General features: G+C 43.7%; 1 protein-coding gene across 1 annotated transcript; it reads left to right on the plus strand.

Annotated features, from left to right (window-relative positions):
* The first annotated feature begins 36604 nt into the window (after positions 1-36604).
* TET2 (tet methylcytosine dioxygenase 2) lies at positions 36605-110164 on the plus strand. The gene is made up of 10 exons (XM_030491787.1): positions 36605-36688; positions 85375-88759; positions 90870-90960; positions 94553-94646; positions 95812-96020; positions 96838-96988; positions 99500-99589; positions 102118-102255; positions 103711-104071; positions 105379-110164. The coding sequence occupies exons 1-10, from the start codon at positions 36659-36661 to the stop codon at positions 106788-106790; spliced, it is 5961 nt and encodes a 1986-aa protein (XP_030347647.1). The 5' UTR covers positions 36605-36658; the 3' UTR covers positions 106791-110164.
* Positions 110165-139208: the final 29044 nt, after the last annotated feature.

Here is a 139208-nt window from a genome sequence, read left to right on the forward strand (position 1 = left end):
GGTGCCTGCAGTGCATCAGTGCTGACTGCTACACAGCCCAACCAGGAATTTCAGCCCCCACAGACAACTTTCAGAGCTACAGATGCTTTGCTCAACAACTAAATATATTCTTGTTAGGTCTTCACTTACCAGGCTCTGGGCAAAGGTGTCTCAATAGCTACAGTATCTCCTCATTTCTCAGCTAAACATTTTTTAAGTGCAATTATGTTTTCTTCGCCATTGAAGACTGAGACGCAGAAGGTTGGCATTCTCCAGACCTACACATTCACACCCTTCTTTTGCCCTATAAAGCATCGGTCCCACCCCTGTCCATGGGACAGGCACCCCTCCTCGGGCACCAGCCTCAGACCACAGTTTGGGGGTGAAGGCGCCCTGGCCCCCTCCTTCGCCTCTCTCCTCCCGGGTTTATTTCGGGTCACCCGTATTTCACTGGAGAGGTCAGAGTGTGGCAGCACAGCCGCGGCTGAGGCCCTTCCCGGAGGCAGGAAGGTAGCACGCAGAGCTTTTGAAGCACGATAAGAGAGAACACCGCAATTAGGGGTTTGCAGTTTCGCCGGCAGATTTGCATTTTAAATTACTTTTTGGTATAATTGTGTTTCATCTTTCATTTCACTCTGACTTTTGTACCTTTCATTATTTCCTAAGGATGGTTCAAAATGCTGTACAAGACTACAATTAAAAAAAGAAAAAACAATTTCATATCAATATGATTTTCTTTTCTTAAATTATTCTTTTGAGATTAACCATTAAGGGAAAAAAACAAAGTCATCCAAGATGAGGGGGAGCTAAAGAAGGTGATGTGGAAAGGAATTTCACCCTAAGGAGGGAGCTGCGGGTTCTGGCTCGTTACCCCAAGCTCTGCAGAAAGCAGAGGGGCTGTAGGAAGGACTTCTCTTTCCCCAGTCACATCCTGGCCAGGCAGACACCCTGACCCCCCCACGGGGGGAAATCCCAATTACCAGACCCTTTGCCCCGGGGATTCACAGCTTGGCCCTGACTGCTAAATCCAATTATCTCTGGGTCCCATTAAGCAAAGATACCTTGACAGCTCTGCTGCCAGGATAGATTAACCCGCGGCCAGATAGAGCCCTGGATCCTGTCCTCCCTCCCCTCTGTGCTGCTGCTGGTTGCTTGAAAAGTCACATAGCACCACTGTGGCAGATCTCTTGCACCTTCATTTCTCATCCCCTCCAAACAGCCTCTTGCCACTCACCAAATACTCAATGCCACCCTCAAAATGGGAGCAGGGGACTCAGCCCCAGATGAGGCCATAGAGATCCTTGAGCCTGCATGGCTGGCTGCAGGGGACAGCCTGTGCCATGGGAAAGACAAGAGAGATGAGAAAATACCTCCAGCTGTCTCAATACACCAAAAACCCCACGTCTAGATCTCTTCAGTGTCCTCTGAAGGGGAAAGAAAAGCCTGTCTAAAGAAAAGGAAAATGCACTTCAATCTATAATAAAACAATGCTGCTGCCATTGTCAGGCACCTGAATGGAGACGTGAAGGTTAGATGAGCCTATGTTATATTTAATGCTGTCAAACATTGTTTGAACACAAAGTGCAGCTCGCGTTATTGCTGCGCTCCCTGCCTGCAAGGCTGCCTGCAGTTTGAAAGCACCCCCGGCACGTAATGCGCTCATTTTTTTTGTAATTGCAGAATTTGAGTCAGAAAATGATGGGGACTTTGTATTTGAATGTCACCTCTGATCTGTCATGTTAATTTTCGTTTTTTAATACCCTCATCTGGATGCTAATGCCAGGTGATTATGTTGGTATATGAAATGAATGCAAGCAGGTCTAAGTAAAAGGGCACCAATACATAACCCATCAGGACAGTTGTCCATGGGTTTATTGACATACCAGTCCCAATTTTGATCTGAGTTAAGCTGATATAAATTAAAAGTAGCTCTCTCAAAAATAAATAATTGGTGGCTGGGGGAGGAAGGTCTATGGTTGCCATTAACCTGCACATCCTCTCCAAAAGCGGTGCTTCTGCAGAGGCTGATGCTGGCCGAACATGTCTGTCCCAGCCAGGGAGATGGCCAGCAGCAGTCCCAGAGGCTGGTGTTGAGGCAGCACTGCATGCTGCTTTCAGCCTAGCTTGCAGGGCTTTTTTTGTAAACTACCTTAGCTGTTTTATATACACTCTATTCCTGGCAGAGGGGGAAGCAAGGGCAGTGGGAGTGGGTTCCCTCTCTCCTCCCACCCTCAAGCACACGCAGCAGTTTCACTAGGCCTAGATTTCGCCACTACAACAAAACTTCTGGAGTTTGTTGTTTGTTTGGGTTTTTTGGTTTGTTTTTTTTTTGGTTTTGGGCGGATTTTTTTGGCTGGGGGAGGGGAGGGAAAGAGTGTTTTAAAGTCTTTTAAGGCAGGAAAAAGAAACAACTCAATAAATCAGTGCTTTGTTTTGCTGCACTGGCTTAAGACAATATCCTTAGGATATTATTAATTAATGATCCAATCCTTACAGCTTGTCCACAGTAGGATAAAAGTTGGCAGAACAGAGAAGCTCCAGATGGAGGAAGCCTTCTGCATCAGATAAGGCTTTATGAGTGACAGGCCCCTGCTACTCACATTTAAGGCCACAGACATAAGCCGCTTGTTATGTTGCAAATCAGCTAAAAATACTCTAAATGTAAACCGCTCTCTTTTTAAAGCCACTTGTTGCATCAGAGCCACTCTAACAGTTCAATTTGGGTATAGAAAGCACTTTTTTTTTAATTGAAAGAAAAAGTTTACAGCAGTGAAAAATAGGAGAGGAAAAGGCTGACCTGCAGCCACAGCCCAGCTTCAAACACATCCTGTTTAAAGTTCGTGGAATAGAAAGTTACACAGCACTTGCAGATGCTCTGCTTGCTAGCACTGGGTGAAATTTTAAACTGATTGACTCGCTCTTTTTTTCCGCCCTGCAATAACTGTAATTTATTCTCTATTCTGAGCCCTTTTGAGTAAACAGTTCGTATGGGTTTGATGCCAAGTGCATGGTAATAATAATACTAATCTAGAAGCCATAGGCAAGACTGCAGAGCTCTCTACAAGGTCCACAGTGCATGGGCAGGAGACCCCTAAGGAGCACCTGAAAGGCTTCTTCAAAAAGAGGAAAGTCAAATGCAAAATTTTTACAAAAGAACTACTTTCAGCAAATTAAACTGGAGGTGATAAGACAGAAATACAGAGCATGACTGGCAATCTGTCACCATACAGCTATACCAGCCAAGAAAACTCCCCTCATCACTTTGACCCCTGCTTCAGCATTGTGGGGACACACATGGCTCATCTGGCTCCTTTCAGGTTATTGAAGCACTTTGGGCCATTCCTGCATAACAGGGCCCTGAGTGAGCCACAATCTCAACTTACACGTTCAGGTCTAGGTTTCACATGGACTGACCCACCGACATTGATTCGAACCCAAAACCCCCTCTCACATCTCCTGTTCCCAGCTCTCATCGTCCCAGTTTAGATAAGTTGCAATAACCACTTAAACCTTCTCCTCAAAGTTACATAATCTTCTGTGTTATTGGAGTGGCCTTTGTTTAACTGATGAAGATTAAGCATTTCATTTTGCCTTTTAAAATATGTGCTCTGTATCGTCTCATGGTTTTAAAACGCCTGGTAGGATTAAACTTAAGACTTTTCTCTACTGGGTCCACTAAGGCTTCTGCAGTTTGAATCTGTGGATTTTTGATAAGGCAAGAGCATACCAGATAAATCACTGGAGTTTGTTATTTTTAAACAGTCATCATTTCCCCCCCTCCATGTTCACAAAGGAAAAGATCATTTGAATTTTAGATTTTAAACACTGATCTCACTTGAGTCTCCTTCTATTCCAGATAGTGATGTTACACTTGCTGTCTAATTAAGGAAGAGATGGATTAAGCAATAGATTTATAGCCTACCTTGAAAATTACCATAACCATTATTATAATAGTAATGTCTACATCTGGGAGGATCCAAAAGTGCTTAACCAGATAAAGAAATCCTGTTTCCATTGCACATGTGTAACAGGAGTGGCATCTGGAACATCTCCAGTCTAAAAAAAAAATTAAGTCAGGAGTTAACCTAGTGCATGTTTGTGCTAAATGTAAAGTACATGTGAGGGGTCTGCACTCTTGAATTTCCGCAGTGTAATTCATCAGTTTAAAAATATATGCATACAGAAGGAACAACATTGGCCCACCCCCACAAAAAAAAAAAAAAAGCCAAACCCGAAAACAAAACCAAAATCACTTTGCTAAAGATGGATTTAGATCATTTAGGTGCCTAAATCATAGAATGGTTTGCGTTGAAAGGGACCTTAAAGATCATCTAGTTACAACCCCCTGCCACGGGCAGGGACACCGTCTACTTGACCAGGTTGCTCCATGCAACCTGGCCTTGAACACTGCCCGGGATGGGGCAGCCACAGCTTCTCTGGGCAACCTGTTCCAATGCCTCACCATCCTCACAGTAGAGGACTTCTTCCTAATGTCTAATCTAAATCTACCCTCTTTTAGTTTGAAACCATTCCTCCTTGTCCTGTCACTACATGCCCTTGTAAAAAATCCCTCTCCAGCACTCTTGTAAGCCCCCTTTAGGTCCTGAAAGGCTGCTATAAGGTCAAACAGCAGACATAGATGTTAAATCCAATGTTAGATCCTGAAATTCCTCCTTTAGGTGTTATAGAAGCTCTGTATGCACCTCTTTAAAAAATGCATAGCTCGTCAAGAGCCTTCATCTCTGCTTCTGGAGAGAGAGGAGTATTCTAGCCATGGCAGAGATCATGTTGGCTTCTTACATGCAGCTAAGCCCAAACAGGGTAACAAGAGTAATAGCAGATAAATGCTCATATGCCCTAAGGTGTTGGATTAGACTACCCTGTGAGGCAAGGAGAAGCCAATGGTAGCAGCTACTGTGCTAAGGTGGAGGCTCTAAAAAGGTTTCCCACTAACCTCAACCTTCAGGCCATGATGCAGCTGCAGAAACACATCCTCTTTGCCTGCTGCATTCTCACCCCATATCCAAAGATCATTTCAGAGACTCCTCAACTCAGCAACTGGAAAATCCCGCACCTCCAGAGCAGCAGATCCCCATGATGCCGGGCAGTGAGGTAGCACAGGAGGGTAAGATCTCTAGGGCGCAGCCAGGCTGCCTTCAGGGTGGCTGGAAGGGCTCTCAGTAGAGAGGCAATACCTAAAAGCTGCCGGCTGCACCTGGAAAGTAGGTGCTCAGCAGGTGCCTGTTTTAAGGAAGAGGGAGAACCTAAATGTTGCACTTAAACCTCTTAACTCAGAGGAACGTGGCAGAGAAGGTTTTTAGCAGAGCGTGTAAATCACGGCAGTTTGCGATTGTAGCTAGCTTTATCGAATCGTGTGCTAAAATCAGTATTTCTTCTAGGCCAGGAGGAAGATTATCATCTGTTGTAAATGTCATACTTCAAAACAGCACATTAATTGCTGTGATAATTTACACCAGCTGAGAATCTTCCCCGGGGACTGTGTTTATTACTCAGCTTTGTGTCTCAGACAATAGAGGTTTCTATCAGGGATGGGGTCCTGTGGTACTTTCATCATATCCATAATAATGGAACACAATATAAACCTCCTGTCTTTCCATTTTGGGTTACCAATGCATCAACTGAATTGGACTTAATTGCACAACAGTGGAAGTGGAGCCTGGAAACACTGATGTAATTCACCTTTGGGGGTTTTCTTTCCTTATGCCCCCCAGTTACCTTTTACCAAATGATCCCCCATCTATTTATAACGCTGTGGAAAATGTGGCATTTTACTCACATTTCAGCACACAAATAGCCAAGCCACATTCTGTCCTTTATAAAACCAATTTTGAAAGGCATGCAGGGAGCAGATGAGGAGGGTGCTTTGGGGGTTAAACTGCTCAGTGCTTGAATTTACCCAGCTAAATAGTGAAAACATTTTTGGCTCACTTCCTCGAAATATGACCTGTCAGTTGTGTTCAACTTGATAAGGTCTTTTAGAGCTAAAAGTAGTTGAGTGGGTAGGGCTGGCAACACCCTGTGAAGTTGCTTTCCTTTCCTTCTAAAAGCTAAGCCCAGCAAAATGTTCTTTATTAATACTGTAAGCATTAAAAAAAACCCCAAACAAACCCAAACTTGCAACCCAAATAACCAACTTACAGTGATAGCCCAAGAAAAATTCATTGCAGGGGGGATGTCCTGGGGTGCCTCTCCTCACATCCTTCCCTCCGGGTCCCCCACTTGGAGTTGCTGCAGCCCACGGCAGGATCAGCCCAAGGAGAGATGCTCACAGGTCTGGCAGCTCTGCAAACCCCTTTCATCTCCCAAGCACCCAAGCAGAGGCTGACCCATGTTTTTAGTTACCCATGGCTCAACATATGTGCTGCTGCTGGTCGCTGCCCTGACCCCATGAGCAAGGGAATAAGGTGTCATTTCTAGAGGCAAGTGCCTGTTGCTGGTAAGCTGTGATGTATTTTGTCCTAGTTGACTGAGCTGTGTGTAGGCATGCTGTATAGAAACAAGCCAAAGCAGCAAATGCCTTGAACAAGCTGGTTAATAACACCATGCTCACCCAAGCAACCCATTTCCCTCTCCAAATGCACAAATACAGTCCCAGCAATTCAGCCTCTTCAGACACCTTTGCCCCCCCAAGGAGCACAGGGAAGGAGCAGGACCAGTGGCCACAGCGCAGGGACCAGCCCCAGGAGCAGCATCCTTGCAGGATCCAGAAGTGGGTGCGACTGCAAAACTGCAGGCGGGTAGGATGAGCTTTTTGGTTTTGCTGGCACTGAGCACAGAGCAGGCGAGTGCGAAGGGCTGGCACAAGGCCCTGCTCGGGGCAGGTTGCCCCACTGCACACAGTCCCTACACACAGCATACAGAGAGGGCGGGTGAGATAGCTGCGTTGCAGTAGAGTTAGCTGGGATGGGCTCAGGTTGCTCTGATGAGCTGCCCCTTGCTTCATGGGCTGGAAGAAGCAACAGCTCACTAATTCTTACTCCTGAAGGCACCTCGGAACCCATTGGAGGTGATTTCTGTAACCGGTCCACCTGCAGCCAAGCTGGAGAGTACTGCAAGCTTTGCAGGAGCTCTTTTGTTTGCTGTGTGGCACCTTTTGCCCTGTTCTAATGCAAACAGGCTCTTAACAATCTGAACAGCAGCTTGGAAATGTGTAGACCCAATGCATTCCTGGCAGCTGCCAGAGCTGTCACCACCTGTGAAGCAGATGGGAGGAGTGGGGAGGGAGCCCGGTGGGGCCTCCGGATGATGGCCAGCACCTCTAGCTTTTGATGATCTCCAGCTTTGCTGGACTGACTGATGGAAATGCCCTTCCTACAACAGGCTGGACCTGGGCATCTGCATGCTGGCAACCAGCCTCCTCTGGAGATGGATGTTTCATCTGTGTCATGTGTTCCCATTTGTGCAACGCTCCTAGGTATCAGGAGCAATACCACTGCCTAGCTGAGGGGTATTACTAAGCCTGAGTATGGTATTTGGACAGAGCCCTAACTCTGCACTGTTACCAACATAAATTCTGATCTCCCTATTTGGAAAAAAAACTTTGTTGCATGAAACTGGAAAAAATCAGAGGATGTTTGAGATATGCTATAAACCACCTGATATCAAGATCATTTCCTTCCAAATTCATAAAGGTAGTAGCAGTCGTAATTTGTCTCACCCCCAGTTCCCTTCGCTAACATGGTAAAAAGCCTTCCCCATACCCCAGCTTTTGAGAGGCTTGCTCTTGCACCGTGTGAGGCTGAAGGAGGTTACCCTGTGGGGCACAAGGCATTCACACACAGATGTACCATCACCACCAGGACACCATCATGCACCTCCTGCTGGCCCCATCACAAGCTGTAGCAGCACAAAGTTAACCCGGTTTCCATACAGGTGTCTTTGGTATAGGTGGTGTCTTTTGGTTGAAGGTGGCCATGGTAGGTCAATACCTGACAGTGAGATGCTTCTGACAAAGCCATATCTTGAAGGGCCTTCCTATATCTTGCTCTCAGTCTCTGGCCCCTTGGCCCTTTGTGAAACTCCCCTGCAGACTCAGACCACTAATGGGGTACTTCCTAAAACCTACCTGCCAGATCTGCCAGATCTTGCACTTGTCGTGTATGTACATGTGTGCACGTATAGGTATGTGAGCTGTGGGAGTCGACAGGGGGAAGATGTGTGATCAAAGCAGTGATCAAAGCACTTAGCCCAGCCACACTTCCGAGGACCAAAGACAGGACCAACATTGCCAAAAGAGCCAAGGGCTACTGCAACCGATGGGATCCTCCCCTGCGTTTTACCCCATGGGCTGCCCAGGCGCTGTTCACCATTCCCATCTCTGACAGAAAACCAAAAAAAGCTTACTTGGAAAACTCACTGCAAAGGAACTTTGCTTTTAGGAAATTCAAGGCCAATGAATTAGGGTCCATAAGTGGGTAATCTTCTCCAGAGACAACAACTATCTCAGAATGGCCAATGTAAAGTCACTTTTAAAATGAGAATGAATATTCATGGAAAGCCTCACATGTTTTTGCATAAATCCTGATCTTGTTCATCTGATGGTGACTTGTCTCCTTGCACTGTGAGTCTAAGCTGCCCCACACCTTTATTTTCAGTGAAAATAAAGTAATTTTTAAGAGTTTCACTTATTGTTTCCAATGCAGCCTTACAAGCATATTGGAAATACTGGTGACATTTTAAAGTTTAAAACTTTTCAACAGCATCTGCACCAGCCAGTATGATCAACAAGTGGTTTGGCAATCTCCCCCCTGGTAAATGGGCTGGGTTATTCAGACGTAACTCTAGGAAGCATGGGAAAACAGTAAGGTGTGAAATAGGCATTGCTCCTGTGAGCCATGCTGTGCAGTAATGACAGCACTTCACCAAGCGACACCCCTGTTAGAGATCCCTTGACTCCCATGCACCAGCACAGACACTTCTAGTTCATCCCAGTGACAAGAACGTGTGGTTTCATCTTTTTTACTCCAGTGCATGGCCACCAGGCCCCATGGTGCTTTGCTATTAGAAATGATGCATCCTTGATCCTGTCTGTTTGCACCACCAGAGTGGGGAGGGTTGGGACTGATGCACAATGCAAAGGGCAGTGAAAGCCTCATCACCTCCCCTGCCCTCTTCCAGTAAGGAAAGCTGGAGGCTGCAGGAGCAGCCATTTCCTCAAGTTTGTACATGCCTAATAACTAGTAAGCTGTCGTGCTCAGCAAATTGTTGGTCTTCGGCTTTTTTCGCCTGGTTGCTGAAGCGAAAATGTGATTCCCCATGAAAACATATGATTTTGCTCTCAACCTGTTGGTTCAGGTTTGCGCTCCTGGTACCGCCTTAGCAAAAAGCTAGGAGGGAAGGAGGGAAGTGGCTATTAAGCTGCTGAGGCCTTTGATCTGGTCTATTATGTTTTACAAGGCTTTGGAGCTGGACAGAAGTTAGATCCCTGTGCCTCTGATCCACCGCTGCCTTGAGAGGGAGGCAAGAAGCAAACACAGCCAAACGAGCCCTCCCTGTCTGTCCTAAGGGCATCCTTTGGCCTCCTTGGGTTTTTGGGATGCACTGCGGTCAGCCCAGGGACCAGCAGTGGGAATTAGCTCTGGAAGGGCAGGGCAGCAACAATCCTGCTCCCTCCTTGCCACGCAGCATTGCCGAAAGGACATCCTCACCCCCTTTATGTAAGAGGCTTTCGGGGGCTTCCCCTTGCAAGGGAAGGAAGAGCAGGACCAGGCAACGGGGCTGACAAGAAGCCTCCCTGCAACTGGCCATTTCTTTGCTTTTAAGGGTTTGCATAGGTAGACTTCTCCACCACGTGGCTTGTCCTGAAGCTTGGTTAAAGGGCAGCGTGTCTGACCTCGCCCAAATGCACTCTGTTGCTTTCATGGTGTTGATGACACACTTTCATACAAACTGAAGTTGTTTGGTTGGGTATTTTTAATGCCTGGCAAGGTTTCCTTTTGTGTGTATTCCTATGATACAGATCTCTCTAAGAAAATCTATTTTCTGTTTAGCAAAAACTTAAAATACTTTCAAGACACTGCATTCAAGAAAAAGAACAAAATAAAAAGAAAAAAGAAAAAAAGGAAAAAGAAAAGGAAAAAGAAAAAGAAAAAAGAAAAAGAAAAGGAAAAGGAAAAAAGAAAAAAGAAAAAAGAAAAAAGAAAAAAGAAAAAAGAAAAAAGAAAAAGAAAAAAGAAAAAGAGAAAAAGAGAAAAAGAGAAAAAGAGAAAGGAAAAGGAAAAGAAAAATAAAAAGAAATCTTCAAAATAGTCCCAGCTACCGAGATTGCTATTTGTGCACTTTATAAAATGCAATGTCCGCTGGGCTGGGAGAAGCAATGTGGTGAGCACATTGCAGCAAAGAGGTCAGAGCATGTGGCTCTTTTCTTCCCTTTTGTTTAAAACATCTACAAAGTGGCTGCTATTTTTTTCCACGCATCGGCTGTGGCGTGCTCAGCCTTCAGTCTTGTTCCAGAGCTGCAGAGGATCCTGCCAGGGCCCAGGGCAGCTGCAGTTCCGCACCACTGCAAGCCAACACTAGAACATGCACACAGCACTGCATGGTAGAGGCTGCTCCTGAAAACATGAGGCTAAAGAGATGAGGTTCTCTGATGCAGAGAACCATCAAGTCAGTTGCAATGAGCCTGGGATGTATTTTAGCAGCCTTACCCTAAAAAAACGCCTTATACTCTTTGGCATAGCAAAGACAAGGCAAGCCTTCTCTGCTCCAGAGAGACGTTTACACAGAGAAAACTCAATCATCTCCATCATAACACGTTTGCAGAGTTTCAGAGTGTTTCATAGCATGCATAAATACCACAACTACGGTTATGTTCTACACACCTGGAAAAGCAGATTAGATCAGTCTGATAAGATGCTTAAACAATACCTCAGGTTAATTTTAGTGCAGTTAAAATTTCCTGCAGCAGTCCATTAATGGAGATGTTGGTGACATTTTACTGTCCAGCATGTCTTGCAGTAACTCCCAGTGACCCTTGGTGCCCCTCTCATACATACCAGTCCTCACAGTGGCAGGAAGTTTGCATGGAAGCATCCATTCCCCTGCATCGAATCCCATAAAATAACGAGGAAAGCATCTGAAAAAGGACTGAACTTCCTTTTACTTGACAGTCTCACGTTAACATTAATGAGGATGACTCTCGCTCAGACTGTAAGAAAAACCAATAACCTATGAAGTTTAGCTATTGGCAGGGGCAACGCAAGTCCTATAAACAATAAAAATCATGGTTGGCTGTCAATTAAACTTAGTAATTAAAAAAATAATAAAAAGCTCATTAAAAAATAATAAAAGGCCATTCAGGATATTAGTCCTTCCTCATCAAAAAGTCTTATTGACCTTTGGAAAGAGAAAAAATCCTGTGCATGACTATACCTGCTCTGGCCAGTTTCTCTGGCAGTGAAGTCTTTGGCACATCCCTAAGCTGTTTGCCATTGAAAAGGCAGTGTGGTAAGCTGTGGTCCCTGTGCACCATGGCAGCTTGATGAGAGCATCCCCACCCCGTCTGCGTCTCCGACCCGAGGACACACAGAAGGGATTTTTGGTGCCACCTGAAGATGCGGGCAGAGGTGAGGAATAGAGCCACAAGGCAAGAATTGCAGAAGACCACGTTACAATTGTCCCCTCAGTATGACAGACAGGGATTTGGATGCAGGAGAGAGGCAGGGAGGGTGCAGAGTTTGGCTACTCCTTTCTTTCCCATGCCAGAGAAAAGCAGGGCAGCATCCATTTCTCATCAGCACCGCCTCAACGTCCCTTCCCATGCCCAGAACCTGGCTCAACCCTCCCAGTGTCCTGGTGAAAAATTCACTTCTACTCCAGTGCTGGACCTAAGGTAGCCTATTTGTCTTCACCTAACTTAGTAATAAGGTGAAGAACATATTCTCTGGTTGAAGGGTACTGATCTTGAAAGTCCTGCTATACATCCCTGGAAGGAAAGCTGGACTCTGCCCATTTTCCATCTGAATTGCATCCATCAGAGCCTATTCTGCTGTGCCGAAGGTGCGGATGAGATGGACAGCTTCTTTGCTTCTGCTCAGTGTCAGTGAAAAGCAAAGTTTCATATATAAAAAAAGAACATTTCCCCATGTACAAATAAAGACTTGGCCAAAGTCTCTGGGTAAGATACATCTGTGGTAAGTCTCTCTAGTGGATATAGAAATTTGTTAAACATTTCCATCTGCTGAGGAGCCTGGCTATCAATTTGTCCTTGTAAATTCCTAAGTGGCATTGGTTTTCCAACACTGGAAAAAAAAAGGAAACTGTATTTGTGGGAATATACAAATCCATAAATATTCTATAGACACGCACACACGCACACAGGGAAAAAGCGTGGCATGTAATGCAAAGGCTTGCTCTTGCCAATTAGTACGAGGATTTTAGGAGTGCTCACAAACTCTTCACGAAAATGGCCTTTTAGGCAGGCTGACATCACCCAGATGTTTTTAATTACAATGACTCTGGGACTAATTTCTCTGCTTATCTGTTACTGCCCTCCAGCACTGGTTCCTGTTGATTAAATCTGCCTCGGTAACAGAGTACAACTTTGCTTCTGGATATAAAATGGCTGGAGATGTTCAATTTCCTGGTGGTTGAGTGTTAAGGCTTCATTGCATTTTTACATAAGCTAACTCAAACAAAGGAGATCAGATCCATAGCAGGCTACCCCTTTTGCCCTGCTGTGGATTCAGACTGTGTCCCTGTCCCTCTCTCTTCTCAAAAATAGCCCTATGTATATGCCTACGTCTCAGAAGCTGGTGGCCATGGTTTCCAGAGCCAACCAGGACACACAGCTTCATGCTGAAGAGCAGGAAGACCATATTGCTTGAACATAAGGTCCTGTGTCCTGCCGAAATAGTTCATCCCGCAAGTGCAAGCCCTTCTCCGTTCCACAGGAGGGAATCTCACATATGATAGTTTGAGCTCTCTCCCAGATTATGCCTGCTAGGAGAGGCCTCGCTTGTGATGGGCAGCAAAACAGTCCCGTGGTGCAGAAAATGATTGTTTCTCCAGGCAGAGAGTGGCTGTGCTCAGAGGAAGGGGGAGGGAAGGCTTATGGACTGAGGCCCGGCTCTGAGCTGGAGCAAAGTGGCCGTACCAGCGCAGCCTCATAGGAAAGCAAAAGCAACATGAGTGACGAGCAGCCCAGGATCCCAGCAGCAGCCTCCTGAGCAGTGGTTTTAATTCTAAACCATTAGTGATTCTCCAAGTTTCAGAGCACTTTAAAAAGCCCTTATGAGCATGGGGCAGGATTTGGGCTTATTGAATGGTGTCATTCATTTTTTGTAAATCTCTGGGAGGACATAACATCAAAGCCTGACCTAGAGAGGTATTTAGTCATTCATTTTTGTTGGCTTCTGTGAAAAGGTGCGTATTGCACACAGCTTGGAAACAGATTCTCCAAGACACCTTAAGAAAGCCACAGACGAGAAATGCCTCTCCTCTCCACGGATGCATCCCCATTTGATGACCCCATTCAATACCTAATATGTAGGGTCTGGGGTAGTCTGTTTCTCTGTTTCAACCTTAGAAATCCCTCTCCATGGTAACGTTATTAGTTTTTATGAACTTCCCTTTACATATTTAAAGTGACTGTAGTTCCACTAATGACTGTAATTGTTCCAGACACCCATTAATTTTGATTTATTAACTTATTCAATTCTCTGTATTGTAGTTTTGCCCACTCTATAAGTAATTTACTGTTTTAATATTGTGGGTCAATACTAATCATATAATCTGTAAGTTGTTTAATTAATAACAATTAGCACCTCCCATCAAGAGCTCGTTTTCCTGCAGGAACACTGTTAATGTGATTTTTCAGAATAAATCTACCTGTTCCCTCCCCAACTGTCCAGTCAACTTGTTTCACCAGAAAAAATGCGTTAAGCAGCCACAGTAGCTTGCCGCCTTCCATGATTTTACCAAGTATCTTACCATATTTGCTCTTCTTAAAGCCTTGGACCTTCAGCTGGGTAATATCATGGGAACCTGGTTTTCAGTATAATAAAAAATGCATTGATACAGGATATGAGTGTAGGAAAAGCCCTTGCAAGCATAAACAACAGTCTCAAAAACCAGAAGGTAAATAAGAACTAAAAAGATATATATATTCCTTCAATTGTCATGACTCTGTTTTTTCTGAGCCCACCATTATTTTTTAATATTGCCCATTGGCATTACTGCAGCATTTAACAAGGAATGCACCTTAAATAACAGTATTTAAGCCCCCTACATAAAGATCTCTGCAACCCCTCTATGGCATAGCCACTTAATCTTTCTTGTCAGCACAATGATAAATAACAGAAATTAATACTCAAATTAGTTAATAGCTATTTGCAAACCAAATACTCATCTTCTAGCAGGTTTGGGGTTTTTTTCCAGAAATAACTTAAAGCTACCTTCTGAAGTTAAACTGAAATTAAACACCCCAGACCCCCATATTAATACACAGCAACTTGACCAGCAACATAGCAACAGCAACAAGCTGGTACACATCAACAGGTTGGGATTGTTTACACTCATTTTAACATAGGAGCCAAGCAGGAATGGAAAGGAACTAGCAAGCAGTGGGTTGAAAATTGGAAAGATACTCATCTGCACGGTGGCTGGCCAAACCTGGAAGCACATCTTGTGGGTGCCAAAAGCTTAGAGAGGTTTGAAAAAGGATTAGATGAATTCCTACAAAAGAAATCGCTCCAGTACCATTACACAGTGGCTTTAGCTGGGGAGCTCTTGCTGGCAAACCCCACCGTAGCTCTGCTTTTCCCTGGGTGCCCACCAGTGCCTTGGATGGAAAACATCTGCTGCTACACCTCCACCTACTGCTGGGTGTGATTCCCACCAGCAGGTCTTGTCCTGCATGGCTTTTACACCCAGAAGTGAAGGCAAGGGATCAAAGAACCTGTCGAGTGTCTCAAAAAAGCACTGCTAGCACAAAGCCCCCAGCAACAATGGAAGCAAAATAAAAGACAAAATATACATACACCCAATTTTTACAATATGACTGTAACCAAAGTGATTGTTTCTCATCCCACTTCCTACTAGTATTTCACTATGAAGAAGATATCTGCTAGATGTAACCAGCTTAAACCACACATCGCTTTTGTTGCTGCATTAGTGTAAACCCGGACTTTCCATGTGGTCAACAGAAATGCATACAGAGCAGCACACACAACAGCTATTACGCTCTGAGAACCTTCTGAACCAGCCCAGGAAATGTGATTAACCCTACAAGTGGTATGGCAATGCTAGCACTGACATAGCAAATGAAACAACATGGAAAAAAGAAGACCAATATTCCTATTTTTACAGGGGTAAGAGAGTGATGCAAAGAGAGCTGAAGGAAGAGCTCAAGCACCACAGAGGAAGCCCACAACAGACCTGAGCAGGGTCCTCCATCTGTCCTTCCTCCTCATGCTTCCCTGCATGGGGCAGCCCCTGCTTTGTGTGGTTTCAACACATACTTGCCTTTCCTCCCCTGAAATCAGCTCTCCTGAAGCAGGTGTCCATTCCCAGTTTGCTCTTTCCCAAAGGAATGGGAGGCAAGGGAGCAATTAATACAAACACTCAATGTTTCAGAAAAATACAGGAGTTAACAGTAACTGCTCCCAGGATGTTTTAATGATGTCAAAAAGATGTTTACTGCAACATAGCTGGAAAAGGTGTTACAATGCAATCCTTGGCAGTTGCTTTATCTTAATATTCCATGTTAAAAATTAAAGACTGTATTAATACAATGTCAGAGTTACTTAACAGTACTCTTTTATCAAGTTGATATGATGGTAGCTAATTATTAAATGAGTTAATGTATGTCTTGTTATTTTATCTACCATGACTGATAATGAACTGTGTCAAATACTTATTAGACACTCATTCCCTCTACACCTAGCTGACACTAACATGGCCCACAATTAAACTCCAGTGCTCCCTCACTGCTAGGCACAATCATGCTGTCAAACATGATCCCGTTAGCTATTCCTTGCTCCTAAGTGGGATATGTGTCATACTCTATTTGTCTCATCCCAGAAACTGTCCAAGAAAGAAGAAAACGAGGGTGAGTATGGCGGGAAGCGGTCAAACTGGTTTAGGTACGCCCAGAGGTAGCCAAAGCCATCAATGAAAGGTTGGTGACAAAACTGAAATAGAGTGAAATCACCATCATTGGGTTGGAGGTATCTGCAACACCTTGCTCTTGAGGAGACGTTGAGGCAGCGTTTGGGCTAGTAAACGGAAGGGCTGATGTCTAAGGGCTGATGTCTTGTGGGCATGCAAGCTAAGCTCTCCTTCCCACCAGTCATCACGGCAACTGGGTGCAACTCCTCCTTGCGCACCATCTCGGAGAGCACAGTTGGGCACACACAAGGGTTGCACCCAGGAAACTCATCACAGTTCAACAGCATCTGGGAGCGGTGCTGCTTGACTACATGGTGCCCGTATCCTTTGGTCACACTGAGGTGACTATCCTACACAGACCCCCTGCTCTCAGCTACCTTGGGGTGGCCCAAGGAGCAACTGTCTCTGCTCCTGTCCCCATCTCCCAGCAGCTGAGAAACCTCCTCTTGGCTAGTTCTTCACTGCCTGACCAGGAGAATGGCAGCAAAAGCAGCAATTTTGTTTTATACTGACCTTCCTTCATGCAGTTCAACATCAGCTTTCTCATTATGGTGGTAGCAGCAACCCAAGCACAGCTGAGATACTTAAGAAACTCTTGGGCTCATCAGGCCATAGAAACTTCATTGAAACATCCTTGATGCTTCATTGCAAGAAGCAGAGCTGCAACCAATTCAGACATGGCTTTTGGTCACAGCACTGCCAAGACCGAGGCCCAGAAAGAATGAAGAAGAGGAGGAAGAGGAAAATGCAAAGCTCAAGATATCTGGTTTGCTTTAGGCCTTCTTAAAGAGCTGTTCTCTCACCACTAAAAGAACAATTTCCAGTCAAGCTGACACTATTGGGCTCACTTTGCACATCAAAAAATGCATCCTTCCCTACAAAAAAACCTTAAAATTTCCTCACAATCTTCTAGAAACACAAATACCAGTGGGGTTTTGGCCAGAGGAGCATTTTCTGAACAACTGTGAGGGCCATACTGCTAGCTTACCAACCTGCCCCATAATTTTGTCTTTGTTTCAGGGAGCTGAAGCCGGGATATCAAATGCTTGACTTCATCACTTAGTTATGGAGCTGGCTTCAGCTCACATCCACTTCAGAATATCCTGGCCAGTGGAATGTTACTGCAGTCAGCCTTAAAGTCCTGGTTGCGTGTCAGCTTGCTAAGCACATGGGGTGCATGGGGTTTAAAAAGGCATCTGTGTCTCTGTTTATGCCTCTGGAAAACATCCCAGTGGGCTTTCACAGGAACCTGAAAGCTGGGAAAAGGAAGGGTTTGAGTTAGTCACACACTATTCTCACTTCTCTGGAGAAGTTTGTGTAGCATCTAGCAGCGTTAGGACAAATCTCAGCCAGGACTTTTGGCCCCTAAGTTGTGATAAGGCCTTGCAAGATGCTAGGGCATTTTTAAGTTCTTTTTACCGGGCAAAACCAAGAATGAAGCAACAGGGTATTTTATTTCATTTGCTGACTTACTTGAGGGAAAGGGCAGAAACCAGAAAGTATAATATTAAAACTCAAACATAACTTCAGCACATACGAATTCTCAGGAAAAGGTTTAGTCCTAACAATGGAAGAAAGTTGTTTGTTTGCTTGTCAAAAAGTCAATTTAAAACAGATTAAAATACAGCCTGTATAAGAACAGCTTCCCACCTGCTTGTGAACGCCTAAGGCAAATTACCTGAAAATGCAGAAATTGTTATACAGATCAAACAAAGGCACTTATCTATAATTACTGGACTTATCTGTTTGTCTCAGGACTAGCAGCAACAGCTCCCATTGTTAGGAATAAATCTGGTGCTGTGATTTGTATTCTCTTCTTCTATCTCCTCCACCAATATCATTCAGGAAGGATTCAGTTTATGAAAGAAAATGATTTCCTTAACTTTACTAAATAAAGGCAGATTGAAGAGATTTGGCCAGGTGAATGAGAAAGGGAAAGAGAGAAAGAAAAATAGCCGAAAGCTCTTTAGAGAAGATTTTCTTTCCTTTTAATAACTTTACAGCTGGACCTGCTAGTATCTTGAAGACTTCGGAAGATCTCCTGGGAAACTCCTCACATTTCTGCTATGTCCTGGCTCTTATCCTACTTATTCAATAAATAATTATTATAGTTTTAAGCATTCGCAGAAGGAACTTCCTGTTGCTAAGACTGCATAGGTTCCTGCCAACTTGACAAGCCAATGCTGCACTGATGATACCAGCATCAAAGCCAAAGAATAATTATCTGGTTTATATGAAGCTGAAGGAAATGTCTGCCCCTGCTAGTTTGTAATCATTTGCCTTTGGCCAGTGGCCATAAGGACTTGTCTTCATCGTACACCCTCAAGTTTACAGCTTTCTTCTGGGAAAAGCTGTGCCTGTGCAGCTCCCACTCAAGGATTAAAGTGGTTAATCATGCTCTGCTAGCTCTATTAAAGAGGCAATTTTAAAGTGAATAGAAGAAATTTGCCTGCTATCTCCTATGTATGCCCAAAATGTATCTTGAAACAGAGTAGGATGGACAGCATAAAACATCAACATTCAGACAACCCATCTGTGTCCCACCTGCCCCTGTACACAGTTGGAGACCCTTCCCCCATGAGTTGTCCCACTTCCAACTGCAAACATACATAAGAGAAGACAAGTTGCTCCTGCCTGAGCTACTGCACAGTGTTGCTGATCTCCAATGTCAGCAAATGTCGAGGGGATGTTGGAGAGACAGGGTGGCACTGGCCCAGGGGAGTAAACTGCATGGGCATATGGATCAGAGCTGATCCCAATAACTTCTAAGCCATGGAACTGTCATTTTAGAAAGGATGTAATTGCTAGAGGAATTACTTAGTTAATAATCAGGGGACATATCCATTACACAAAAAAAAAAGGAAAGCTCTATCTGTGGGGCTCCCAAAAATCAGTTACTGGAAACAGACTGCTGTGACTCCACTGTTGGCTTAACTGATTATTTCTAATTTAATACAAATAACACATTCCCCCTCACACTTTCATCCACCTGCTTCCTGGAGGTCAACCTGATGCCTCTGCCTGGATAAAATGTTCGATGAATCCCAAATCAGTGGGGCTGTTGCCTTTCAGAGGTGAAAATTTAGCCATTACATATTTCTGAGGACTTGGTTATTCCTTTAGATGCAGAGCTGAGCTCATGCTGGGAAATGCTCAGACCATTATCTGTTTCCAAGAACAGCTCCTTCATCTTTCTTCCTTTTTCCCCAAAGGTGATAGAAAGTTTGTACTGAGGCGCAACAACAGCAAACTGTGGTGCTCTTCTGTGGAGAAAGGTCCAAGCTCTACCTGCCAGTTGCTCCTCAGAGGAAAGGTGTAAGCAGATAAACACATGTGTCTTGGCACTGCAGGTCTTCAAACAAGGGTTAGGATGAATTTCTGAATCAAACACAGTTTTAGGACAAAATTAGATTTTACACTAAGAAAGATTTTTGCAAACATTTGGCAAGCTTGCTTTTTCATTGAAACATCTAAAATCAGAATCCTTGGATGAGGAGGAAGGAGAAAGTGAGAAATTTTGGCTATAAAGTTCTATAATCTAAATCTCTCTCACAGGAGCTAGAATTTGTTTCTCAAGTGCTGTTGCCTCCACATCTCAGGCTCCCTGGACAGACACACTTGTGCATTTTCCATCATGGACTGTCCCACGCATCTCACCCTGGAGGTGGTGCTTGAAGAAGGCAGTGTACCTGCTCATCAATGCAATGCCACATGCCTGATGTACAACAGCATGGGGAGATCAGGGAGGTGACTCCACAGGTCAGTCTGAGGAACCCCAGATTCCCAGAACCCAGCTGCAGCCACCATCTCTCCCTGCCTCCATCAGCACCAAGCCCTGCCTCGGCTGCTGAGGAAGAGTGTTTCATCATGCACTATGGCTGGAAACTGCTAGGGAAAAAGCCATATGGGAAAAAACCCTGGATCCTGGTAGCTCTGGAGACTCTCTAAGCAAGTATTTTTGTATCTGTAAGGAAACCAGCTTGTCTGCGTGCGGCTGCAAGGGTTATTCGTGCCAAGTTGGGGCAGATGTAAAAACCATCAGCTTGCTTCTGCAGTCTCCCATCGCACAGGTTTCAGTCACTCACCCGCCAGCCTTCTCACCTTGCTTCCTCCAGCCTCACTGCAATGCTTGCAAAACAGAACACTGCACACCCTGAGGACAGTTAGCAAAAGTTAGTCCTCTCTGGGGTTTTTCTAACAATGCTTAAATTCACAGGCTAGGTGTATTTGTATGGCGAGAATGCAGTAGGCTCTGCGATGTCAATATTTTCCCTTTTGAAGCTGAGTGATACTGAAACTAGCGTCTTCTTCTTAACTTCATCTATTTTTTGTTAGCTTTGTTTTTTTTAACATGCAGTAGGGAGTATTTTAGGAAATGTTTTCTCTTCACAGCTTCTTTTTCCCCTGTAGTAACCCTTTTTAAAATGCTGAGTATGTGCTTGCCCAGATAAACGTGTATCTGAACACACAAGCAATTATTCTATTTTCATATAATTAATTATTTTTAGTTTCCATGTGCATTTCCTGCTCATTTGACCATGTAATAATTAATTAGCATTAATTATCTTAGATTGCACCTTCTCCAGCTACACACACATTCAATTAGAAAGGCAGGTTTTTACAGCGCTCTTCAGAAGGGCCATACATAAGCATCGAACACATATTCACAGTGAGGACACATTTTGCACCTGATAGAGTATTCTGAGACACTATTACTGTTTTTCAAGAAACGCTAAAGTCAAAATCTAAACCACAAACCCATGTGGTCTCTGCCGCACCCATGCAGGGGCTGGAATTTCCCCCATCTCCCTCGCTGTTCCCCACATCTGTGGGGATATTTCCTTCCTGGAAGGAAGGATATTTCTTTCCTCTGGATATACCTCTACCTTCAAAGTCATCTCAGTCTCTGGACTGATCTTATGGCTCTTTGATGTCCATCTGCCCATGTCCCATCATATCCAGCTGGTGCTTGCAAACACCCAGTTTAAAGCCCCCACCTTATTAGCTCCAGCAGCTTTTTCTCCTCACCTCATGAGCCAACAAGAACAGCAAAGGACCAGTATCTAACTAGCTTTATTGCTGGCAGCTGAAAGCTGAGTACACACTTTGTCACTCTGGGCAAGTGTTTTGGTTTCCTTCATAGGGGGACTTCATAGCACCCACTCACTCCAAGGAGAGGTGTCTGGGGAGACTCTTCTGGTAGTGTGACATTTTCAAGCAAACCATGTCACCAGGTTCAGCCAAGTCCTGCATTGGTGAGACTGGAAGATGCCATGGTAATTACTGCCCTCCTAAAATACTAGGCATGAGATGGGGAAGAAGATTGTTAGTCACAAGTAGCTAATGCTATCTGGATACCACATAAACCCATCTGTAAGACAAGAAGAAAACAAAGACCAAAGAGTACAAAAAGCCCAGACAGCGATGATCAGCAGGGTGGGAGGGAAGTGGCGGCACGATTTTCCTAGAAGACCGACCACAGAAGACAGTGCCCCTGGGACTGAAGCTTTTGAAGCACTGGCACGAGGAGATGAATCATCCGGGCATTGAAAAAAACCATAAAAATAGAAAAACCCCCATCTAACGTGAGACTGTGCAGACAAGCATCATACCGACAATGAATCATCTGCCACCTGCACTGACTCACAGGAGTAGCAGCCACGTGCCACGGGAAGCAGCCAGTGACAACAGCAGCGCTGCTGAGCTCCTGCACCCGCACGCCGAATAGGACCACCCCAAATCCCCTGGAGGGAATGAGGGAGGGATGGAGCCAGGGATGGTGGAGGATGTGGCCCACTTAATCTCTGTGTCACTGAGTCACTGTTCTCCAATTAATGTTTTGGTGTATAAATGCTGTATATGCATGTGTGTATTTTTCTCTCTCTGTGTGTGTATATATATATCTATATATGCCATTTCCTCCCCAACAGATGCTGCAAGGAACAAACCTGGCCTCTAGGAACAACTGCAGGTGTAAAGCTCCCCAACCTGCCCACACAGCCAGATGCTCAGCTGCAGCGGGGAGGGCACCACCAACACCCCTCTCCCCCAGCAAAAGCACAAGGCAATGGGAAGGAAGAGATGTGCAGGAGCCACCGTTTCGGTCTGGTCCCTCACAGGGCAGGGGAAGGAATGCCAGGGAGCAAGGAAAGGGAAACGCTGAGGGGGGACTCCAGGCGGCAACCCCCCCCGACTCACTGTTCCAGCTAAAATCATGCACACACATACACACATATTTTTATATACATCTATATATACACCATTTTTGCTCCAGGCTCCCCATTGCCACGGCTCCTAGCATGCGACCCTTCCCTCCCAATGGCTCAATCACCTGCTGCAGGAAGGACAAGCAGGCACTGCTGTCACCGCTGCTGTCCTCGAGCAAAGGGGTGCAAAACTGGGGGGGGAGGGAGGCGAGGAAAGGGAGCCCCTCCCTGGAGCACATCCCTGGGCCCACACCTCTCCTGCGGCACTGGGATGCCACAGCGCTGACAGCAAAGGGGTTTTTGGTGTCTCTTTCCCAGGTAGTGCTGTTCATTGCTGCTTTCCTGGAGGAAAGTCGCCTAAGTCTGTAATTCTAACTTAGAATTACAGAATGGTTTGGGTTGGAAAGGACCTTAAGATCATCTAGTTCCAACCCCCCGCCATGGGCAGGGACTTCTGCAGCTTTTCTTTTTCCTTTCCAGTTTCCCCTCTCTACACTGCCTTCCTAAATATAGCAGGCATTTCTTTCTCGATGTCACTGATGGCTAGGCTTGTTGGTATGAGAGCACACGGGGCAAGGGATGCCCACATCTCATGCCAGCTTCTGCTTTGGGCAAAAGCAACATAGTCCCACTCACATGAAGATGGTGGCTCTGCTGTTTCCACAGCGGACCGGACTCCCTGTACCCTGCCCCCCCAATTGATTTTTCATGAGCTGGAAGATCAAAACTACTTCTCATGCTTCCATGTACCAGAGGGATGAAGAGGCTTACCCTGCAGGAGGTTTATGGGCTGATCAAGGAAGAGCATGTTGAGGCTGTATTTTGAAGTCTTTAGCCTGGTTTTAACTGGTGATGACAAACTGACTTTGCTCCTGGAGCATCTCAGAGCATCTACCAAAATGCCCTTCAGTTCTCCTATGCTTCCTACATCTGCATGAGTATTTTCAGGGGGTGTCGCCCTGAGAGTATGGCCATTAAGCAAGCTCAGCATTCATTTGTCTACTCAGCCTCCCTTGAGACCATCTTTGGCAGACAACATTAATCCAAACCACAGTTCTCCATCCCATCACGCATGTGGGGACCAGCCCCCAGGCCAGGTCCACCCAGTGCACAGAGCTGAAGGAGCTAAGGAGGACAGTTTTCACACCAAAGGATGCCCTGCCACCTGGGTGTATCTGTCTCTGCGGCTTCCCAGACCCCTCCAGAAAAAGGTGTCTTCCATGGAGGAAATGTGCTCACCAAAGCATCCCTCAAGTCCTGGAGCAGGAGCCAGGCACATCTAATGACTCTCCTTGGCTAGGGATGTGTGCAGCCATCTCTCAGGAGGCAGTCAATAGGATTACTGTGGTTCATTACAGACAAAAGTGGAGCTGTCAGGTTTTATTTGTTTATATAGATTTTGGTGTGTAAAGTAACACCAAGGAGCTAAACTTTGCTGGGCAAATTATTTTTCTCACATTGGGTTAATGATTTGTACACAGATAGTTATGCCAGGCTTTCCATGCTGACAAGACACTTTCAGAGGAGGTGGTTATGGTTCATCACATCATGGAGCCATGGCCGAAAATCAGAAAATTCCCTCAGGACAAGTTTTCCCAAAAGCAGGACTCGGGCAGATGGCATTTTTATGAAGGTTGCCCACATCTGCAGATCCCTCCTGCAAAGCAGATATAGAGATGCAAAAGCTGGCCTCAGGGCCGGCATCCCAGCCAAACCCCTACAGGAAACCTCCTGACATCTTCATAGCTGTGCAAATGAGAGACAGAGAAGCACCAGGGGGGCAGAATTTATGTCCCTATGCATTTTAAAGCCTTTTAAACTGCCTTGCCTATAGCTAAATGGTGTAAATGAATTAATGCTCAACGCTACCACAGGCTGCAGCAGTAGCTGGCACCCCCGACAGCGTTTCACGCCTGAGGATGACGAAATGGCAGGCGCCGAGCAGTGCAGGCAGCAGCCAGCGGCTTCACACCTCGGGCAGCCAGGGGAGGCTTGCAAAGGGAAATCTTCCATAAGGATGAACAGCAGCTCTGGGAGCTGGCGCTGTGAAGCGTCTCCAGCGCACAGTGTTTCCTTCAGGCTGCCCTCACAAGCCGGAGGGGATGGGGAGGAGGGTGAGAGGCTCGGAAGAATTCCCTCTCTGCTTGGATCGCAACTCATCATAGCTCTGGGATGCGCCACCGAGGGCCAGGGCTGCACAAAGGGCTGCAGGAGGGGCTGCCAGGAAGAGGGGGCTCTCCCCATTCCCCCTTCTTGTGTGTTGAGAGAAAGAATAGAAGAGTTTGAGGAGGAACGACCTCCCTGTTCATGTTAAACACAACCTTGTCTTCACCTCTCTTTTCCAGAAAGATGAAGTTTATCCTCCTGCCTGACCCAAACCTCAGCTCCATGACAGTGAACACTTCCTATGCCCCTTGCGCTGCTCCCTCAGGTCAGGAAACCCTATAAAAAAGGCTTGCACCTTCCCAGGCTGTGGGAATACCAGCATCACCTTTCCCCATGTCTCCTTGGAAAACAAACCCAGTAAGGACAGGGACAGAGGAAGAGACAGGTAGGACCAGCAGGCTGATGCCCCCACCACACCACAAGGCTCACCTCCATCCTGGCTGCCCTTGCTGCAGGCTACACCAGCCCAAAATTGGGCTGCCAGTGCTCAGCACCACGAGAGATGACGCCCATCCCCAGGCTGCCCTCTGGGAACCGCGATGTTCTTCTGGAGCAACCGAAAAAGCCAGGATAAAAAAATAAAGCCCCAACTCAACCACTCTTGGATGATGTAAATGAGAATTTAAACGGCTGCCAGCCTATCTGCTGATAGCAGAAAGCAGATTGCAAGTGTAACAGGATGCAATCAAGTCAGACGATTCCAGGGAGAGCACCAGAAGGCTTAATACTGGGACTACTGGCATTTTCAGTCTTTGCTAATGACTTAACAATTGTTTGCGCTGATTTGTGTTGGCTTCGATGCGCAGAGAGCAACACTTTCTGTTTAACACTGGGGGAGACCATCGGGGATTTTACTGACTATGGGATGGATGCCTTCTCAGAGATATATCTCTCCAACACCTTAATGTTAAATAAGTATGTTGAGGAAATGAACAACTGCCCCCCTCCCCCAAAAAAAGTCAAGTCTTCAGATTGGGCACTCAAAGGATGAGCATTTTATAGGCAATTTCCCACCCAGCAGCATTACCTCAGGAGACAAAACACACAGGCAGGACTCAGTAGGACTTCGTGTCATTGAAATCCAGCAAAAAGCACCAAAAGGAGAGAAGAGGTTTCTGCTGCACAGGGTTACCGCTCTCTGTGGGGAAATCCCTCTCTAAATTCCCCCTCTTGCAACAGTGAGCTGCACTGCCCTCTTATATTAGGCGGGTTAAAACCCAGGCAGGCTGGGCCACCCTGTCTCTCTCTGAAATTTCTCCTCTGACTAAAAAGCTGTATATTTAAATTAAAAGCATTTCTCCATGTTTGGGTTGTGAGTTTTGCTGATTGCTGAGCTACAACAGTCGGTGTCCGTCCTTCTTCATGACATCCACCCTGAAAGATGCTCTGCCCTCACAGTTCATCCTTCACCAGCACAGAGGCACTTTGGAAAGAGGTTCCAAACCCTCACCTCGAGAGGAGCAGCACCAAACAGAGCAGGCACGTGGGGATGGCCACCACGTGTGTGTACACTCCAGTCACACGTAGGAGACTAATTAGCGAGGTAAGTAATGACAGCTCAGTGCCTATTGTTTGGCACTTAACAGCAGGAAGAGTGTCAACGCTTTTTTATCAGGGGCTCGGAAATAGATGTTAATTGTTAATTCCCATTTAGCGCTTCCCTTGGGATGAGGCCTGGCATGCTGTAAGTATATTTTCAAAATCCACTGGCAGAAGGAAAGCCTAAAAGTTAAGTGGGGAAAAGTGGACCCCCCCCCCCCCAACAACAACCTGTAAAACAACGTGGCAATGGCAAGCAATAAATCTATTAGAAGGGACAGCTTCAGCCCCTCAGGAGCCTGCAACCTGGTTTGCTTCTCCTCCCCTCACTGGGCAGTAGCACTGACAGCATCCTGCTTGCCCCATGCTCAGCCTGGCCAAAAATTTGGGAGCCCTTAAAACAGGGCTGGGAAAAGGAGATAGATGTAGGTCTCCCACTTCCGCAACTGTTCTGGGGGAGCCATGCCTTAAAAAGCGGCTTTCCATGGATGCAGCCTGTGGATGCTGCTATGACTGCAGTGATGGGGCTGCCAACCAGCTCCCCCAGAAAGAAAAGGCTGATGCTTTTCTGTGGGATCAGAGCATGGAACAGGAAGGTGGCTGGAAAAGGGAGCAGGTGAGGGGAGGGAGGGAGGACCAGAGGAAGATGAGGCCAGGACAAGCCCTTCACCTGTCAGGTTTCATTAAACCTCACCCTTCATACTCAGGTCAGCGTGCCAGGGCCACCCTGGGACCAACCCTGACCCACACTCACCCCAAGAGCCAGGCTTTGGAGTTGCCTAGTTTCCCAGCATCTTCTCCTTTGAAGGGGGACCCAGAAAGCTGCGGCTCAAGGTGCCAGTTTTGGAGTCATTACCTGCTCAAACCCCAGCTGGTTCAATGCAAAGAACACAAAAGTTATTATAAAAGTTAAAACTCACATTTTTTTTAACGAATCTCACACGCCTTTGCTGACCAGATCATGGGGGCTTTCCTGAGAGCATTTATGCATACATCTGTATGCGTACATATCCTGTCACTAATCTAATATAGACACGTATATATATGGTGTCTGCTTTCGCTTGAGAGAGGTGCCTTGCCTTCAGTGCAGCTGACCTGGTGAAACCTCCCAGCAGATGCTCAGAGCTGCTACAAGCATCAGCCTCAGCAAACATCAGCTCTGTTGCCTGTTCATTCACTCTAATGCAATTAGAACAGATTAACATGGGTGACTAGATGTGAAAGACAAATGCACCTCACCGTCTTCATTTATTAATTTGAGTCCTGCCCTTTTCACAAACTTGTTGCTCTCTTGACCTCCCTCGAATGGAGCACCCCTTTTTTGTTGCTAGAAGATTAAGAAGAGCTCTGGCAGGGAGGGACGGGCGGCTGAAATGGTCTAAGCCACAGGAGCCCTGCAACAATAGCCCACAGATTTTCGTTTACTAAGCAAGACACAGGTGGGAGCTTCGTAGGCTCACTGGTGAGCTAGCAGCCACCTCTCCTGACTCCATCAGCAATCCCTGGCTTCAAAAGCCCTGGAACGACTGTGCAATTAATGCCATTATAATTCTTCCGTGTGGGGCATTGTGCACTTCACCTCTTGCTGTTGAATGCCAGATGTCTGCTCACTGGAATGACATCCAGTGACAGGGCAGACATCCTGAGCTTAACTGCTCATGTCGTGCTTCAATCACAGTAACAACACAACTGACATAAAGTCACGATCCACGGACTAGATTGGACCACACAGTTGTCTTGCCTGACCTCTCATACAGCACAGCCTTTAGGTAACCAGCTAAAGAACCACAGTGTGTCTTTTAGACAAACCCTTGATGGAAAGACTCTGCCACTTCCCCTGCTAAATTGTTTCACAATTTTGGAAAAGAATGCCGCTTGTTTTTCAAAACAAGACCTTTTGGACTGAATTTCCCCAGCTTTAGCCCCTGTCCACTGTGTTTTGTTTTGCCTTTGTCTGCCCAAACTTGCAGCTACTGGGAACATTTCCCTTTGCAGACATTTGAGGACTGTGATTTCAACATTGCCTTTCCTAAAATAAGTAGGTTGAAATTCTTTACATCTTTCAGAGGGAGACAAGTGTTTTTGACCTCAGGAAAAAGTCCAGGAACTGATAGCAACCTGGCAGGTCCTCTCCAAACCCTTTCCAACCTGTCGGCATCATTTGGATGTGCATTCCTCATGGCCAAACAGATACAGCCTTCCAGCAATCACTTTGAATGTCCCTGTTGCCCTATGTATTTCCCATCAGAATTTTATTTCCTTAATTTGACTTCACATTTACATATTTTTATCATATTTAAGTCATTTAAAGATGAAGCTTGGCTTTGCTGGACTACCATCTTTATAAATCAAAGAACGCTTTCCATTCAATTCACTCCTCAGTTTACAACTAACCGTATTTTTTTAATGCACGTTTTAATATTCCAGGTTCAATCCAATCCCCAGAAAAAAGTAACAAATTGTGCCACCTCTTTCACCTGTGACAACATGGCCTGTAACTCTGTGAGTGCAGACAGACCAGCAAATAGCACATCTCATGATCTACCTTACTTTCAGCACCCAGGTTTTATTTTCTGTATGGTCTCCAACTGGGATGCTGCTGTTCTTCCCAAGACACTTAAAAAAATCCATGATTTTGTTAGAATGATGGAAACATGGGCCGTAGAAGAACTGCAAGTCATTTCCTGGTCCTTCCTTGTCCTGCATGGGTGGATCTATCCTGACAGGTTCCGTCCTGCTGAGCCCTCCCGTGCAGCATCTTCTCTAGGCAACTTGTTTCAGCGCAAAACTATCTTTACAGTCAGAAATTACTATATTGGCAACATATGTGCCTTGCTGCCAATTATCCCAGGTTTTTCTTACTTTATTTCCAGTGGATATGAAGGGCAGTTGATGCTCAGCATTTTAATGGAATTCAATACAGAGCAGATGACATACCATGTCCAGCTGCCAAATCCCGATTCAGCAGTCCCAAACCCTTCTGCTCAGGGGAGACCTTTGCTGTATAAGCTGTCATTCCTGCGGACCACCTCTGAACTCCCTCATCTAATATATTAACTGGACACATGGCTCTCCAGCTGGCTGCATTTCTCCATCTGACACTTCACTAAGCTGTGAACATCAGAGGCAAATAAACTGTGGGGCGCAGTTTGCCCTTGGACAGCACTGTCCAGCTTCTGGCTCCATAGCAGCAGCCGCCAGTGTCTTTGGATTCCTTTCTGCCATACATCCCTGGTGTCCTTGGGCAGGTTGGGCCTGTGCCCCTCTTGGGGACTGTCCCCCGCATGGGCAGGGAAGTCCTTCATTGCCAGTGGGTGACTGCTTAGCAGCTGCTTACACAGTACCTTCCCAAGCATCTCCCTTCTGACCAAATGGGCTGTAACAGCCCTCCTCTTGACACCCTCCTCTTCTCCCTCTTTATCTATCTCCAAACTCATTCAATAAATCTTCGCTTCATTTCCTCCTGAACGTCAGATGAAGAACAGCCTTCCTTGGTATTTGCTGCAAAAATTTAACCCCTGTTTTCTCTGCTTAGTTTTCCTAAATCAGACGTGCCCTTCCCTATCTGTCTTTCCAAGCTGCGGTCTGTCCCCCAGAGTCTCCACGGTGTCTGTTAAATCCTGTTTTGCTTCTCTGCTGAGCGCCCAAATACTTCCTGTTTATTTTCTGTACTTCTGGCATGATTTCTGAAGGATTTAAAAACAAATCTGTTTATCTTTGCTAAATCCCTCTGCTGATAAGGGCCTTATTTACAAACAGAAAAGCTAAGCAAAGTGGGGATGGAAGTAAAAATCTCATAAAGCAGGTACCTAATTTGAGGTGCCCTAAAAGCATCCAGAAGCTGAATTTTCTGAAAATGCCAAATAACTGTCCTCTAAAACCCCTGCTCCTTAAGCTGTTTCAGTTTAGGGACCTCTGGTCAGTGGCACCCCCACTTGCTTGACACTGCAGAAAACTGAGGATGCAGTCATGCAGGCAGGGAGCTCATCCACGGCTTTATCCTGAATGAAAATAAAATAAACACATTGCAGACAACATGGCAATCAGAGTCTGCAGCCACAAACAATCTCCTTCTCTCATAGCAATCACTTTTAATGCCTCTCCTAATTTTCCAGAGATGGAATTAGCACAGCAGAGATTGTCCCGACAGTTACATTTTTTCTTATTTTTTTTACTTCTTTTTACTTTTTACCAGCTTCATAAAATCATTTTTTCATTGTCTCCCAACACTCCATTAAGAGAAGAAGAAGACAGGGCAGGTTGTCACTGATGCGAAGCACTTCAGCTATTTTTCATTTTGACAGCCAGTGGCATATTACGTTGGAAGCACCAGCTGCATGGAAAGGTGCACGATGCTGGGTTAAGGCTGACCATAGGCCATGCTTTGACCAGCAGCCCTGCCCTGAGGCACCCACTGACTGAAAGCGGGTCCCACCTCTGCTGCATTGCCCCACTGCCCACCAAAAAGGGGTGTGGGATGGTACATTTTGCCCATGGTGAAAGGCTGGCAAGAATGGAAGCTGTGCCAATGAGCCAGGAAAGGCAGCCAGCTTTTCCCCACTGTCCAAACATCCGAAAAGAAGAGAGAATTTAGGGGGTTTTTTTTAAGTTGCTCAGGGTGGCAAGTACTTTTGCTGGTATCTTGTAGCTGCAGAGCCCTGCCAGCCTGTTCCTCTTGTTCTTCAATTCCTCAGACAAAAATGTACCTTTAAATAAATACAATGCGGTGATTGTGTGTCTGATGTATGTCTGCATCTTTCAGTAAAGCTTTTTGTGCTAGTTTTGGCTGGGACAGAGTTAATCATCTTCATAGATGCCAGCATGGGGCTATGTTTGGGTTTTGTGCTAGAAACAGTGTTGATAATTCAGGGATGTTTTCATTACTGCTGAGCAATGCTTACATAGAATCAAGGCCTTTTTCTGCTCCTCACACCACCAGTGGGTGGCTGCGGGTGCACAAGAAGTTGAGGGGGACACAGCCAAGACAGCCAACTCCAACTGATATTCATACCATATGATGTCATGCTCTGCAGATGAAGTTGGGGAAGAAGAAGGAAAGGGGGGACATTTGGAGTGATGGGGTTTGCCTTCCCAAGTAACTATTACACATGGTGGAGCCCTGCTCTCCTCAAGGTGGCTGAACATCCGCCTGCCCATGGGAAGTGGTGAATGAACTCCTTGTTTCACTCTGCAAGAGTGGGTTTTGCTTTACCTTGAACTGTCTGTATCTCAACCCATGAGTTTTAACTTTTACCCTTCCGATTCTCTTCCCCATCCCACCGGGGGGCAGTGAGCAAACAGCTCTGTGGGGCTTAGTTGCCGGTTGGGGTTAAACCACACACTTTTCTACAGCTTTTTGAAGAAAGTAGAAAGGGAGACCGTATATAACATCCTCACATTCACCCAAAGAAAAAGGACCAAACACATAGCTCCTTCCCCAAGTTGCAAACCTCAGGCTATTGCCAAGTCTTGCCCCTGAGAAGCTACGGTGCCAACTCCATGCCTGAAACAGTAGCAGGCATGCAAGAAAGAAATCAAAGCAAGCTGACAGCTCAGCTAGGACCACAGGCAAACTGCTCTACCAGGGAAGAAAATCAAAAGAGACAAAGACAGCTGTAACATTTACCTTCTTTATACATTGCTTCTAGATTAGAAAATCTGCACTAATGAGATCGCAGGTATGCACACATTTACATTACTTTTGAACACCATTTAGCTGCTTAAATGAACACTGCAAAGATGTTAGCTTTGCACGTAACTTTTATTTATAGGGCAAAATTGATTTAAGCAGTATTTAACCCGATACAATTGTGACTGTACTAAGGGTACGAACAAATGTGACACAGTCACTTCTGCTCAGGGGCTGAGAGTTTCCGAATCACGGGGGCGATGGCAGCCCCAAGGTTAGATTTGGGCTTCTCATTCAGGTGTGCTGGGAGAAGGGAAACCAACAAGCAGAGTGCCACTGAGTTTGTTAAAAGTTTGATGAGTAGAAATGAAAAAGTAAAGCTCTTTATGAGTCTCACAACCATGCAACCCCTGCCTTTCCCCGCTCCTGTCCAGACACACAGCTAAGGCTCCTTCCAAAGGCCAGCATTTACTGTATCGCAGCCCAAGTGTCCATGTGTCACCCAAATTCCTGACATCTAAAGGTGTATGTTTATATAGTGGAAAATATCTAACTATAAGTGACGGGTACTGATTCCCCGAGACTGTCAGTAGTGGCATCAGCAGACATCAAGCTCACCTGAAACAAAGCCACCTTTCCTCAGTGCCTAGCTATAGACACAGAGAGCCTGTCTTCAGACACCCAGTTTGAAAAGGTGGTTGCAAGAAATAAGTGCTCAGTCACTCCTTCATCTTCTACCCCCATTTTCTGAGGAAGCTGGATTCAATTTCCAAAGAGAAAAGACACCAGAAGTCAACCAAATAAAGTGCCACCCCTCAGGAGAAACCAGAGACCAGGCCTTCGTTCCTCAGCCTGCACCTTCCCCTACAGGCCCATGAGAGGGGTCTCTGCTTCCCTTGCATGAAGGATTCAAGATTTTACTCCCACAGCCATGGAAAAAAAGGCCTGGGGGCCCAAAAGGACAAGCTCTACCTTCAGATCCAGAGAGGGTCTTCCTGCTTCACCTCTCCTTATGCCTCCCTTACCCCTGGTCCCGGGCCACGGTCTTCCTCACACCAGGGCATGCATCCCGGCCACAGCCCTGGGGGCAGGTACTGCCCGCTGGGTGCTGCCCAGGCTTTCCAGCCACAAATGCACAAGGAGTCACAAGGCTACAGTCACCTTCAGAGCCATGAATGAAACAACACTAATTTAACTGTGTTTCTGAACTGGGTTTTGCACAGAAATTTGAAGTCAGAGCTGAATTTGGCCCAGCAAGCTATGTGAAGCAGGTAGTTAATATAAACCCCCTGATTTTTCAGTGCAGGGTAAAGGGTGAGAAATTATTTGCACTGTACATCTTCCTGAATGTTTTGTGCAGGGGCCTGAGGGGAGGGCAAGTACATTCCTTCAGTAAGTCAGGTTTGCTTGTTGCAGCTCTGGAGTTAGGAGGAAACTTTGGCTGCAGCTCATGCCTTGGCTGTCCCAACATCCTTCATGGGGAATGAGGTTTCTCTCTAGCAGAGGGGCAAGGCCCACACTCTTCTAAACTGTTGATATAATTGCATGTAATTACTCACAAGTGACAGGATGCTTTTTACCTGATGTTCTGCCTGTGAAACGTTTGCCTAACTGCAGAGTCCACCCCCCAGAGCACCTGTCCTGCAGTTGCACTGCGACCATCAGACCTCTGGGCTTTATTGCTATTAATTCTCTGCTCAGAGAGATTGAAACACATAATTCTGTTCCCAGCAGATCTCGAGCAAAAGCTGTTCCTGACCAGGACAGCAGTGGACACTCACAGTCTGGAGTGGGGTTTTTTGGTAGGATTCCCAATTTCATGCACTTAATCTGTTGAGATGTTTTGTTTGTTTGTTTTTGCTTTTCATTTCTTATAGATTCAAAGTCCAACCAAGAAGAAATGTTTCTGGGTTAGCCCTAGAAACAGCTCTAAAATGCCATGTGAGCTAAGTGCATTTCGGCACATTTCCAAGGAAGCTGCATATCCATTCTTTACAGCAGACACTTGTTTCGAAAAAAGCACGCAACTTCTGGCTGGGAACAGCACGTTTGGGCAGTAAAGGCTTTTTTCCCCTCAGTCCTCTAAGAATAAGAGGGTGAGAGTTTTTTTTCAAGTCACTCCTCGCTATGGTCAAGTTCAGGCATTTTTTTCTCACCATTTGATAAGATATGGCAAAGCAAAACGGATCAAATTTTTCTCATTCAATAAATACATTGAAGCCAACAGAACTTCTCCAAGGGAGAAATTAGATCCCCGTCTCTCTCATTAGGCTGCTAACAGATACCAGGAAATGTGCATTGTAGAGCAAGCTGCATTTGATGGAGGCACGCGTAACAGAAAGCTGTTGATTTGGAAGCCAAAAGATCCTGTGGTTTATCAAAATGCAGCAGGACTATGGGATGGCACCGGGTCAATTAGGAGGCTTGTAGGTCAAGATAGCTGAGCACAACCCCGGGCGAGCAGGAGAGGCTCTGGTAAATGAGCCTTGTGCCCCGGGAGGGAAGATAGCACTGCTGGTTCAGCAGGACTGCTCCCGGGTTTATTGAGCCTGGTATTGCAACAGGCTGTCATTAGGGCAGTAAAGTTAAAAAGGTAAAAAAAAGAGAGAGAGAAAGAAAAGAACAGAGAAGTGAACCACACCTATGACAGGAAGCATTTCAAAAATGCACGCTTCTCTCACATTCATATGTGCAGGTCAGATACACATGAGTTGTCACTTTCTTATCTTCAGCACAGGAGCACAGTCAGAATAGAAAAGAATCCAAGCCCAGCGTAGAATTCCTGCTTGTGGCTTTTGGGATCGGTGTTTGGTTTTAGTTTTCTTTCTTCCTTTTTTCCATTTTACCCACTCAGTTTGCCAGGTTTGCAGCTGCTCGCTCGGGCAAAGGGAAGAGAGGGCTGTGCTCCCACTGGAACTGGGAGCTGGCGCAGCAGGGTCCTGCCAAAACCAGCCACCTGCTCTTCCCAGCCGGGAAGGGCACATGGGTATGGAGGGATCTGAGCCATGCCAAGGAGGGTCACCTCACCCAGCACAATGCAAATAAATACTTGAGAACAACACGGAGGGAGAGGCCCGGCCGAACCCCGTTGGTGCCCTGCCCTGGTTAGGCAGAACAAGACATGCAGAGGACAGAGGGGTCTGCAGGTGCTCAATCCCGGCAATGTCAGCTGGATGTGCCACACCAGGGGGAAACGCAACCCTAGGCTTTAGTAGCAGACTTGAAAGAGTTAGAAATACCGATTAAAGCCTGATGGAAATCAAGCGAGTGCTGTGAAAGCACAAAAAAATCTGGTAAAATTGAGATGGTCTTTGACTGTTATTCGCATCATTTACTCTTCCAAAAAGAGCCATAGGCTGAGCCTATTTGCACAGGTTTGGGCTGCACGAGACACTGTGAAGCCAGTTCTGTGGAAGCAAAGACAAACACCTTTGTCTAGAAACCCCACGTATTTTCCTATGGGACAGGGCTAGCCAGACGAGCACCTTTCCAAGGGCCGGGGAGTGTGAGCTGCCCAGTGCAGGTATGGCAGGAGTGACACTGCCATCAGCGCAGAGCTGTTTTAGCAAGTTGTAAGGGCAACCTTCTATCTTCGATCTGCTTCTGAAATGTTTCACCGAAATTAAAGCAAAACCAAAAGCCAGAGAACAACCTGTGATGCGAAAACCAAATTACTCGCGATGATCTGAGCTTCCTAGAAATCACTCTGATATGCATTGAGCGCGCAGGGTTTGGCATCTTGCTAAAGCCCTTTCTCACCAGCCCGGGGAACAGCCAGGGATTCGCTTCTCCGCGGCATGATGAGCACAGCGCCTGCAGACCTCCCCCTGCTCCCCTCGGCGCGAAGGGCACACCCGCGGGTGGGAGAGGGTCTGGCCGGGAACCTAATGCTCTCCCAAAATCCCCCCCTGGCCTCACAACCCCTCCAGGGCAGGCCGGAGTAAAGCAGCCCGGGGGTCAGCACGGCGGAGGGGAGGCCAGCGGGTCAGTCCGGGATCAGGGCTCCGGGGGGATGTTCCGGCGGTGTGAAACCTCGGCGCCGGTTCCCAGAGAGGCGGGTTTGCACACTCCGCTCCCCGCAGCCACCGGCTGGAAGGGGTCCAGCTCCTCCGGTGAAGCGGGGCAGCGTACGGCGGGCACGGCAGCGGCAACCTGTCGCTCGGTTGGGGCGAGGGCTGGGAGACCGGGAGAGCACCGAACTCCGCTCCCTGGGACCGGCAGCCAGACCTTCTGCGTGCGGGGGGCACGGAACCGCTTCTCCTGCGGAGAGCAATGAGAGCGGAGTTCGGAGCGGTCCCATCAGCCTCGCTCGCACCGGGCTGCGGGCTGTTATAGCCCGGTGGGTGTCCCCTTGCTCCGCGCTGGGACATCCCCGCTCACGGGCCCGGCTGCCCGCGGGCGCGGCACTTCATTCTGGGGAAACCTGAGGAGATTTTGTTATTTTAAAGTGTTTTCTCTCTCTTTTGGCGGGGTTTTTCTTTCACGCTGCCCGCCGGCTACCGAGCGGCGTTACCGGCTCCCAGCCCCCGCCGAGGCAGGGCACATCAGGCGGGCTCCCACGGCGTGGGAAAGTGCGGCCGGCCCCCGGGGGTAGAGAATGGCGGGGGGGGAGAGATGCGGGAGGGGACGCCCCGCGGACCCAGCTCCCGCGCACCGCACAAGAGAAGGGGGAGCGGGAAGAGAGGCGAAGGGGGGGGACGACGGGGAACCCCGAAAGGCCAAAGAGCGGCAAAACCCGACCCCCCGCCCCCAGGCGGTGCCGCGGTCCCGGTGGCGGGGGCGCTCCCGCACCGGCTGCACGGGGGCGCCGCGCGAGGGGAGGGGGTGCGGGGGGGGGAAGGTGGGGGTGTGCATCGCGCGCGGGGCGGCGCGGCGCGCGGGGCGGGCACCGACGTCAGGGCGCCGCGTGCATATTGATGCGGGGGCCCGGCCGCTTTCGTCAAGGAGCAGAAGGAAGCAAGATGGCGGCCCTGTAGGAGCGGGGAGCGCGGCGCCCGGCTGTGCGTGCTGGATGTCGGCAAGGCTGAGGGACGCGGCAGAGGTCAGAGCGGGACCCCCCGCGCCGGCCGCCTTCCCCACGGCACCACGGGGTGTCCGCGGGGCCGCGCCGCGCCGCCGGGCGTCGTTTTGGGGGGTGGGCACCGCGGCGGCTCCCCCAACATGGCTGACTGACAGAGGCGGCGGGGGGCGCCGCGGGCCCCCGCCGCCCCCTCCCCGCGGGGCCGGCCCCCAACTTTGCCTCGCCGCCCCTCCCCGCGCCTTTGTCTGCGCGGCGCCGGCGGCGGCGGGGGGACGGCGGCGGGAGGCGCCCCGCTGCCTTGAGCCCCCTCCGGCCGGCCGGCTGCTCCCCGCCGCGGGGCTGCCCCGCGGGGACCGGCGTTCCCCATCCCCACCCCGCGGGTTGCGGGGTCCCGAGCGGCCGGGGCGGCGGCGGGTCCCGGCTTTGTGCCGCTCCCCGGCCCCGGTCGGACACAAAGGCGGGCGCAGCCCCGGGGAAAGGGGGAGAGAGGGGGGACTTGCGGAGTTTGGGGAGGACGGGAGCGGGGAGACGGGCGAAACGCGGTCCTGGGGGGCTCGGGAGAAGTGCGTGCGGCGGGGAGGAGGGGGCCTCGCTGCCGGGCCTTCGTTTTGCCGTGCGATCTACACGCGCGTTTTGTGCGCGTTGCTAAATCCTGCCGTCGGGGCCACTTGCACAATGTGGCCACGGGAAGGGGAAAGAAAAGAGTTAGTTTCTCGTGTATGTTCCCCTAAAATAACGCTTTCGGCGAGGTCAGGCTTGTTCCCCGCCAGATGACAGACAAGAGCAGGAACCTGACCGCACTGGCGAGCCGGACGCGCGGCACGGTGTGCTCGCATCGTGGCATTTATTGGCGTTAAATCACCCCCATCAGATACTAGCAGTCGTTCTCGTGCCCTTAGTTAAAAGGAGGCTTTTCGGCTCGCGGTTTGAGTCTTGGTACTTTAGCAGACCCTGTTCTGCTAAGTAATTTTCCTTTTCGGAGGGTGAGGTGAAGTGATGTGGTCGAGCGTGTGTTTCTATCGAAATGTTGCAACCAAAGATCTCCTCGTAAGATTTGTTTTCCATGATGAGCGGCATGGAAATGTGCAGGCTTTGAGCAGTGATCAGCAGCTCTGAATATCGGTTCAGCGTTATTTTTTTTCATTTTTTTTCTTTTTTGAATGTGAAGTTCAGGAGTTTCAGAGATGAGGAGATAATGTCCCTCCAGTGAAAGCAGGTCAGTGGGTGTTGTTTGTCGGCTAATGAGGCCGTTCCATTTGCATGTTAATGGCAGGTTGACTTACTGCAGCAGGGGGTGAGTGTAGTAACGTGTACATTCACTTGTGTTATCTGCATGTGTATTCCACTACGGCACTTTCTCTTGTGGTTGTAAAGTGCAAAACAGGACGTGGTTGCCGAAGATATTCAACAGGGAGATGTTAATGGTCAAGAGTCATGTATAAACTCATGTTAGAGGGGGATCTGACCGAGTTAAAAGGTGGCAAAACCAACACCGTGGTAGATGCGGTGTCCTTTTAAGAGATGCCCCTGGCGTGGCAGGTTGACCGTAGGTTATAAATCATCCCTTATCTTCTGGGGGTTAGACAAATTTCCTTAAGTGATGTGTGATGAACACATTGGTTCCTCTTACCAGTAGCTACGGAAAATGAGCACGTTTCTCTGAGCCCTTAGGGCGGCTTGCCCCTCAACTACTGGTAGATTTCCCAGAACTTCTTTCATTCTTAGTGGTTTTTTTTTTTCTTTTCCTGGACACCTTAATTTTTTGCACCCCTCCAAGTAAAGGTAATCCTATGCAGTTTCTATATAGATTATAGTTTGTATCTCACTGCTAAAGGTCTGTGACTAACGATGGCCATGTTACAGTCTTTAATAGACTGCCATAGAGAAACGCTACTTCTCTGAGCTCTTTCTGTCTCAAACACATGGCTCTTCAGTTGCTACTGTCCTTTGGCACTTTCTGTTCTCACTTGCTACGTATCTGTTTGGTCTATTAAAAGAAAAAAAAAAAAGACTCAAAACTGGATACAAACACTGATGCTATTTTGCTGCATCTTCATTAAGACAGTTTCGTATAGTTCTTTTCCTGCTCCCAACTTATATTCTTTCTATTATGTTTAAGTCCCTTATGTCATGAAAACATTGGTAAATCTAGCAACTCAAGAACTTCTAGTCTGCCAGATCTGCTGCTAACGCTTTGAAAGAAAGTGCATGTCTTGGATTTTATCCCACAGAAAAACAACAATTTGGAATCAATGTAAATAAATCACTGTTGGGCAATAGTTTATCTCTTCCCCAGTGTCATGGAAAGCATAGTGTGAACCCTGCCACTGAAGTCAGAACACATTTAAACCTAGCAACCAGGGGGTAGGGAGGAGGAAAAAAAGGGAAGGAGGTGGGACTAAACTGCTGTTTACATGAAATGAAGAAGTCAAAAGTCATCTTTTGGTGGAAACAGTTCTTTCATTTTGGGAACTGACATCAAAAAACTTTGTGAACCCATTCAGGCAACTTCAGAAAGTGGTTCTGTATTGCCCATTTCAGAACTGATTATTAACAAACCTTCAAAAGAAGAAAAGGTTGAATGGGAGACACTGAGGCTCCTGAATCTGCCGAACTATCACTGTCGTGGTAAGGCTTTTAACAAGGACTTTGGCATTGTGCTGATTCCTGGCTTTTAGCCAAGGAAACTGGTATTGTTTTGATATAGTGCGCATGGTCCTAGACTTTGGCATGTCAACATTGTTTAAAGAACAAGAAACGTGTGCCCGCTGAGGAGTTATTATGACGGACAGATTTCCAAGGTCTCTTGTTGGCACCAGTGCTGCGCTGTGTAGCAGAAATGGGAGGTTGTAAATGTTTTGGTTTGCATGTGCAGAATCAGGAGACCCTGAAGTTGTTGCTGGAACAGGGATTTCAGCTGCCGGAGTTGGAAGGAACCATCGTTCTCTCTTGCCCGGAGCACCTCAGATGCTGCTGGGACTCCGTCTCCTAAAGGAAAACTAAAAACAACCACCAAACCCCCCACCTCATCATGTTTTGGAATAAATCTACTGCTCAGGTGCCGAAAAACATGAAGTTCAGGTTGGACTAATGTTACTGGCCCTGTTTGGGATTACGGAGAGTGCTTCACTTCTAAGTTACTTGCATGGGCAGTAGAGCGGTGTTCTCAGAGTGTGCCTAAGCAGTGTCTTTAAATCCCTTGCTCTGTTTTGTTCTGAGTAGATGTGTCTTGTGTTTCCACAGGAGCCAAGTAAGGTCCTTTTTTAAAAAACTGTCAATTTTTCAAGGTGAAATTTCAGATGAGCTGTCAAATTTGGCTTGTCACAGAGAGTGACCCTACTACCTCTCTCACTTGACTGCCACACAGTAGCTCTAAGCGTGGTAGCAGCATCTGTAAGCCAGCTTCACAACTGGATCCTGAAAGTGGTAGAACAAAGTTGCCAAGTTTCAAGTAGAGTTGGTGGTTATCTTGGAAACTGTGCTGGAGAACACAACCACAGATGATTTTGCCAAATAATATACAGTATTTATTTAGTCCAGCTCTCTGATTGCTGTTAAGGCAGTCAGCCAGCAGCAGAAAGTGTTGTGACATCATTCTGAAAGGCAATGTGCTGGTTCTGAAATGGAGTGGGATGTACTATGATTCATTATTAAAAAAAAAATAAAAGCTGTAGTCTGAACAGAGATAAAGCATATGACTGCATCATGGCTGAAAGCCAAAAAGGGAATTATATGAATCAATCACACTTGTAGCATTATTCCAGTCCCATACTCCGTAAGGCAGTGAATAACTTCTTACTCATTTAATGATATTCTGCTGGAAAAATACCCTTTTGAACACTGAACAAGTAACTAGTAACAAGTTGCCATAGTTCCAGTTGGTACAGTTTCAGATCGTCACTGCTCGCGTGTTCGATTTGCATAGCTTGTCCCAATATCCTAGTTAATAAAATGTTACAAATGGAAAGTACCATGAGTAATCATCTTCTCAGTCATCCATTGAAAAGAAGTCACTTCTGCCTTCCCTTAGGGTAGACAAGTATCTTAAAAGAAAAACCCACCCGTTTTCCCAAGGAATTGCTCTGTGAGTGGAGGCAGAGGTGGTGGGTGAAGGAATAAAATTCTGAACCTTTAGCATCAGCTGGACTAATCCCAAGGACAGCCAATGACTGACCCAAAAAGGTTGTTTGGATTAAAATACTGGGAATGTGCCTCCCATTATGTAGCAGGGAGTAACAGAAGGAGAAATAGGAAGAACAGCTAACTAATTTCACCCACGTATCGCTCATTGTTCTTGAAAAAAATTCCCTGCCTTACAAGAGGATCAGAAAGAGTGTTTTACTAGTTGTTCATAGTAAAGGATTAAAATCTGGGGACAATTTAAAGAAAGTTGCTATACTTAGAAAAACACTTTAACAATTAAAAGCCATAAAGATTTAGTTTCCTGTCTGTCATTTCAAGCAGGCTTGTTCATCTCTGTCAAACACCTTCCAAAAAGCTGAATCATCTCAGCAACCTGAACAAAATTCAGGCTGTCCTTCAAAACCAAAGTTTTCTGTGGAGGTGTGGATTCCAAGTTGGAGTGTTCCTGTCGTGTAGCATACATATCACAAGAAACCCCAGTAGGAGTATTCTTACAGAGAAATATGGACTTGCAGTATGGAGGCTTCAGTCTGACCTAATTCTCTGTGTGTTTTATTCCTCTTCTAAAAATAATAATCAAAATAAAAGCAGTATTTCTATTGCCGTGCACAATGGAATAGGCTTGTTCTATGCTGAAGTTCAGCAAGAAAGGAAAATTCAGCATCTTAATCCTAATCAAGGACAGCATATCTTTTAAGACATTTTCAAAGAAGCGAGCAAGTGACTCGTCAGCTAGATAAGCTATCCAGGAATAGCTAAATAACCAAATGCCCCTTGGAAGTGTCTTCCTCAGGTACAGGGCGGTAGCCCAGGCACTTTCTGGTTAACTACTATGATGCAACGTAGACAACATGAAATATCTTTATATGTTCCGCAGCATTATCTCGGCCCTCAAATATATTCCACATGGGTTCCCACCATATGAAGATTGGTTTCACTAGGTGTATGCATTGGAAAGGAGAAGTTTCTAGGTTTAAGCTGAATTTTTTGCAGACCTATAAAGAGAATAATGACTTCTGCACCCTTTACGTGAGCTACCCTACCCTTAAACTTACATTTTGATAACAAAAATTTAAACAACTTCTCTGCTTAGTCTCCTTTCTAATAATGCATAAACAGTCCAGGCTTTGTCTTCCAGTGTCCTGGCGTGAGCTGCTTTAAGTCACATCATGTTGGAAGGGGATTTGGCTCCATTGCAGTAATAGCCCGGCTTACCAAGCGGGTAGATGTTTAGGTCAGGAGGATGACTCTCCATGCGGTTGCACGCACGTGGTTAGAGTGTTTACAAACAGTGTCCCAGCATCCTCGGCAGCTGCCTTGACGCAGCCAGTGAGGACAGAGTTCTAGGAATGTCCCTGGTCCTCACGGGCGGTGGAGGAGGGGGAAAACTAAAAACACAGAGTTTAAGAAAACATATCGCAGTTTGGGGTTTGGCTGAGCTTTCTGCATCTGTGTTGCATTCTAGATCCTTGGGTCCTTTGTCAGATGCCGCTGTTTTTTCCCCCTGCTTAAGTGCAATCTGGGCTGTGTTGACGTGTTTGCCTGGAACAGACTGACCCAAAGTACGAGATGGGGGGTTAAGGGAATTGTTGCAAAGGTTTCAAATTATTTCTGTGCCTCCCCCTTCCCTCTTAAAAAATTTATACGGAATTCAATCCCCGAAAGCTTTCATGACAAAACAGCTCTTGCAATACAAGAATCCCACTGTAAATGGGTATATATTTTTCCTTAATGAGGCATGACTCACTGCCTGTTAGCATACTAGAACAATTCCCTTTTTAAAGAACAAAAAAGAAACCGTGAATCCTACTAACTTTATAAGTCAAATCAAATAGCTGAAAGTCTTTATTACTTAATGAGACATGTTGACACAAAGAGGCGTTGCTGTTACGAAAGCTAATACCACTGGAAGGCAAGTTTTGGATCTCCATTAGACGTAAGAAGCTTGGTGGAGATTTCTGCATTTACTCAACCAAATGAATAATGCCACGAATCTGTTGTTTAAAAAGGGAGGGGAAAAAAGGGAAAAAGGAGGGAGGAGAAGTGGTGATAATTATTTGGGTTGTGTTGCCAAGATGGTTTCAGGAAGCACAGATGAAAATACATTGTAGCTGGTCAAAGCACTCAACTGACAATATGTTTCATGCCCTCCCCTGTGGACCTAAACCAAAGCTGTCAGACAGGTTCTCGTCTCCAAAGACTCGTAAAGCCTATGCTGTGCAAGCGCTATGGGCAGAGATTCTGCTCCTTATCCAGAAACATCATTTTCCAGTCCCATGCACATTTTTCAGATTTTCTCATGCAGTTTTGCAGCAAGTGCTTGGGATGGTGTGCAAGGCACGTTGCTTGCTATATAAAACGAATCCTAAGAACTGGTTTTTCCTAAGCAGTTGGTCCAAGTGTCTCTTCCATATTCTGAATTTGTCTAGATGAGTCACTGTGTTCACCATCATACACCAGAGTACGAAGGCCAGTCCACAGACCTTGCTATGCACATAACTTCTGCTATTAATTGTACGTTCACACTGGCTGCTTCCATGTTATGTTAATGTTGATTACATCACTGCATTTTTGTTATTACACTCCAGTGGTTCTCACCTGTCATTTGTGAGCACAATTATTTGGGTCACATCCAGAACCTGCTTCTATTTCACTAAGCTCTTCACTTCCTTTTGTTTTCTTTTCTGACTTCTTTTTGACCCACAGTTCCAACTACTCTTGCAGCAGCTGGCTAGCAGAAAGTAGAAAGCAAGAATAAAGAATATATGAAAAAATATGTGACAAAGGCATTTCTGAGTTTGCACTGACTATTTGTTCCTTCTCTGGCTACTTTTAGTGCTGTTAGATCAAAGGGTAAATGTTAACCCTGGGCCTGATGCTGACAGGAGAGTTTTGCCTTCAACTTCAGTGTCCTTTAGTAAAACTTTCCACATTTGTCCCTTCGCATGAGAGACAACAACTGTTTGTGCAGTACTCACTCCCATTTCATGCCCCTGATACCTTTTTTCATCTTTGTTTAATCTGTTTATTCTTTCTGTGCTACTTCACTTGTGTTTGAAGTCACATACTTTGAAGTTATACAATTTTTATACTTGCCAAAGGACACAAAACTCTTTCAGCTCTTATGTAAGCAAAAAGGAGAAAAGAATGATTGCATATTTCCTCTTGTGTGCAAGTAGCATTACTGTACTGCTCATGGTAAAATGAGGAAAATGTATTGTTGCAGTAAAGCAGGAGTTGCTCCCCTTCTCCCAAAGTTACTAAAGTTCACACAAGTGAGATATTTCCTTGAAGCTTGAAGTGTATGTATAGCTTCATAAAAGGAATGCAATTTGTCCCTGAAAGAGAACATATGAAAGCTGGAAAATATATTGGACTCGCCTCTCCCTGGAATATGGAGAAGTGGGTGTGTGTGTATGTATGTATTACAGACCTTCACATATTTTCTTTTCAAATGATCAACTTTCTGTTCCCCCAGCACTCCTTTGCTTATTTGTCTGTTTGATTTCAAACCAAAAAGGTCTGAGGTATTACCAAAATGGCAACGGTAAAAATCAAAACCACGAAAGTTGAGCAACCGAAAAGGGTCAGACTTAACACTTATTTGACTCACATAACCAGTAGACATTTGGGGGGAAAGAAAACCTATACTAGTCAGTCTCCATTCCATGTGCAGTCAGTTTGCATAGTCGCATACTTTGAAGTTATACAATTTTTATTGTATAATAAAATACAATTATTTGTACACATCACATACCCAGGAGCAAGTGAAAATATTGACCAAAGAGGGAAGAGCACTCTTGATATTTATAAACATGAAAAATGCACAAAACAGAAAAATACAGCCTTTTAGTTTGTTGCTGTTTCTATGGCACTCTCCATACTTTCCACTGAACATTTTTGCTCTTTAAATAAGTTTGGACCTGTACTTTTCTGTTTCCCTGTAATCACTAATGCAGAGAAGAAGCTTATGTCAGTGTGAGAAAACAGTAGAAAAACTAAGAATTGTGTTGATCTATTTTCCTTCCCTCTGTTACTATGTGTAATGCCCAAGAAGTGAGAAACCAGGTAGGAAAACATAGATTTCTGTACATTTTTCCACTGTGCCTATGCTGTGCAGTTGACAATATGTTAGGTACAGGTGGCTTCCCTCCCGCCCCCAAATGCTGTCAGATGACTTGTGATCCTGCAAACTGATGGCAGCCCTTGCCATTTTCACAAAGCCCTATTCATTTTCTTTGGGCTCACAGAGCTGCAACAGCCTGCTTGTGTAGAGGCACTTACAGGAGTGAGGCACCTAGTCAGTCACATATTTCTTCTTTGAGCAGGGAGGAAATGGATGGAAAGAGGCAGGTACAGAAACTAGAAGCTAATTTTTACTTTTAAAAAACCACACCTTTTCAAAATAGTTGCAAGTTAACATGTTTTTTGCTATAAAATATAAACTCTGGCTGATGGATTGAAAAGAAGTTTTGTCTCTGGAAGAGTGAGTCTGTAACTAGCTGCCGAATAGCTGTTTTTTCCTGAAACAACTGCTACTAGCTGGCTGGACAAGCTAGAGCATGAGTCTAATTCAGGATGGCAACTCTGATGCTTCTAAATATGAAGAGTGGATAGAGTGAAAGTAATTATTACATGTTAGGAGGCACCTCATATCCCAGGCACAAAACAGAATCCCACTGTGCTTGGGGCTGTACAAACATAGCATTTTTATTCCAGTTTGCTATTTAATTCAGTAAAGGAGACAGAGAAAAGGGGTCTGGTAGTGCACAAGAGGACAGAACGTTAGTACTATTGTTTATAACGCAAAGCAAAGGCAGGCAGCTCCCTTCCAAAACCCAAAATATTTGCAGTAAGTAAGGCAAAGCTGCTACTGCTACTTGCTCTGTGGGTGTGTCGCAGAGTTCCTACTCAGCATTGCTACGGTCTTTTCCCGCGGGTGCCAATATTAAGGAGCAGGCAAAACATGCAAAGAGTAAGAGAAAGGGTACAAAATTAATAAGCAACAACTGAGAGCCAAAGCACACGCAGACCACGCATCGTGGTACAAACTCTGCTGGAGCCATTCATTTCAAGTGCCTTTTTTTTTTTTTTTTTTAACCCTAAAAGACATACAGGAAAGTTGTGGTATAGCTGGGAACTGAACCCATATCTCCTAAGCCCCAGTTCTTTACCCATGATACTCTCCTTCCTGCTCATTCAGAGGTTTACAGATAGTTTTCTCTGCTTACTAAGATAACAGAAGTATCAATTTTAAGAAACAGAAACCAGATTCAGAGTAGCTTTTCACTTCTTTCAGAAGCTGGTTTTCAGTAGCATTTTCTGTTGATTGACAGCATGTTCTTTTTTTTTGCTGCACCAAGCTTCAGACCTTTAAACCAGTAGTGCTCATCCAAAACAACCCAGCAAATGAAATACTGTCATTTATCTCCTTAGGAAAGAGGATGGCTTTTTGTGCACTGCTTTGACTGCAGCACTGTCGAAACCCTCCACTCCAGGTGAGAATGGGTGCAGGAAAGGATGTTATCTCAGTTTTACTAGCACCTCCAAACAAATAAGCAAAATGTCACAATGAGCTAATTATAATTAAAAATAGTTTGTTGTGTTGGTTAATTGCGGTGTGTGAAACAGAGTTGTGAAATGTCATTTCAATAAGTAGGTACTCCAATAACTCCCATTAACCTTTAATACCCTTGATCCTCCTATTCGTTCAGGCAAGATTTCCCACAGTCTGCAAACTGTTCCTGCACATCAGCTCCAAGCTACTACACAACTCCTGTTTAGATCTGTTTTATCAATGAAAGGTTTGTTAAGGGTTCACAAACCCTAACACTGACATCATACTCAGTAGCAGAACTCAAGGGAGAAGAAATGAACCACCAAAACCAACTTTAATTTCTTGTCAGAAATCTCTGCTGGAGATGGGATGCACAAGCCCCTGTGAGGCTTAGCAGCATTCATAGCTTTCTGTGCAACAGTCACATGTTCTCCTAGTCCTGAATCGGAGACAGTAAATTTTAGTGTCTCTCTCTGGTATTTGGGAGTTCTTTTGCTGTGGGTAGTCATAGCTCAGCCTGCCTGGTTTGGTACATAGTGTGTTTAACTGAGAGCCTACCCTAAGTAACTTCAGCACATTCACAGACTCGTGATACAATCTATGATGAAATGCATTTGGAAATAAAATCTGATGGGTAATTTAGCTCATGCAGCATCTCTGGATGCTGACAGAGGCAGTTGGCTGTGAAGAACAGATGGATTTTTCCCTGCCATGTTTCAAGATTCGGTAACACTCCGAACTACTTTGGAAAAAGATGTAGCGGGAGCACTCAGACTTGCTTCCCGCAGTTGCTGCTCTCCCCATGGTGGTTTGGAGGCTCAGCCGGCCGTGTCCCCACGTGGCGCGCGTGCACGTGGCTGCGCTGTTTACAAACACCATCCCAGGTGTCCCCGGGGTGAGAGGGTGCCACGCTGTGGGGCCCAGCTCCCTCCATGCAGCTTGCGAGACACCCTGCTTTTCACCCACACTCGCGGCTGCTCGGAGCAATCGTGGCCAAAGGCAGGGCTGCGGTGGGCCGGTGGAGCCTGCTAGTGTGTGCGGCTTTGCTCAGTTTACACTTAAGCAATATTCAAGCCAGGGGTTTAGAGCAACGTTGTCCACGCTGAGTCAAAAATAGAAACTTCATTGCTCGATAGAGTAGTAGCGCTGGAGAGCGCTAGCTAGACACACACCAGTGAGGAAGGTGCTTTTCTGCTTTCCAGAGATGCTGTTAGGGAATTGGGTAACATTTACAGTAGGGCAGGATTTCAGAAAGCCTGTGGAAATGAATGGGCCCTTTTTTTTTTTCTTTCCCACTGACAAACTTGGGAGGATCACTTTTTGTCCTTGTTGTTGACAGGTCTCAATGGAACTCAAGTAGCTTGGAGCAGTTAGTATTTGAAACTGCAGTTGCATGATCACTGGGAGAAGACTGTCTTGGTTTTGCTTTGTTTCAGCAGGCCGTTGGCTTACAGCAAGAAAAGAGGTTTGAACAGCTGTGTATTGCTGCATTAAATGGCCTCCCATAGCTGAGGCACAAAAAGACAAAGCATGCTTCTTTCCAGCTGCTCAGCTAAAATCGTATTGACTTACTTTTGCCACTCTTCTCATGAGTTCAGAGTTCAAGGACTCACGTATCTGCTGTACCTTGAGTTCAGATAACAACATACAGCTACATGGAGGGAAACAAACAGAAAAGTTCCTGTTCTTCAGAGACAAGCATTTTTCTGTGCTTGCTCCCCTGTTTTGTTTCGGGGTGTGCGCTGTTTATTTTTCTCCTTTTGTTTTACTCTCCCTCCCCGCACCCCTCCCGCTCACCCTCTGCTGCGTGCACACCCTCTTCCAGCCGCCTCTTTGGCTTGCCTGGCCAAGAAGTGCAGACTCAGCAGGGACTGGTAACACTTTAACTCTTTGTCCTGTTCTCAGCTCTCCCAGCAAAGGTCAAAGCAAATGAGACTTACAGCTGCACTTGAAACAGAGCCGCTATAGGAGGGAGGGACAGCAACTACATACTGTTGTACCCCCCCTCCCCCCCGGTGTTTTTTTCCTGAAGCATATAAAGTGCATGGCTAGGGTGAGATGAAACTTTCTATAGGCTTTGGGTGGCTGTATCTGCTGATTTCTCATTAGGAGGAAATGAAAGACTTGTGACTTCTGTTTGTACTGGCCATATCTAGCTTCACGCAACCTCTACCAATACAAACAGAAATAATTTAGGAGTTACTTCCTCAAATGCCTGAAACGTGGTCTTAATTTCATCAGTGCAAAGCCAGCAAAAAGCTGTTACAGACACGAAGTCTCAGTTATCTGCTTCTGAAGTCATTTTGGACACTGGCGATGTGCCCTTATACAATTATTTTTCCTAATAGCCACAGTTTTGCATTGTGTTGTGGGACCACACTGGCTCCAATTTCAGTGACTTAGGGCAGAAATGAGTTTTATTTTTCTTGAGAACAGTTCAGCCCTGCCATTTGCTTACAGCTGAGAGAAGGGACCTGCCTGGACACCATCAACATTAGCACATGTCCACGTGTGCCACGTATAGGAAAAGGTTCCCATGTGCCCTTCAGACAACCCGCCATGGCATTTCACAGGGCTGCAAGGGGTGCACGCCAGCGCCAGGAGAGTTGGCGCTAGTTGGCTTAGCGACATCGACACTGGTGCCAAGGTTTACCTCTCAGCTCGGCACTCCAGGTCATGCTGGTGTCTCACCATGTGCTCGCACGCACGTGGCAGCAGTGTTTACAAACATGACCCCACAACTCTTACGGGCAGTTATGAAAGAGTCAGCGAATGCCACATCCCGCGTGCGAGGGTGACCCAGATCGCCGGCGCTGGGAGCGAATAGCGAGGCGCTTGGACTGAACGCGGGCTCCGAGAGCACATTGGGCGTTCGAGGCAGATGATTTTGCTCCCAAACTGTTTTGAAATATCATTGCCACCATGAGAGAGTTTTCCACCGTAAACTAAAAATAGCTGCTATTAACTAGCAGGAGCGGTGGGTAAGTGATTCAGCAGCTCAGGGATAGAAGTGACTGTGTTCTTCGGCTCCGTAAGTCTGTTTCTGCGTTGGACTGACTCAGAAAGTACATAAAATTTTCAAAGTGGGAAGGAACTGCAAAGCTGGCTTACTTTGGCTAAAGGAAAAGAACACTGTGTGATCATGTGGTTCCTGATTGACAGTTCCTTTTTTATTCCTTTATTAACACTTACATTTGGGCACTAATGAATGCTTTGTAATTAGGTTGTGACAATCCTTTTAGGAAAAGATGCCTTAGTAGTTTCAAATGACACACCTCCATCTACAAAATATGAATACCACTCTATGGCTGGCCAGATTTTTTGACATGAGCCTTAAGAAAAAAACGCATAGCTGAAATGCCCCTTTAGCAAACCAGGCACTCTATGTTCAAATGTCAAATGTCCACATTCTATCTTCATATATCTTTTTCTTAAATCACTTTTGGATGCAGTAGATACCTACTTTAGAAAAGTGTCCTTCCTCACCCATGAAGTTCTTCAAAGAAGTTTGTATTGTACCCGAAATGACTCTAAAGCAGTTTCCTTCCTAGAAGTTAGCAGTTTATTGTAAAATGGAAGTACGTGATCAGACAATTACTTTTTGACAGATTCTAGTGTTCTTGAAGTTTTCCTCAGAATTACCCATATGTGGAGGAAGACAGGCTATGTAACTGTGAGTGGCTGCCAAAGATAAACAGAGCTTTCTTGAAAAAGCTGCTAAGCTAGCAAAAATAACCCATGCTTGTTAATAAATCACTTCCAGTTTTTACTTTTGGAATCAAAGAATTTAATCCCAGCTTTGCAAAAGCCTACTGAATGGTGAAAGATTTTTCTTTTCCCTCCCAAACAGACAGATTGACCTTTCAGAAGCAGATGAGATGGTAGAAAGACGGTAGTTCTATTTTATATTACTGTGATACATCTCAGCATTTGTAATTATTATAATGACAAAGCCCTTGGCGAAGATAAACTACAAGCTTCTCCACGCCTCTTCTCCAATGCAGTTCAGTCCCATTACCGAATAAAACTTCTGTAGGTATACAAAAAGTCCATTGGTAGGTATAAAAAAGTCCATAGTCTTCACCCTTCCCATCCATAGCCATGGCAGCTCTGCATCAGAGTGTCAAGGCTCCTGCAGAGTTTTTCACTGTGCAAACAAAACAAGAGAGGCTGACACATGTCCGCTCTGGCCTGGTCACTGACTCATTCCATGTGGTCAGATAGCTCTAACCTGAGCAGGTGGTGTGCTCTCTCTGTAGGCTGGCCCCTGACCCCTCACTGGGTTTGCCCAGTCTCCCAGCTGATTTGTAACGGTGCATTTGGGATGTGAGCAAATGTGCTTGCGTCAGTTACTGATGTCTTTTCACCACTGAATGTTCACTACAGTGTTCAATAGACTGTGTGCAACAGACTTAGGAATAAGAATGGAAGTACTGAAAATAGGTCACTTCTGTGTGTTATTTTAAGAGTTCTTTGTGGCATTTCTCCTGCCTAAGGAAAGCAAATCCACCTTACTGTGAAACTGTACAAGTATGGGCAGACTTCAAGAAAAGAGAACTAGAGCCTTACTATAAAATCGTCTCTAAATGTAGATAGCTTTTCTCACGGGTACATCGTTGTACATCTTCTGGACTCCTCCAGAAGCCCCGAAGCACTTTTAAAAATGTTCTGAATCAGTAAGTACTGAGGTTTACAAGGACTAGTGTGTTAGTATTTATGCTGTCTATGGACTTTACCAGTACATTTAAGTTAACCAGTGTAAAGATCTGTACATATACACAAATTCTGTGTCTGGTGCATCTTTGACTCAGAGAATCTTCTTACTGTTACCATTTATGACATTTTCTTTTGTTATACAAAGAGCTTCTTTTAGTCACCCAATGAAGAGAATATAAGGAAAGAAATGCTGCTTATGAAGAAGATTATTTTATTCAACACTTTTAGTTGGGAGCAGGATGGAAGCGAATAGCGTAAGATTACCATTGGATGCTACAGGGTGAATACCGCCATTGTGTCAGTTTAGATGAGTATCTCAAAATAAATACAGACTCTGTCATGGGTTTGTCCTCTAGGTAAAAAAGTAATGGAAATCTTGTTAAACAAGTTCAGCAAAAGGCACACCTAAAGTTTAATTATGTCTTCAGATGCACGGGTGCAATTCTTACTAAAGAGTTTTACCCAACTACCAGAGAACAGACTTGGGACTTTTGATTTTTCTTATGCTTAGAACATATGCTGATCAGTAGTCATGTCAGTGGTGCATAGTCTGGGGAAAAGAATCCCTTAGCATAATAAACAACTATCCCCAGCCACAGCTTTTTCTGCCACATGTGTGTGTGAGAGCGAGCAAGAGATTATTCACCAACTTGTAGTTTTCTGCCAATCCCCTTTGCCCCCCACCCCCTTCAAAAGCTAATCTACCAAAAAAAGCAGGGGAAGATGGAGATGAAACATTGCCTGTGGTATTTACTAGAGGGATTTTTCATTGCTGTCTCTTGGAGCTGGGAATCTTGGCTGGGATCTGAATTGTGCTATACCAAAATTCGCAGCACTGAATGAGGCAGCGGGAGGACTCCCTGACCCAGAAGGTAGACAGACAGGGACCACATTGTTCCTCAGTCTCTCTTACTCATTGCTTTCTCAGCAGAAAATGGTTCCTTAACAGACCAACTGCTTATTCTTTTTGTGCACAGAGAAGAAAACATACAGAATACCTGCTGGACAGTACATTAAGTTACATTAACAACTGCCCACAGCACTCAAAGGCAAGGTAGGAACATGCAACAGGCCTGCAGAATATCTGTTCAGCACAAACCACAGGCAGAAAATGCTTCCCATCACCCTACTTAAAAACAAAACAAGTCCTGTTAATTCGAGAGTCACAAGAACTACAACATGTGCAAAAGAGAACAAAACCAATGAAAGGAACAAAGAGCGTCTTAGATTTTTGCAGTACTAGGGAATGCATGCAGGAAAATGCCCAGAGATGTTCTTAGGAAAGCAAGAAAATCCCACGTTGCAGAGTCAGTTTAAAAAACATGAAAATTGTCTCAGCCATGCCAGCAATGACTCTTCATGCTCACAGGATTGTACCAGTGAGGTGCTGACATTTCTCCCCTCATCTTCCAGTACAAGAAACACTACTGTGCTTTGCCCACCAGCCTGCCTTTGGCCATGGCCAACCTCCAAAGTTTCAAAATATAGTGTAAGATTACCCCCTATTTCTAGAAGCTAAATTATATATCAATGAAAGAGAACAGCATTTATTATGTAACAGGCAAACAGCAGAAACCCTGATTTATGAATTCAGTAGAGATACACCAGCAAAATCTTCTCCTCATGTTCCACTGTCTTGGCAGCTTCTTTTTCTTTTCCTAATTATTTTTCCTCGCCATAGGTCCATGAGTGTGGAGAGAATGCGTGTCTCAAGCATGGCAAGTATCATGAAACTCCATGTAAAACAATGTCATGTAAAGTTTTGATATGGAAAACTGGGGTTTGTTTCATTCTGGGGAGAAGAATGGTCAGTGTCTTTTCTTTGTGAGCCGCTTATGCCCTGTGCAAATTCGCTTGCACCCTCATCCAGGAAAATTCTTTCCAGGAAACTAAATGGAGTTTCCGTGTACCAGTGCGAAACAGTGAGAAAGGTGGACATGTTGTTCCTAAAAGTTGTATGGAATAGCTGTGGAAGAAACCATTTAATCCATTTTGTTCTTCCAAGACTGATAACTCATAACTTTCGGTTTTGACAAATACTTGGATAATCTGCTCTAGAAGACCTTTGTTAGCGCAGATCCTGTGTCCTTCCAAGTCTTCTCGTTTTGTTCAACTTTGTTTCTTTTAGGACAGATAAAGCATTCCAGCTGAGGCCTTGCCAAGGCTGAGAAGAAAAGTAACTTAATTCCCAAGAAAGCCATACAAACAGGACTACAACCTCTGCAGAAAGTGCCCTTTTTCTTAAAAGGGTTGACATAACTGTTGAACTTGATATTCACTGTAACTCCGGGAACTGCTGTTCCTCATTCAGTGATTGTACTCATGAGTGTTCCTGCCTTCTGAGACATTGCATACGAGAAACCCCAGAACAACTTCAGGAAAAAGGCTAGTGTATGAAAACAGAGAAGTTGGTGTCATCAAGCAGGAGGAAATGCATACTGGGGGAATCCTAAAATACCTAATTACGCGCTTTTGCGAGAGTCTGTGATACACTAGACTCCAAACTTCTCAGAGAAGGAACATGTCTGTGTTACCTGGGCACACTGCTGGTATTCCATGCATAATGCCAAGAGTTCTCTCCCGCAGAAGATCTGGACAATGTCATGAACAGCTTAGTGTGGGTACTTGCTCAATGTGGCAGTAAAGAGAAGTGGCAAAACCAGAAGCAACACAGTACTTAACAGTATGTCTGATTTTGTTAAGCTGTTTTGAAGCTGTAGTGAATGGAGATAGAAGCATGTTTCAGAGAATGCAAAACACTAGAAAAGGTTTCTCGTGAGCTACGAAAGCCAGAGGCATGTAAGGGAAGATCTGAATTCTCCTCCTTTTGTTCCAGTGAAATTTTTGGATGAAATCTGCAAATTATGAGCACTCCCAGGTATTCCGACTCCAAATACTCCTGTGCTGGGTCAGGGCCTCAAAACAGGCAGCACAGAATGAGGGAGGAGGAAGTCGAGCACAGTGAAAATAACATTGGAGGGTGGGCTGGATACCATACATTAAAGGCAGAAAAGGGCTCTCAAGGAGCTGACCCTTGGCTCTCTAGCACAGTTTAAAGAAATAGAGTATTTGAAGAAGTAGCAGCCAACATATTTCACATTGCTGAAAGGAAGCATACAATTGGGTGTGGTTAACCTAAGGACCTTGCTGTCAACCTGTTGCCAAAGCAGGTTCTTTTGTAAGTAGCAGACATTTCTGTGAATTAGGATCCTGCTCCTTAGGATCTACCCCCTCTGCCCTGCAGGGGGGGAAATAAGTCTTATGGCTTTGGCTGTAAGCGGGAGGTCGGCTGAATGCATTACTGAGTGTTTATATCTTTCTCTGAGGCATCTGCCCTTTAGCAGACTATGATAAAACCAGACAGTTGTTTGCTCCAGTGTGGCACTTCTCAGCTGCTGCTGGCTGTTTCCCTGTGTACTCCCTCCTCTAAAGACTTTCCACAGTATGCCTGAGAGTCCTGTTACAAAAACAGGGTCAAGAAAAGCTGTTACTAGGAGCAATATACACAAAGTGGCCACCTAGTCAAAGAGCTTATTTTCTGCATCTGTTTGTCTTTTTGCAACACCCAGAAAGTTGTAGTTTATGCCACCATCAGCTAGTGTGGTCACTTAAACAGTTCTTTCTAAAGCAGTGGCATGAAATTATTCTAAGAAGAGCAAACCACTGTTGTGTTTCTTTTTTAAAGATTAGATTGAAGGAACAGGAAAAAGCTCTCTCCTGTAATTCTCTCCTTTTGTTTCTAGTTTCAATATTTAATGAACATGTGATATTGTTTTTAGCTAGTCCTGATGGTCTTGTGAAGTTAGTATTTAAAGCAGATGGCTGCAGTGCTTTAATAAGATGGTTACTATAGAAACATAGCACTGTGAAGGCAATAGTTTCTATAATGCATGGTATCCTTACTAAACACTCTTAAGACTCTTGATCTACATGTAGCAGGCCCAAAGAGGACTAACCAAGAAATGGAAAAGATAGTATGCCTGCATGGAGTGTTTACTTCAGCTGGGGTCCACTTAAACCTAGCTGGATAGCTAACATTTTTGTGGCTCGCTAAATAGCTGCTTGAAACAACATGAAACATGAGAAGAGAGATAAGCAAAAATATTGATGGAGGAGACAACTGCGGGCAGGAGACAGATCATTTCTGTTACCTTTTTTTTGGAAGGTGAGTTGGACTCAAACATTAATACAAACAAATTTAAAAGCACAAAACACCCACAAACAGTTAGTTAAAACACCCAAATATTTACTTTGCAATCCTCGGGTTTCTTGTTTGCTTCATACTCGCATATCTAATGTTGCCTATCAACACACGTGTTGCAGCCTAATACATGGGGAAGGACACAACATGTACTTTCAGGGATTTGGGCTTTTTATTACTGCTTCTAGTTTTCTTTATTCTGCCAAAATTGTTTTAACCTGAAAGTACCTAAATTCCTCTGCATGTGCCAAATTTTATAGGCTATGACACATACTTTGGAAATCCTTTTAAATGTTAGTTATGTATATGAGTTCACACTAAATCAGGATATTCAGGGGGGTAGGTGGCAGTCTTTTTGGAGGGGTTACCAATTCTCCTGTGCAGAACTGGGTAGGAAAGTACTGCCTCATCTACCTGTGTCTGTCCCTCCCGGGAATGAAGAAGTAGTTTCCAGCAGTCACAGAGAACGAATACATGGAGACAGGGGTTGTTGAGCCATAGAAGCTGTGAAGCAAAGAAGGTTTCAAAGCAACAGTAACCTGATGTAGGGGTAGCATTTGTGAGAAATACCCATCCTTTCATAAAATCTGGGCATCCTGCTGGAACTCGTGTCTTGCGGTGTAGCCAGCCACAGTGCTGACCTGGACTAGGTTCAGAGCCAACTGGAGACAAGCTGGGTATTTTCTTTCCTTCATCCTTTCTCTTGTTTCTTTCGGTTCTCCTGAACTCCGCCGGTGTTGCGCTTACATGTTTTTGCTTCCCTTTGTACTTGAAAGCACCTAAGCTGGGCAGGTCCAGTTGCAGGGTTTGCCTCTTATGAAGCTGAACACATCATCATTTAAATAAAAAGAAAGAAGGGAAAAAAGCTGTGAGAACACTCAACTAATAGGGCTTTCCTCTACCCTAAGAATTAATTTGTTTCTTTGGTTCCTCTTTCTGTATGGTCATATCTGATTCCTCCATGGACTTTTTCTGTGACTTAAAACTTTCAGAGGAGGAAAACCACAGATCACCTAAAATGCCTCCCACCTTTCTGCTTTGTCACTGTGGTCCTCACCACTGTCATCCTCTACACACCAGTCAAAGTACATCTTGCCTACTTTGACTGTCCTTTAGTCTCTTCCCTTGGAAACATTCAAATATTATACCTTATATCACTCATGAGGCTTAGCCTGCCTTATTCCTGGTTGTGTTTTTCTCTCTCTCACCACTGCGAAGAATTACTGTGAGCAGCACTGCCCACAGCTTTGCAACTTTAGCAAGTCTAGAAGTCGGAGGTATTCCCTGCCCTGCTTTACATACTATCTGCTTTGGTTTAGATGTATTTATAGTGCAGCAGTAGAGCTATAGACAGATACTCTGAAACAAATATCAGGCCCTTCTTCATGGTGCTCACTGTTTTAGATAATTCTTCAGCACAGCACTCACGCCCTGTGGATGAGGAAGCTCACCCTCAGACTTACTCTGCATGCACTTACATGTACACTAAACACTAAAACAGACATAGTATCTCTGTCTCTATTTTCACAACAGGAATATTTTTAGGCATGACAGATATTATGAAGGAACTCTGCCCAGCTGCACTCAGGATGGATGGGGCAGGCTATTTTAGGTTATTACATAGCAGTTCTCAAAAAAGAAAGCTTTGTAGCATGCAGGCAAAAGCTTAGCAGGGAAATCTGTCCCTGGGACACCAGCAACAGGGAAATGGGTAACCCTGTGGTCTATATGTAGATTTAGCCCCAGGCCCACTTGGTGGTCTCAGGAGGGCTTGCTTGATGCATGAGCGCCTGTTTGCAGTCCTAGGCTTTGACTGGTGCTCCATGTAGGACTGTAGTCCCTGCACTGAAAAGCTTTTTTTACACTTTTCCCTTCCTTGACTATAGACCTGAACATGAGCACTTTTGCACAGCAATGATTAGTTAATCTCACAAATAATGTCACTGACTGCAGTGAGATTACTATGGTTTTAACTGCATCTGTATAAGAAACTCACAATATAGCCCTCTGGGAAGAAACAGCTATTGGTGAGGAGAATCAAAAGCACATTATATGTCCTTACAGGGTCTAACAGAAGGATGCCCCTAGCTCAGCTGAGACCTGAAGACATTGCTGTGATACATAAATAGCACATAAATACTTTTTCTGTATAATCTCTTAATTCTTTGTAAGTGCAAAGTAGAGGTGCAAAACTCAGGACCCCACCAAGTGAGACAGTGTAAAGTTAAAAAAATCCTTTCACCATAGAACTTAAAATACTGCTTTTATGGTAGAATACCGGCGTCAGAGAGCTCTTTGTAGGAAGGTAACAATGGAAAAAACAACCCCAAAACCTTAGCACAGCTTGCAATAGTGACATTTTGCCACTTGTCTGTGGTGCAGTGGCTTATCGTTCACATGAGCAGAAGTGGCAAAACAGTCTGGTGATCACAACCTCTGGGAGTACTGCTGTGGTGATTATCTCATAGCACTATCTGCGTTAGTTCTACAGGGCTGCAAATCTTTTACGTTGATGCAGTCATAATTAAATGAGATCCCGTTGCAGTCAGTGCAGCTATTTGTGGAATTAACTACTCACCGGTATGAGTAAGGGGCTCATAAGTCAGCCAGTAGTTACTGTGGGAAACCTCTGTGGGTTAAACTGAAAGCTGTTGAGAAATGCTGGTATTTAAATGGCAGACACAGTAGCTCAAGAACATGGGGAATAAGAAACTCTGCTTCTAACATTTCCTGGCATATGACAGTTTTGATAAGGGGATTACTCTAAACAAAATTCTCAGTCTGAAGCATGTTCATAGCTTTAATTAGACCAAGCGTAGATGGAAATTTACAGTCTGCTTAGCCTTCTATTTAAATCTCTCTGATATGTTCCCTTTGCACACCTGTTTGAAATAAAGTGTGAGTGGAAAGAATAGCCTCGTGGTGCGCCTTCAGCCTTTCACTGTATAAGATAGGTGTCTGTGTCTGGCTAAGTTGTCTTAGTTGCTTAGTATTTAGAGTGATTTTTTTTACTAGACAACTGGGATCTGTGTGTGCAGAATGCTTGTTAGGGGGTGCAGGAGGCAACTGCAAGGGGCTACAAGAGGATACTGTAACCTAAGTAGCATGAAGACTCTCCACTAGCTGGTGTCTCATAAATTGCCCGAGAATGTGCGACTAATGTATAATCCTGTCCCAGTTCTGTCTGTAAAGTATATTTTCTTGAGTAAAAATACAGTTAGCTCTTCTAAACCCACAGATTTGAATGTTACAAGCAAAGGGCATTACTTCTGATAGGCAGGACCTACCCTCATAGATGAAAGTGTGAATATCAAGTCTTTAAATGCAATTTCACATTTATTTCACAATACAACAACTAAATGCAAGGGGGCTGAAGATCCTTACTACAAAAAACCCCTTCACCGTTGTGTGGTAAAATTAAAGAGCTGAAGTGGCAGCTGACAGATGAGGGCATTGCAAGGTTTACGCAGCTGAACCCACCACACCTACCAGCCTGACCAAGGAGACCACAACCCGCAAGCTATTCTCTGAATTACAGGCATTGCATATGTGCTGACACTCTTTTTACACAGAAATTATGAAAAGACCTTCTCACAAGAAGATGTAACCACATGAGAAGACTCTTGCTTTACAAAACTAAAAAAAAAGCATGCTCCTTAAACACCCCTGCTGCAGCTCCATGAAACCGGTGCTTTTTCAAACTTAATCCTAAACCCAATGAAGTGACTGAAACAAATCTGATTTCAGTGATCTTGGGATCAAATAATTAAGTCTGATTAAGCAAATGCCACCCAAGTGTAAGGATATGAAGAATTACATTGACTTTCCATTAGAAAACTCCTGTTAAAATCCCACCTGAATTGTGTTTCTAATGAGCACACCAACCTTCAGGATCAAAGTTTCTGATGATTTATATTTTAGCAGCAAGCTTGCCTGGACACTGAGTATTCTGTTTTCTCTGCCTGCTGACTTTCCTTCTCCCTCTCTCTTATTTACTCTGTTCTTTTCCTATCGGTACGTGCCACTGTACTGTACATTGTGCAGTTACATTACCATTTCTCTGATGGAGCTGAAAGCCTAGATCTTTCTCTGTAACTTTTGTGAGCCAAACTTTAAAAGCTTCTCCTTCTCCTCCCCCTCCCAGATCCCTTCAGGGAAGAAGCAATATGAACAAGAATATGCACAGATCTCTCAAGAATACAAATTATGTTCTGAACAGAAAGTTGGCTCATGCATGTCAATTACTTGTTATAAAGAATAAAACATTCACCTATGGTTAACCTTTAGAGGGAATGGAAAAAATAAAGCTATTGCTTGCTATATGTTATTTACTAAAGTGACAACTAGCAGGATGAACTATGGGGGGGGGGGGAGGGAGGGAAAGTCGCTTTAGAGGATTCTGGGAGAGTAATTTTGAGCCAGCAGAGAAAGTCTCACAGCAAAAGACAAAATTGATTTGTTGCCAGGGTGTGCAACATGGGAAGAAGAGACATGCTCAGCAGTGGTGCTTAATTGTCCTTTTTATACTCGCTGCACTGTCTGTAGTCAGGCAAAAAGGAAAAAGCCCAGTCCTGAGTCAACTAATGCAAACAGAGAGGAGTTTTGGCCTGCCTGATCCAGTGTCCCTGCTTAAGCTCATTGCTCATGTGTGTTAATAAAACACCTGTGGGTTTGGTCACTAGGAGATGTGCCATGGATTACTGACTTCAGAGCGAGCTTGTGGCTGGTGTATCTATTAGTACATGCCTTTGCAAAACACTTTTGCTTTTACATTGAAGAGCATTCCTCCCCTCATATTAATGCTAGTAGCACTGGAGGCTTGCTTTATTTATTTATTTATTGTGGACTTTTGCTCTCTATTGCGGGTTCTCCAAAAAGTAATACTTCTGGAGAAGACTGCATTGGCCTGTAGTGGGACAGCTGTAAATCTGCCATTCTTGTTAGATGGGATTAGCATTCTCTACGACTTATTAGTGTAAACATCTGGAGAAGTAAGAATTAGGAGGGCAGAGGGAATAGAAATTGCCTGGCCAGCACTAAAAGCCTCAGAGCTGTTGGAGAAGGTAGTGAAACATGCTGCCAACAGAAATCAGACAAACATTTTTTGTGAAGATGCATAAATACGAGTACCTAAGTGTGAAACTTCTTTTGCCTGATATTTGGCAAACTGGACTTCACTCAGTTCTCTCCTTGACTTGAACCTATGCCACTCCACAGTGCCAGGGAGAACAGACTCACAGCCTTCACACTGAAGTGTTGTGCTGTAGACTTCGTCATACATGGCAAGGCGCAAGACATCCACTACAGTTTAGTGGATAAAATAAACCTCTTACAGCACACTATAAGCTGCAAATGAATAGTGATTTTATTTTTATTTATTTTTTTTTAAGAATAGAAATGTTGTTTGCTTGGAGATCTCTGGTGGCTGTATAAAGTCTGGCTTAATAACAGAAGCCAAAGGCTTCTGTGTTCGCAGTTCAGACCCAAGTGGGAAGTTGACGTGTGAGGCTATTTAGTAATCTAGATCCTGATCTGATGATGTGTGCCTCAAAAGGCACGAGGAGTAGTTCAGTCCCACACTTGCCCTAGACATTCGCATTCCTGAGAGAGAGTGGCTGGTGCATAACTGTAATAGTACCCAGGGTGACAGTCAGGTGATGGGGATGTGGTTGGGATTGCTCAGGTCTTTATATTACTCTTGACTTCTGGTCACCTTCTGGAGGTGAAAGCAGAGCACTTGAGCCAGTCATCCAGCTAGACCGCTGGGATATCAAGGGATGCAGGAACTGCGATAAGTCATTCCTGGTTTGTTTGGGGTGGGAGGTGTTAAACAAGGGCATTTCCTTCTTCGGGAAATGGGTACTTGCAATAGAAAGTTATTTTTAGTCACCCTGTGCTCCAGGAGTTGATACATAGAGCCCTGACCTGTCTGCTGATAACACATTACCTCATTTGCAGCTCCACTGTTGACGCGCGCTCCTCTATGTCCTTGCTTGAACCTGGCAGGCATCGTGTGGTACAGTTGTCATGGCACTGTTTGAAGGATTAAACTGCAGCAAAGAGGTTGCTACCTGTTCAAACCGACGCAGAAACCCCAAACAAACTCTAAGCACCAACGTGTCTTAGCAGTAATGCACAAGGGGACAGGCTTATAGCTACATTATACCAGAAATATCTGGAATGGCACCGTTTTACAGCCGCATATCTAACACAGTCTCGTTGTGCCAATGCCATTGCTCAGACCTTGAACCAAAACTCAACCAGTGTGACTCTGGTGAAATCAGTGGAGCTACCCTGATATACAGCTGTGCAACATCTGCCCTCGTCTCCTCCATTTCTTGCAAAATTAACAGACTGTTTTTTTGCCAAAGCAAACAGAGCATCTTCGGCAAGTGTTCAGTCTCCTTAGAAAGCTGGTCATGAATGGCCAACGATTACCCAACAGACTCCATTCCTCCCCTCCGCCAGGTTTTCACTGCTGCCAGCACAGTGCCACATCCATCTGGACAGCCAGACAAGTCGCTCCCTTTAGAGGCAGCCCGGTTGCCTTTCCATGAATTGGCGCGGGGATGGCGTGGCGGCGTGCCGATCGGCTGGAAGCCTTCCGCCGGGACTATGCGCGTCACCTCTGTGGCACGCTCGACATCCCTTGGCGCCAGGCCCATGGCCTGCAATCCCGAGTCAGTGCTCAAACTAGGTTTGTCACCCAGCTGACAGTGTAGTGACCTTACTCTGTGACACAGATTCGGTTCCACGGGTCACAGGAAAGATATCGTATCAGCCATCTGATCATTTTGAATGGGACATTCATAGCAGCTATTACGAATTAGCTTAGATAGGTAAATTCATCTTCACGTGTATTTTTGCCTGTGTAGTCACTAGAGACCTTTCTCATGTCCATCACTGTTACCATTTGGTCATACCATGCTAGCTCTAGAAGTCGGTAAAAGCAACAATTGTCATTCACAGAAAACCTCACAGTTTTGTTAGTGGCATCGCTTTAAAAGGAAGAAAACAGAAAATCTTATTTCTTTATCATCTCCTTTCTTGGCTATATAAACTTTGCTTCACCTCTTATTTGCTCTGTTCACTTTCTACAGGCTGAAAAGCATCACTGCTTTATTTCAAAACCTGCTTTCATAAGCTTTTTCTTCCACTGTATTCAGAACCTCTTTTTTCATATCTATTCTTTCCCATTTCACATTCTCACTCATCTATTCTTGCCCTCCTTTAAGATTCTTCCTTTTATCTCACTGCTTTTTTTTCCCCAAAGAAGGCCAGACGTCTGATTTCTTTAATCTAACCAAGGTCTGCATCTGCATCTGGATACATGCAGCACTCTACTTAATTCTTTGCAGCCTGCCTGCTCTCAAAGCACCTACACATTTTCTGCTTGTCTGACTACCCTGCTTCCCTTCACTTCCTTCAAACTTGTCTCTTCAGTTACCGCCACCAAACTTTGCAGCTACCTTCTACTGTTTGCAAAACAGTTCCCTCCCTAAACTAAATATTAGGAAGGGACTCCCAGCTTCCTGTCCCTTTTGAATCGGAGGCTCTCCAGCCTTTCACATGTGTGTCATTTGAATGTGTGTGAAATTGTTCTCTGGGAAAACATGCTGACTGGCATAAAATTCCTACCCTGCAGTTGCATGACTTAACGTGCATTAAAACAACCCAGAATTTTTCTGAACTGCACCACCTTTCTGCCCTGCCCCTTTATGAAGCACTGCTCCAGGTGCACTGTTAAACACTTCTGATTTGCTTTCCCCAAAACATCAGTTACCAAGTTTCTCTCCATAGAAGAGAAGCAAGGTATCAATCCAAAGTACTGTCCTCCAGCCAGTCCCAAATTACAGTAATTGCTTGAAAAAGGCTTGCCTGCTTTTACCTCTTACCTTCTCACCTCTCTCTGTGAACCTGAGCAGTCAGTATCTTCCATGAACCTGTTCCAGTTGCCTCCAGAGGAGCTCCTCACATAATCCCCACTGTTGGGAAGACTGGAAGCTGGGTAAAGGAGAAGAACCCTGTAAATATCCCAAGTGAGGGAACAAGTGCATAACTTCACATGTTATTAAACACCAGAGAACCCTCATGGGAGAGAGCTCTTATACATGTGCCAGCTACAGGAAAAGCTTCTGCTGAGACTCACAATCGCCCAAGAAAAGCAAACCCATGGGACTCTTAAGCTTCCCGAAGCATGCTGCTCCCTGAGCTTCCTGCTTGGAAAGCATCACATGGGTCCCAAATGAGGAACAGTTCCCACTCCAGTCAGAATCATTTTAGCATTTGCATTTCAGCTCAGGAGTAACAAATACTAGTTCATAGCATTGTGTTCTTCAACCTCAAAATACAAGTAACAGCACTGAAACCCCTTGTGTGATTGCATGGCCTGGAAAGATGTTATTTCTAAGGTTAGTGTTCAGGTCTAAAAAAGCTCAAAAAGGTCTAAAATTCAGGAAAATCATAGGTATGTACCAATTCTGGAGGAATCATCAGCCTGGTGGGGTTATTGATCTATTGACTCATAGCACTTCTGCTTTTTCAGCAGTGATTTTTTTTATATAATCTGCTCACTGCAGAATAACCTACTCCAATGGGATAGAGCTAGAGCTTTCCAAGATCCTAATAAAGGTATTTATTTAGTAGAAGCTGCAAGACAAACTGGGGGGTATTGAGGAAGTCTCAGACTGCCCAGTATTCATGCAGAAATAACTACCGTAAAAGGCAAACCCACCCTATTTTAGATAATGCTAAAGTGATTTAGAATAACCTATGCAAGGCTAGAGGGGGGGGGAAGGAAAGCACATGGCTGAAACCACTCGGGAATATTCTGGCTTGCACTCAGCGTCACGCTCACTAATAAAGTTACTCGCATGTCTATATATAGCTCTGTGTATCCCAAAGATCGTCAAGGTGTTCTGTATAGTTTATATAAATAAAACCCCAACCCTTTCACTCCCTGCCCTCTCCTTACTCTGAACAAAATAGTTGTTAACTGTTTCAGAGGAAGACAGATTTTTGTGCCTGTACGTCAATCTACTTTTTCTTTCTGTATTGAAGGTTTGGTGCTAACATAAGGGGAAGGTGGGTTTACATATGGAAATATGAGCACTGCTTCCTGCACCGTTTGGCTTTCCTTTGTAACTGAGTTAATTTACCTGCTTAGCAAGGGAGGCCCAGTGTCATGGCCCAAGCTGAAATGCTACTGCACTTTTCTTCCTTTGCGTTAACACTTTGACCTTGGCTTCATAAGGCTGATTCTGGTGACTGTCCACATATTGGCTTCTCACGGAGGTCAGCAGCAGTTCCATAAGCTACCTTCGGGACTGCTGATCAAATATCAGAGGCAGGTGTTTCAGAGAGCTGTCCACCAAAACACCAGCAGCACACAGAAGAACTCAGGTACCCTGCAGGAGAGTTGCATGCACAAGCATCTCATCCAAGTGTACTGTGGTCACCAAACCTGCATACCTGACTTCTGGTAAAACAGGCCCTAAGGACCATCTCTCCAGAGGCATTTAAATATCTAGAGAGTCAGATGGGTACTTCTGTAATTCCCATGGAGTTTCTAATTACGTTAACTACCAAAATGATTTTCTAATTCCCCATGAGGTGCCCATCTGCATGTCTATGTGCTTAAACACCACTGCAGTTTCTGCCTGTCTTTTGCCCACTTCTTCAGTCTCGCGCTCAAGTTTTGTTAAGGTTTCCCGAGCAGTTGCTGGGAAGAACAAGGCTCAGCAGGCACCTGGAGGGTGAGCCCTGTGCCACGCTGTCATCCCTTCTAGCCTCGGCAGGAATAAACACGGCTTCCCCTCCATGTCCCTGTGATTGCGGGCGCTTGACCAGCAGCCTGGCTGTGCGTGGAGCACAGAGCTGCTTCCTCAGCATGTTCCTATCGGGCAGCTGGCACAGACCCAGCGAGGAGGCTGGCTCCAAAGCACGTGGATGCACATGCAACTTTTTCCAGCACAGCAAAGCTGTTCCTCTCCGAGCCTAGAGATCAAGGTCCTCACAAGGAGCCAACTCCTTTCTCCCTTAGGGATTTGTCCACTCTGCCTACAGGAAAACTCTTACGTGCCTGAAAGTTTCACACCAATTATTCCCAAGTTTAGACAACAATGAACACGCATGCAGTGGAGTAACAGTGAAAGCAGTTCCTCAGCATTTCATGTACGCACAGAGCTGTGTTAGTCACGTACAACAGCTAGATAAAAATCCCGCCTGTTGCTTCACAGCCTCCCCTCACTGTGGAAATCATTCGGTTGCCCACTTTGCAGCAGTCACCTCCTCATTGCGTTCTTCTCCTGCATTTGCTGGTTTTCCCCATTACACAACCCACTTCGCTATTTTTCCTGAATTAAAGTTACTCCCATTCCTTGCATGTTTCCGTGATTACACCATGATTATCTATGATGTAACTAAGAGCTCTGCCCATTTGGCATCATGCATGCTTTCTGGAGTAACACAGCGCTCTGCACTCCTACTTGGTGCCTTCTGGTTTCCAAGCAGGGCCGTGGGAGGACAGATGCTCAGCTGAGCAGCAGAACCCAAAGGGTTTTTCTCACCAAGACCTAACCTTCCTGGCTCCACAGAAAACCTCTTTACTCTCATATTGAACACCCAACGTACTTTGGGACAACAGAAACAGAACTCTAACACTTTAGCATATTTCCTCCTTTTTCACTATAATTAAAAGTCTCCTGGAATGACCCCCCCTGTCCCCATACATTCCCTCTTGCTTGACTTCCTCCTGGTTTGTACTTTCCCAGCAACACAGGCAGCTATCAGGGTGTGGGGGAAGAAAGGGACAACCACCCTTGGTATTTTCTTCAGACAAAACTGTTCCTGAAGTGCTCTTTCCTTAGTGTGTTCGTTATTGTTGACCATAAAATAATGAAAGGAAAGACGTGCCTACGTTAACTTGTTAAGGGAAGGAAGCAGGGCAAGAGGCTTGTTTTTAATTAGTCATTTCATGAACATTTGTGCAAGGATAGCATTTGCTGCCAAACAGCATCTCAATTAGCATGTCCCTGTGGGCAGACATTGCTCGGGCTGATCTGTGGCTTACAAAGGTGTCAGAGGGAGAAGATGCAGAAAGGATTTGTTCGCTTTCTTTTATTCCCCCTCCTCCCCTTTTTGTGTTGCTAGGAGAGGAGACTGGTACAGTGGGTGGTGCCTAACTGGGAGCAGTGACCCAGTTCAGCAAACCTGGCTTGGCTTCTGTGGGATTGAAGCGAGGTGGTGCAGAAGAGCCGGCTGGGACCCCACCAGGCACAGAGCACGAAGCTGTTGCTAGTGCTTTGTTAGGGAAGAGATGGGAAACATGAAGTGGTAAGACAAGGACAAGGAAGGATCTGGGAAAGCACAAGGACACTGAGCAAAGACATGCATACCCAGACAGCAGTTTTTGTCACTGACTGATATTTATCAAGTTCTCCAAACTTGAAGGGGATACTGGGCGGGGGGGAGAAAGGAGAAGAACTGAGGGAAAGGAATGTATTTTTCCTGGTAAAAACAAGGTGTGCACCCAGGCTTCAGAAAACACAGGCTATTTTACCGCACAGGATATTTCAAAGGTTTTGGCATTTTGTCACACAACAAACCAGTGTTTTGCATCACTGAAACTCCCTGAGGAGTGCAGTAGCATTTCTCAGCATGTTAATTGTCACATAATGCAGCCAGTAGCTTATGCTCAGGAGAGAGGGGTGGCAGTGACGAGATTAAAATGATGATTCAATCAGGAGACTCTCAGAAATCTGCCTAGTGACAACTTTCTTTTTTAAAAGACTCAGGCTCTGTGGCATAGTTACAAAGGAGGAGCCTTCATTAAAATTAGCAAACAGATGAAGCATTTGAATGGGCATCTTTCAGTTCTTTTCCCTTTCAGCTCACAGTAAACCCTCTTGTCTTTTCTCACAACAGCTTAAGTTTGCTTCAACAGTTTTGCTTGTCCGTTTTCTTTCCATCTCACACACACACACAAAATCCCTTAAATTACACTCTCTAGAATGCAATGCAAATAACTCGCATTTCTATGATTTCTTTCAGCCAGGAACAATTTAAGAGGCAGTTCTGCTGCTTATCAGCCTGCGAGCTAGTGTGTGTATCACACTCTATCCCCCGTTACAGTTTGTGAAACAGGCACAGAAATTAACTTAGGGTCTGCATCGTGATTAGCTTTTGCTGGGCGTCCAGAACAGAAGTTAGATGTGGTTTATTTGCAAGTTTATCAGATCAGCACAGAAATGTTGTTCAGCTCTGGCTCCAGCTGCTTCTGTTTCTGACACCTGTTGACAGTTAGGGATAAAATTTCCAGTGCTAGGAAAGGCAAGCAAAGACTCAGACTGTGCAGATCATAAAGCTAAAATAAGCCCTTGAGCATTCATATATATAATATGCAAGATTCTACTGTTAGTGGTAAAAATCACGTCATACTACATGACTTCAGATATAGGGGTTATATATGAGGGTAACCAGCAGTTTAATTTGCACCCTCTGTTTCACTACCCATTAATCATGCAGGAGAGCAGGCAAAGCTCCACTGACTGCTTTCACCAGAGAAATGAAATGGGGTTGGGTTTTCTTATTTATGCTGTCACTTCCTTAAACCAATTTGTCCTGACAGAGCAGATGGCAAAGAAAGCACGTACTCTTGAGTAAGTGACAACATGTAAAGGTCATACTGATGAAATTCATTTTTCTGATTATCATCATCATCATACAGTTAAACAGAGCACAAAGCCAGGTAACTTGGCTTTTAAGTTTGTTACATTCCTGGATTTTGGAACAGCTTTCGGCTCAGCAACTTGCTATGTGTGTACTTTGCCAGGCAGAGCAAGCAAGCTTGCTTCATTTCTTGCTAGGGTTTGGAACTAAAATGTAGATTCAAAGCAGATGGGGATGTTTCTGCAGCAGCTGAATAGAAATACACAGAAACTGAGAAAACACCCTTCTCCCTTCCCTCCCCCTCCCAAACAAAGTCAGCTATCATCTCATTCTAACAAAGCCTTATTCTTCTGCAGACCACATAAAATTATCTATCTGGTGAAGATTTGAATCTATGTACTGCCGGGGCTTCCTGCAACGTGCTGGTGAGCCCTTCAGCCAGCAGCTGCTGCAGTGCTGCTATCGCAGAGGAGCAGGGTGACCTCTGTTCAGGAACTCCTTGAGTGCTTATTTGACATAGAAAGAGAGAGGAAAACAAAACAACAAGAACCAAAATCAGTGAAACAGAAAATTACTTCCTAGATGGCCGGTACCTCATCGGCATTTAGTCTAACCTGTTCTGTACTGGAGCAGCACAACAAAGCTGTCCTCCTGGATTAGAGGTTGGTAAGTACAGACAGCTGGTCTCCCCCTGGATCTCTCCCCCACACTGACCTTGCACGGGGAATCCCTCCCTCCTTTATCCTTAGATAAACTCCCGTCAGCCCTGAAACCTGGATAACTGTGCCATCTCACAGTCACATTGCTTCTGCATCTGTCATGCATCATTGTGAACCACCTTTGTTTTCAGCGGGGAGTTTCAAGTCATTACCTGCCCAAAACAGGATTTGTTCAATGCATTAGTGACTCTGAGGGTTTTCTTAACCCAGGCACAGGAAGATTTCCTGTATTTGCATTTTTCTTTTCTTCTCTATTGAACAAACATTTCATCACATGATGATTAAAAAAACCCTTATATAGTCCTCTATTTCCCTAAAAACCAGGACTGTCAAATCTGAATGCTGATCTCTGCCATTCCACCCGTAGTGGGTGCATTTTCCTTCTGCAAACTTTGGATCCCCCAGCACTCTCTCCATGTCTTTTTCTTACACTCTTCTCACTGTAGTTGATGGCAGCTGTGATACTATGTATTTTCTCTTTCCCTGGGGCAAAACATCCCCCCCATGCAGTTTCTTTCTGTTCTTTCCCTCCCTTCTTACATAGTAACTTACCTTTCAGGACAACACAACCGCCTCCCCCTGTGATATTGTCCTTATCTCCTCCACGCACAGTAAGAACAAGAATTTCTACTTCTTGAGAAAACACCCATAAGCTCAAGGAGAGAAAAGGTCAACTGTGACAAGGATCGTGTGTTTCTGTAACTCCTTTTTCTCCTAATCTAGAAAGATTCATATTTATGTCTGAACTACAAAACCCTTGCAAGAACAATAATCTTGCTACACCACTTGTATCGCCTGCTACAAGGTGAAGATACTGCTTTTCATTATGAGAGAGGTTTGTTTTTCTGGAACGTTAAAATGCCATTTAAAGCTAAGAAATAGTCCTTTTTCTTCACCCCTAAAGATAACCAAGAAAAATCTTAGGGTTTTTTCTAAACTTGGGAAGAATAAAATAAAAAGGAATCTAGAACCTTTTCTGTAGGGCAAAAAATATCAGCATGAGATTTGCCTAGTCTTTCCTCCTTCCTCAGCAGCTCTCAAATACAACTAATGTCGAAATGGAAACAATAAAACAACCAACTGTGAGGACTGTGGAACTGAGGGAAGAAAGAGATTTCTGTCCATCCGTTACTGATTCAGTTTCCGCTGCAAAGCATGTTGCAATTCTGCTTGTAAGACAGACACTGAGCATGGACTAAAGTAATACAGGATACAAAAGTACACACCTTTCTTGGTATGGGTGTCTTTTAGGAATATACCTCTTATTTAAGACCTTGCAATGTCATTCCCAGGGCTTTGACTCAAATGCTCAGATCCTTACACGTCATGAGCAGAAATGCAGCAACACAGATGAGTGGGATTTTGGAATACACACTCAAGAGCAACATTGTACAGGGCAGGAAACTAATGCAACTACTTTGTGCCTTTTAAAATGACCGAAGTTTTTAAGTGAAGAAACACGGTTTCTTGGTTGTCATCTGTGGTGACTTGACTAAGTAAATTTTGTATCATGACTAGAAGATAACAAGTGAGAGAACTGTGTAAATCTTCCCAGCAGATGATCTATTTGACAGTGTAACGTTGTCACATGCACTTTCTAACTCTAATTCTGAAAGAGAAAGCTGATGATCTTTGCTCTTTGGAGGTGTTATATACTTCATATTATCCATCTTCTTTTCTTTATTCAGATATTATAAATCTATTTTTTTCCTTTGAGAAGATGAGAAATACAGAAACTAGACTTCAAATTAAAGTGGGTTTTTTAAAAAATATTAAGTCTCACAGAAGTTTCCCTTTGAGCAAAGAAACCAAAGAATGCAAATAAACATTGTCAAGCAATGAAAGACTCTGTTTTACAAAAGAGGAGCACTGTGGGAGTTACTGGGGCACGACCAATATGAAAAATACCACCACTGACTACTTTTCCTGTTATTGAAAGTAGCACCTCTCAGTTACTAGAGTCTCTAATGTTTCTGTGTACAATCTGGCCTCTGGTCTAGTCAATGCCAGTTTTCCTGTCCATCGCAATGCATGCAAAAGTTTATGCTCCTCTTTTCCATGTATAGTACTCTTAAGTGTAAATAAAGTAACAAATCACTTTGCACTTACTTAAGTAGTTGTACCTAAAACTAAATAAATGATAAGGCCACGAACAGTACAAAAGTTAACAACAGATGTTATGGCTGCTCCTCTTTTCAGTCTACTTATTGGAAACTAGCTAAATCTCAAGTCAACACAGTTGATTTAAAACTTTAAAGTACAGCTATTTCTTTTCCAGTGTCTATGAATAGTTCATCCCTGAACTTCTGGTCAGAAAAAACCCACCCTATATCCTGTACTGTGTGCTCTACATTTTGCCATGCCAAGCTGTACCCGGTGTGTGGCCTGCGGCCACTGTTTCACAGACAAGCGAACTGTGATTTGAACAGGCAGATGCACAGCCGCCCACTTCTCAGGTTAGGTCCAAAGTACCTTGAAACCGATGGGTATCCCAGCAGCTCCTGAGCTCCCTGACCCAGCCCTTGTTCCTAGAGGTGTGAAGGCAGGGATATCTTCAGAGCTGTCAGAAGCTTATGACAGATGACTTGTACGATCAGGATGCTGGCTACTCTGATGTTAAATATTTGTTTGCTCTTTTTCCTCCCGTCCCACTTCCTCATACACCGCAATATAACCAGGCAGCACAAAGTCTTAGTCTATGTTTCAGTTTTTCTGGCTTCACTGAAAAAATTCAATGTCTTAAAAACAGCTGGTACTACTTAATGATCTTTTGGTAACTAAGGCTCATTTCTTTTGTTATGCTCTCTGAAGATTAAATTTTGCTCTGCACTTCATTGCCTGGAGGAGGCTATTGTAAAACAAGATACTCGGAAATCAGCAAAAAGATGTTAAAGCTAAAACAGAAAACCAAAACACTTTAACTCTAGTGGTACTGCTGTCAGCGAGTTCAAGAAAAGATCCTGAGATTATGCTAAAACCTGTCTGGTACTGTGGGCTGATGGCTGAAGAACTGCTTTCTAACAATGTGCACAGTCTTGCAAATGAGTAACACCTCCAAGACATGAGAAATGCTTCTTTGATGTTAGCTTTTAAATCCTGATTTGCTCAAACAGGCCATCATGCAAATAACTAGATGCTAGTAAGCGTTGCTATTGCTTTAGATTGCGAGGAGGGAAATACAAAGCTTAAGGATTTGCAGTCCCTTTTACAAGAGACCCATTGGGGAGAGCCTGCATCTACTGAATGCTGAAAAGCTCCATCAGGATTACAAAGGAAATTGCTATAAAAGATTAAAATATGTGGTCAGCAGTAATAACTCTCCCTCTGTTTATTGTCTGAGATTGTATTTGTGTTGGAGGAAAGATTGGTGTGCTTCAGATAGCAGCAAGGAAAAGAGAGAGAGGTTTTGAGAGGGATTTTCCATGACAAGGTTAACAAGAGGAAGTGGATGGGGGAATGTGCTCCACAGAGCTGCAGGAAGTTGAAGCTGGAGGAAGGCAGAACAGCAACTAGAGACTGGAGCTAATGACTTTGATGTGTACAAACGCTGACAGCAGTTTTTGGAGATGAAGTTATCAAGGATTGCCAACTGACCTGATCTTCAGGTCTCCCCTTGTTGGGATGCTCCTGTGGCACCTGCCGGCATTAGCCTGTCCTTCAGGATCTGGCAGGCAGTGACCCTCATTGGGTGTTTATTGCACAAGGCTTCCCACTTGCCCAGGTCAGCTAGGAACTTACTGCATAGTTTGCACTGACTGGGGAACTGGAAGTTATTACTATTTTTACTGGCTGTAACAGAGTTTTGCTTAAAAAACAGCAAAAGGATACATACAGGATACCTGTGTGTGCAAAGGAGTCAGGGGAGGGCTGTACTGAAATTCTGGATTAAATGATTGCAGCATTTTATCTTCTGCACTGTCTGTTGCTTAGAATTACAATAATGATTCAAGGAGCCCCAAAAGGCAGGAGAATCAAGGTAATTCCTCCAAATACAGCTGATGAGAAAAGCCTTCCTTCTTAATTGAAAGTTTAAGCTCATGCTTTGCAACTATGGCACTCCTTTCCAAGTAACTGAAATAACTTTGATTCAAGTCAGTCTTCAGGAACTTGCCCACATGGCCCTTTGTATCTTCCAGTGCAGAGCAACTCTGTATGTTTCCCTGATCCTGACAACTTGCACTGAAATCCTTCTTCCAGTCTAGGCTGGTACCAGGAGACATACTCATGGGACCTGAGATACCAACTGTGGGATTTATGAAGCCTTTGAGCTTCATAGTTAGTCTTCGAGGCTAATTGTCTCTGGAGAGCCCTTCCACTCCCTACAGCGAGCAGTGGGTTACTGTATGATACCAGGGCTTGCACATGACGCCACTTAGCCTTCATTTTACATTCCAGCTGAAACAGGGCATCAGCCTTCTCCAGTTACTTTGCTTATACAGGCCATAACTGCAGGTACAGATTCACAGGGAATTACAGTAACCAATCCATAACAACGTACTAAATTTAGGAAACACATTTTGTAAGCACTTGAGGTACTTGCTGTTACCTCTTAGGGTCCCTGAGGGCAGTGCTGACACATGCTACATACCACTCACGTGCCCCAGGCCCTCATGCCAGGCCAGCCCCTCCTCTAAAAGAGAGGAGCACGGATTTGCTGGGACTGGCCAGTGAAAGGAACATAATGGTGCCAAGGGGAGAAGATGGGAAACGGGATGGGCTGGGAGGCATGAGCACCATGAACACGGACTCTAAGCAGCTTCATGCCATAATTTCTCTGAAGGATGTGGCACACTGCAGAGGTGAACCACAGCAGTAAGGGAATACATGTCCAGTCTCTAGTGCTCACCTGATCTGCTTTAGTCCTCCACATGCTTTTTTAAAGGTTAACTGCAGGTTCTCCAGAATAGCTTTTTCTACCCATCTCATTTTTAGTTCTAATTTTAGGTGCAACTAACTTTTTAGAATGTTTGCTTAACATCAATACCTATCATAAACTTTTAAGATCATTTTGGTTTGGGGAGCTGTGGCGTGCTTCTGATTTATTACACATCCATTACATGCAAGCTTTTGTGAGCTAGATGAGGCTGTTAAAAAGGATTGTTTGCTGGGGAGTATAATGAGCAGATAAACTTTGCCATTCATCATTGTCTCCCACTCTTCCCACAGTAAAATTATTAGCTCATTTTCTCATAATCAACCTGGCTGACCCTCAAATTGTTAACAAACAAAAACTAAAGTGTCCTTGCATGCGTTCCACAGTGGCATGCATGTTAGCTTAAATGACTGCATTAGACATTTAGTATCCTGATAGCTGTCTCCTTACTTCTCCCACACACTCCCCCCTTTCTTTTTTTAAAGGAATAGCATCTTTCACTGCCCCCAAAGGCTGTACAGAAGTAACACTACCAAGTGCACACTGTGTGCATTTTCTTCTGAGCAAAACTGGTTGCGTGTCAGAGCTTAATGCCTATCGTCCTTGCTTTGCCCCCAACCCTGTTCTCTCCCTGATGTGTTTTAGGGGAGAGGGTGGAAGAGGAAGCGAATGTTTGTGTTGGCAAGAAAAGCAGTGACTGTGCTGCACAAGCACACTTCACGTACAAGGACACACATAGGCTTACGGGAACGCACCCAGCACAATGCAAGGCGTTCATCCCTTCACCTGCATTCCTGAGCTCAAGACCACCGCAGCTATTAGACTTCTGGCTCAAGGACTCGCCTGGCAAACACTCCATATAACCTTGCCAGCTCGGAGCAGCTCTGCAGGACTTGCAGGATCAAGTCCTCATTGCTGGAGGTGTGGATTTAAGTAACAAAAAGTCACCCGACCCTTTTGAGGAGAGCTCACCTGCCACCCTCCCAAGGAAGGGTGAAGAGAGGCATTTAAAATGCTTCCATTAATTTTCACCGTCTGTAGTGAAGATGTTTACTTTAGCTGAAAAAAAGTCTCAGCTATGATTTATGAGTTTCATTCAAAGTACTCCCGTGGCTTAGATTTGTCTGTAGTTCCCAGCTTTCCAAATCCAGTTGAGTGTGTACTTTACAATGGTGAGCTTTTCATCCACACTGCTTCTTTGTGCACTGAGAGCGTGACTGTGTTATGGACAGACAATAACCAATTAGTGAAACGGTATCTCGTGACTGAGAATATGAAGTGGGCTTTGCAGGGACTGACAACAGCTCTTTTAACTCACCCCTTTCTGTATGTCTTTTAAATATCCCAAAATATCAAAGGTCTTTCATTAGAGCTTCAAACTCTCTCAAATCCACACGGGCCACTGGATACCTCGGAAGACTATGAACTGAAGTGAGCCGGCAGCAAATGGCGAGTTGCCAGAATGAAGAATAACCGACTGTTTTCAAAGCTTTGAAAATATTTGAAAAGGAAGGACAGAGAGAGGAGTGTTGCAGTTCCCTTCAGGACTGCTCAAATACCACTCTTCCAAGTGTCAGCTGTGGGAGGCTCAGAGTCTTAGTGAGAGTTAAAACACAACCTGCCAGTTTTCACCCCCCTCCTCTTTTAGCTCGGCGGCAGTGAATTTTCTGGCTCTTCATGTTGCATCTCGCCAGAAAGAGGAAAATTTAAACAGGAGAAAGAATGTGCTTTGAATTATTGGAAATTAAAGGAAAGCAGGAATACCAGCTCGTTCTGGGATCCCAACCCTTTCTCAGCACAGCAATCCTAACTTTTTATCCAGACTTGTAATTTGGTTAAAGGGAGAAACCTTCATGTTAGAGCTGTGTTTTAAGACAAATATTTCATTCACAAAATCTAGACTTTCTACTGGTTTCCAGTTAACCTGAAACACCAAAAGGAGATTCCACAGAAGGGCAAATGCCTGTCTCCCTGTAGTAAGATTTTTTTTTTTTCTCTATTAGCTCTCTAACAAAAAGTTTCTTGCCACAAAATACATAAAATTCCTCATATACTGCCCATGTGCGCTTAAATGTTAAGAAGCTTTAAGAAGCTTTAAATGGCTGTACATAAAAACCACATGCCATGTAAGCGAGGATGTAACAAGGTAAGAAGGAACTCAGAAATGGCCTCAGTCGTGTGGAAGCATGAACGGGAGTCAGTCACTTGGTCGTCAGAATAGGATTAATAGTGGCCTTCTAAAGAAAAAACTTAAAACTCTCTTGCCAAGTAATAAAAAGCTGAAATTAGAAGGGGGAGGGGAGGGAAGAGGGAAGGAGTGGGGGAATAACTGAGCCATGATGGTAACTACCGAAAATCTGTTTTTCAAGCCAAGCTTGAGAAGCTAGGTTGTTACTCCTTCATAAATGCTGGCAGGATGTGAAGTGGGCATCTCTTGATTGCCACTTACAATTTATTTGGGCTCTGGGCCATTTTATCTAAGATTAGTCAATGACCAAGTTCTTTCCAAGCTCATTTGTTGAGTATTCAAAATGAACATGTAGTCTCACATCTTCATCTCCAACCTAAAACTGAAGGGGATGGCAAACAACAGTACCCATGCCACGCTCTCTTCTGTGCTCAGAACCATAGCAAGGCAGCACCGGCTCCACATTTCATTTCTCTCCCAGAGCTCTGCTTTTATCAAGGTTAGATCTCGACTGCTCTCAGATCATCAGCTGGCTCTGGTCATCAAAAACACCTTGTCTTTCATCTCTTGTACATCTGGAGAGGCAATCATAACTGTTTTCTCAGATGTAGATTTCAGCATGATAATCCATGCCATTGTTGCGTATAGATTGCAATAACCCACATGAAAACTGCTCCTGAAGACCACACACGAATGCAGAAAGAAGCTGAATGGCAACCATAGCTCCAGGGAGCATCTTCTAATAGATCTCTAAAAATGCATTAGATTCTGATCTTCTGTGGTGCCTTTGAGATGTTTGTGCCAGTAGCTCACTGACTTAAATACGCCAAAGTCAGGTTTTAAGGAAACAACCTCCTCTGTAAAGTTCTGCTAGAAGTAATGAGCCTGTTCTGCTGATTTCAGTGCAATTTATACAGTCCCTCTCATGCTGAGGGAATAAAACTGATTTTAATTACTGGGGTAAAGCCAAGCTAATTCATACAGGTATTTATGTAGGCACATGTTGTAGCTGCTTGTATATCAAATAGCTGAATTCAGGGAAAATCTGGCAGAATGTGGCATGTGCATTAGGTCTCCAAAGAACAGACTGTTGCATTTGCTTTGTGACCTCCGTGCATCTGGTCAGGGAACAAATGGTATGGATATAGATCCACCCAGGGAGGAGATCAGATGTCACAAACTGGGTTGTTTATTCTGCCTAAGAAGGGGAGCATTAATAACAGTCTTCAGTTACACGGGGAGAAAGGAGGCATAGCACAGAGAAAAAAAGCTGCTCCGTGAGTCTGTAGTAGATGGGAAGAGACAATCTGGGGTTATATTTTAAATGGTAGAAGCTTTCTAATAAGTAAGGTTAATGAAGTGCTGTATGTAATGTGGGTTATTATACAACCCTCATCATTACAGAACTTTGAAAACAGGTTGGAGTGGACTGGTACAGGTCTGGCTGCTGCTGCCTTGGAGCTGAGAAACAGGACACTCACCTCCTCAGGCCCCTGACAAACCCATTTTTCCCATGTGTTTATGAGCAATTGGTTTGGTTTGTAAGTTGTGCAAGGCACGAAGTAGAAGGAAGGAAGAAGAAAAAAAAGACAAGTAGGCATGAAAACACATTTTTAAATCAAATCACACAACAATTAAAACAGCACAAGATCTTTCCAAAGCAAGTACCCTTGTTTTAGTTCAACTCCTCCAACTTCACCATCTGGAAGAAAGTTCCCAGAAGGATGTAGAAAACCATGCAGAAGCTGCAGTTCACTACAGCATCCCAGACTAGGTGTGACAGAGGCGTAAGAAACACAGAGTAGGAATGTGTAGAGGGGTATAAATGATACCATAGTGAGGCCAGTGAAGGGGCTGAAAGCTACGCTTTATCAACTGGACATGTGGGAGCAACAGTCATAGTAATCCTCAGAGCCATCAACCCTTGTCTCTGCATTCTCTCCTCTTCTGTTTTCATCAGAACTGGGAGACCAACAGGACTTCCTATTTTGAAGTTCAAAGGATAATGGAAAACAGAGATGTATAAAGAGGCTTTCTGAGGATGCTGCAGCCCGCAATGTTTTACTCTTTTCTATCAGTTCTCCCACCCCCATACCAAACAGGACCATTTTTGTTCCTATTTTCTAATGTTACTGTCCCAACACAGTGAAACCCTGAAATCTTTAGCTTGCCAGTGTTTTTTCCTTTGGGTTCTCCCTTTCTTCTTTGTGTATGGGATGAAGAGAGCCAGGAGAATCTCTTCCACTGGTTCTAGTTCTTAAGGAGGATGTACTAAATAGTAACTTTACCGACAGCTGTGATGAAATCATCATGGATAACTAACCTTTGACTGGTGTTAGGAAGTCATCAACCCAAGAAATCTGTGCTGTATCCAGGTCTGAAGCCAGATGGACAAAGATCACAGAAATGGGAAGATAACGATGACACTGACCTCTTGGTAACCTCCCCTAAACAGCAGGTTGATAACATCAAGCGTGTCTTGAAGAATGGTTCAGCCATCAACGCTTGCTTAACTCTGGCGTGCTCACACGGAGGCAGGCTGTACTACAGAGATCAGTCAGAGTAGCATGAGCACTTAGCTATTGCTTTCCAGTAGCCGATTTTAATCAGGGACCAGTATCACATTACCATTTGACACATGGGGAAGCTGAAGTACTGAGAGGAAAATCATCCCTCGAATTACAGCATCTCTCCAGAAATCAAAACCAGGGCTGAGCACCAGTTGTGTACCTGGTAACACCACCCACCCTACCTTGCCAGCCTTTGCTCAACACACTTAACCTAGCCTGGAAACTGGCTGAGATGAATTTAAAAAAAGAGACCAGGTGGTATACCTGGATCCTACCCTAATGTGGTGAATTACGTGAATGATGCCCTGCAGGGTCACAATTTGAAATACTGCTAGTCCAGACTTAACAGGCACACAGAGAAGTTTCTCATTATACCCAGGCATAGAAGCATCTCATTCAGCCCATGCTTATTTGAGCATTCCCAGTGTTTCAGACTATACCTCTCATCCCTGCAGCCTTCCTATTACAGTTACCAACTGCAGGGACTCTCAAAATCAGGTGAAAGGTTGTTTTAGTTCAGCTTCCCTGTATTCATGAAAGATGCTTAAAAGTCAAAGTGGTGCTCAAGAAATTGAGCGATACTGGTCTTAACAGTATGTTGGCATACCAACACCCAATGTAATGCCAAACAGGCTACCTTGACAAGTGATGCAGCTCTGTGAGATGGCTTGTCAGTATCAACCAGCCAGATCCACCACACTCCAAATCTAAACCACAGAAACGAGCTCACCACCAGCAAGAACAAGCATAGGTGCCACCCTCATCTTGAGTATTCTGGTTATGACAGTAGGAAGGTCCTTAAATCCAACGTGGTTCTAAAGTTCGACCTTTTGGGAAACATTTCTAATCTAGTCATACTAGGATGGCATTACAAGCGACTTGAAGAGTTGTATTCTTCTGTTAGAAGTACTACATGGTACAGTTAGGTGCAAAGTTTGCATAGGGCATAAATCACAAAAAAATAGGAACTGGAGAGCTGTGTGATGATACATTAATAATTCCTAGTTATTGCTCTGCTCCCTGAATTCATTTCCTTCACATACTTGTTTTTTTTTTTTTGCCTGTATCCTTGAGGCATTTAATTTTCACTTCCCTTGATTTTATGCAATTGTTAAAATAGTGCAATTATTCATGTCTGGGTAGCTATTATGCGGTATCCAGTCTTGTTGATGGTTATATAATGTAGCAAGGGGAAATCACTGTGCAGACTTTAGCTTTACTCTCTTGCCCTCTCTATTAAGGTCAAAAATCAAACTGATTCAAGTGCTTTTGCAATTAGATCATCACATCACTGAAATGCAAGAACTGGTGTCAATAAATTGAGGGGGGGCTGTAGCATTAGTTGATTTAAAAATGCATGAATTATGAGGCTTCTGGCTTGGGTAAAATTTACTGAATTATTAATCTTCCTATTTCACAAATCCCATACTCTTCATTCCCTTATGTCTGCTTATATCTATATTTGCTAGTCACCATTTCCCTGTAAATTGAGGATAAATTAGCTATAAATTAGGTTACAAATTTTAGCTATTCCACATTTTCTTTTCTGTTTGACACAGATTATTCGTAGATCTAAATGCCAAAGAAGACAATTATATTCATTTAATATGACCTCCTGCAGAATATAGCCACAGAGTCTCATCCAGTAGTTTCTAGATTAACCCTTAACTGCTACTTAAAGCTACAACGAGAAAGCAATACAATTAGAAAGAAATATAGACTTAACTTCAAAACTTCAAGGGACAGTGAAGTTGGGCATCCTTATGCAAGTTTTTTCCAAAGCATTGTGAATGCACTGAATATACTATCCAAATGAAGAGACAGCTGAATGTAGTGCAAAAGGATCCCATTGTAAGCCACCGAGCCCAGCTAACAACAGAGTATTATTGTCCTTCTGAGGCCTACTTTACATCTGCCTTGAAGTTTCACTGTGTTTTCCTCAGCCACAACCCTTGCAGTGGGCAGCAGTGATGCTGGTAGAGAGCAGAGCAAACCCTTAGGGCCTGTTGTGGGGTTCAGAGCGTCAGTTCAACTTGAACATGAATGCAATCTCTCTTTCAAATCTGCTTTGGACAAAAGGGTTTAAATATTTTCTCATGGGTACCTTGGCTTCAGAAAAGCACATTGAACCTATATTTAAACAACAGGCCCACATGGGGTTTGGTTTCTGATGGTATTGTATTTATTACAAACTACCAGCAACCATGGCTTGGGAAGGAGCTGTTCTGCTAATGGCAAACCACCCAAAGTCTGGGCAGGTGTAGTCCCAGTCTTGCCTCTCCCATTAGCTTCCGTGTGGAAGCTTGCTTTATTTCTCAGTGTATAGACACAGTGCACCTTAAATGCAAAACATACAGGAAATCCTTAAACTATACCACAGTTTTCATGCATGCAACATTTTATCCCTGCAAGAATGGAAATATCTCACTAATAAGGAGCTTTGATGTGCTGCCTCACCCATTAGCCATTTGAGTTAATGGCACATCTTTTCTCCTCTAGTGACATTTGCAGCTTGCTTACAGGTGTAAACCCAAGGCACAGCTGAAGCAACTACTAGTTAGACAGGCCAGAGGAAAATGACCACCTGGCTATAAATCATGGTATTGAGCATCATTATAACTGCTTACACTTCTTGCTCCTAAGTTATAAAAGACTTTGACATAGAGTTAATCAGAAACAATGTCACATCTGCGTAAGTCCAGAAGATTTGTTTTACTGCAGAAACTGAGCTTTCTGATACTGCCATGTATGAGTGTCCTTATTTAGGAATAATTCTACACATGCCTTTTCTCAAATTTTCATTCATTCTTGAACTAAGAAAGAAAATCCCTTCACTTTAGGAGCTTTTTCACTTGTTGAAAGTTGGCAGCATGAGCTTCAGAGGAGAGAAGCAACTACGCAACAGCACATAAAAATAGATAGCAAATTATGCCAGAAGTGAAGCCAACTACTGTAGCCAAGCAATAGGAGCAGGAGAGTGTAAGCACAAAGTACAACTTACCAAACTGGAGTTTAGCAAGACATATAGGTAAACTCACCTCCTGTCTAGAAAGTGCTACAAGGCTTTCTCATCTGGGAGCAATTTAGACCTCTGTGTCATCTGGCGGTGGCAGAAGGGTGCCAGCAGGATGGAGGCTGTGGCAGCACTCCAGGAACAACCAGCAAGCTATCTACAAGCTCCCGGGTATCCGACTTCTGCTTTCTTGAGTCTCATCCTGATAATTGATCGAGCACAAGTCAGTTGAGGTCATGATCTGAGGAGGTATATTTCTGCCAGGGAGAAAAACCTCTGAGGAGATGTATTTCTCTCACAGCCAATCCCAGAGAGGGAAACAACCCATCTGACATGACACCTTTTGGTCCTTTTAGGGCCACAAGTACTCTGACACAGCATCTCTCCACCTAATTTTTCTACTGGGAATCCTGCCCAGCTTTGCAGAAGCTTGTACTCCCCTGCAGTGGGGGTATTTGTCCATTTCATTCATTCATTCATTCATTCATTCATTCATTCATTCATCCGAGCTGCTTTGCATTCACAAACTCCCCAGACACGGTGCTATATAAAATAAGGTATGAACCTCTACAACTGGCTACAAGTAAAGAAAGATTATCTGTGAAACAAAATGACACAACTAAGAGTACACAGAAATGTTTGTCACGCTTGTAACACCTTCCAGGGTCTTTTGGTATTCCTATATTGATAGAGGTGGCAGGAATAAGCCAAACTTGCCCATAAAACAAAGAAAAAAAAAAAGAAATAAATCTCAAACTCTTCCTCAGTACCTGGTTTCCAATTTGTGCCCCACATGTGGCAAGAAATAAATGTACATACATTGATTTGAAAAAGTCAGATGGTGGTGGGCTGAATTACAACTTGAATGCATATTGGTGGGATGAGATGCTGATCCATTTGCACAGTAATGTGCTATATTTAAGTCACACATCGTGGCATCTTCAAAGAGGCCAGTCATAATTATGATGGATTAGACTGCAGAGTCAGTCCTAGATGCAGTAATTGTTTCACAGATGCTGCTGATGTGACTTGAATGTCTAACAAATTATAGCTGAAGAAAAATATGTGGAGCTTCTAAATGGTCTGGGTAAAATACAGTTATGGGAAAGAGAAAAAAGGCTAACTGCTACACTTAGGGAAAGGTAGATTTACTTTGAGAGGCAGATAGTTCATCCCACAACAATTACAAAGAGGAGCACAGAGACTTTGTAAGGCACAATCAGGTCTACTTAGTAGTAGCATCAAGAATATCTTCCTGGTGTCCCAGGTGAAACCAGCAATAAAGGTATTGCTGCCATTTGGTTTTTGCCAGTTTTAAATTACAAATAATTGCTGTGATTTGTAGCTGCTGGAGCAAGATTTGTATTGAGGTGTGACTTGAGGATTGTGAATAACTGAGCATAGACAGAGAAGGAAGTATAATGTGAAGTCACCGTAATCCTAGATGCATTTCAAAGAATGCAAATCTGGCACTTTTAATCAATGGATTTACTTTGCATTTTGAAGAACCAAATGATTCCCATGTCCTTTGCAATGTCTAACATTGGTGCCTTTTACACTGGAGGTGGCCAGAATTTGGGGGAACTGGTTGACTCGTATCATGAGGTGTTTGAGAATACTGCGAATAACAATCCATGTCACACAGCGAACTGCACCTCGCGGTTTCCGAGGACGGCACGAACCTAAGACTCTTTTCTGCAGCACAGATGTGCTCCTTCGAGGTGTTTGAAATCCAAATTGAGAGAGGTCAGGCAGCACCCACTTCTAAACAGAAAGGTGTTTTTACCTATCAGTAAGGAGTTGAGAAGAAAGATTACCTGGGAACTCTCGGAAGGGATTTAGTTGCAACCCACATGGTACACCAGGACGCAAGCAGCAAGGCAGATTTTGAGAGCCAGAGTTTCTCACAGCTAATTCACACAGACTAAAACCTTTTTAAATAAATAAATACCTCAGAAGCTGCTTGGCAGCACAGTGTTAATTACTATGGGGCCTTTCATTTCATTTCATTTCATACTTGTGAAATACAGCAGCCTACACACTCATGTCTGAGTTGTGGTTCAGCTGCAGTTTCTAGGTATGAAAAGTGAGAAGGCAACGAATGTTTTCCAAATTAGGCTGACATTTTATTTCTGAGGCACTCTGGGAGCATCATTCTGCTGCCCGGCCTAGAATGACACATCAGAGGAATCCTTTTCACGCTGCTTTCTATTAAGTGTGGAATATCATCTCCCTGGAAAGCTGCAAAGGCTCATGTCTTGTGATACCTTAAAGCTAGGTTGGGAAATATACTGAAATATATCCAGAAGGGAAGAAGCCGACCTTACCTTGTCGAGAAAATAGGTAAGATGGACAAATATTCTTTTCCATCTCCCTATTCTTAGCTTTCCCTTCAAAAGCTCTTTTTTAAAGCACTGTTACTTGCAGAGAGAACACCTCTACTTCTGTCAAACACAACATAAATTGAGTACAGAAAGAAAAGAAAAAACTTCAGGAGGTCAAAAGTAAATCTAAAACCAAGTTTGGGATACGGAGGAAGTGGATACAGGTTATATAGGTGCCTGCCAGTAAAAATGTATGTTTGATTCATCCCGATACTAATATTAGAGCTGCAAGCAGAAGGGATTCTGCTGGATGGAATGAATCTCATGAATTATTATTACTTTTAAAAGCAACTTAGTAAGGCAACACTACACTGAAGGCTGTATAAATTGTGTGTTCCTTTGCATTTAAAATAAAACTAAAAAAATCAGTGTGGCATAAATACATAAGCAATACCAACCATGTGTAGTGCTGCTTCTGTCTGCCGCCCAACCAGGGATGACCTTGTAATGGAGAACCCTTCAGATTCCCCTTTATGCAAACTGAAAATAAAAGCTTCAGGACAAAGACATGCGTGAGTCCAGATTTTCTCTGTGCAATCTCACATCTGTAAAACCCTCTGTCAGTCTGTCTTCTGTCATTCACGACTGGTTAAGAACTATAAAGCCAACAAAGAATAGATTACAAGCAGAGTCAAACAAGGGCTTTATCTAAGTTAACTGGGATTGCGAATCCTGGGAAGACCCATGTGAACAGGATTAGCTTGTCATTATATGGAATTTGTTCACTGCACATTGTCAGTACTTTATCCAATGAAAAACTCATTTTATAAATAAAATACAATGAGTATATGAGAGAATGGGATTTTCCATCCAAACAAGAAAAAAATCCCAGCTCCACAGCTGTGGGGCTCAGTTCAAAACCGAAATGCATAGTTTAGGCCATGTTTGATTGTCTACATGTAAATTTGAAAGGATATTAATACCTGAAAAAATATCGCTTCCATCAAACCTGTCAGAAATCAGATTTCAATTTCAGATTTCAATTTCAGAAATCAAACCTTCCAGCTTTGTTTCTGTCAACATCACCAAGATGTCAATGAACTGTAAGAGTTCCTATGGACAGCAGTCAAGCATGGCTTTGTCTCACGTGTATCGTGCCACTTGCGTGGTCTTTAGGAATGCTAGTTTTAAAAGACCCTGTCAGACAGCTGAAGACAGAAAAAAGGAGGGTTTCCCCTCTAATTGGCAAGCTTGGTGGCAATACTCCTCCAAGTCACATAAAAGAGGTTTGGCACACTTAATCAAGTAACAGAATTAGCACCAAGTCTGGGAACCATGGTTTCGGCATGACTTTCTGCCTCACCACAGACAAAAAGTGATGACAGAGGAGTCTGTGTAAATCATTCAAAAGCAAAGAATATTTTTTTTCACCATTAGGAGATTTTTTTTTTTTGTAAAATATCTGTGTGTGTGTGAAATGGGGTAAGGAGCCACTCTGTATTTTCACTCTCTTTTCGTCTTGAAGAACAAACCTTCAAGAAAAAGGGAGACATGGGGCTGCAAAACATGATAGGACAGTGAAACACCCCTCAGGTATGCCTGTGAGCTCGCGTTGTGTGGTGGAGCTGGTCAGGACAGCGCTGCTTGAACGCTGCAGGCATTGTCGGTAATTGGCTGCCCATCAGTGGAAACTAAAATTGACTTAGATTCTCTCCTGTTTCTTTTCTCTTTCAGAAACGTTCAGAGGGTAGCCTTGTGGATGGCCCCGGAGCAGGCCAGATGGAACAGGACAGAACCAACCATGTTGATGGCAATAGATTGAGTCCATTTCTAATACCGCAATCTTCTCACGTTTGCCAGGCAGAGCCTTCTGCAGTGAAGCTACAGAATGGAAGTCCAGCAACAGAGAGGCCTGAAATTGAAGTAAATGGAGACCACAAGCAGCTATTCATTAAAAGCAACTATGGAGTGCCCCACCTGAAGGGAAATCCAAACAACCGCATTAGCCCTGACCTTTTACAAGGAAAGAAAGTATATTCCAAATATATGCAAAATGGTGGGATAAAACGCACTTTTAGTGAGCCCTCTCTGTATGGACTTCATGAGAGCAAGAAAGCGAAACAAGACAAAGCGGTAAATGGAGAAAAAGCTGAGCCAGAGGATAATAATGAAAACCCAAGCGTCTCCAATTGTTACAGTGAGAAGAAACTCGAGAGTTTTACAGGACAAGCAAATGAAGTTTCAGATTTGATACAGCCTACAAGATACAACAGTGGTGGTTCAGAAAACGCTCATGACCTCCTGATTCAGGATGAGCAGGACCGGGAAAATGTTCATTGCCACAACAGGGACATTGTCTTACTACTTAAGAACAAGGCAGTGCCAATGCCTAATGGTGCTACAGTTTCTGCCTCTTCCATGGAAAGCATGCATGGTGAACTCCTGGAGAAAACACTGTCTCAATATTATCCAGAACATGTTTCCATAGCAATGCAGAAGAACACATCTCGTATCAATGCCATTACCAGTCAGGCTACTAATGAGTTGTCCTATGAGGCAACGCATTCACCCCATACCTCAGGGCAGATCACTTCCCCACAGACCTCAAACTCTGAGCTGCCTCAAGTGCCAGCTGTAGTGGTTACTGAGGTCTACAACACAGAAGACTCCAGTAACCCACCTGTATTGCCAGGTAGCTGTTTGCTTCAGAAACCAGAACTACAGCTACAGCAACAGATTCCAGGCTATGATTCACACCAGTTACCCATAGGAAACAGTACTGTTCATGGACGTGTAGGGCAGGTTCCCAACCAAGACCTCTCTCTAAGTTCCAGCAGTAACCTGCAAGCTCAGAGCACCGCGCTGGAAAGGTATTCTGAGCAAGCAGAAAATAATGGTGCTTTCTTTAAACAGAACTCAACGTTTCACAAAGATTCCTCCACTCCTCCTGCTCCGGAAATGAACAGTGCACTGTCCGTTGTGGTGCAAGAAGGACACCATTCCTATGACAACAGATGTGATGAAACTCTTCCTGGGGAGATAAAGAATGAAGGGCAACAGCAGGGACCAATGTCAGAAAGTCCCAGCCTCAGCCAACAACTTCACCCTCAGCAGAGACTTCCGCAGCAGGCACAAACGTCACAAGATGCCAGTGAAAGCAACCCGCAAGCTGCTGTGGCCGCCTCAATTCAGCAGCACCCAGAAGACATGGCGCCGGCGTCAGAGCCTCCCCTCCAAAACCTGCAAGCACGCGGAAGCGAGGGTGAGCTGCAGCAACACTATCAGCGTTTCCCAGGACAGAGAGAACCCGAGATTCCTCCCGACAAAGAAAAGGACCAAGTGAAAGAACCTGTGAAACAGGCTCAACATTATTCAAAACCAGCCTGGATAGAACTGGTTTCCACCCAGTTCCGCCAGAGAGAGCCTCCCAAAAAGACCAGCGAAGCATTATTGCGATCAATTCTTCAGTTCCAGGCAAACAGAGCCAAAACAGCCTATACAAAACAGTATGCTGGAAGTCCTGATGCATTAAAGGGGCCTTCAGGACAGCCCCAGAGCCAGAAGATAATGCAACAGGAACAAATTCCCCCGCTGTACAAAAGCGAGACCTCCCAGCTGCAGCCGCATCGCACAGCCGACCAGCAGCTGCTGTTCCAGAAACACTCACCGCAGCCACAGCTCACAAAGATGGATTCCCTACTCAAGTCCCAAGTGCAGCAGCACCCTCCACAGCAGCTCCATTTCCATCCAAGACCAGAACAACAAACCGAACAGCCTTTAGGGGCCCCGCTGAAACAGCAGCACTTGAATCCCCAGCCAGGGGAGAAGGAGCAATTCCTGCATTCACACATCTTACAACAGATGCTTCAAAAACCCTCACAGCAGGTGCCACTGCCGTGCAGTCCACAGCTAACCCCAAACCAGCAACAAAAAGCTCTGCAAATGAAAAATAAAGACCTGCCCCAAACCATTTCCCGCTCCCAAAATGGTGCTGAACAGTCACTAAACAGGACATCCTTCAATCAGCTTAAAGTAAATGAATGTTTTCAAACTGGGAATAAGTACATGAAATCACCTGCATTCCCACTGCATAACCCTCAGCTAGGCCTAGAGCAGGGACAGGGCCTGAACAACAAAGCTCCCCTTTACACTCAGAAGGCAAACGCCAGTCTGCAGCATCCCTGCCCAAACAATGTGCACTTGATTTCTGAGAAGAAGGAAAACGCCGCAAATATCGAACGCTTTGGAGCCAACAAAATGCAGGACTTGCAACATGTGCAGTATTTTTCAAATAACTTGACCACAAAGCAAGATGTGAATCACTGTTTTCCAGAACAAGAGCAACAGACGCAACAAGCTTCAGTTATACAGCTACCACCACTCCAGCAAACACAATGCTATGGTGGTAGCCTGAACCAAGATCTCCCGAGCCAACAAGCTTCACAAATTCCTCAGCAGTACTTACCACACAGCCAGCAAACTGCCCCACACTCCCAAGACCAGAGAAGCTGCCATTTGCAGTCCCAAACCCCTAAGGATTTTCAAAAGCATGCTGCTCTAAGGTGGCACCTCTTGCAAAAACAGGAGCAACAAGCATACCAGCAACCCAAACCCGAAACTGGTCCCAGTGCAGTGCGTAAGCCTATAAAAATCGAGGCTGGCACAAAGTCTAACGTCTGTATGAGTCCATCAGCTGGACAGCTGGAAAACAAAATGTGGAAAAAAACAATTAAACAAGAGAATCAGCACTTTGGCTGCGAGAACATGCAACAAAAGAGCATCATCGAGACAATGGAACAGCAGCTGAAACAAATACAGGTCAAATCACTGTTTGATCACAAGACTTTTACTATCAAATCACCTAAACATGTGAAGGTTGAAACAGCAGGTCCTATTACCATCCTATCAAGAAATACTGGTGCTGCAGATTTTGACACTCAGACCCCGATCTTAGATCAACAAGCAAACTTTGCTGAGAAAACCCCGACCAAAAGAACAGCTGGAACTGTTCTCAATAATTTTTTAGACTCACCTTCCAAGTTATTGGATACTCCTGTAAAAAACTTATTGGACACACCTGCCAAAACCCAGTATGATTTCCCATCGTGCAGCTGCGTGGGTAAGTGCTGAGATGTATTAAAAAATCTACTAGTTTACAGGAAGGAAATGAGTCTTCAGGTTGGGATTGTGGGGTTAGTTGGATGTTTTTGTTGGAGGATTTGGGGGATTGGGGTTTTTTTAGAACATTAATTAATAAAGATATGAAATTGCAATTTTATGCACTTATGCCTACTCCACTTATCCAACCCTACACACAGGCCCTTTCTCAATATTTCATAAAGCAATTACCTGTTTGCTTTCTCAGTCAGAATGCTTATGACCAGTAACATATCCCCTCACATCCATTCTCCTTCAGCAGCAGACATGTAATAACAACATGCTGATAAAAGTAGGTCATAACTGTACAATCTAATTTATTCATCAAGGTTAGATACAGCATTTGTAAAATAACTCCTGGGTCCAAAACTTGAGATCCTGATGCCATTTTTTGCTCTAACGGTGAAATTGCTGATGTTCCCATCAGTAAAGCCTAAGCAAAGAAGGGATGACAGATTATTCCTCATTTGTTGCAAGAGTTTATCCTCCCTTTCACACGCTGCCTCCTGCAAGGCTAAAGAGATCAGCACTTTCTTAGAGAAGCTTCCATACAGCAGTGATACTGCACAGAGACAGGTGTAACAGGCGCTTTCAGATTCTACTGGATGAACTATTTTGGCTGAGACAAAAGGTTCAGCACCAAACAGGGTGCAGGGGGAAATCCTTGTTACAGTTTCACTTACTGGGATTTCATCCCAACTATAAAAGAGGAAAGTTGAACCAGTGCTCCTCCAAAACTGCAAAATGGACCTTTTTGCCTTTTCAAACTCTCGGGGCTATGTCTCAGAGAAGATCCATGGGAACAAAAAGAGGAGGTAGTAGATTTCTGATGCTCCCAGGAAGAAAACTGGAAGCCAGTTCCTTACTGTTCCTTGTAGTTTTATAAGAAACAACCTACAAAATGTAGGGTTTTTTGAAAACAATTAAGTTTTGTTTGTTATTTGTTTTTCTTGAGAAAGTTTCTCCAATGTAGTTGGCACAAGTTTTTCTGGCAATCAGTTATTCTCACTAATTTTCTAGCCAGTATTGCAACCACTAACTAAGCAAAAGAGCTTATTCTCTCTCCACTTGCATTTTAATTCTAAAGTCTTAGCAGAACCTCTAGGAAATGAAGGAGCATAAAACTTAGTTCTTGTCCTCTCTGAAGAACCCAGTGCCACAGCATAATTCAGTAGGGTTTATTGCTCTTTCCTACGAAGACTTCTCCTTAGGAAGATTAAATTAAGCTATTCCCCCACTGACACATTCAGGTTTATAGAATGCCTTCATCATGCTTCCAGAGGCTGTACGTCAAAAGCAGCATCACCTCATACAGCCTGTGGAGTCAGCATGGCAGAAAGCTCAAACAAGTCAGCACAGCTCCACCATCTCCTCCTGCACCCAAGCAGAGCCTGGCCAGCCCGCTGCTGGAGCCTGCCTCCTGGTATCAAACCAGACATATAGTGTATATTGCAAATGCTGACATGGAACTACCTACACACAGAAAACTGAGGCCACATTCTTAGCATAGAAGCATTTTGACTAAGCCTTGTGCAGGATTTCTTTCAGCAAACTTGCTTTTTTGTTTTTCATTTCACAGAGTCTTTCTGTGGGTGGCAGAAATTCTCTATGTAACCTTACTGGCCACTTTCTCAAGCTGTAGGTCCCTACACTGTAACATGTCTGCTGAAAAACAAGTACTGTACAGCTCACTAATGTCAATATTGACCATTGTTATCCCATTTGTCCTCCTTTCTAGATACTGTGAGAGGAGGAAGTGGGAGAAGGATAAACAATTGTTTGGTGATAACAGGAAAATGCCTTTTGAATTTCACTGTAGCCTGAGATGTGAAACAACTGTTTGTGCTAGCAAAAGGCACACAGTCTGTGTCACGGCTATTGGCAGGATTAGCTATGTGCTTTGCATGTTTCGTACAAATTGTGTGGGCATACTTTAGACAAAAGTGTTTGAAAACTCTGACCCCAGACCCAAAGAGCAGTATTCTAATGAGCTAGATATAAGCTTTGCAATGTGACTTTTTACATTAAAGAATTAAGCTTCAAAGTAATAACCTTTATTTTGTTTTAAACAGAGCAAATTATTGAAAAAGATGAAGGTCCTTTCTATACCCATCTAGGAGCCGGTCCTAATGTGGCAGCTATTAGAGAAATCATGGAAGAAAGGTAATTAGTGCAAAGGCACAGGGCAGATTAACATTTATCCTTTTGTGGATGTCAGAATTTTTCCAGCTTTTGCACATAAAGAAATAAACAATTGCAAATCAAGTGATTACTTGTAGGCTTAGCTACTCCAGTGTTGCCAACATTACGCACTGTGCTATTCACTAGAGAGTCACAATATTTGACAGGGCTAATAGTCTGCTGGCTGGCACAGGCTGAGCACTTTGAGACAGATGCCAGCAAACCCAAGCAGGAACAAGTATTCACCAGCCTGCCAAGCAAGACGGTTGGCAATGGCTGCAAAAGCAGGCATGGACCTGGTGTTCCCTCTGGGTAGGAGACTGCCGAGGTAGAAGGAAGATGAAGAGCAGAATACCAAACCCCAAAATTAGCTTCCCCCCGCCAAATTACTATGCATATAGTACAATCCTAAAGGGCTAAATCTAACTCGATCACGTCCAGAGGAGTGCCACAGAGTTGCTGAACAAGATTTCAGCCCAAGAATCGATTTAGTAGTTTTGTGAAAAACATCCCACTTCCCCAAGAATGCCACAGAAAACCAGCCTTATCCTGACTGTGGACGATGGGATTGTATCGTGCTGCATCCTGTGATGAATTTATTACATTGAAACCAACAAAACTGGGAATTTTAGATGGCACAGAATGGATACATGATCTGTGCTATTTAATAATATGTGTAAGTGCAAAACCCACGAGCCCTTCTAAGGTATTTAAAACTGTCACAAAAGTGACTTCTGCACTATGAGTTCTGCATTACTTGTAGTGCCCATAGGCATTAACAGCCAGATTTTGAGAGGTATCTGGGAAGGAATTTCGTTCCCCTCTGAACAAACAAACAAAAAGCCACCCAGTAAGTCAGGGACAGATAGGAATCTGATTTGTTAATACCTTAAAAATCTGGATTCCAGAACTGCAAAGAAGCTCCAGCTAGCTGCAGAATCTAAAGCAAATGGGCATTATTGCAGTGCTGTGTCTGAGCTAAGGAGCAATGTTCCTTAGCTAGTGCTCACCACTGCACGACCATGGGCCACTTAGAGCATATTAAACCCTTCAGATTACCTCCAAGTCTTAAGGTCCTTTTCTCTTTCTTAGCACCTCCTTCCCTGTGAGTCCAGTGCAGGGCTTGCCCCAATACTTGTTTTCAGCTTTGTGAGCAGCTCAAATGCATGTAAGCTACATAAATCCGCTTCTTCCTGCAAAGGGGGAGTGGACACGGACCCTCCTCAGAAGCTTCTTACAATTTGTTATCTCCAGAGCTCTCACTGTCTGGTTAATTCTTTAGTATTTACCAATAATAAATAAAAGACAAAAGTTATTCATGTCATGATGTCAATTATTAGAGATGCAACTTCTTTCTTTACTTTGGAATGTAATTTTTCATCCTTAATATTGAACTCACCTTCTCACCTTTTTTCTTTTTTCTTTTTTTTTCCTTTTTTTTGCATTTGATTTCATTTCATGTTGGCAGAAGGAAATCCTGAGAGATTATAGATAACATGCATCTACTCAGCCAGGTTCAGCAGAGTGTAGCAGCAGCCACTTGAACAATGGCTAGTTTTCAGCTGTTCGTATGGTATGAACTGTATGATTCCCTCACTGAAGAACTCCAGAACTCCTCCACACTAGTTAATTTTGTTTTCCTAAGTAAAAAAAAAGGGCACTTAAAGATACTCTCAAGCACACGTGTGCAGTTGGTGATATCACAACTGAAGCACTTTTAAACTGGCTTTCCATGAATATGGATTGACTTTTAAGGTATCAGCACTTCCAAACAAACCAAGATTTGGATTTAGACTTGCAGTTAATATTTTAGCTATACCAGAACACATTTCTTGCAGAATCCATGCTGGATGTACACATTTTACCTCTTCCTTCTCCCAATTCCTGCTTCATGCTCAGTCAGTTTTGCTCTGGTTTTAAAGCCAATCTGCTCTAGCCTGAAAGTAAGCATGATAAACATCAGGCACAAATTCCTTTGTGACAGTGGAAAAAATTTGAGACAAAATCCATTTCATTTCCAGTGTGTAACATACAACATATTTCTATAGCATCATCTGCACAGTTGTCCCGCAATCCAGATTAGCAAATTGACAGAAAATGTTAAGATTTGAGAATGTTTTTTAATGTGGTTAATTAGAGAAACAAATGTATACTAACATCCAGATCTAAGTAGGAAAAAGTGACCTAACAGTTGCCTGCAGAACGTGTAGTACAACTTGATTTTATTTGTCTAATTTCCTGTGACACTGAAATTTCACAATGAGATCACATCTAAAAATAAGCATTTTTCATTTCCTTTACAGGACAGAAGTTTAAGTACAAACATTTGCTCTTAAATATGTCACCAAGATTTTAGTGCAAAAACAAGAGGGATGAAAGGTCAAAAGTTCTCATTAAATGGCTGCAGAACAGGAAGGAACTATCTTGATTGCTCTATAGGTAACAGGCAAAGAACAAGGAGATTGTGATGTAGTCCCCATACTTGGTTGTTTAATAAAAAAAGTAACACCAATAAGAGCGGCAGGATTCAAGACATGGTGATGGAAGTGCAGTTTGCCCAGCTGCCAAAATGCAGCCAAGTCACCATGCGGGCTGGATGTGTAACGTTGCAGACACTGAGGTTTCCAATACACAGCCTCACCTGAGACCTGGTGTGCTCTGGAGCTCAGCAGGTGGGCACCCCCCAGCTGCAGCAGCCCCGGGAGAGGCCTGGCCAGAGAACATGCTTGGAAATGGCTTCACAGGTCTGATGCTTTTTGGTGATTCAAGATTTCTCCACTTAACCTTTGCTGCATATTTCCACCTGGTCCATCAGAGGACGCGGAAAGCAGATCCCATTTGCTCAGGGTAACAGCACTACTTGCACGTGGGGCTAGATTCTGCCTTGACACAGCATAATCACCTTGATTAAATACTTCGGCAAGAGCTGAGCTTGTCCGGGTTTGTTGCAAAAAGACACAGACAACCAACCTCATTTGAAGGCAGCTTGTGATCCTCATTCATTACAGAAGTCAGAAATAAATAAGTAACAATTCATGAGCAGATGAGAAAGGAAATAGATATGATGCAATTATTAATCATGACTTAACTGATTCACACTGTATCTAAGCCAGAAACAAGCACAGAAAAAAACAAGTCACACAAAACCTAGTCACAGGGTCACTACTGCATGCCAGCTGTTCCACGACAACTTAATTAAATGCATTTCAGAGTAATAACTTTAACCCAGAAATTAAAGAAAAATGTAAAATTCCTTCCCAAAATAGAGAGACTTCAAGTCCACTTTTCAAAATGTCATCTATAACAAATTCTTTACAGAAACAGCTAAAAGGTTTGGGAATATTAATATGATACGGATAATTTTACATCTGTGATGTATTAAAGACATTTGTCTCTCTTAATGTATCAATCCACCACTATAATAAAATCAGCAAGATAAACCACATTGCACATCCCTCCCTGTAACTCACAGTGTTTATTTTTTAAGATAAGACTGGCAGATGTGCTCCATCTTTTCGGTGTTCACACAGAACCAAATGAATCTGCTTATTGTGCGTATTTTTGTTTGTTTAAGATTTGGACAGAAGGGTAAAGCTATAAGGATTGAGAGGGTTGTCTACACTGGGAAAGAAGGCAAAAGTTCTCAAGGATGTCCAATTGCTAAATGGGTAAGTGATGTACACAAATGTTAAGACTAATTAGTTCAGTATGATGGTTCGTGTAAGCAGAGAGCGGTTGACATGTCCGTCCTCCTCTTAGTTGACACTATGAAACTTAAAAGAGCTCAACGGCAGCAGTACCACAGGACGCCTGTAGCCTGCTCCCACCCCTGTCCCTCACACTCCATTTACTTTTGCATGAAGAACAGCAAGAATAAAATCTGGCTTAAAGTTATGAAAACCTGAGAAGGAAGACAGCTTTGCTTAGATTTAAGATTCACACACCAGGCATTCTCATTGCTCTTTAATTTTAGCTTACAAATAATTCCAGTAAGTGCACCACAGTGGTGTTTTTCAAATGCACTCCCAGTTAGACAGAGGCATTAGGACACCCTCTTAGCAAACACTGCTGTACTTTGGCACAAATTACCAAGTGGTTTGGGCAGGTTGGGGAAAGACAGGACGAGGAAAAAACGATACATGATTATAGTCTTTATGCATGCCAGACTGCACCTTTTTTTCAGAAATACCCACAGAAGCACAAGCACTGAGAAGCAAGGATGCTCTTTTATTTGAACATCTACTACTTTCCTCTCATCACTGTAATGTTTGTATGTAGTAAGGGCAGGTCACAAAACTTGAGTGGCTAATTATGAGTTTAGCTGCTTAAGTTTGGGATGAAAGGGGAGAGAGCTCCTGTGTCCAGTTATTTAGTCTCTTTCTTACCTGCTTGCCTTTCCCCACATGGGTCCTGCCCTAAGTGCAGGTGTCCACCATCCAACTCTGTTCGGGGGGGGCATCTTGCTGCTCATTTCCTTTTGCCCAGTAATCAAACTGGGCCACTTGTACCACAGTGCAGATTCAGAAGGGGGTTCCTGCTGTATCAGAGCATGGGGGATACCTTTACAAAGCTGTTTTCCACCACCATGGCTTTCCGTGCCACTAATCAAGCTTAGCCTCTTAGAGTCAGCTTCATTAAGAAAGGGTAGCCCTGGCCCATATCACTAAATGAGAAAATTGGACTGAATCATCAGAAACAAAGAAGATGACAGAAGTAAAAGTAACCTCCTCAGATGCACACTAATGCTAAGGTTTCCCATTCTCTTGTTCTTCACATTAAGAAACACACTTGTTTGTGTTGGGGCTCTGGGGGTGTGTGTTGCTGTGCATGCAGGTAGTCCGCAGAAGCAGTCAGGAGGAAAAGCTACTCTGCTTGGTGCGTGAGCGAGCGGGCCATACGTGTGAGACAGCCGTGATCGTGATTCTCATCCTGGTCTGGGAGGGAATCCCAACAAGCCTGGCCGACAAGCTCTACTCTGAACTCACCGAGACCCTGAGGAAGTATGGCACGCTCACGAACCGGCGCTGCGCCCTGAATGAAGAGTAAGTGGAACAAAGGGTATGCTCGCCAAACTTGCAAGCCCACCTTCGGCCTCAGACCTTGCACCTCCACTCGTGCTATTACCCTGAAACACACATTACCTTTCCAACTATTTCAGGAAGTTTGAAAACTCACAAACCTTGTGAGAAAAGCAAAGTAAATGTTCTTATAGATCAGGGAAAAACATCTTCCAGAGTTGTGAAGCATCTCAGTGTATTTAAAGGAAGAGATCTCAGCCCAGGACAGCAAATACCTCAACCTTGAAATAAAAATCAGATGCACTAAATCATGCTGTAAGCCTACAGAAGCTAGTCTGAACCTAAAGAAATTGCATTGTATTGTTTCCTATATCTTTCTGACAGCGAAGAACATTTAGACCAAAATTAACATAGCTGTTATTGTATGTTACTTTGGCTTCATGGGTAGAGACATATTTCAGGAATTATTGCCTAGCCCCTGTCGGAGTGCTCCCACATTATTGCAGTACCATCAACATATGCCCCTTTCAGGTACCATGAATATCACTCCCTACCAAGGCACCATGCAAACATACCCGCTTTCGAGCAAAGCCAGGTTTCTCACAGAAGCACAGAAACCCCTTAGTCCTTGCTTTGCAACCATGAAATTATTCTCTCCAATAAATTCTTCTGTTCTAATGCATACAATGCCTCCCCCTCTTTTATTTCTTCATTTGTTACTGGTGGCAGACGATCCAAGACACGTGATTCCCCCGAGCGCTGGCAGAATGTCAGTGCCCGCTGCGGGACTGCCCCAGGGTGACCCGCCTGCTCCTAACAGCCATATTCTCTTGTTTTTCAGACGGACTTGCGCATGTCAAGGGCTGGACCCTGAAACTTGTGGTGCTTCATTTTCCTTTGGTTGCTCCTGGAGCATGTACTACAATGGTTGTAAGTTTGCCCGAAGCAAGATTCCAAGAAAGTTTAAGCTGATGGGGGATGACCCAAAAGAGGTTGGTGTCCATTTCTAAAATGAGCCTCATTTGCAAGGAGATGTTTTCTGTCACTCTGCAAATAGAGATACAGTACAAGAGACCAGGCGCCAGAGTCCTGCCTGCATGGCATACATGTAGGGTAATTAAATAACTGCCAGACAAAACTGATTGATTCCAGTCTCCGAGCCAGCTGAATTGACTGTCCAAATTCTGACATCTGGTAAAAGCCCTGAGACTTGAAACCGCATTTGCAGGCTTTCACAATTAGAGGGGAGGGCACAGCCTTAATAATTGTGGCTGCATCAGGCCTGCAGTTGGGCATTCCCCAGTGGCAGAGCGGATGGTTTACCAACTGAAGGCACATAATAGTGCAGCGGGGAATCAGAGCAGCATAGGGACAAACATGCTGAAACTGTGAGATGACAATAGGAAGATTCATTCTACATACAGTCCTGTCGCACTGCCTGTTTCCCGACTGGTCTCTGTGTTACAGCAAACTGGCAACTGTTTAAAACAAGTCAGAGTAATAAAAAAAACCACTGACCTTAGGCTGGGCACAAGATGTCACTGAAGTCATGACTGCAGTGACTCCTGGACACTTCGTGCTAGTCATGTGTCTGGGAGGTTCCAGTGGCCTACTCTCATTTTTGGCAAGGACATGCAAATTTAGTCCCTTGCTTGTGTACTGATGCATAAGTCCACAACTTTCACTGTATTCTGGTGACAAATCCAGACATTTCTTTTGTCAGAGAAATAATTTCATCTTTAATCAGAGAGCCAGGTACTCCTGCATCCTATGGCCTGTGCTGAGAATAGCACGCTGTTTAGAATATCATAGAATCATACAATGGTTTGGGTTGGAAAGGACCTTAAAATTGTCTAGTTCCAACCCCCTGCCCTGGGCAGGGACACCTCACCCTAGACCATGTCGCCCAAGGTTCTGTCCAACCTGGCCTTGAACACTGACAGGGATGGAACATTTACCACTTCTTTGGGCGGCCTGTTCCAGTGCCTCACCGCCCTCACAGCAAAGAACTTCTTCCTCATATCTAACCTGAACTTCCCCTGCTTAAGTTTGAACCCATTGCCCCTTGTCCTGTCACTACAGTCCCTGATGAAGAGTCCCTCCCCAGCATCCTTGTAGGCCCCCTTCAGACACTGGAAGGCTGCTATGAGGTCACATAATTAACATACAGTTTTTCCTCCCCACCACTGCTCTTCTACAGCCCCAAGAATTACAGAATAGCTCTCCTTCAGTCATGCTGTGGCACAAAGCCTTCTTTATCATAGCCTGCAATCCTACCCCCCCTAAATTTTCTAAGCTGGATACCTGGCCAGAGCCCACCAGGGCACTCTTCTAACTTGCATTCTTGGATTTACTTCCCATGGAAGCCAGATCTGGGTTGGAAAGATGGTTTTACCCTCCAGTCTTGTTCCCACACAAAGCTGGGGGCAGCCAAAGCACGCATCCAGAGCAGGGGCTGGGTCCCATAGCATGGACACAGATTACAGACAACATGAATAGGATCCTCACCAACAAAAAACAGACGTTAACACTTACAAATGGTAACCTGCAAAAGGAACAAGTTTTGGCAGCAGCACAAGGTCACAGCAAGGTATTTCTGACAATTTTATAATCTAATTTTGGAGTCCCAAACTAGGATATAGTCTCATAGTAGCAAATAAAAACTTAATGCACCAAACACATCTCTCTCAAACCCGCAGGCTTTTCACAGCTCTTCACACATTCCTAAAACATACAAGTGTACCATCCAGTATGTTCTTTATGTGCTTGTAATTAAATATAAGGGCCTCATATAAGTGAGGTTTTGAATTTAGGATTCTCATCCTGAGAGGATGGGAACAACTTTGGAGTATGTTATTACACTACTTCGTTTTTAAAGAGCCCTTCATTTTGAAAGCGTGTATCTCTCTGTAAAGAAAAGAAGTGTGGTCATTCCTACTTCCACATCACCAACTACTAGGCATGTCCACAGTTCTTCATTGCTTAAGAATTGGGAACTTTCTGAAGTCTGAAATATTTAAAGAATTTTAAATTGCTGCATAAAAAGATATTTCAGTGTGTTGAAATGCTGTCATTGCAATGTGCAAAACCCTTAAATTACCCACATTTACTTTATGGACCATTCTGATATTATTTCTCTGAAGTTTCTGAAGAGTATTATTTTCCCAAAACTCTAGTAGGGAAAATGAGGATCATCACGCTTAGATCTAAAACATTACTGTGCTGAAGAATGTGATTCTTCTTAATATTAACCAAATTAATATAAACATGATGTCCTTTTGCAAGGGTCACACTACACTGTTTCACTACCTCATTACTTTAAAGGCTATGAAACAGTAAAATTGAAAGGAGATTCACAACAGTTATTGTCTAAACAGGAATGATAACGGTGTAGGCCTTTACACAGCTATCAGTGCAAATGTAATTGTGTACAGACCGTAACTTCTTAGATCCCATACATACAGTATGGAAATATCATTGAACTCTATTTCATCTCCTAACAGGAAGAAAAACTAGAATCCCATTTGCAGAATCTGTCAACCCTGATGGCACCTACCTACAAGAAGCTTGCACCTGATGCATATAACAACCAGGTATGCTGGGGAAAAAAGGAATTGAAGCAGCCATGCAAATAACCTGATCTTTACCACACTTCCCAGTGCTTCGACCTTGCACCAAACCACCACATACGTTTTGTGCCAGTGTTCCTTTGACATCAGGGTAAAGATGAATGGAAAAGAACAATTCCACTTAAAATGCTTTCAAAAGTAAAAGCAGCAGAATTTGGTCCATTAAATAGAACTTTTCACCCACAACACCACAATAAAACTACTTCAGCCTTGAGCAGAACTCTTCAGCTCCACAACACAAATTTCTGGATTTAGTGTGAGTCACAAGCCAAACTAGAAAACAGCTATGAAGATGGTGTGAGATCGGTGACAGAGCCAGAAGGCAGTGTGTAATATTGCACTCGAGTCCTGAAGCCACAGTTTCAGTTCTGCTCTCTCAAGTGGCAGATAAATTTAGTTTTCACCAAAACAGCCATTTCAAACATGCTTTTAATGAGAGGTTTCACATTTGGACACACTCAGCCCTGCATGTGCACACGAGTGCCTGCACCAGCCTTCCAGCATGAGGGGATCGCGCGCATGTATTTTCTGTGAAGCAGTCCCCACAGATACTAGCACATTCAAAGTCTGTATGAGGTCTGTCTCTCATCTGCATTCCTCTACCAAACGTCTTTCAGGTATTTGCATCAAAATTCAATAACATACCTGTTGCAAGCACACAAGTATTGGCCTTCATTTTTGTTGCCCAGTTTTGCTACATTACAACAGAACTTTTGCTCTCCAAACTATTTGCATCACTGCAAACTATGACATCTTCTTTCTTTCCTGTTGACAGCATTATGCTGTAGCAACCACCACAAGACACATTTAAATCTCACTCCTTTACTACATATTTAGTATCAACTAGGCAGGGTAAGCAGATTCAGGAGAGACTTGCCCAATTTCACTTACCCGATCAGATGATGTTTGGAGACTCACAGAGGAAACTGTGGCCATGTGCCCACTAGCTGTGGTTATCTGTCCAAATATCTGAGAGACATCCTGCAAGAGAAGATAAGAAGAGGAAGAAGAATAAAATGAGGGGGTGGTGAACAATAAAATCGTTCTTTGCTTGGTCTGCTTCTCTGTTCCTGCAAAAATTCACAAAAGAACTTTTCTCCATGTAAGCTGCAGTCCTGCCCAACACTTGTTGGAAATACGTGCTTTTACGAGTTTCAATTTCTACCTTGTGTAATAAGCTGTGTGTAAGGCTTGGCTTAATTCAGGTGTTTTATGCAGACTTTGTGGGGAAACCCTGACCCAGCCACTGTTAGTGACTTTAAAGGGAGATGACTGAGGCCAAATTTGTATGGTAATATAAAAAGTTCTAACCCCAAAAAGCCTTAAAACCAATCCCCCTTTGAATCCTGAAAAGAAATTCCAAATTCCCAGGTTTATTCTAATCCAAGTCTGGATTGCTACTGGATTAAAATCTAGAACTGGAAAGGGTCTGTTTCTAACTGGACCCAACAGCACATCTCAGAGAACAGTTGCACCAGGATACTTTAATGAGCCAATGACAGTCTGGCTATCATTTCAGACCACTCTCGTTTCGTTCTAAAGAAGTTCACATGTTTCAAGTTTTGTTTTGTGGCTATTTTAAGATTCCAGGCAAATAAACATTCCAAATTTTTAAAAAATAAAGGTCTATGAGCAAACTACACATCTTTTTAGGGATCTTGGATCAAGACTCGGCAAAACTTCTAATTTCAACTTAACTTAAAATGGGATTCATTAAGGTCCATTATGTTCCATTAAGTTTAGATCTTTTTGCATTCACTTGAAAGGTTCAGGAATTTCAGCAAAGCATTTTATAAACATGGTTTCATTTTTAACTTTCCAGACAAAATACGAAACCATCATTTGTCTAAGACTTGATCTTCTATTACAAAACCCTTTCTTTTTGTGTAAGGTTTATTTTTTCATTATGAACTCTTTGTAAAGCTCCTTAATAATGAGTGCATGGGTAGAAAGTACTGTCTTGACTCAATTATCTGTCTTTTTGGTCTGGGGTTAGAGTTGTACTTTAGCTAATGAAACACACGTTTAGTGTGCCAAAATATTACAAATCAAAAAGCAAATTATTATTTTTCATGAAGTCATTCTGAAGTCAGATTTCTAAAGCCATTTTCCCTTAATAGCTTGGTATATTTCCAGTCTACACAAACATATCACTCTTGCAGTGCCAGACTCTGAAACCATGCACTGCATTTGTCATGTAAAAACACCAACCACTGGCAGAGTATCAAAAGCAATATGCAAGGAAAAGTATTACTGGCCAATTTCACAATCAAGCCAGAGACAGAAGGTAAGAGGGAGCAAAGCAGCAAGGAATGAAGTATGGATACCAAATTGCCATCAAATTACTTGATTTTATTTGCTTTCAAGATCTGTATGTTGCCACCTCTAAGATGTTAGTAGCTTTGCATGTTGTCACAGTGGAGCATTCAGTGCTAACTCTGTGTACTGGAGCACACAGCTCAGTTGCAGTGATACCTGTCATCTCTTTGCAGATCGAGTATGAACACAGAGCACCTGAGTGTCGCCTGGGTTTAAAAGAAGGTCGCCCATTCTCAGGAGTCACTGCCTGCCTGGATTTTTGCGCTCATGCTCACAGAGACTTGCACAATATGCAGAATGGGAGTACACTGGTAAGGCTGTGATGCATGTAAGCCTCCTTACTCCAGCACTGATTTCATATATTTAATTCATTATCTCCCGTCTGTTTAAATTTATATTTGCATAACACAGATTGCTAAAAAAAGAAACATTAAGCAGTAACTGAGCTAACTTATTACCCCACACACAATTTTTCATTCCAATGAATGAGACTTACAGTGTATTAAAGAAAGGTTTAATATAGAGCTGGTAAAAGAAACCGTGGAGACAGTGGAAAGAAGGTCCCAGCAGGGCTGAAATGCAGTGTTCCTGGCACAAAATGGTTTGAATTTGTCCTCTTGAAACATTTTTTTCTAACAACTTTGGATCATAACTGTTAAGAAAACAAAAATGGAAACAACTCCTTTCCAGGAGAGCTTTGGAAGTTGTGGATTTCATTCCTGCTTGTGATGAGCAGAAAGTCTGCAAGCCTTGCCATCCTTTGTATAGCACACACCCCCTTTACTCTCTTCAGTTCTGATCTCTAGCATGTACAGCAAAAGTTCTGTAGAAGATACCACAGAAGTGAGCTGGTCTTCAATGTGTATTGGATTATTTCTGTTCCCTGCCTACTCTCTCTGTGACATACAGTCAGAGTAAAAGTGAGAAAGAATAATCTTCAGTTTTGAATAATCATCATGGTTGTAATTTGAAGCAACTACCTGGATTCACAGCACAGCTCTTATTAGGACCAAAGAGAATATATAATAATACCAACTAAATTTTTCCTGTTTCCAGGGTCTGCCTTAATTGACAAGTCAACCACAACCAATACAATATCTATTTCTAGCTGATCTTTCTTCCTAAAACTGGCTGATGCAATGATTTTGCTGCAGAAGAAGTCTGTATCAGCATCTTTTTCCACTGAGATCCTCCCAATACCTGTTTTAGCTGCAGGTAACACAGTGAGCACACTGCATGACACAACAGTAACTTCCTTAAATCTTATTATTATTACAGTGACTTGCTCCTTTGCAAGCTCCTGGCAGTTGCCATTGCAAGAGGGTGTGAAATACAATGGCAGTATGTTGTATTGCACACTATTTCTATTAGGTACCTATGTATTATAATGAAAAAATCTTCAGGTGAGTATAAAGTCCCAGGTTACACTGTTTTAGCTCTCTGGCCACAGTACAATGGATCACACAGTTTATTTCACATTAAGGTAATCCTTAACTATACTGTTCATTTCAGCACAAGTACAAGAAAGATATATATACACACACACCCCCTTTCTGTTTCTACTAACACTGTCCAACAGAGCAATGGAAGAAATTAAATTGCAGGCTTGTGGTGATATGCATAAATTGCACAGAAACTTACAGTTTGTAGATAGCTTTTTGGATGCCCATGTCAGCAGTGGCAGGGCAAGGTGAAATGCACAGCCTAGTATTTCAGGTCTTCTCAGAGTGGTTTGAGAGACATACTCTAACACACCTTTCCAACAGGTTTGCACACTAACTAGAGAAGACAATCGTGAAATTGGCCAAACACCAGAAGATGAGCAGCTCCACGTACTCCCATTATACAAAGTCTCTGATGTGGATGAGTTTGGAAGCACGGAAGGCCAGGAGGAGAAGAAGAGGAATGGCAGCATCCAGGTCCTTACCTCCTTTCGCCGAAAAGTAAGGATGTTAGCAGAGCCTGTTAAGACGTGTCGGCAAAGGAAGCTAGAAGCAAAGAAGGCAGCTGCCGAAAAGCTTTCCTCCTTGGAGAATGGGTCTAGCAAAGCTGAAAGAGATAAGTCTGCTGCAGCACGCAACAAGCAAGGCAACTCAGAGGCAGCAGGTCATGCAAAGCAGCTAGCAGGTAAACACGTGAATCTGATCGGGATCTGTATCAGGGCCATTTATAACAAGTCCCAAGAAAACCATTGTTCTCAGACCCCAAACATTTTAAAGTAAAAAGGAAAGAGAATTCTTCTAAGTAACAGCAATATTGTAGATTTATAAATACTAGAGTGCCAAAGTGTGGTCAGCTCTGGAGAAGCAGGATAAAAAAAAAGTTGTAGGAGAAATCTTTAATTGTTGAATAGTTAACACCTGTGGAAATATGGTGCTTTTGCAAACTCTACTTGCCATCCAGTGTATTGTAAAGTATCTTTAAAAGAGTAGTACTGCTAGAAGACATGAAGTTTGTGATGCTGCTGCCAAAGAAAAAATGAGTTATGCATCACTCACTGTCTGCCACTCTTAGAGAACCTCCTAATTTGAGAGGGTTCAAGCTTAAGCACTTTACTACTATTTGTATTCTCTGCTTCAAGACCAAAAGCAGAGTAGTTTTTCCATAGTGGAGTAAGAGTTTAAAATCCACTAAAGAATCGCTGGCAGTTTCATCAGTAGATTTGAGCATCCTGAGCAAAGGAGTTCATCATGACTGTTTTATTGTTACAGTAACTTTCTCAGAGAGGAAAAGAGCGATACATCCAAGGTCACCCAGAAGGTCACTGAAATACCTATGAATAGAAGCCAGCTGTCCCATGACCCAGGCTAGGGTTGTAACCATTGAACGAACCATTTCACTTTAACAAATGATGGTTCTGCTCTTGTCTTCAATTAATCTCACTTGTTACTGAACTGTAGTCTCTCTCAGTGAGTGTTACCATTGGTTTTTTTACATAAAGCTAAGAACATTTTTTTGAGACAGTTCTATTAATATATATGAGAAGAATTATTTATTCTTGGGGAAAAGAAGGTCACTGTGCACGGCTGTTTGGGAGCACTTTGATGCTCTGTTTCATGGGCTACTTAAATGATGATTCAACTCTTTGGATCGTATGCATGTGACTCTGAACAGCTTGCGCTGTCCTCTTTTTCCCTATTGCCACTAGCATCTGATCTCACTGGATACATGCCAAGAAGGATGAGTAGCCCTAGTATTTATTCAGCTTCTTAAGGATGGTATTTGAGATATGAGAAAGAGAACCTCTGTCATCATAGTATATCATATGATATACTGTCAGTATGATATACTGTCATCATAGTATATCATATGATATGCTTTTCTTAGAAATGTCATGGACATGTATAATGAAAAGTCTATAGAGTTTGTTGTTTGGTTGTTTGGGTTTTTAAAGCTTGTTTGTTGTGTGGATTTTTTTCTTTTCACATCTACAGATCTTTTACGTCTTTCAGGACCAGCCACACAACAACAGCAGCAGCAGCAACATCCACAGCGCACTCTCCCTAACAACCCTCAGTCAAATCCTATTAACTCATACTCGGGTTCAGGTTCTGCAAATCTCTATGTAAGGTTGCCTAATCCAGCCAATGCTTATCCAAGCTCTTCATACACTTCAGATCCCTATGGAGGGTCCAGTCCCATGAACCTCTATACAACCTCATCACAGCCTGCGGGGTCTTATTTGAGTTCTTCCAGTCCCATGAACCCTTATTCAGGATCATTAAGTCAGAATAACCAATATCCACCCTACCAATGCAATGGAAACATGCCTATGGACAACTGCCCCTCTTACTTGGCCTCCTACCCTTCCCAGCATCAGCACATCGACTTGTATAGTTGCCAGAGCCAAGACCATATGTCTAAACTAAGTCTACCACCCATACAAACATTATACCAGCATAGGTTTGGGAATAGCCAGAGTTTTGGTCCCAAGTACTTGAATTATGGAAACCAAAACATGCAGGTAGACTCCTTCAGTAATTGCACCATCAGACCAAATGTACACCATGTAGGGTCTTTTTCCTCTTACTCCACCCATGAGGCTGATGGCCATTTTATGGAGGTTGCCTCACGGTTAAAATCTAATCTGAGTAATCAGAGCATGGATTACGCCTCCATGACTAAAACCAGTGAACATCATCATATGCAACCCTCTCCACATTTAGCACACGACTACCATTCTGCTCCAAGTATGTTTAGTGGCCCTCCTAATTCACTGCATCTCCAAAATAAGGATAGTGAAATGATTTCACATGCAGTTAACGGTTTGTCTAACATGCTTCCAGGTCAAAACCATGATAGGACTACTCCCCAGGGTGGTTTAGAGAAAACTGATGTGCTGAATCCAGAAAAAGCAGAGGATCCCGATGATGTCTGGTCAGATAGCGAGCAGAACTTTCTGGATCCAGAAATTGGAGGAGTGGCAGTTGCTCCATCTCATGGGTCAATTCTCATAGAGTGTGCAAAGCGTGAGCTCCACGCAACGACTCCCTTAAAAAACCCCAACAGGAACCATCCCACCAGAATCTCCCTTGTCTTTTACCAGCACAAGAGTATGAACGAGCCAAAACACGGTCTGGCTCTGTGGGAGGCAAAGATGGCTGAGAAGGCAAGAGAGAAAGAGGAAGAATGTGAAAAGTACGGTCCAGACTACGTGCCTCAGAAATCCTACGGCAAAAAGGCAAAGCGGGAGCCTGCTGAGCCACACGAACCCTCTGAGCCAACGTACTTGCGCTTCATCAAGTCTCTTGCACAAAGGACACTGTCGGTCACCACAGACTCCACAGTAACTACATCTCCATATGCCTTTACACGGGTTACAGGGCCTTACAACCGATATATCTAACTTCACACCTTTGTTGGTTACCTCATTTGAAAAAACACCTTGTCAGTAGGGTAGTTCTTCTTTAGGTTTTGGGGAAGGCAAGGGTGGAGAAGAAAACAGTGTTTTTACAAAACTCATCAGTGGAAAAAGCCTCAGCACACCAGCAAAAGGAGGTAATCTCACTAGCGCACTTATTTTCCACTGGTTTTTAAGTGGCCACAGATGGCATGTAGGAAACAAGACCAAAGCATCCTATGCAAAAACAAAACAAGAAAGTGTTTCACAATTTACATTTGAAAACACTGGCTCCATTACTGAAAGAGATAATCTGCAAATGGATTTTTTTTTCCTTACAGTTTTGCACATCTGTGGCCACTTTTAATGTCATCAAGTTTGCATAGTCATGGAACAGGAGCAAAAAAAAAAACCCTAAAAAATAATACTGTAGTATTACAACTGCAGGAATCTTAAAATAACATCTGGTGCTGAATCTATGATGTACTGAAATACTGGAATTATGGCTTTTTAACATGCAGTTTTTACTGTAAACTTATTAGTCTCTTGATTTTATTTAACTAAGTAGTTAAGTATAAAACGTAATGAATAGACAGCAAAACACTGAATTTATTTGGATATTCTAAAACCATGGTGCTATCTAAGAGAATGGTGTCTTTATTTTAACAGTCGAACAGTTAATGCCTTTATAACAAAATGTCAATGATGTAGTCAGATGTTCTTCAGCAACAGGGAGGACCTTTTCATTCATGTATGTATTGAATTTACCTGGTGTTAAAATAAGCTTACTTTTTAACATATGGGAATTACAAAGACCTCTGGATTTTGCTCATCCAGTCAAGTCCTAGAAAAGGACAATAAAATATATAGAGAGATATTTTTTTTTGAACTAGTGTTTCAAAAGCACTTTGTCTACCTAAGCTTGGCAACTTGAACAATGCTGAGGTACTAAGACATTAAAAAAAACCTTAAGAAAAAAAAAAACAAAAAAAAAACCAAAAAAAAGAGTTTACTTTGGTTTTAAAATGCAAAGATAATTTTTTTAAACTAAAAAAAAGCTTTTAAATACTTTTTGTTTTAGCCATGCATCTGCTAGTGGGCTACATATCCATTTTTAATACAGTCACTTATGGTAAAAATGGGGCTTACTGGATATAAGGGAATACTTTAGTACACAAAACACATGTTTTTCTGGTGCTCATCTCACACAGCTATACTGTAAAACCGTTTTCTACAATTATTATGACAAGTTCATTGCTCAAATATGTACAGTTTTAAGGAAAGAATTTTATATTAACCACAGGTAATAATTAGCAGCATGTGACAGACTACAACTAGTTAGCTTGGGCTTCTGCTGTTTCTACAGATCTGTATGCTCTTCAACTATCGAATGGCAGATTGCTTTTGTGTTGATAATTATGTACATTGTGGTGTAAGTCATTTCTCGGTGCAAGTGTCCTCTTTTTCCAGGAAGATCGAGCAGACCGATGCCTACACAAGCTGAATGAAACAGGGTTAGTTCTGTGTGATTCCGTTGATTAAATAGAAAAAACATAGGCAGCTGGCTTGCTGTGGTGGTTTTAATCATTAATTTCTATTAAAAAAGAAAAAAGCAGGAGAGTTGTATAGTAAATTAAATTGTAAACAAAACTTTTTTTAACGCAATGCTTTAGTATTTTAGTACTGTAAAAATATTAAATCTATATATATTTGGGTTTTGAGCTGAATTCACATCATGGTGCTACTCAGCCTGCTACAAATATATCATAATGTGAGCTAAAAAAATACATTAAAAGGTTTGAGTGATGTTCCTACTTGTCATATACCTCAACACTAGTTTGGCAATAGGATATTGAACTGAGTGTGAAAGTTTATATATTGTACACCATCTTTTTTCCCCCAATAGCCTTTGAAAAACAGAAAAAGCATAAAAAAAAAAAACAAAACACAAAAAAAACTCTCTCAATACTTGACATTTTAGCAAGTATAACTTGAACTTCAGCTTTGTTTTTTATTTTATTTTGTTGGTTCTAAAAATTCAGGGATATTTCAGCTCATGTTCTCCTATGCCAACGTGTCACCTGTGTGTATGTAAAGCTGTTGTAGGTTAAATATATTATTCTTGGGTTTTTTTGTTTCGTTTTGTTTCCTTTTTTTTTCCTTCAGGGATTTGATGCTTTTCTTTTGAATCCCTTCTCTAAGTTTTCTTGTACATGTATTGCTGTAACTAAAACTAATTTTGTACATTCGTTAGCTCTTTTTATTGTAATGAAAGTGTTTCAGAGATTTAGAATGTTTTGCCTGTTTCAAAAGAATAAACAAAAAGAAAGTAGAATGCACTGAGCTGATTAAAGGGAAAAATGTAAGGCAGGGGTTTGGCAAGTGACTGTTTGCTAGAGTTGTTCAAGTCACTCTCTAAACAAGGCTTCTTGGATACTGTAATGAATAAAATAAGATATAAGAAGGTACAGTCTGTACAAGGGCTTCCCTAAACATGCAAACCTCCATGTCCCAGATGTATCTTGTGCAATATACTGTAAGATTCAGTTTGGTCAAAAGACATTTTATCTAACAGAATCACAACCTGAGTAAATCAAAGGAGGCCTTTGGGTTTAATGGTCAAATATTTATTATGGCAATTTTGTTTTTGAATTCTCAGTCTGTGACTTTACCCACTGCATTGAAACAAAAGTTTCACCTTTTTTAAAGAAGAAGAAATTAATGATGGTTATACGTCAGATTGATTAAATCATTTATAAATCATCATCTTTCAGAGATTTCTTTTAAGTCCTCTATTGTTCACGTAACCCATAGCGGATGTTGGTGACTATGCTGTGCACCGTCATTTGCCAAACTGCTGGCAGCAGGAAGCGTAGCTGGTGAATCAGTTTTGTATTGTAAATACCCGAGCTGTAATTTTTGGTGTACAGAACCCTGCCTCAGTTGGAATGAATGACAAAGCAGACATGAAATTGCTTGTATAGGATTATCAGGTTGACTATAGCCATACTTGAAGATGCTTCTGAGTGGTGTCAACTTTACTTGAATGAATTTTTCATCTTGATTGACGCACAGTGGTATAAAGTTCACTTCTAAAGCTAGCGGTTAACTTGTGTAGGAAACTTTAGCAGTTTGACACTAAGGTAATGAACTTCTGTGTGCATTTTCTATGCTTATGTTCTACTTTTTTTTTTTTTACTTTAGTTTCCTTCATTTTCATGAGATGTTTGGTATGTCTATAAAAAGAATCTGAGGATGGTTATAAATACTGTAAGTATTGTAATGTAATGCAGGTTATTTGAAAGCTGTTTATTATTATATCATTCCTGATAACGCTGAGATGTGGGTGTTTTTAATAAAATTTATATTTATTTAATGCACTCTAAGTCTGTCTTGCAGCAACTTCTCTTTCCCTGCCATTCTTATCAGCGAACAACAAAGCCAGTGCACTGAAACGTGCCCCTAGTGCCAGCCATGGGCCAAGAGCCCCAGCATCAGACAACAGTTCTAGGGCTGAGGAAGCCGCTAGCCTGGGGAACTTAAGTCTGAAATTGCATTATGAGACAAGAGGAAGCTGCGTACTTCAGCTGCTTCAAAATGGAATGCATCAACTGACATACCAGGACAACCCAAACTTTTCCAGGAAGCAGGCCCACACACCACACGGGTTTAGCCCACCTCCATCTTCCCCAACTCAAACATCACACGCAAAGAAACACATCACTAGGAACTTCAGGATGGGAAACCTCAACAGCACATTTATTCCTAGTTCTGCTTTGACTCTAACAGGTTGGGAAACTAGCTACCTAGCCCAGTGTATGGCTAAATACATCCCGTGTTTACAGTGAAGGAGGGTGGCATTTTTATGGGCAGGAAGAGGGTGTAGAGCATCACTGCTGGTTTCCTACTGATTTTTGTGGACACAGATGAACACGGCATATTCACTGCTGGAATTCCCTCACTGCTTGAGTAACAGCCACAAATGCACACCCGGCAGAGGCAGGACAAGGGAGAAGACTCTACGCCTTTATTGGTTTGTCTGGCGTATTTATCTCCACCTCATTTTCCAGTTGATTTCAAATTACTCCCAAGTGGTGGGATGCTCCAACACATAGTACTATTGCACCGGAGAAGGTTTAGATTAGATATTAGGAAAAATTTCTTCACCAAACAGGTTGTCAAACACTGGAACAGGCTGCCCAGGGAAGTGGTGGAGTCACCATCCCTGGAGGTATTTAAAAGACTTGTAGATGTGGCTCTTAGGGATGTGATTTAGTAGTGAACTTGGCAGTGCTGGGTTTACAGCAGGACTCCATGACCTAGTCTTTTCTAACATAAATGATTAATAAGAAAAAACAAAATGATAACAGCCTAGATCCTCACGTATAATCTAAATCACACGTAATCTAGAGAAAAGTAGAAGCAATAAGAAAGTGTGTCTGAATCAACAACAGGACATACATTCTTGCAGGCACAAGGCAAAAGCGCTTGCTTTTGTGGTCCCTTCTTTTAACTTCAAGAGATATCAGGATTGAATCCTGAAACATTCTCTTCTGTAGGAATAGATAGAGATTGCTCTCTCTGCGGGTGCAAAGTGTTTCTGCAACAACTGGTACTTGAAAGCTCTTAAACTTTCTTTTTGAAGACCTCGAGTTTGTGTTCAGCCCTGGTTACCCTACTTGTCAATACCCCCTGCCCTTGGGAAGGCTGCCCTACTCTGTACATTCACATGGCTCAGTGTCTGGGGGAAGCAGTGATTTCAAAATCCAGTAATGTTCCCCCATAGCTCTCAGCATATTCCCAGATGGGAATGTCCTGAGGCAGCCTAGCACACTGCAGCGGACAAGTGTTGCTCTTTTCCGTGCACAAGTGCACTTTAATGCATCAGACAGCTGGAACCAACAGATGCAGTAGCCGTAACAAAGGTCTGTCACCCTCCAGCCTTCCCTGGAAAAAACTCCTGCCATTAATGAACATTCCCACCGGCCACCTTTTAACATCGGTGGATCTTTTCAGTTGTGAACACATCTTGCTTCAGAGGCGCTGCCAATGCTGGCACGACGTGCTCCCAGCCAAGGCCACTGGCTGGGAAGTCAAACCCACCTCCTGACCACGCTTCTCCCACAAACATGGGCTCTCCCCAAGCTGCTGATGTGCCCCAGTTGGCTTTGGCGGAGGCACCGCTGACCATCACCACCCAAACCACAGGCCTGATAAAGTAGTTACAACGGAGGGTGCCCAGAGGCAGCTTCTGTCTTGACTTTCCTCTTCTCTGACCCATTTGTTCTGTCATTTTCTGCCTTTAGACTTCTCACAAGAGGACAATACAGTTTATCTATGGGAATGACTGAAAAGCCTGTGACGACAAGCCAAGCCAGGGTGAACAAACCCCAGGAAAAATTTAAGAGCAACAGGTGATTGTGCTCAAAGATACAGAAAAGTATCCAGCCTGGAAGAGTGGGGAAAGGGGAAAAAAACCCACTTAAGCAAAAGGATTTCTTTTGGAGAAGCACCTTAGAGAAGGCAGCAGGGATTAAGAAGTGGAGGGTGATGACGGTGTCTCTGTATGCACATTTTCACTGCTACTTTCAAATACAAATCAGAAATTATTTGAAAGTCTCCAATCTTTTCACTCCAGTAAACTTCAAAGCAGGGGAATAAGACCTTGGATTCAAGTGTGAAGCCTGTGGTTTACACCTAGCTACAAAACAGATGATGTATAAATGCAGGTTCTCTTACCCACAGGCTGTCAGAAGAGCACAGCATGGTGCCTGCCGCAGACCTGCAAGGCAGCGCTCCCCAGTGCTTCTACACTCGTGTGACCAGCGCCATGCCAAGCTCACTGAAGGCTGCTGATAGTGCAGCAGCACCAAGATTAGAGCTGGTAGATATCATCACCTCAGCAGTAAACTAATACTCTGCTATTTAACTGACACAGGAGCATTGGGGGGTTTCCCTGAAAAACATGTGTCTGTCAAGTTTCTGTTACACTCAACTATCTTTACCTAATGCAGGCACAACTAACGACTGCGAGGCACTCAGTAAATGACCATTTTGTCCCAGAGGACTGATAACTTTACCCCCCCACGCCACATGAGCTACAACAGCTCTCCCTCCATCACTCTGTGAAACATCTAGTTTTTCAGCTAAGTTTATGTATTAAGTGGGTCCTTTTCCTTTGACCTGTGAATGATTCCCTAAGTTCGTTTAATTAGGGCAAATATTGCACTAGGAGAGATTCTTGCAGAACTTACTTGTAAGTCAGCCAGCTCCATGTTTTACTTGCCTCGCCTCTAACCAGCAAAGGGAATAACTGATATGTAAAAGTTAGCACAGAGAGTGTTACTGATTTAAAGAAAAAACAAAAAACCTGTTTAGAGGGAAGAAAAACCGTGCACGAGGGTAAGAAAGTGAGAAAGAAGAAGGAAAGCACCTGTTAAAGATCTACTGCCATCCTTTCTGCTCTTTCCAATAAAGAGAGAAAACTGGAGCCTGAAGCTGTGTACTTGACTTGCACACTGAAACACGTAGCTGCCCTGCAGCAGAGCTTGGTGCCAGTGGCCCTGTCCTCACACGGAAACACAAGGAAGGGATCCCCAGATGCCAGGCTATGGAGAAGGGAATGACATACTTCCTAAAAACATACTCAAGGCCTTTCAGCTTAGAAATATCCTTATCCTTGACTTCAAAAGGTCTCCTTCCTTCCTTCCCTCCTTCCAGGTTTGGAGCCTGCACCCGTTTCTTGCAGATGCAGGAAGAAGGCACCACTCTTTCTCCCCCAGACCATTTTGCCGTTAGTTTGGTAGTTTGAGTACTTACAACCTGGACATTCAGGTCCTCCCTGCCTGAACAGATTCAGAGCATCGCCTTAGAAGATGTAAAAGGCTTAAAATACTACAGGGTACACACAGGCACATCACAGCACCCCCTCCTTCCCACGTCACATAAAATACTTCCAACCACCACATAAAGGAGTGGGGGGAGGTAGAGCCTGCTGTGCCACTTCCTTTTACGATAAGGTTTAATCCTGAACGTAAAAGCAGCACCACTCTCTTGATTCATAATCCCAGCAGAAACACAGCCCTCACTGCTGGAGGAGGCCAAGAGAGGGCTTGCAGGTTCTCTCTCACAGTCCAGCCAAGCTAATCAAGGTTAACCTGTTTCTCTCACCCAGGACTTGCTTCAACCAGCACTCCAAGTACCCTGCCTTCGTAGTATTTCACACAAGGAAAACCATGCCAGGGTAAGCACATTTCCTTCAAATGTCATGGCAACACAGCTGTACACTCCTAAATCACAGCACAAAAGCCAGCCCCATGCCTGGCGGGAGCAGCTTGGGATTGTGGTTCAGCTCCCTTTTAGTACCCACTGCATTAGCAACTGGAACCTCATTGCATTTTCAGGCGTAATCATCTTCCTCTTATTTTTCTGCTCCTGTTGTGACTATTTGTAAAAATGACAGCACCATTATCATCTTGTATGTAAGCCTTCATACAGACCTCTTTGGTAAAGAGATTTAACTGGAGGGGATGGCTTAAAGTGCAGGCTGCTCTGAAAAGGAATAGGGAAAGTGGCATCCTGGGGTTCCCAGTCCACATTTCAATTACTGTTATAGCTAACGTGCCTGATTTGGAAGGGGGAAGGGTGTCCTTCCACCTATCCCTGCCCAAACAGTCGCAACAGATCTCCTCTGAGTAGCCTTCTCCCCACCTGTGTAGTCCTGGCTCTGTTGCTATTTGTACAGGCATAAAGCTGGTCAGATGGCAGGAATCCAGTTCTAATTAATGGGAGCAAATGGTTTGCTATAAACAGAGGAAGGGTTGGCATGGGGGGAGGTGACAGATGTCAAGCAAAGGGAAAACATCTATTAGCTGTTCCCTCCTCCCCCACCGCCCCCAGCACATTTGTTTTGCATGACAGCCCTTCAGTTGAGGCCCTGGTTTAAAACATCCAGACTCCACACATTGCGTATCTGAACCTCCACAGCATCTGCTCAACCTTCCTAAGGCAGAAGGACAGGAGACTGGAAGGGACCGTATAAGGCAGAGCTTTAAAACCTCAGGCTTGCCTGCTCCTCAAGAATTTGTACAGTCTTATAATCGGTAACACTGGCAAATCTCCCCTCTGTTTGTGCCTCTGCTGTTAATACTCTCCATACCAGAAGCACGCATGCATTTTGTCAGAGGGCTGCAGTTTGCAGGCACTTACTCTCCCAGCTCTTAAGATGAAAACAACTGCTCATTTGCCCCAAAGCACTCCAATGTCTCAGGTACAGGATGCAAAACAAGAGCAAACTATTTCCACCTTGAAGCAGGCTGCTGCGGCACCCTTACGTGAGCTGCAGGAATTACTCTGCTGAGCTGCTCCTGGGAAGACAGGGACCAAGGCCGTGGCACAACACACACAGAGGACACCCTGGGTCACTCCTGTCCAAAACCTCAGACAACAAATATCAGCCGATCTAATAGTAGCATAGAGGAAACTCATCCGTATCGAGACAATGACACTGTGAGGAGGTGCTGGGTGACATCAGCCAAACCAAAGCGGCACAAGGAGGAAAAAGGGGTCTGACAGTTCCTGCAGCGCTCTAATTGCCAGGTGCAAATTCCCGACACACAAGGTGACAGGACAAAGGCAAACCTCTCACAGGACTACCAAGAGGACGCAGGGAATGTTTTAGATCTGCTCTCTTTAGTTTCCCCACCAGCAACACACTGGTGTTTTACAGAAAGATTTGCAAGCCGGGAGTCCCAGCCCTGGCGCAGGCAGAGGCATGGTTTCCAGGTTAAGTCAAATTGAAAACCAGATGTGCTTTTGTTAAGGAAATCAGGTCAAGTGTAGCCACGAGGTTTTGGAGCTCCTGCAGCTGTGCCTGTTACATGAAGAAAGCAATGCTGCCGCCGCGGCCCCCTCCACATTCACTATTGCTGTGCTGCAGCAGCTGCTTCCTTGGGAAAGGCAGCAGGCAGCTCACTTACACATACTTACACTCCCCCCAAAACCTCCATATTATAAGTGCCAGGGCAAAAAGAAAACTTCATGAAGTCTGAGGAGAACCTGGAAAGTTTCTGTGAATCCCTCAAGTATTCCAATGTGCTCTCTTTATGCACTTGCAGTAAGGCACTATAGAACAACTCAAATAGTCAGGTATAGCTGACATTTGACTAGCTGGGGATGTTAGCAGCCGTTTTCTTCCTAAGTAATTTGCTGCCAGTTGATAGCCACCAGTGGCACGTGGCTGTTCTCTGCAAGTAAATTTCCACTGCATCATTTATGGACTATCTATCGCTCTAGGGAAGCCACTGCCCTCTTTTGGGGGGTGTTATGTGTTATACTTGTGCTGATAAAAACAAACCAGAGAGATTTGCTGCATATTTGGTATCTGCCTGCATGCCTCTAGATCATGGACTAAGCAGTAAGCAGACACTGCGTGGCCTATGGAGGTCCCTGCTGCTAGCAAGCATTCCCCAAAAGCTTCTGGGAAAGAGCAAGCAAAATTCTTGCTTGTTCAGTTAACTCTGATCAATCAATTACAGTTAAGAAGAGAGATCAGACATTAGACATGACCTCTTGTCACAGAGGCTGGAAAGAGATCTCTTGCCTACCACATACACAAACATCTTCCAGAAATGCAGCATGGTCACCATTTTTAAATGACTGACAGAAGAGATCCAAGCCTTCAGTGCAGGGGAGACCACGAGAGTGTGAGTCCAAGACATGCTCTTCGAGGAAGGAGATTCCTCCTGCCACTCAACCCAAATTACAATAATGTATTTGCTGGGCCAGAGGGAGAGAACTATGCCTAAGGGGAAGCATGACTTTGTAGTATGTGAATGGAGAGCTCTGCTGCCTGCTCTCATTTCTGCTTATGGATGTGATGTTAATATTAAACAGCACATTAAAAGACAGTGCTCAGAGATAGCACTTGACCCTTGCCTTCCTCTTCATAGGCAAGCACCCTCCCCAGAAGGCTCCCTCCTTCTCCAGTTATGCTTTAGAAGCAGCCAAAACAGAGGTGTGATGCTTGTCGGGAGCTCAGCTCCCCTGAGCACTGAGTCCACTTTGATCAGAACTTCGGCAGAGGAACGCTTTGCTCTGGGGTCAGGTCACGCTCATAGCAATGCTGTGGGACTGCCATTCTGAGCAGTCCTGGGCAGGTATGGAAGCAAAATCCAGTTGTTCATAGATGTCGGGGAGATGCACCGCCTCCAGGGGCAAGCAGTGACTGAACAGAGAATACACAGACCACAGTTTGGGATTTCAGCATCTAAACTCTGCTTAGAACCTGCTTTAGGTACCCAAGCCGCTTAACTGAGTTTCTCAGTCACAGTACCCTTGCAGAAGAGCCTGCTCCAAACCACACGGGAATGTGATAGCAATAAATACATTAACGATTTGAGCATTCAGAGACTATGGTAACAGCACCTGAATTACATGTCCTTGAACTAGGAGAACTCAAGTGCTTTTTATTCTGTTAACTTTCTTCTTTCCTGCTTTACAATTCCACCCCTTATGAGATAAGGCCTATTAAAACACTTGGCTTTTCCTCATCTTTGCCTTAAAAATACCTCCCTTAAAGAACTGTTCCATTGTCAATCTGCAGTTTATTTAAAAAAAGAAAAGGTGGGGTGGGGAGGGAGGAAGAATGAAAGAGATGGCTTTCTATAAAACCTTCCAGTTCATCTAGCCCATCTCAAAGCAGGTATAGACAAGAATAGCTGCTCAGCGTGCGTGCAAAATTGTTTTACTAAATGTGGAAGGAAAAGCATTGATTCAATCTCACGGACACGAGAAGTCAAAATTGCACCGAGTTGCCATTAGTGCTCTTGCTGCTGCGAAATCTGAAAGGAGTGGAATGGCCACTCGTGCAGAGGCCAACACAAAGGCAACGAAGGAAGCCAAAATTACTCTTCTGAATTTTCTCTCTCTGCTGCCGTAATTGGGCACCCTAAGGTATTCTCTTCTCAGCCACAATGGTAAGCAGTCAAACCTGTCACTGCACACCTCGTAGGTAGCACAGAATTGACAGCCAGGGCAACTTTAAGTGATTTTTCATAATATGATCGATAAAATAATTTATTATGACCCATAAAATCCTATCTGCATCATCAAGAGACAGCAAAGATGCTGTCATGTTTGGGACATAAATACCCTCCCAGAGATGCAGATCTGCTGACTGCTTTTTTCCCAGTAAAAATCCATACAGAATTATTTCTGACCACATCAAGTACTGGCTAGCTGCAAGGGGAAAAAAACCAAACCCCACTGGTCATAATCAACTTTCAGCTAAAGAAGTGCCATATAATTCAACAAGGATGCTTCTAGATGTCTTGGAGAGCAAGTTCAATGTAAAAGGACCAGGTTTCAGCATTTCAGGTGTGCTGTATTGCTGTGTTTGCATATAAGTGTACCAAATGCTAAACAAAACAACCCACCATGCAAAACTTCTCCAAGATGTCTTCAGTGAACTGCCCCAGATGTAAAGGCAAGAAGCGCACCTCACCACTGGTTAAGAGCTCTGCAGGCAGGAGGGCTGTGTCCCAGCTCACCAGCAGTGATCCCTAAATTGCTGCTAGGGACTGCAGATGGCTCTGGGGCATTAGGGTATTTTCTACTCAAATGCACTCCCTAGTCCATCGGGGTAAGATAATTGGAGGTGAAGATACTTTATTCTCTTCTTTTAGTTTAACTCTATATGTAGACAGCAAATCCCCCACTTTCCTCCCTCCCACTCCTATCATGATGGTTTAAGGGAAAGAATGAAGAAACACCTTGAAGTCCGTAGAAAGTACATGGCCAAATACATTAAAAGCTCTTGGAGCCTTCCAAGGTTTTCAGAGTGAGCAGCTTGAAACCTTTTAAAGCCACCTGATTACTGGAATATAGACAGATTCTTTTTAATATCTCACATTAACCATCCAACAGCTCAGCTTAACATGCAAGTGGCTCAACTAGCCACTTCAAAGTGTATTTGAGTGCAGACTAGATCAGACTACAGTAACATCTATTTCCATACTTATTAAAACATCTTTTTTCTTCCTCCAATTGCAGATATACAAATGTAGACCTTGTTCATAAAATTTCTGATTGCTCACGAAAATCTATGGTACACTGCAAAACCTGGGATATAAGTAGTACAGATTCTGGGAGATGGTTTATGAAACGCAGTTTTCTCAGAGCCTTGCTTACAAGGCTGAGCTCAGATTGTGAGACCTTTCTAAGACAGTGCTGCCCTGACCCTCTCTCTCGCCCTTTCAAAATCCAAGAACCCTCACAACAGCTTAGCTCTTCAAAGGTCCTTCCAGAAAGGCAATTCATAAAGTTTTAAAGCACTAAGATTACACTGGATACAGGACTTGTGGGAAAGTTCACGGCAAGACAATGCAGCCATTCTTCAGAGTACTACAGAATAACCATGAAGGTGTAAGAAAAGACACAGAAGCAACTGAACTGCACTGGACACCCACCCTTGTCCATTTGCCAGTAGTACAACCACCAAGTAATTTTTGCAGAACTGCAGCCAGGCTGGCCACGGTTTTTACTCCAAGGTGCACACAAGGTATACTGAACAAGAAGCACCATCTTGTAACTGCCACCAATCAAAGCAAAACAGGGATTGGGCATTTCTGAATAGATCATATGTGACAGAGGACTCAACAGACTGGCTCGAGAGAGAGAGAAAAAGGACAGAGCTCCTTCTCAATTTCCTCCTTAAAGAAAAAAACAGAACTTGTGAAAGTCAGCTTAATCCTAGCATAATACAGAAGGGGGGAGGAGAGGAAGAACAGCCTGAGGAGAGAGATTGTAACACTTTCTTGCTGTGGATGCGATTTTACAGTTGCCTTTTGCAATACTGCAGGAAGTCAGGCCGAGACAAAAGGATCATTTACACAGTGAAGGTAATCTATTGAGTGTCCGGTTTCTCCTTCATCCCATAGGCCTCCATCTGACCAGCTCCACAAGCCAGGACCTGAAGGCAAACCGTGACCAGGCAATGCTACCTACAGAGCACATGCCTGGGAGCTGAAGAGGAGGAGGGCAGGTGTAAAGCGAATCCACAGGAATGGCAGAGAAATCGATCTGGTCAGCCAGAACACAGCTTTCAGCGCTGGCATCACACGCAGTGTGGGAACACCAAGACATCAATAACTACCACAAAGAGGCTCAATCCTCTTTGGGGCAGCCTGAGCTTCTGCAGCTTCCAAATTCCTCCGGGGACTCTCTGCTTCCATTTTCAGGCGCCCAAGGGATCTATTTGCCCAACATGTTAGAAACAGGTTTGTCCTAAAAGAGAAAGTACCAGGGTCTTTAGCCAGCACCATTACCCACACTGTTACTTCTGCTTGGGACACCCAGACTCTTACACATCAAGAAGACCTCTTCCTTCTACTAAGGAATCACACTCTCCTCGTCCCTCAATAGTCTCAGCAGTTTAAACCTCACCACATGCTGGCTGCAGCTTTGCAGTAGCCATAGCACCCTTCCAGAGCCCTCCACTCTTCTAGCAGGCTCAACCCCTGTCTGACTCAACTGCATCAGCTGGTAAAGAGATTTTTTTTTTTTGGGGGGGGGGGGGGAAGCCTTTGTGAGAATTATCAGGTGACTTCTATTTATCATCTATCAGGAATGGGATCTCAACCAAGATGCTATGTAGAAGTCGAAATTCATTGATATGCATTTTGATCCTTTTATCTCTTTCATTTTAAGAAAAGCACAAAAATAAGTACATGAAAGCCCCTCACTTTTGGATACTTTCAAAGGAAACTCCATGAGCAGTGTATCAATCCAACCACTTCAAGCACTCTCACACGGGAACCGCACCCAAAGCGTGGGGGTTTATATTTGATTTTAAGGCACTTTCTTACTTAGAAAGGAAAAGAAGGAGTTGGGGACAACTAATCCCCTTTAGGCTGGAAGATGGCATGATGACTGGATTGCTAATAAAAGAAATTATATTCAGAAGTCTAGAAAAAAGTACCATACTTCAAGGTAACAAGCAAACAGGAGGAAAGGAAACCCCAGGAGTGAATGCCAGAACTTTCATGCACATTAGAAGAGTCAGTTTCACCCCTTCTCAGTATCTCTCATGGGAAGAAAACACCTACACTTCTGTAACCAAAATAGACATGTTGTAAAGTGACCTGACTGGACACAGTCAGCATGCAACTTCATTTAGCTGGTTGGTAAACTGTCAGTAAGTTATCTAAACAGGTTAAGATCATCTAGTTTCTGTGCCAGCCTTGCTCACATGGGGCTTGTCCCCATTGAGAGGTGCACCCGTTCCACCACTGTGAATGAGCACTGCCGAGCCTCTGCCCAGCGCAGCCGGGAGCTCTGTCCTGTTTGAACAGCTACCCTTGTAACACAGCTTGCTCCTCATCAGCTGAAGGGAGAGGTTTCACCCTGCAAAGTAAATGCTTGCAAACTCCACAGGAAGAAAGCATAAGCTATGATTTCTTGCTGTAATGCACAGAAAGCATTAGCAACATAAGTAAGCAGAGAGAAAGGTCAGTAACAGCCAGTTAATAAACCAATTCACACTTCTTAGCTGGAACTCAGTCTGCCTTCCCAGATGCAGGCAGTGTCTCCTTTGCTTACTATCTCAAATTTCTCTTTGGTAACCCTGGATGAAACTGTATCATTCCCCTTGATAAGAGGTCCTACCCGTTTTCTTGGGCCTCCAGACAGTAACTTAACTTAGATACAAGCTCTTGCACTCAACTGCATATTTACTTCCCAAATGTGTTAATTATTATACTAACAATACAGCCGTACCAACACTGTATTCAAAAAACGGGCAATCATTAGCTGTAAGAGCATTTAATCACAGCCTGAAAACAGTTCAATGCAGGAGCGGACTCCTCCATACACCACCAAACTCCTTTTCTGTTTCCACCAGTAACACAGGAGCCTTTCCCTTTCTCACGGCACAGCACAAGAGCCTTAATCACAGCCTCACATTCATTCCCCTGCCACATCAAACCATAACACATGACACACCCCACATCACAGCTCACCTTGGGTTTTGCTTATGGAACACCTCCAGGCAAGGAGCCAGAGACACGGGATTACAGACACCCTACTCTCTCCCAGGTTATTTTATCACATGTGGAGGAGCACAGGAAGAACATGGATAGCTACAGAACAGGACACAGCAGCAGAACCCAGAGTGCTCTGCCATTTTGTAACTGATTTTTTTCATCTAATGATTTATTTTAGAAATCCTCTAGTGAAAACAAGCAAACAACAACAACAAAAAAAATCCAACTAGCCCTTGTCAGTTGCCAGACAGTTTATTACACAAAGTAGTTTCACACATTTCAGTGATTTCTTCCCTGGCAGAGCTGGTGGCAAGAATTCAGCCCAAAGAGGGACTCGAGCAGCCCCACAGGTAGCACTACAGGATCTAACTGATCACCAGGCCTGGAAGTGGAACTTTGGACTGTGTTAACACAACCACTGAGCTTACCCAAAGCCTAGGGACAACCAGGTACCTCAAGAGGAGATGCAGGGGCAGACAACTGGCACAGCCCGGGATCCCTGGCAGAAGCTCCTACAGCCTGCCTGGGGCCTTCAGGGGTTTATTACAAAGCTGCATCACTGGTTCATGATGTGCATCCTCTGATTAAAAGTAAGCACCTCTAGTCCTACTCTTAGAGCAGGAGCCATTTCCTTCAGACCACAACTACTTTGTCATTTAGCCGAGACATGGTAGATTAGGCCTTAAAGCCCCTCTGTTCTGGAGGGGATCCAAATTCATAATTCTCAGTTCCCAAGAAAACATCCTAACACTTGAGCTAACAGTATTGCAGAGCCTGAGCCTTCTTTCTTCAGGGGCTGCTCATGCATTTATCATTATATTGATAAGAGCATGAAACACTAGAGCCTTCCTCTCCACTTCAGATACAGGTACTCTGACTACAACCCTCTCAGGTTGCAAAATTAATTCAAAAGGATGAATGAAGGCTCCTCCCACTGAAAAACAACCCATTCCCACCTCACCACAGAACTCCATTGCAAGGCACAAGTTGGGTAACCCCAAGCCCTGAGGCCCAAGGAAGAAATTAGAATTGCTGCACCCTCACAATTACCTACAACTATAATCTCCTTTCTCCTTCTGTTGAGCTTTGCATTAAGCCCTGCTGGGAAGTGCCCAGGTACAGCTGCCATTTTATGAAGGGAATTACACTTCCATCGTACCAGAGCAATGCTATCCGAGATGGCTGCAAAGAATAACAGTCCTGCTAAATCTTGTCCATCCAGTTGCACGACAAGGAAAAGTAACACATATTCTGAGGTACAAACATGTTGGGAAGGGCAAAAGGCAAAAAAAGATGGCTGCTAATATCCTTCACCGTGAACTTGAACTCCTTTAAGGTTTAAGCTTAAAGATTTCTTGCCAGTTAAGCCCCTCAACACTTCCCAGCCACACTAGTAGTTTAGCTATGCTCTTTTTAAAGCAAACCGTAACTTCCACCAGGCTGACTTGAGATCTCAGAAACAGAGCGTTTACATTCAAAAAACAACAAAGCTTTACCAAAACCAAAGGTACTAAACTGAACTCACCTTCTTAACTTGTTTCCAGCTAAAGGCTGGTATAATCTACCTCGAAAAGAGTCCTCCCCTCCTTTACTTTTGCTCTGCAACCTCACTCGAGAGACAGCTAACCAGGGCACCCTGGGAAGGGAAAACCCTGCTTTCACCTGTGGAGAAGAGCTCCCACCTCAGTGCTGGATGAGCCCCAGTCCCACCCACTCCACACAGCTGTGAGCACTCTCAATCAGCCCAGGCCAACAGAGAGCAGGTGAATACAGCACTAAAAAGCTGTAGTATGGTGTCAAAGCCAGGGTGGTTTCATCTGGGTGCTTTCCTCCTCAGCGCTGCCGGTGATTTCCACCCATTAATTGAAACACTGTGCCCTTAAATGAGTCTGTCTCCCAGGCGTGCCAGTTGAGCTTAAAAAAAGTGGAAAAGACAGAACCTGCTTTTGCATTCCTCCCAGTTAATTGGATTTCACTGCGGGGGGAGGAAGGGAACTCTCTCTCTCTCTCTCTCTCTGCTGGTTTTGTTACTTTCTGTGTAATGCTGTAATTCAGCTTTTCCCTGACACGACAGAACCCAGCCATCCCTTGCTCAAGAGCAAATTCCCATTCCTGCAGTCCAGACGGTTTCTGTGGCTCCACAACAGACTGTCTGAGATTTCTGTCTAGGGCACAGAAACATAATTATACTAATTATGAGAGAGAAAAGATAATAGTTACAGAAGTTCTTTTTGCTAATCAGCTTTAGGTCAAAGCTTTACCTACAGCTAACAAGGAAATAACCTATTAATGAGCCCACATCAGGAACCAGCATAGTCACAGCAGTGCAGACACAGAAAGCCATAATTTGCAACAAATGGGTTAGAGCTACATTTAAAAAAAATGGCAGAGTCCTGGGTTTATTTAACTAAAGACATTATTATCTTGAAAATACAGTTGCCTTGGTGCCTGGTCTTATCTTAGAAAGATGGCTAAGATCATTGCAATGAATGCAATACTCTGAAACTTCAGAGTTCAAGGCTACCAGAGTAAATGCTGAAAGTCCAGAACAACCTTTGGAAATGCCAATACATTATACCAGCCATTTGGAAAGGTGTTTTCTTGTTATTTCTCCTGCTAGGCATGCTGCTCATTCAAAAGAAAGATGCCATCCATTCTTCAATTATAGTAATGGATAGATCACCAGGACTCTGGGTGTTAGACCACTACAGGCAGCTTAGAGCTTTCTAGACAAACCGGACTGTTCTTCTCTTGTACAAGTATTTTGTTATCTATTTTATACATAAGGAGACACTGAGAAATTGTTCTCAGTGCACAGAAATATCAGTGCAAGCTTTGCATATGCTACAGCTGAATTTGTTGTAACTGCTGGTAGTTGACCCCGCCAGCAGCAGGGGTGCAATGAGATGCAAGGATCTGATTTTCAGCACTGTGTTATCCATGCTTCTAAGAGCAAAGCGGTGCAGGCACTATAAGCTGTCCTTGCTGTGCCTTCGCTGTCGCTCTGACTGATAAGCTTTATCAGGGTAGCAGGCTGGAAGACTGCTTTTTGTTTTGCCTTTTCTCAGGAAAGGAACTATCACACAGATGCAAATCATGACTGACAGGTGCTCTGACAGCAGCCTCAGTGCAGGTGGGGCACAGGGTCTGGCTTTATGTCAGCTCCTCTAGTTCTGTTTCAAATGTCATAATTGCGTGGTTATTGGAGGGGGCTAATGGCCATTTAATATGCAGACTGCTGGGAGGAGGGTTTAGGAAGACAGTAGCACCAAATGCTACTTTTCTCTGAACAAGCACTTACTTCAAGAGTATTGCGGTGCTAATGCCCCCCAAAGGAACAAACTACTAATCTGTTTGTGGACCTAGGCATTTGGCACAGCAGTGTTGCACAAAAAGCACTTAGCTATTTTAGTCTCTAAATTATGCAGCAAAAGCAGCAGTTGTGATTTCTACAAGTAGGTTCTCCATGCAATGTGCAGGAAAGGGCTTGGTGCTTCAGAGCATGATCCACGCAAAACAGCTCATTGCATGATCAACTGGTTCAACCAGCACGAGGGAGCACCAGGGAAAGAGAAGCTCCTTAAACGCACCTCTTCCAGGGACTCAGGCTGTTCATGCAGGGCAACGGGAGGCCTTTCTGTTCATTTGCAGCTCAGCACACTGAGCTCTGCCCTGCCTACCCCTTTGCACCTGTGAGGAATGGCAACAGCTTTACTTCACGGTATGGCCAAAGGAAGCAGCAGTTTCCTAGCCCTTCCTTACCAGTTGGAGCACTCATTCAGGATGTGAGAATTGAACATAGTTCCCTGTCTACTTGCTGGAACTCGGATCCATCTGTTCAGTTTCGCAAGGGCTGAATTTCCTCAGAAATTGGAGAACTAAATACTAACCTCTGAGCCATCATGTAAAAAGACCGCTCTGAAAGATGCCTGCATTTATGGCTCAGGCAAGACAGACATGCCACGCCACTTAGCCCTGAAGAAAATGAAGGTGTTTCAGAGAATAGCAATAGCAGGACTGTCCATGTCTGAAGATTTACATGTTGAAAAGCTAGGATCAAATAGTTTCCAAGTTTAGATGACCATAAGCTGGCTGTGATGGGAGATATACTAGTTCTTCCTGCAGACCAGTGCCTGTGGCACCAATGTTACACATCAGAGGCAGGAGAGATGGCATCTCTTGTCCACAATAATCAGACCCGCTGGAACAGAACCCAAGAACAATGCTTCCTGACAACTGAGAAATAAATAAATCAAAGGACTATCTGCCCCTTCAGGAAATTAAACAAACAATATCCAAGGCCATGCTTGTTGCTCTGTTACTTATTAAAATTTTCCAACAAAAACCGAGGCTAAACCTCCATGTCTGCTATTTTTATTTACCGATTTCCTCCCACTTTGTTATTTGCTGACATGTATGACAGCACACACATAGACCTGCAATCCAGGATCATAGCCCAAGAAACACTGATATAACGAAGGTTCTTCAGATACCACTGCCCTTTCCTTTAAAAAAGATTTCATTTCCAAAGATAATGGGGAACAGATATCCCAGGCAAGGCCGTATCCCCTGTCTTGTATTAAGTCTGACAACCTCATGTCAAAGACAGAAGTCATAGGTGTTTTGTTTGTGACCGTAGTTAAGAGTTCAGAGACAAATAAGGAAAGCATTCACTGTAATGAAATTGTTGGATGCAGTTGTGGGAAGGGGAGAACTAGCTTACACTCTAAACAGGATAAACCAGCTCACACTGGTTTACATAAAACGCCCTAAATAACAATGCCAACACAGTGTGTCAAATCACTGAACCAACAGAGCACGAGATCAAATTGCTGTTGGATAATCAACAAGTCCTCTGAGACAGACTGTGCTTGTCTACAAAGAACTGGCATTCACCTACTGATTCCTTAAGGTGTCCATGCTCTTACACCCTAATTTTCTTTATAAAAACTTACAATGTCAGAATGATGGTAAAGGGAAGGGACAAGCATGACATGGAAAACACCTCATCTTCTCTGTTAAAATGCACCCTTTTTGGCCATGGCTGTCACACTACTCTCAGTGTACACAGGATGGTGCAAAGCACTATTCTCCCTCCAAGTCACTCCTCATGACTACTGTCTTCACTTCTCCTCATATTATCTTCTAGACTCCCATCCCATGCAGCCAGCCAGCCGAAATGGCCTTCGCTGGTGTACATGTGAGACTACAGACATCACCCAGAAACTACTTTTTGTTGCCACATACCCAATTTAAGCATAGCTGCAGTGCGCTCGGTTTCTGGTGTGGCTGGGTCTGGCAACTCTGCCTCAGTATGACCCTGGGCTTTCATTTCTGTAATGCCGCAACAATTCAACCACAGTACAAATCTCAAATATGATTCTAGAAATGACACAGCAGAAGTCCATTTTTATTTGTCCCAGCCATTACAAATCACAGCTGCCTGCTTCTTAGCTTTTTGGGTAGTTTGCTACCCAAACTGTTCCTGAGCTTTTGGTGCTTTTCAGGCGAAGAAGGGTTCTGTTTTGAAAGCAGGAGAAAGAGAAGGGAAATTAACTGTTAACCTTTAAAAATCTGTTGAACATGAAAGTTGTGTATTCTTTTTCAAGTAATGCATGTTATTTCCTGCCTTTTTATTTCTGATTGCAATTATTCTTGTGTTGATAATGTAGGAGTCAGAAGGCACTCTGCTTGCTTTCAACTATGTTGACCATGCAAAGCAGATTTTAATCTAAATAATAAGCAGATTCAAGCCAGAAATAAACATGTTGGTCTCCAAGTAAAGGAAGCCTACAGGATATTCTCAGAGCAAGATTTTTCAGGATTGGTTCCACTGGTATTTGTTAACTTAAATAAATTGGCAACAACCCGTTTCTTGACAATGGCAACACAAACCACAGCAATTCCAATCACAATTTCTATTTCTTAACATTTATACAGGCCACCAGTTTTGGGGGCTTTTTGGTGGTTTGGGGTTTTTTTAAGTGATAACACAGCATACACGTAGTTAAACAGAGGATACAGAATATAAGTACCTACCCTTGACACTGCTGCATTTCCCCTGACCCTCTAAAGAACAAATTACCCTGCAGTTTCATGGGGTCTGAAAAAAGCTATTAGTGAGAATATGATCTGCATAACTCAAGTATCACCACTGAAAAGTAAATGTTATTTATTATCACAAAAAAAGCACCAAAATTGAAGTGGTGTTATTAGGTGGTCACTTGCATTACAATGGGGAGAAAGGTCAAAAACATTTAGCATTTTTTAAAAAGGAAGAATATCCTCAAAGTAGGTCACTTCCAAACACCTAATTCATTCCTAACAGCAATTTGCTGTAGCTCCCATGATTTATGAATCCTAAGGATGCACTTAAACATCTGCAATTTCATTATTTCATTTTTTTATACTGTTAGCTTAAAATTTTGACGAGCCATTGTGCAGCAACAAGTCGAGGAGCTGAGGTTTACTATTGCAGGAGAAGCAATGAACCCAGCTGTTCACCATGATCAAGAAAGGATTATTTCCTGTGACAGGTCATAGCAGTGGATTTTCTTGCTGTTGTTTAATACCTGCAACAGCTGAAAAAGCAGCTGCTTAGTTTGAACGTTTCAAAATTCCCCAATGAAAAAAATAACCTTTGTCTTCAGGGAGGTTTTGTGTGTTTTGTGTTTGGTGGGGTTTTTTCCAAGAAAGAAGAAAAAGCTCCAGAGCTCACAACCTACTTGTTCAACATCACTGGAATTCATAGAAACCCACTCCTCTTTTACCAAAACATAGCAGTCTTTCATGAAAAATAGCAGGGAAGGCATGTCTTAACAGCCTCATTAAATAACCAAGGCTCTTTTAAGTACATTCAGCATAAGGTACGGAAGTCTTGGAGCATTTCTAGAACGGCAGAGAAACATTAGAAGCCAGTAGTGAAGAGCCTCTCACTTCTCCTGCCCTTCCACAGAAGCAGCCATGGCTATCCCTGACACGTTAGGGCAGCATCCTGCCCTATTGCCAGTCCAGTCTTATTATCCCTTTAGGATACTCTTTGCCTTGTAGAAGACGTACTCGCCTTTAGCCAGTGTCTGATCCCATATTCCAGTTTCCTCTCTCCTTGTAATTATGGGAAGTGAAGCTGATGTCTCAACAACTCCACAGCTTTCAGGTTTACACACTTTCTCCGGGAGTTGCTCCATCACCACAGCCAGCCACATGTGCCACTCCCATTCTTTTCTGACGTATTCTGTGAAGCCAAAGGATTACAGCAACAGAACTAAACTAGCCACCTCCCTGACTGCTTTTCCCTCCTCTACCTGATTTTTACACTTAGTGTTGGACAAAGTCTAGAGAATGCAAATAGTGGGTCTGGTCAGCAGTTCTGCTAATAATCAGGTAAGTAACCCCACTACTGGCTTGCTGCACATTTTTGGTAACAACTCCTTTTAGGAGCAGCATTTTCTTACTGCATTGTAGTTTCAAACAGGCTGATAGCAGTAATTCACTGGCTTCCCTTCATCTAGGTCAGGACTTCCCAAACTGTGGTATGCACACCATGTGTGATGTGCAAAGCTAGTCCAGAGAGATATGCACTAAAACCAGATCCACCCACAGTTGTTTCTCTGGAGGAAATGGGGACAGTAAACACTGCCCATGTAGCTGAATGCTTCTTCCTGTGCCTGCCACCAGCCTCAGACCTGCCACCACATCTCTTTGTATGAAAGAAGTCCATGCTGAAGATGGAAATTAGCAACCTTGGAGCATTTCCTCTTCTTCACAATAATTCTTTGCACTGTTTTGCCCTCTAAGCCTGGGTTTTCATAGAATCAGGCTCCATGCACAAAGGTATTTCACTGTTCACTATTTTCGCATCCCAGCACAAAGCACAGCACCAGATACTCTCCAGTGCCACATGACAGTGGGTCCCAGTAGTCTCCTTCCCCTTCCTTCCTTGACTTGTCCTTCCGAAGTAACCAATAAACTACATGGTGAGGATGTGGATAATGTGAAGCTGTGCTCAGCCATGTGAATGCCACGTGGCGTGAACATAAATCCGAAGCTAACCTGGATGAAGCTGACATTTTTCCTCATCTTGACTTCTCTCTTCCCTCACCTCCTGTAAGTCTCCTAGAGATTCAGATGACATTTTTCCATTCAGGGTATTGAAACATTTGTTACAAACTCATTTCAACATCAAGAAAGGAAACTTCAGGATATTCAGCCAAGAGTCATGCATCGGGGCAGGGGAAGAAAAAGGGAGGACAGTAACTCCCATCTCCATGCACACCTCCATAGGAAGCAGCATGCTTCCAGGAAAGCAGCTCTCCGAGCTGACACACTGCACCACTTCCCCTTTCCTGTCCCCGTCCCAGAGCAGGCAGTGAGGGGGAGAAGCTCTGTGGTTACTCTCTTGGCCCCTTCTGCCGGGCAAGCAAGAGCGAGGAAAGGGAAGGAAGAGGAGGTCCAGAGAAGGCAGCAGCTTAGCTACCCCTGCTGCTGGCGGGCAGAAGTGCGGGGCGCTGGGTGTGCCACCCCTGCCCCTCTGAGTGGGTTCTGGCCAAGCTCAAGGGCAGCCCGGGGAAGCTGCAGCTATTTCTCGTTGCCCAAGATAAAACTCCGTATGTAGGTGTTTAACCAAGAGTCACCCAAAGGTCACCAAATGACTCAGTCTGCAATAAAACTTGGAAGTCCTGATGCCATATATCTGTCACTTGCCGTAACCACTAAATCACATAAAGAAATCAACATCTGTAATACGTCTTCAGTTTCACAAAGCATGACTGCACTTTAAATTTGGAATCTGGAATGCAAGAGAATTTTCCAACTACTTCAAGAGGAAAAATTAACTCAGACTTAAGCCCACTGTTTGTTTTGGATAACATTTTTGTTTTGAATTCATCTTTATGCACGTCCCACACAGAGACATATTTTCTTAAGGTTTGCGCTTCTTTTGATTTCCCTGCCCCACTGACCTGTGCTTTCCAACCAAATTCCACATGTGATCACCTTAATGAAAAAAACATTGTCTGTTCTAACATGTTACAAGGAATTGGACAAAGTCACAGAACACAGGGCAGGGGGAAATATTTAAAAAATTTTGGAAAACCATGGTAAATGCATGACCAAATGTTTCTGCAAACATGGAAGTACTTCTTCCGTTCCTCCTGACATTTCCAACTACTGTTTTCCTTCTTGGGCCAGTGCCTGCATCGTACAGGATCTTTTCTCAAGAAGACACTATAACTAGGGAAATAAGACAGCTTGAGAGCCTGATGGCTTTAAAAAGTGAATGAATCAACTGTTCCCCCTAAGCTCATCCTCCTTTCAGAAGTGGCTGGGGCCTAAAACAACTGGGGAAGTTGAGGCTACGACCTGTACAGCCCCTTCTGAAGCATCACCAGAGTCTGACCATTTTCTCAGAATGAGAAACAAGCTGCTATGGTCAAAGTGTGCATCATAAGGGTTTGTGAGTGATACAGAAAAACTGATGGGCACTGAGAAACAAACAAGGGAAAGAGTGATCTCTCTCATTTGCTCACAGGTATAAAATTAGAGCAGTAATACACTAGGTAGGAAAAAAGATCCCTAAAAAAATCCACTTATTTCTTTCATCTCCACAGTCTTCTTGGAACCCTGATCTCTCTCTCATTTTCATATATATCCCACTACCGTAGTGCTACCACCTCCTCTCACCTTCAGCACCCAGACAACTCCAGTTCCAATACTCTGTCTTACAAATCTGCGCTCTCCAAAACTTAGTGCGCAAGCCCCCACCTCACTTGAACACCCACCATCCCCAGCCTCAGAGACATCAGCTCAACAAGGAGAAAACTGTCGACAGCTCTATTGCTGCCTAACCCCTTGTGGCAAATCAATTTTCCTCTGTGAGAGTTCCTCAGCTTTTCATTCTCCACTGTGCACCCCTTCTGCTGCCTTCTTGTCTCAACAAAAAGGCAGAACTTCTCTGAGGGCAGCCATATTGCATATAAAATACACAGAGTGCCAAAGGTCCATCTTCTGCAGAAATCACTTATGGCTGGATCATACTATGATGCTAAGTCCCTGTCAGCCCTCTCCAAGATCATCTGGAATGAGCCTATCTAGAATTAACAACATTGGAAGGGGAAAGGGGAGGCAAGGGAAAAGAAATAAGGGGGGAAAAATGGCCTAGTGTTTGCCAACGAACAAGCCATGAAAGTGTCGTTGCACTTCTCCTTTCTGTGCTCCTCAGATGGTTCTCCTTTTCAGATGGAAAGGGGAACTGCAAAAAGAAAGACTTCTCTCATCCTCTTTCCAAACGGGCATGATGAACATCCAGGGTTTGAGGCTGTTGTTAGGGGTTTGGCTAGGGGGGGTGGTGTATTGGGTTGAAAGCTGAATGTTTATTCAAATTCTGAGCTTCATGGTCAACATCATCCTACCATTAGCTGTGACTCCACTAGGCAACAACCTGCTCTTTACTGTTTAAAACAAAGCACACAGATTTTATTCCTGCATTGTAGTCCCAGTGCTGACACCATCTATGAACAGACCATTTCCTCTGGCTGCAGCAGAGCAGAAGAGACATCCATCACTAACTGCTCACGCCATGCCCTGCTCAGTTACTTCTTTCTCAAATCTGCTAACTTGTTTAGTCTGGTTATCCTCTGTTTCTATCAAAATGCCCTTGGTTCAGTTATACAATGAAAACTGTAAATCTTTGCAAGCCTGATCTGAGAGGTGGAAAACTCATGAAGCATTTCCTACAGTTAGATATTGTGCATGCACAGTATTTTGGGCACAGTCTACTCAGTCTTACCTGTAGAATCTGTTCCAGAACTACTGCTTAATTTAACATAGCTAAAGTGTGCCTTTTCAAAAGAAAGCATGTAACGTTTTCTAGTTCCCTGACAAGACAGAAGAAGTATGGAATAAAACCCTGATTATGTTTACCTTCCTATCCCTCCCTCTCAAGGGTTTCAGATCCAAGCAGAATGCCTCTTGAACCCTTTCTACTCTGCTGCACCAGGGCTTAAGACAGTAATTAGAGCACAACTTCCAACAAGGGCAGATCTGCCTCAGCCTGTTTGGAAAATTAAAGAGGAAAAAAAGCAAGAGATCACTCCATTGATTATCACAGCTGGGTTTTGCTGATAATACTGTAATCCAATTAATAAATCTGCAATTGAGTTTAACTTGGCTCCATGTCCTTTAATGTAAATATTCTGCTGCTGGCATTAAACATGTTAATATTTGAGCATATGGTAGAAACACTACACTTTTACTGAAACAAACATCATCAGCTTGAATAAAAAGTCAAATACACAGACTCCTACACCAGAATGCCTTATTAATGGAAAACCACTAACAAATATAGGTAATTACTGGGACTCTATGAATAGCTCAACTTAAATGGCTGCAGTCCCATCACACAAATATTTTCAGTCACCCTGCCAAAGGACTTACTCTTAGTTTACGCTTTCATCAACATGACAAGATTGAAAGGAAAAAGAAAGATGAGCTCTCAGCAGGTCTGCATTAGATGCAGAAGTTTCTTGATGCAATAAAAGATTTTAACCTCCTACCCCTGGTGTGAAGTGACGGTTCTCTGCCAGTGCTGTAGAAGTGTTTTACAGTAACATAGCATAGGTCAATAATCTCCAAATGCCAGCTCAAAGCATTTCTGAAAACTCTTTCCAGTGATTACTAGCTTGATAACTCTTTACCGTTTGGTTGCACATTAGAGAAATACATGTTGGTTGGTGTTGTTCATGGAAGCTCTAGGATTCAGCTGGCAAAAGGACACAACAGATAGGTTTCAGTCCAAGGAAAAGTACTTCCTCAAGGCAAGTCGCACTTCATTTACTTTTATCTCCTGTGTGAACACAAGTCTTCCTTTTCTGGGCCTCAGCAACATGTGGTACATAGACCAGCAAGACATTCAGATACAACAATGCGAATCTAAGGTCCCAATATCCTACATCTTTACTATTTAGGGTATGCTAAATTTATCACCTAAACTTTAGCTCTGCTTACATGACTATTTTTTGTTACAAGCAGCCACTATCACTCAATACAATATACAAATGTTAAACAATAACACCATGATATTACAGTACAGAGGTTGAGGGGTCAGGATAAGTCTCTGCAGAGTTTGCCTCCTTCACACATCATGCACTGCAGCCCTGACTACCCCCTAACTAATATTCACTGCTCCACAAGTTCTCTCAAAAGCAGAACAGAAATAGCATTAAATTCTTCTACCATCTCTTTTACATATATATATACACACACATACAGAGGCTTAAGAATGTTAGCTTTTGGAGGTGCATACCTACTAAAATGCTTTTTGATCATGATTACAAATTCTAATAGATGCAGAAATAGTTATGGCTGCAAAATGATGTTTTTTCATTATTCATATTTCAGTAAATAGCATCTTTAAAATCAGAAAAAAATAGCTTCCTGGTTGTTATGCAGAATGAGCATTCCATTTTTGTGGATACTCTGTTCCATTTGATGGGTCAGAAGACTTCAAAGCAACATTGTTTCAAGATGAAGAATTTTAAAATAGGCAAATTTTTAAATAAGAAAATTTACAATTTCAACATTCAGAAAACAAAACCCGGTTATTACAGAAGAGAACTGGAAATGAGTCAGCTACCTCTATTCACTGTGCAACTAATCAACATAAAGAAACCATTTTGCTAAACTTATTTTAATAAACCTATATTTAGAAAGGGATTAGGCTCTTAAATTAAAAGGAATAAAATCTGCAAGTTTTAGGAGCTGGTATGCATATGTTCATTAACAGCTGTAGTTTGCCTTGTCCCTTCCTGGTAAAGGGCACTTCCCCACACCCCTTTTTTTCTTTCTCTTTGAAAACCCAACTTTTGTTTTTACATGACATCACTAGATCACACATTCAATGAAAACTGATCACACACTGTGCAACTTGCATACATTACACTTTCAGCAGCCCATAGGCGCATTGGTATGATTCAGATTAACTATACTACGTATATAAAAAAGAGCTTGCACGTCACAGAAACAATATTGTGAAATTTTCAAGAATTCTGTCACTTCTTCCAAGAAGTGTGAGTTGAAGAGACATGTAGGGCTCATGTGCATTTCAGTTGGAGGTCCCACAAACCATTCCAGCTCAAGATAGATAGAGCACTAAGTGAATCAGAGAGATACTTTTACAAAGCAGATTATCATCATCAGGAGCAACACCATTACATGGTTGGTAGGTAACAAAGATGTCCTGATGACACTTAGGTCCACAGAAACATGAATCTCAAATCTCTTCTTGTATTAGGATAAGGAGATGCCATTTCCTTTCCAGCATTTGGGTCTCCTCGTTCTCTTCTTGTTCTCCCAGTTAGTTGCACAACAAGCTACAACTTTCTTTTCATATGCGCTTCACAATGACCCTTGCTCAGCTGCCCTGCTCTTACCCTGACTTTCTCTTGCATTATTTCCTTTCCACATACACATAGCTATAGAACTTTCTTTGACAGGATTCCAAAACTCCTCTTGTCTGAACACTCAGAAGCTTTGTGCTGCCAGCCTATAGGGTCACAGAGACATGTGTTAGTAATGAGGCTTCCTTGATGTTTAAAGTTTTTAAGCAACGAATGCCCACAGCATTACTGTAAAATAAACATACTGTCCCTATTTATAGATACAAAAAAGGTGACAGAGAGGTTTACGTAGTTTGTCCGAGTCAGAAAACTGCCCAAGTAAAGGCCTATGAATTCTTGATTCCCAAATCATCACATACAAGGAATAAATAATCTAGTTAAAGCAAGGCAATAATGAGACAAGAAGTAAATTTCAGTGAACAGCTGTCAGGGGAATTTTGTCCTCACCTGACTGTACCTTCCCTCTCATCCCAGCTCTCCAGGGAGAGCAGGCTGCCAAATACTGCTCAGCTAGACATGATTTTTAGCAGATAGTAGGTCTTCTAAATAGCAAGAACTAGCAGGATATTTTCACTTTGACTCTTAAACCAGCTTGTTCCCAGATCTCCTATGATTTAGTGTTAAAATGCTCGGAACTCCCATGTGGTCATGAGTTACACTTTGAAATTGGCTTTTCTGCCCTCCAGAAACACCACGCATAGGCCATTAGGGGACTTAGAGACCTGCTTAAGAATTTAGTCTGCTGAAGAACCCACAAGGACAAAGATGTCGATTCACACCTTGAACTTTCACCACCATTGATGCTCTTTTCACTCGTCATCAGACAACCCTCAGTCTGACTAGCAAGCCTGCATCTTCAGTCAAATCCTTCAGAAAGCCTGTCAGTATAGCTAACTTCCTCACTGTAAACAAAGCTGAATGTATCCTATATTTTCCTAGACACCGGAAAGAGCTCCCTTCTCAGCGCTGGGAAAGCTTCAGGTCTCTGGAAGAAATGAGACCCCTCACAGAAGAAACTTTTCTACCCATTTTACAGGTAGCATAAAGATTACAAGGTCCGCCCAAGCCCACAAGGTACACTATGTAAAAGCAGAATTTAAAGGTAATTCTTTGTATTCCAACCTAGGGATTTTCACACCTGGCAGATGTTTACTTTATGTAAGTACATACATTCTTCAGCATATTTACAATGTGAAATACAAAATGTTTAAGGAAAACCCCAAACATGTAGTTGTAATAGCAGCAGTCAGATACACAGAGTAGACAAACCAGTTTCATAACATTCCAATATCGCTGTCCTGATACCTCTAGCAATAAATGAGCATAAAGCTAGTAACGGCTATAAAGTGCAGCCATTTCAGTGACTACACTTAGTCTCTTCAGCTCAAGAGAGATGCTTACAATTCCAACTGCTGTGTGGTAGGTAAATGTTGTTCTTCCTTGGCAAATGCATCCCACTGACCTCTCTGGACACATGAAATCAGCATTGTTACATATTCCTGAAATATTTAGGCAAAATTGTTTTAAAGCATTTCAGACACTCCTATTTAATGTTCTACTCATTACTTTTATTGGACTGAACCACCTAGATGTCTTCCATTCTCTCTTTTCTCTTCCAGCTAACTTTTCACTATTTTGTTCTCTATATCCCAGATCTCTTATCCTCAGGGGGTAGAAAGAACCCAGGTTACCAAACCTGGTGCAGAAATCACCTTCACAGCAAGGGCAGAAAAAATTGTGCACCCTACTGACTTTACATTAGTTTTGCCTTTTAACTTGACTAAAATTGAACTACAACCCATTAAAAAGATTCAATCCCAGTAAAGCAAAGAGAAGCATGATGAAATAATACTTTGGTCAGTTTAGAACTGCTTCATGCCATAGTTCTCAAGTGTTAATAGAAGTGGCAACCACAGGCGAGTTATCGTAAGGCACTCTCCTTGCATGACATCTATGAACAATTCTCCCAAACATGCTTCAGAATTACTTTATATTCTTTTGGGGGTTTTCAGGGGATGTCTGTTGTTACTAACAGCATGAAAATAACATCCTAACAGTGACAACAGCATACTATTTTCACAGTCCTTTTATTTCCACACTTTAATGAACATTACTTCCACGTACGTAAAACTCAAACCCCAACTGGGGGACTGAAGTGTGGACTCCATGTCAATCAAAGGCACTATTTTGAGCAGCAGCTAATGATTTATGTATGTAAAAATAGCCTTCACCATCATAACAGGGGGAAGGGGAAGAGGGAAGTAACCTCTCCTTTCACTCCAAAACAGACAAAAGAGGAAAGAGAGATGCAAAGCTATCCCTGAAAGAAATGCGTATTACATATTCAACACAGCAAATACAGTTAAGATGGATTTCTTTCCTGGGTAGGGAAATAAAAATATTTCTCTTCAAAACATCTTCCCAGGAAACATTAGTATCACATATGAAAAAGTTCTTTCCATAAAACTATTGAGAAGTGGACACTGCTACACTAAGCTTCCCACTAAAATGAAACCAATTTTAAAACCAATATAGGCATACAATACAAACAGAAGACCTAGCCTGTGAAAAAAAAGAATAAAATAAAAAGTGTTTATTGTACAGACTTGTTTTTCCTGAGGAGATGTGAAAAATATATTCCAGTGTCTCTGTCCCATCCCCCTAATCCTCTTATTTGCTAACATTCTCTCCACAGGTATTTCATTATGCTTCATTTCTGAAATCCACATCAGTAGCACTCAGTACATTTCAGCAGCAAGGCTACACGTAACAGTACATCTTTTTATTCCACTTGGGAGAAGTCTTTAGAAAATGTACATAAACACATGTTGAAAGTAGCTTTTGCCTGTTAAAGACAAGACAGTCATCTGTTTATATACTCCGTAAGGTAACAAATATTTTCACATTTTTCAGTTTATGATCGTAGTAGGCATTTCCAATCACTTCAATTTTCAGCTTTCCCAAGCACTATTTGCTATTTTCTTGCACAAAGTCTAATCTGATCTGACCTGCTCATGATAGTTCAGCACGGGTGCGTTTGTAGTCAGTACTTTTTCAAATGCATACAGCTTTTCATTCTATGCCCCAAAACCAGAAAAAAATAGGACAGCAGTGACCACTGTATAGGGAAGGTAATTTGATTTTACATAGTGCCCTTCATTGTGCAGCTGTCCCTAAGCACTCTACAAAACAGTAAGCCTCCTAGATGTACCACCATAGGGGTAAATACAGCAGCTGTTCTGCACTCCACGAGAGCTCACCTCTAACCAGAGTAATCTCTGCACATGAACCCAAGATGCCAGGGAAACATTTAGCCATTGTATCTGTAGGTATAACGCTGCATGTACTCAGGTTTCTGACATACGGGAAATCAGTACTGTAAATGTATGTTGGATGTAATGTATCTCTTGACTAAAAAAAAAAAAAGTAGTCCTTGACATCTGAGGTTTATGTTGCATTTTTCATACCACAACTAAACTCTGTGTATAAAAGAATGCAAAACTCTATGCAGAGGGGAGTACTCCACCTACTCTCCAGTGCTGAGGCCCAGACTGAGACCTCTGAAGTGACTGGTGCTTATAGACTAGACACCGTACTCTAGAGGAAAGTCTCTAAACCAGGAAAATCACTGCCTAAAAATCAGAAAAACATTCCCAAAGGCAAAAGCTTTCTTACTAATAACTTACTGTTTGTAAGGAAAAGTTAGTCCTCTATGGTAAGCCACAACCTAACCTTTTCACTTCTTTGTCTTCCATTTTCATCATGTGTCAGCAATATTAACCTTTTGATTCAGTCACATACAAAGCGGACGATGCTCACCTCTGGTCTCAGTAACAAGCTGGATAAAGCTGTCTGTCTATATTACCATTTCCTCTCTTTCTACTTAACAGCTGGCTTTTTTTGGTTTTGTTTTTCAGGAACACCCTGAGTACAGCCAGGCCAGATACAATCCTGCAGTAGAAAAAAATGGCAGATTATTTTTACTACGA

Source organism: Strigops habroptila, chromosome 7 (assembly GCF_004027225.2).
Source record: "Strigops habroptila isolate Jane chromosome 7, bStrHab1.2.pri, whole genome shotgun sequence".
NCBI classification, from domain to species: domain Eukaryota; kingdom Metazoa; phylum Chordata; class Aves; order Psittaciformes; family Psittacidae; genus Strigops; species Strigops habroptila.

Bases quoted from the DNA above. Each gene is read 5' to 3' on its own strand.
- TET2 (XM_030491787.1), top strand. From the start codon at position 36,659: ATGTCGGCAAGGCTGAGGGACGCGGCAGAG. The intron at 88,760-90,869 runs GTAAGTGCTGAG...TGTTTTAAACAG, and splicing joins CCCATCGTGCAGCTGCGTGG to AGCAAATTATTGAAAAAGAT. The intron at 96,989-99,499 runs GTTGGTGTCCAT...ATCTCCTAACAG, and splicing joins TGGGGGATGACCCAAAAGAG to GAAGAAAAACTAGAATCCCA.